We start from the raw sequence: 144179 nt of genomic DNA, 5'->3' as shown, positions 1-144179 counted from the left end.
ACGTCATCCTCGTCATCCTCATCCTGTTTTTTAGTCATCCTTATTGGCTGGCACGCGGATTTAAAAGAATCTTTTAGAACACTTACGGGCGGGGAAAAACAGGTTGCAGTAGTTTGAAGTGCATCGGTAGTAAACTGATTTTTAAACTTATTGGCATATTTTAAGCCTTGAACTTATTTTTATATTTTCCCACACACGAAAGGTAGATGAGCTTACAGCAAACAGATTGCGTGTGTGAGCAGGGTTAGGAATAAAGTAATCTGTTGATATTCACGGGGGGGGTCTCAGAATGTTTTAGTGGAAGGAATGAAAAACGACTGGGAGTAGCAGGTTCGATGAGTATGCAGTTCGAATGTAAGGGAATGTTCAGCAGCTGTTGCTCGAGCTTCTGTAGATCTGTCAGAAATGGGAGGCATAATGGATGCTAATTCTGCTGAACAATGGTGATGGAAATATCTGTAAAAGAGACAAAATGCTGATATTCTATTGGAAAGTAGCTGAAGAGGGTCTGTAAGGGAAGTGTCGTTTATGAAACGGACTGTCCTTTTTTGAACAACATCAAGAATTTTTAGGGAGATCTCAGGCGCATCATCCCATATATGAGAGCAGTATTGCAATGTTGGTCGGATTTGAGATTTATACAGAGTAAGTAACTGTTCTACACAGAAGTACTGTCTTTAAGGGAAAGTGTGGAGATCGAAATCCATATTTGGGGTCACTAATTAGAAGTTCTAGAGGTTTGATGAAGTTGACTGTCGATAACCTCCTCCATTATTTTCGACAAAATTGATGCGAAAGGTGAGAGCAATTGGTCGATAGCTTAACCGTAAACATTTATCTCCTGTTTTTTTGGTGTGGGGGGTGGTTGTTTATGCGATTTCTTCCATAACAAGGGTGGATGCCAGTTGTGTACAGTTTAGGCATTTATAATAGAGAACATGTGTTAGTTCAGAAGAATATCTCTTGCTCACAATAGATAGAATTCCATCAACACCAGCTGCCTTTGTAGTATCCACATTATTCAAGGTCCTAATCTCATTCTGGGGGAAGATCACAGGATGCATGAGATGCAATGTTCTATGCAAGGAAGGAGGTAATTTGTCAAAGTCATCAATGTTGGAGTCGGAAAACGAAAAAAGAAGCCAAGACAGCCTTTTCTAAAGCTGATATTACAGTGCACCGTTAGAGTGAGTAAGAGGAGTTGCACCGATGGACAAAATTTGAGCCCAACGACTTTGACAATGGACCAGAAGGTGCGACTGCCGGCGGCACAAGCAGCAAGTTTTCTACATTTATCCTTGTTTAATTTTGACTTTTCTCTTTTAATGATGGTTTTGGCAAATTTTGCAGGCAACCGAAAAAGCTGGTAGTTTTTGTTTGTTTGGTTGATTTATTTTTGTCTCACGTTACTTGTGAAAGGCTGATTGCTTTTCTTGGACAGCCTTGACACTTTTTGGATGAACGATGGTTTTAGATATGGATTGCTTAATTTGAACAGAGTGGAGAGTGAATGTTTGCATTCCAATATGGATTATTTCTGCAAGAAGATCTCAGCAGGTGCCTGGATCTGAAGAATAAAAACAGTAGTCTAAACATGGAAAGGAGGAGTAAACGTCACGCAAACCGCATTGCTGAAATGCCAGAAGACACGAGGTCGTGTATTGCTGAAGGAAGGACGTTCCACCAAAGACAAAATTTGGAAGAGATTACGGTCTGAATTATCAACGTAGTCGTAATTGTAAGTCTTTACTTACAGCAAACATTTCTGCTTCTCTTCCAGCTTGGTCTGCAAATTTCGAAAAGCGGAGCCAATTGGAACGTGGACATTGAAATCACCAATATGGATGACTTCACTTTGGAAATTTTGATTGTATAAAATTGAGCTTCGAAGATAAGGAGATCCAAATGATTTTCAGAATTTAAAGAACGGTAGAAGCAGCAGATGAATGCGACAAAATGTAGCAAAGAGATCTTAAGCCACAGGAAGTCAAAAGGTGAGATTTTAGGTTAGGAATCCTTTGACAAGGAATATCAGAACGCACAAATGCATATTACCTCCCTTATCGCGGTAAGGGGTGTAATATGGAGTTGTAAGGGGACCGGTAAGGTGAGTTGTGGCTGATATGCTAGAAAGTTGAGGCTGTCAGAAACAGAACAACAGATTTGGATGACTGAAGATTTGCACATCACATAAGTTACTTGCTCATGCCGCAGATGTTGGTAAAGTGAATATGAAAGATTTTTGTGTGATTTTTGGGTTGATTTTTTTTTAAATTTTAGAGGGCGGTTTATTTTTTAGTTTAAACTCAGATACGCCCTACCTACTTGGACAGACTTATTTTCTCCACTGCACTTTTCTCTTCACTTTTTTGAATGTTTATTGTTACAAAAAAAAGTGAAGAGAAAATTGCAGTGGCGAAAATAGTCTAATCATGTGACTACGATGTCATAGAGACAACTTTCCTACTCTCCCACGAATCTCTTCACATGCAGGGACGTTTATCAACATTTTTTGGGGTTTTGCGGGGGGGGGGGGGTGAGAGAGAGAGAGAGAGAGAGAGAGAACACCAGCCCATTTTTCGGTGATCTCTAATTAGTAGTAAAGAATTCGTGTTTGGTTTCTAGAACAAGATTTCCAGCATATTAAAAAAAATAAAATAAGGCACACTTATCCCCCCTTCGCTGCTAATGAACTATGGGTTCACGTACTTTCACTGATGGCAGTCTGATGAATATTAGCATTGACATTAATAATAACATTAAATATTAGCATTGACAGTAACATTAATATTAAATATTAACATTAACTTTACAGTATTTCCATCTGTTCTGTTTAATTAGGTGTTTGTCATTTTCGCCATATTATCTTTATATGCTCTTATATTTATTGTTTTTGTTTTCACTTAATGAAGAATTTTATTAATTTCTTACGAAATGATTACACATTAAAACAATTTGCTTTATTTAAAACAAAAGGAAATTAATGATAATTGCATTTTTGCAGAATGTGGTCGACATCGAAGTAAAATCACCATCTATCAGATTGACACAAAAGAAAGTTTAGAAAGTTTTCAATACATAAGGGAAAAATAAGGGGTCACTCTTCGAAGTTGTCTATGTGGTTAATAAGGAGGTGCGGACTACGTTCTCTATTTGAAGTGGTGAATGAGTGGAATCAGTTGACAGGGGTGGTTGCGCGTGTCCCAACAGTGAATAGGTTTAAGGTGAGGTATGATAATAATAATAATGTCCACATTTAATACCGCTACATACTGTAAGAAGAAAACGTATTCTTACAGTGTAATTCTAGTGTGTTCTATGCGTACAAATATAAAATATTTACTCTTGATATACTGCGTATAGTGTATCACGTTTTTAATCTTGTCCTTCAAGTTTGATTCTCATTGTTGGAATTTAAATGGATTTTTTAAATCAAAATCGCAAAATCACTAAAATGTGCTTCATTTATTTCTAAATCGTCTTTAAACGGCCATACAATATTACGGGAATCGCCATCCAAACTTTAGTGTTGCCTTGGTTAAAATGTCATAAAAATGAACACTATATGCTACTGCTATATTTTGTAACAGGATCGTAGATAACTCTAGTATGTTTCGGTGAATTATTCGTGTTTTAAGTGAAAATAATTATTAAAATGCCGTAAAAAAGATATTTCCACAAATAATTTCGAACAGGTTTGAAGATACAGTGATAACACCGATGTGAATATGGTAGAATAACTCCATTAACTTGTTGACGTCATACAGATTGATTTTAAAACTGCTTTTGTGCGTGTTTCGAATTATATGTGGAGACTAGCCAGTTAATATCCGTATATCTTAGATTCAGGAAAGCAACTATTCCTTGGGGGATTCCGAGGGATCTTCGTCTATTCTACTATCGCTTCCTATAGTTTAACATTTAACTTCGGTGAAAAGTCACCGAACGTGCAAGAAAAAAAGCAACTTCTTGTCTAATGTACGAGTGCAAAATCATAATTGCATTTCAAAAACAGTTTGGTATTCACAGCCTTCATACGTAAATGAATAATGACGTAGCCATTTCGTTGGAAAGACCAAAGTTTGAATCTTGTCAAGGACACTACGTTTATCACAACTTCTCCTTTGAATGTCAGAGAGCCAGTCTCCTAAGGAAGTGACAGTTCAACCTAAACTGAATTTATTTCAACCGGCAGACCTTCCACCTGAACAAACACATCTACAGAAAGGAAAATATTTGTTGGAAAAGGAAGATAAGGGGTCAACTAAATAAGCCTATTTTTATTCGTTGGTAAAGTACTACTACAGCCACCCACTATGTTAAATTATAATTCAGAAAAACCGGTCTAAAAATACTTAAGGACGAACTACATGTACCGACCACTGAATTATAAATTTGATTTAAACGTACAAAACATTTATAACCAGAAAGAAACGAGTCAGCTCTGCTGTTTAAAAAATTGTGAGTTCAGCCAGGCGGGCACCCAATAGTAAGCTCTTTTGTCGAACTCCGAAAGACCATTTGCTTTTCCCATTGTAATCAACACTGTTGACTATTACTGACCAGCAGCATTTTAAATAGTCGTCCAGATCACGTAGTGAAGTACGTAGCCAAGTATTTTACGTGGCCAAGTCACTTACTCCACTTACGCGGAGTAAGTGACGTTTATGTACATCTGCATAAAGGTTTCTAATTCCGTAGTTGGTGTGTGTACATGCAAAAGATATTAGACAACGACTATTGCCCGTAGATTATCCTTAAATATTTTAATTAATTTAAATTATAATATCATTATCTATGAAGACACTGTTTGTTTTCGTTTTTTTTTAGAACACGTTATGAAATTTTAAATCATAGTAGTGATGCGTACAAATATTATTTATGATGGTGATTGTCTAAATTAACTCTAAACCATGGCAAAGTAACTCATCTGTGAGCTACGTTTTATTAAATGTTTAATGTTTTTAAAATGTATTAGGCCTATGTAGCTGAGTGGAAGTGACGCTTGCGTCCTCAGCGTTAGGCCGCCCGAAGATAGACGTATGTTAAGTCTCGTCTCCGTCTGGAGGAACTCCTTCTAAGGCTTTCTTCAGCACGGTCGATCTCTGGCGCGAGCAAGAAGCTGTTTTCTATAGCAATCTCAGTATATGTCAATCAGTATCAATCAAAAATATCCTGTTTATTTAAATTAAGGGGATATTAAATCCCAGATTATTTCAAAGTGGAATAAGAAACTCAAAGATCAGAATCAAAGAGTTTCATGCCGAATATAGTAAACTATAAAAGTTTCGGCGGATTGTAGTGTAAGCTAAAGCACATAGTTCAACACTAGAGCAACTCGTAGCAAAGGTGGGGAAAGATCGGATCACTATTCTTAGTATTTCCCATAATGTAAAACACATCTCCTAGGAGATGTATGATGTTATACATTATGGTGGAAGGTCACTACTCAGACCGGTTTCGACCTTTATTGAGATCTCATCAGTGAGTAGGTAGACCTAGATAATGCTGAGGTTATAGCGAAAAGAACTTATATACTTTGCTATATGAGTTGTCAAAAAAGGTGCACCCATAAATTACTTAAATATATATAAAGAGCCAATAGTGAAGTGAAAATTAACACTTTTCTATGAACTGCTTTTAGAACAAGCACAATTTCTGAGATTTTTGGTTGTTGGCAAATGGAATTTCCACTTTTCATTTCATCACATTTAGATGAAATGAAAAAAAAAATCTGTTACTTGAAATATCTTCACATCGCAATGAAAGAGAAAGAGAGGAAAAGCGGGAGAGAGAGAGAGAGATTCGTATTGCTTCAGCAGCTCGATATAATAACCTCAAAGAATAACCATCATAACACAGAAGTCGTTTTCAATAATCGTTTTGAACAATATCCCGGGGGATCTGCAATTGAAACTGACATTATAATGTATTCTCGGTGAATATATTACTAGGAACAAAACAAATTGACTAAATTTATAAATAAAAAGAAGGCTGTGTTCACTATTCTTTCAGTGATTTGGATTCCATTCTTATTTTTGATTGGGATAGTTGTATACACATTTCTCAGTTCAGCTGTAAAATCGAAAAGTAGGTTAGATACCAGAAAATACACAGCTACAAACCTGTCAGTAGCGATCCTAGAGACCTCCCGGCTAGCCGCCCTCTGAAATATAATCTTCCAGTTGGTACCATGGGTACCAAACGTCTATGGGAGGTACTGTTCAAGGTCAGGTTATGACAACGAGACTAATCTCTCCGTATATTTTGATTTCGCTATTATCAACGATTACCTAATCAGGAATGAAAAGTTCGACAATAAGAATCCGATAATGGGATTAAAAAGATGTCTCTAAAAAACTAACTTCACCAGATCAAAGAAAATGCACAAAATATCAAAATCTCTAAAAATCACTTTCACATCCATTTCAGCAACATCGGTGGCATAAACACCAACATGAATGGCATACTCATCATTCAATACAGCATCTTCACTTTCCAAATTACACCATGCGTATTTCTTCCTTTTGCTACAAGGGGTTTTGCAACTGTGTCTTTGTGGTATCCGTTACTGCTTGAATAAAAGTTTCAAATGTAGAATCTTGTTTTTTACCTCGTTTGGCTTAAGGTCTCCTTCTTTCATTCAAGAACACCTAGTGTTATGTTTATCGCTCTTCGTATTTCATATTCCGGAACCAGGCAGCCCTACTCAACTGCTTTTCCCAGGAGCACACCTTTCTCATCTACTGAGGGTAGTGAGGTCACTTTTTTAAGTGATCTTCATATTAAGAACACCAGCTGGAGTCCCCTTACCAAGATGGAAAATATATGAATGTGTTTGGTATCAGAAATGATCCAAACTCAATAATACATCTACTAGCACGAATACTTGATAATTCTCCTCTCTCTCTCTCTCTCTCTCTCTCTCTCTCTCTCTCTCTCTCTCTCTCTCTCTCTCTCTCTCTCTCTCTCTCTCAGTAACTCAGATCACGATGTTACTCAAGTATCCTATTTCACTGAACGACTTCCCATATCCTCTTCCAGCCTCATTTTCTCTCATCATCATTATCATCATCATTTGTGGGTCTAAGAGACATTTAAGTTCCCACGACTGTCAAGGCATCCTTGGATTTCCTAACTATAATTCAAAGATATGGGGTTAGTAGTACGCATGTACACTTCGTATGTTCTCCTGACCAGTTTCCAGGATTACGGGATGAAAAGCCCTACCTCCTTCTTTTTGAGAAAAAGTTTTCTTAAAACACACAATCCTGTTCCTCTATGAGTTCAAAGTGATAATCCTGTAGTAAGAATCTTCTCGGAACGTAATTAGTTTGTCTACACTGTTCCGAATTGTTGACAGAACACTTCGTCCTTCAGATGGTTCGTTATTGCTCTTGCAATAATAAAAGAAAATGAGTTCACATTAGTTAACACATTCTGGACGAATGTGAGTGTGAATTTCTAGAAATAAAGAAACTGTGTTGTTAATTTGTGAATTTTATCTCTTTCTTCCTAATCATTGGTCGCTTTTCAGAAATGGAATTATCATGGAGAAATTTCGAAACACATGTTACAGAATAAAAATTAATGAAGGATATTTGAGAATGGCATAAATAATATCTCGTGTTTCTGATATAAAATGTTTAAATAATAAAAACATTCAATTAATTGATTTTTTTTTACTTTACACAATTTGGAGTTAAAAATAAATACAAAATCTGAACACTCTATATGTATTTTAGAGAGATACATAATTGGTGGAAGTCCTCATTTGGTATACTATTCAGAGTTTGTCGTTAATTGGGAACACTTCTAAAGATAGTATGAGATTTTTGTTGTCTAATATCTTTAACCATGCAAGCCCATTACATTTGTTCTTCCTGTACAGGAAAAAAAAAACTCGGAACAGAAACAAACATCTAAATAATTGACATTATAGAAAGCAAATATGATTTCCTTAACCTTTACAACTACAGTAGGTCTGATGTGTAAGAACAGTTTTGGATAACGGATGGTATTCCTCATCTTCTAGTATTTTTCTTTTGATTAATTTCAAAAACGCTTTTAGCCAACTGAGCACTGAACTTAATATTCCCGCTGTTCCATTTTAATTTCAAGGTGCAAATGTACTAGATACACTTTAGCTTTCCTGAGTTTTAGCTTGGCAGCTATCAATACTGACAATGCGCTAACACACACACACACACACACATACACACGCGCGCGCGCGCGGATTAGTGAAAGCCATCCTCTTTCAAACGTTGTGAATTCCCACTAGATGGCAGTATTAGGAGTTGTGTGACATTTTCGTTTATCGAAGGCCGTACTGTGTATAATTAAAATAAATATTAACACTAACAGCTATTTAATATCAAACATTAGAAAGAGTAAAACAGTACGTAATCACTGCGCGCCTTTATATTAAACAGCTTTTACTATTCTAATGAACATCACTCTTTGATTACGAAATTCTAATTACAAATGCTATTCTAATTAACACCATGTCTTCAAGAAAGATTTTTACTGTTTTGGTTTGAATTTTATTTCAATTAAGATTTATTTTATTTAATTAAGATTTTAATTTTACTGCTTTTTTCAACGCATATTGCACTTTATAGAATCGTTCATGACTCCCTTAGACATGCAAGGTGCAAGATGCAAGATTTTCTGACTATATTCTGTTGATAAGACATTCGACAATGAAATAAAATACCAAATAAACCAATCACTAAATATCAATTCCTGAATTAACAACTAACTTTCTTCACTTATATTAGAATGTAAATCGAGCAATTTACAAAGACATTAAATAAATAGAGAGATGAAACTCATTGAAAGCCAATAATCAGAAAATCTAACGCAAGACAAATGCCATTCTAAGCCTTCCAATAAACGCACGCACACGCACACACGCACACACACACACACACACACACACACACACACACACACACACACACACACACACACACACACACACACACACACACACACACACTATGAATGAGAGAAATTATTAATAATATATAAATTACAGTATTTATTACAAATGAATTACAATTTCTTATTAAGGATTCCTGAAACCAGATCTTAATCGAGTAAAGGTACAGCACTTAATAAGATGGATGGAAACAAACTCACCATAAATATAAGGTACATTCCTCCGTCTCTTTGAAAAGGTTAAATACAGAAAATTCTCTCTTCCTCGAAACGCAGTTGAGCTATATTAACGCTCTTGGACTCACCTTCTTTCCTTTCTTGTTTGTTTGTTCTATTTCTCTCACATCTAGATGCTTCCCCGATAACATCAACCAAAATCTTAGCCTGATTTCATAATAATTCTCTTTATCACCAAGATTTAATGCATAAACATGGTAAATCATCTTTTACTGTACCAAGAACAGTCAATGATGTCTCCTTCGGTCTTCTTCGACATAGCAGGTGTATCCAGTGAAGCATTCAGACCAAAATAATTCTTTTGAATACCTTAGATAATATAATGGCGCCTTTTTATATATATATATTAACCTAATACAATTGAAGTCACTCATGTTTAGAACCTTTAGTGTGGTTTGTGGGAAAGACTAAAACTAGAACTTGTTCTTTGAAGATTGGATCGAAGAAAGAGAGAGAGTGCTTAGAAAATGACATCTTAGGAGATTTTTTCTCTTCTGAGCATCTACATATGTTGTTAAGGAGGTTTCGGGTACAATATTCAAATGTGACCCATATTATTCTAAGATTATACGGATTTGAGATTTGTATAGTGTTTACATATACGCAAGCCAAAAGCATTGCTTTTGGTTAAAGAAGGGACAAAGTTTTCTGAAGAGTAAGCAGGATGTAGAAGTGTGTTTTGACAGTATTCAAAGGATGTAAAAGGTAAGCCAAGAACAGAAACTATCCTTATGGAAATTTGAGAATTATTAAGTATTGGCTTATTCAGTATTATTCTAAGTTATCCAGAACTGGTTTTGATAGCACTGAAATATTAACTTCATCCACTGCAGGACGTTGAGAACATCAGTGTTGAAGACATTCGTTCTGGAAAATCTTGAAGATGGATTCATTTGAATACTACAAAATCTGGAAACTGGAAAATATAACGGAGTGCACTGGAATCAGTAAAATTACTGGATTTGATATTAGTGAGAGGAAGTTATTAAATTAATAATACAAAACTTTTATGACAGAAAACCATCCACCATGACATGCAATAATCAGAGGCAAAACTGTAAACCCAAAGTCAAAGGGAAGTAGGAAGATAGAAAGTTAATAGCTTTTTGCTATAAACAGCCAAACGTTCTGGAAATATTGAGTGCTGCAATACTTTCTTAAAAAATCTTATCGTGGATTGGCGCTGATCCAATTTGGTAAATTTCTCTAAGATATTCACTGTGAAATTTGATAATAGAATCCATGTTAGTGATGTGATTATTAATTAATTAATGGAATTCCAAATAAAATTAAGTTGTTAATGCAATTTTTTCTCCTTTTTTGGGACAGAGAACTTAGATTAGGGCAACAAGAAGACTGAACTTCGCTTACTTTTTTGTGACTATCTAAATATAGTTCTGCTTCCATGAACATGGTAGAAGAAGACATATATTATTACTGGTACAAGTGATAAAGGATGAGTATTAATACAGGTTATACAGGTAGTAATACAGTAATATGGGGTGATATAGTGTGCGACTAATAATGATATCAGTTTATGAAGTGTGACACATCGTCCTGTTAGACCGACTTCCATTGTGTCATTGGCCAAATTCTGCTCACAGTATTAGTTTCACCATAAAAAACGCTTTTTGAATTAAGCACTTTATTTCAAAGATTCCCCTTAGATGGAGCATTATAATAGTTTTGAGTTAAATTGGGCCACTGATCGTATTGCATGCAATCATGACTGTTTGGCTGTTTAGAACAACACACATTTAGGTTAAGTTAGGACCATGTCACATAGCACTAATCTCATAGGAAACGTTTGAAATTGTGATAATTTGCAGTGGCAATAGAATCAACTAAAGTTAACAGACACAGTGTATTGTGTGTCTGTTAACACACAATGCACAATACAATGCAATACAATACACACCACGATTCATCATGTGTATTTTTTATTAACGCACTGCGTACTTTTATCATGAAGTTTATTCGCTTCTCCGTTCTAAGGTATCCCACGTTTCTATAAAGAGAGAGAGAGAGAGAGAGAGAGAGAGAGAGATAATGCTAAATAAAGATTCTGATCCTATTAACAGTTATTCTATCTGACAAACGTAAAGCTACCTTTGGAAGTGTCTTTACATAAATTTATAAACAGAATATTAGGAGTTTTAAAAAGAGCTGTCCACAAATTGTGTTCGTATCTTTTCTCTTAAAGAATAAGTTATAGCATGACGTAACTAAACTGTTAACTTCTGTATTTACTAGAGAGTAAGATTCTTTGAAACTCTCAATTTGCAGATGATGAATTTTCGTGTTTTGGACGGTTTTATCTCTTCCTATTCCACCTACCATTAGGGTGAGGAGACCCAACTACAATTTTGTAGCTGAGTTAAATTTATTCAATTTTATTTCGTTTCTGAATTGGAACTGCTGTGTTTAGACATTCGTTGACAGACAGACAGATGAAAGCATTTCTCAGAATAATAAGAGGAAATATGACAATGATCATGTGGACAGTAAAACCTTTGCTGTCGATTATTTTCATTAACTTTCCTATTCCAGACTAGAATTCGCTTCATAAGCATTTAATAAGCAGATTTATTCCATAACAGGTGAGTGTTCTTTAGAACAGCCATAAAACGACAAAAAAAAATAAAACGATAGACATAATTTCCCATTATCGTGTTAGTATCTTTCACGTTATTGATTATTTTTTGTTTTCGATTCCGATTTTCCCTTGCGCGTTAGGCTCAATGGTCAGTCACTTCTAAGTAACTTGGTAGTTTTGTAATCCGATCTGTAAAATGGCAAAATGTATGACGTCTGTCAAATGCGATCTTAGACTTCCCTTTCAATGGTGTTTAACGATGACCCCACGGTGGGAAAGATGCAGATTCGAATCCCATCTACAGCATGAATGTTTATAAAAGCTTTAGCATGAAGGATTATCCGTATTGTAGTAAGAGTTAATTCCACCGCACTCAGAATCAGCCAGAAGAACGCAGGGAATTATCACAGATAATACTCTGAGATCGTAGCTTTAGTTGTTTCGGCAGCATAAAAAATGGAAAAAAATCATCTAAGACTTTAAGTGTTATTTTTTCAGGTTTTTTCCTTTTTTTTCGTGTCTGTTTAGGAATTGGATATCATATCGTACCATCTTATGGTCATTAGCAATATGGTTGTTATTAACTTCTGAATTGGATAAAGGGGCAACAATTAGGATATCACTTTTACGTTTGAAATATGTGGTGTGGGTAGTCAATAACGAGAGTGGTTGCAAAAAATGTGACTTATTATTACAATTGTACAACTCGATTGTTATCCCCTTCAACATACTCCCCCTCCTCTATCTATACACCGTTGCATACGAATTTTCCATCGTTGGAAGCAGTGCTGCAAGGCATCAGGTGTTATCTGCTTCAGTAGCGCTGCAGTTTTCTCCTTTATCTCATTCCCTGAATGAAAATGGGTGCCTTTCAATGCGAAGGTGATGAGATCTGAATTTTCTAGTACGATCCATAAATAAAGAGATAATCGCTGCACTGGAAAACTCCCACGTCACCGAGCATGAAAGAAAAGCAAGAATTAGCAAGTCAGAAGTGAAGGCAATGCTGATAGGTACCAGAGGGTTAGGCAGTAACCAACATATTACCTTGAGGTTCTGGTCAAGGTAAGAGAACGAGTGGGGAAGAAGAGACCCGATCTGTGGAAGAACAACGCTTGGATTCTCCATCAGGGCAACGCTCCAGTCCATAATGCTTCGTTTGTAAAGCAGAATCTGGCTGTTAAGAAGATCCCAGTGTTGGACCATCCACCTTACTCGCCGGATTTAGTTCCATGCGACCCCTTACATTTTTCCCAGGACTGCGAAAAGATTCTTTAACTATGCTAAAGAACAAGTATTTACCTAATTTCACAATTAAAATATTCAAAGCGAAAGCAAAAAGTAAACATTTGGGTAGATTTGAGGCAAAGTATTGAACACCAAATTGAATTAAATTCCAATCAGTTCCAGTATTAATGTATAAACGTTTTAAATTCAAAATCTTTTACTCACTTCTGTTATTACAAACAGACAACGAAGTTAAACAGAATTTGTAATGCTCAGAACAAAATTTTGCCTGGGATTCTAAATGCTGAATTTTAATAAAATATCCACCTATCCAGAGCGGATGAATAATAAGCAAAAAAATAGACTCAGAAAATGAATCCACGTGAAACTTAGGCAATTTGTGAGAAATACATTTATAAACGGTAATTCAACATTAAAGATGCTAAGAAATTTTATTTTCTTGGTATAATCCTTTGTCCAAATGTAAGCAAACACAGTTTGCACGTGAAGTCACTTCATAACAGGGCTACTTGTGTATAGAGGCTAATGACTTCACATGAATTGCCTTTAATGCAAAACACCTCCTTTAGGAAGTGCATAATGCTATGCATTATGGGAAAGGCCAAGGCCACTACCCAGACATGTTTCGACCTCTATTGAGATCTCATCATGGGGAGCCACTCCCAGAAGTGATACAAGCTTGAAGTAATGGAGAAGTCATATATTTCCCTTATGAAAGTAGTGAAATGGTCTGACACCTTATTAAATCACCTTAATAAAGGACTAAACCGGTCAAGGTACTGGCCCTTTCCATAATGCATAGCATTATACACGTCCGATAGGGTGTTTGATTTGCGTTATAGGATAGCAAAGCAAATGATGTGCTTTGCTATCCTATATCAAAGACCAGCAGTATGGATTTTGCCACAACAGATGCCATGCAAAGGGCTAGCGAAAACACACGATGTCGCTCTTGACACTTTAAGAACAATAATTGTTCTTGTCTGATATCGAGACCTGCTCATTAAATTACCGTTATTCTGCTCACTCAACAGCTTATGCACTGCTCAGACATCCCAAGTATGCACATCGTTTGTATGAACACTTAACTTCGTACTGCTCTTCAGTAAAACAGAATTAACTTGGTCACCTTCAATACCATCAAATCGCAGTGTTACCTTTTTAATCGCTAAAGGGATCTAAATTCCCTTTCCCTTCCATTATTCTTTTAAAAATACACAGGTTACCAGACAGATTCAGATCTGTATCTTTTGGAACCTACCTCTATGTCGTCCTGGATCAAACACAACACATTAATAGCCTTCTTGCTATCTAAAATGTTTCCTTCACTGATGGTGCTCGTCGTCAGCAGTCCAGTTTCTAACCAAAGACAAATATCTTATCTGTGCATCCTTCGAATATTACTCGCATGTTTGAAACCAATCCCCCGTTCATTGATTTACTTCGACTACTATCGCATAGACTCACTGTTTCAGGTAGATTCTTTCTACATATTGTTCCATTGGCGCTGTTCCGATGAGTTGACATACGTCTAGTGAATGCAGTAGAGTTTATGCCACTCGGGACAAGGCATACATTTGAAACCCTTTATTACTCCCCCACATAAATTTTTTTTAAAAAAAGTTGTTTTTTTTATATGCCTTACCTATTAGAAGTGAGAAGAAATTTTCCAATGTTTTTAAATTTTATTTTATTTAAAATATTTCAATTTCACTTACATTGAGCGTTGTACATTAATTCCTTAACTAAATCCTTAGGAAATTTTCAACTTCAATGTATGAAATTAAATGCATGAAATAACACATTTTTGTGTAATATAATTTATTGGTGGGTTGGCAATAAATTAATGTCCACATTTTGCTGTAGTTATGATTTTTTTTTCCCTATGCAGTTAAAAATGTAGTTCGTCCTTAGCCTTTTTGACACCAGTGTATATATTTTTTCTTTCATTTAGTAATTCCAGAAAACATAAATCATCTTTTTTAAATTTGCCTTTTGCACAAAGTGTATCTTCAACTAATTTAGTTAAACCAATAAAAATATAATGAATACCTGGTGTATAATCATTTCATCCACCAAGAGGACAAGTTCGATTATTAATATGAAACAAAGAATCATCGGCGCACCTTACCTCCGAGCTGATGGGAAAATGATAATAATAATCAATGGCAGTCATCAGCAGTTTTATCGCGCACTTCGGAGGTTGCAGCATTTTGATTTCCATCACAGAATAGCATAATTGAGAACGAAGGCAAAAAAAATCCCTTTACTTGCAAGGTTTAGAAATGCAAATTTCTAAAACGTAATCAGGTTTCTGAAACCAGAATCAGTTTCCCCTTGCTAAACTCTGTCGTCGTATGTTAGAAAATAATGCACGCAGAAACATTTGGATAAACAAATTTTGTGTGACTCCCACAAACAGACATTCTTAACTCTATGATATATTACAATCTTAGGTGTATTTGCAATTTTTGGTTTTATTATTTTTTTAATAATTTCTATTTAGTTTTTCAATAATCTGAATGCCCTACTCTCTCTCTCTCTCTCTCTCTCTCTCTCTCTCTCTCTCTCTCTCTCTCTCTCTCTCTTTCTCTCTCTCTCTCTCTCTCTCTCTCTCTCTCTCTCTCTCTTTCTCTCTCTCTCTCTCTCTCTCTCTCTCTCTCTCTCTCTCTCTCGGGAGCAAACACGAAATTTTTTCAAGCAAGTTCCCGGCCTCCAGTAATCGGTGTGAGGAAATTATAGTGGGGTGGGGGAAGGAAATCATTCACAGGACAATGTAATGCATCAACAAATTGTAGGTAATCGCAAGCATCCATGCTGACTGTGGGATTTCAAACTGTGACCTATTGGTTGGGTAACAAAGGTGATGTCCAGTCTGAAAACAAGAAAGGTTAATTATTTTATTTAAAAAATTATTAACAATTATGAAAAAGATTATAATTTACACCTTATCAGATGTTCTTGGATATTTTGAAGAGTAATCCTTCGGGGACTGATGTTTTGTGCCCGTTACTGATTTTCATTGTCCTCTGGAGTATGTAGTTATGATTTATGTAGTTTCTGCCCAGTCAATAATTGTTTCTTATTGTTCGACAGAGAAAATAGTCTCTAGAACAGCAGTTACTTGCTTTTCCATCCTTTTTGGGGTTGCAACTGGAATGTTCTAAAAAAAGGAGTGGAAAAGCAAACAGCAAACAATGGTTGCTCTACAACCTTGATGAAATAAAACTGGATTGTCGTCAGCATTCTATATTGGTGAGCATAGTTGCGGTATATAAAGATATCTAAGAAGCCTAGCAACATCCCATGATCTCTATGTTTGCAGCTCTAAAGATTTTTTCGCTCTGTGCTATATCAAGCGTGAAAATGATGACTTTGTCCTCCTGCGTTGTGTGTAATCAGCCATTGCGATATGTGATGTACTTAATGGTTGGTCGGAAGAATGTTTTTGATAATTACTTCTTTATAATTTGCTGAGAATTTTTGTAATTCCCCAATGTTGAGATGGGATTAATTAATGTGCATTAATTAATTAATGTAAAATACGATTACCTCAGATTACCTGAAAGGCACTTGAGATGCCTTTCAGGTAATCTGAGGCGAGAAAAGCTGCTGCTGTTGAGGCAGTAAAGACAGTAAAGCAGAAGGCTTGGGAATCCTTTGGAGAAAGATTAGCCTATGTAAATACAAATAAAGTATTTTGGTAGACCAATCTCCACTTTCGAGGGAGGAAATCGTGCACAGCAATGGCAATTAATGCCTCTGATGGTGCACTTTTAACAACCGAGAAGGATATCGTCCACAGATGGAGGGAATACTTTGAGAGCCTTCTCAAAGTATTCCAGGTGGCACATCAGCAGTGGACATCCCAGAGGTGCAGATTGGGGCAATGACTAGTCTCACAGCAGAAGTGGTCCATTTAGCAATAAAATCGCTTAAATCTGGCAGCACTGTTGGTGTTGATGACATTCTGCCCGAAATGTTAAACAGCTTAAATCGGGACGGTGTTTCTATGGCTGACTCGAGTGTGTCAGGCTGCTTGGATATCTGGGAGAGCACCAAAGCAATTGCAGACTGGCATAATAATACCAGTCTTCAAGAAGGGAGACCAGAGAGATCGTAGCAACTATCATGGCATCTCTCTGCTCAGCCTGCCTGGGAAAGTATACGCTAGGTGATTGGGAAACGCTGCAGGAGCATAGTTTAATCAAAGCTCCAGGAAGAACAATGTGGCTTTCGTCCTAGCAAAAGCACAACTGACCAAATCTTCACTCTAACGTAAGTCTTTGAGAAATCTTGGGAATATGCCAAGAATGTCTACACATGTTTTGTGGACTTGGAGAAGGCATATGACCGGATTACTCGGGATACACTTTGGGAATAGTACAGCAGTATGGAGTGGCGGCCAACTATTAGCCACCATCAAGTCCCTGTATGAATGCCTGGAGCTTGGTGACAGAGTAAACAGCACAAAATCTGAACACAGTCTCCGTTGGTCTCCGCCAAGGGTGTGTTACCCCTCCTTTTCATAATATTTATGGACTGGATTGATAGGCACAGCCAAGGCTGTGAGAGTGTCAGAATTGTAAGATGTGGCATTCACTGAGGCAGGTGAAGAAGTTTAAATACCTTGAGTCCATATTCACGAGTGATGGAAAGTGGTACGTAGAGCTACTCGGATTTTTTCAGCAAGCGCAATATTGTCGGAGCTTGGCTGCCGATAGTATTTAAGCAGGAGTTAAGCCAGAAAGCAAAGCTGGCTGTCTTCAATACAGTCTATGTTCCTATTCCCACCTATCGTCATGAGAGCTGGGTAATGACCGAAAGAATACGGACACGAATCCAAGCGGCTGAAATGAGGTTCCTGCGATGACAAGGCTCGACAGATTCAGAATCTCTGCAATTCGGGAAACCCTCAATACTCAACAGCTCAACAGCTACTTCTCTGTGTTGAGAGATCACAGTTACGTTGGTACGGGCACCTGACCAGAATGCCACAAGAGAGGCTCCCGCATAAGGCCCTCTTTGCCAAGCCAGAGGGTGGGTGGCCATGTGGTAGGCCAAAGACTCGCCGGATAGATTTTGTCCAGAACCTTGGGTGGACATGTCTGGGAGTCCCATCAGAACACCTGAGCTTGGTGGCGGAGGATCGTGACCATTGGCAGTTCCTCTTGCACATGCTGCCTCAACAACCTAATTAGGAAAGGTGGGCCTTGACGTTGGATGGATGGATTCCCTTTTAGGGGAAAAGGTCTGAGACACTTTTATTGTCCATAATTTCTTCTTGATTCCTCGGTAATCGAAGAATCTCTCTCTCTCTCTCTCTCTCTCTCTCTCTCTCTCTCTCTCTCTCTCTCTCTCTCTCTCTCTCTCTATGTGAGGATGTGGGGTGGGTGAATGGGTGAAAGTGTGCTATTCGTGTGTGTATATTTGGTTATGCGTTGAAGAAATGAGACAAACAGAGAAAAGCATCACGAAATTAATTCAAAATGTACAGGTTTATACATTTCATAATTAATATTTCTGTAAATTCCAAATCACTACTCTACTTACTGCTCCAATATTAACAATCTTGATTATTATTGATGTGTTCATAATTATATAGGAATTCCGAAGCGATTGTTTGTCAGCATATTTTTAAAAGAAATCTGCATATTCAATCTGAAACGCACTTTCCGTTCACCAGTTTTTGATCTGATGAAGGACAATCAAATCTTTCGCATTGGCACGTAAACATATTCAGAAATTCTCCCAAATTACATGACACTTTATCTGCTTCCCAAGACTCTAAGCAAAGACAAATAAATGGATTGTATCGACTGAAGCAGTTCTCAGTTTTCGAGTCAATCTTTTTATTAATATCTATCCACAATGATGAAGATGGATGATCTCCCGAAAATTTGATGACGTTGATCTCTTCATTAAACTTTTCATCGGTCACACAATCCACCTTAAAGTTTTTTATATTAAGCAACATACTTAAAGGATTAATATTGCATAAAGCACAGAATATATTGCGGTAAACGACCCTCCATGGATGATCTCCCCGAAACACTAGTCCCATGTGTTGGGAACACTTCTCTCTAACAGAGTCATCAGTCCACTTGGAGGAACATTCGTCCACCTGATAGGGCACACAAGGACGCACAAATGGCTTAAGTGTCTCGGATACTGCGTAGTCAATTGCATATTTAACGAAACCTTTGTCGTTCTTAACACCCCATGCATCTTTCTTCTCATTATACATAAAGTTCTTCATATCCTTTTCTGCAAGGATTTCAAGCTTCTTTCCATTCTTTCTTAGGCCTACATTCCAGTACATATTATCATCGATATTGCTATCGCCATTGCAAATAGCACAAAACTGGTTGATGTATGTGAAATTTGTTTTTATGTCCGTAACAGGGATTAAAAGCAGTGGATCTCTCTTATCTCTAGGTGGTGTTTCGCATTTTCTTTTAACCTCTTCTTGACCTGACCATCCTTTCTTGCACTTGTTTGTAATGTACACTGCAATGGTGGTAGTCCAAATGCATTCCACAGATTTAGTTTCGTCAAAGCTTTCCTGCAGGAACTCGGAATCGATACAACAATCATCAAAGAAGCTGCATTTTTGGTCACATCTGCAGATTTTGCCAAATTGTAGGGAATCAACACCACTCTTGCATGTAAGACTGGATGCACAGCTTTTCCGATAGATGTCATCCACAACTGTTACGTCAACAGAAATACTCCATTTTATATGAAATAAGGCGATTAAAACTAATGAATTCCACACTGTTTTTAAGACCCTCTCTTCCATGATGTATTTCCTGAAAAAAAAAAAAAGAAAATTACGAAAACATTTATTTAAAGCATTAAATCCGTTAATCATTTAAATTATCTACAAATATTTGTATATAAGATAATAACATCAGTTATTATTAAACTTTTCTGAATTTGAAAATTTTTCAAAAACATCCTAATGTTGAGCTGTATAAGATCCACGAGTGCATTTTCTGTTAACAAAAATCACTTGAATAAGTTGCTGAATGCTTTAGCCCGAAGGGCTAACGATTCCTTTCTGCAATCTGCAATCTGCAATTGAGTCCTTAAATAGCTTGAAAAAAATATTTTCGTGTTTAGTACCTTGAACAAGACGTCTGGATAAAATACGTCGTAACCCATTAAGGTTTAGAAACTTCGTGGTTGGGATTACGTGTCAAGTACATAAAAAATATGCTGGAACTTATTATCAACACAAAATACTTAGTACGAAAAATTCAGTTTCACATTCTTTTCAGATGTTCACGCTTTGTAAATATGTAAGTTCTGAACGTCCCCTTGTTGCCACAGCAATGTGAAAATATATGTATCATCCCATCAAAAGATAGTAAGTCGTATCGAAAATATCTTGACAAATACACAGCATTTAAGCAGTGCATCAGATTATCCAATTTAAACGGTGCATTCAGTTACGAAATTAATCATAGCGAACCAAATCCTGTCGACGGGTGGGTGATATTTCACCATACAAGCGCTCACTAATTGAGTGTTGTGTTTGTCAAGAATTATTTCACAAATTGGTCTTTATTTTCGGGATCCTAATTGTAGCGGAGTATTTTCAATTGTCGAATGTGTACGGATTTTTCTTTACTGAATCAAAACTGTATAGTTTATGTTATTTATTCCATAGATGACTGATGATATTTTAAATGGCAAGCAAGTGAAAATAGTGTTTGATAGCGTTTCTACGAAATAATTTTTAAATAGATCTCTGAGTGTCTTCGAAGCTAAGTCGAAATTAAAACTGAGAAGGCAAAATTGTATTGAGTAAATTCGAAATTAAGTAAATTGTAAAAATTTCTGTCTTTTTTAATGATATAAGGGTAGTTCGAATGATGCAAGTTCTTTATAGAAAAGCCTTAAAACTTTGGATTTGTCGTCTTTGGATCAGTCGAGAAATTATAAGTTTAAGAATTTGATGATATTATAACGCTTCTTTATTGGCAAAAGCTCTTGTAGTGATCTTTATTCTCTGACGACGATGATCATCCAAAAATCTCCACTAAGTAATTGAAATGCAGCTCTCTCTCTCTCTCTCTCTCTCTCTGTCCTCTAATTCATGATCACGTCATCGAGACCAAAACTTCGTTTCTTCGATATCAGTATTTCATTTCAACACTTTCACGTTGCACGTATCATTGCATTTTTCTTTTTAACGAAAAAGGTTATTGCTATCAACTGTTTTCGACTACTGATTTATCCCCGCAATCCACTAGTCAATCTGTAGTTCTCAATCGATCAATATGTCGGAAATGAATTTCTTGATTCACAAAAATTAGTTCGGCATTAAAGTAACAGAACCAATGCTAATAATAATAATATGCGAATCAAGAATATTCGATCTCTTTGCCAGTTTCAGTTAGCTCTGACAGTTTGTGTGGAAGGAGTTATCATGACGATGATTATTGTTGAAGTCCTTTGACACAGGACAATTCAGAATGGATTTCTTTTAAAGAAAATAAATGAATGCATACCTATGAAGCATACACTTAAGTATTATCATAATACTGTACTAAGAAAAGTGATATCTTCCTAGAAAATCGATTCAATATTGGACAAGTAAACAGAAATTCAAAATTGTTAAATTTCTGTTTACTTATCGTTACCGCAAATTGTGATTGTCACATATAATTTCTTACCTGAGTCAAAGTTTTCGTTTTCGGCTGAGAAAAGTGAGCACATAGGAAACCTTTACTCCGTCGAAGACTGCATATAAGTGGCACTCATAGTCTTCACACCTGATAGGTGGATATCAGGTGTCAGAAAGATTCCTTACGTCATCCCCCACTACACAAAAATATCGTGTTTCTTGAATGAATGTGTCCTTTGGTTCTATCTAGTGCTTTATTGCACATACCAGTTTTGTGTTCTCGTGTCCGCATGTATCGAAATGAAGGTCTCCACGAGTTTAATTTGTGGAGTAAAAGGATAAAATAATGATAATTTATTTTCTTCTGAAATTATACATTGACCGAAAAAAGTGTAAACAGTTCTTAGAAAACAGCTGAGTGTAATCCTACATTGAAATAACATTGAGTACAGTCCGGTTGCTTTTCAGTTCAGTTGTTTTTATTTTTCTCTTAATTATACATCATGAAGAACAAATATTGGAAAACATGCACTTAATACACATGCTTCTGAGAATTTGTATCCTTCTTAAGAGATAGTTTCTCAATGCCATTGTTATTGTGTGATCAGTTACATGAGATGATAAAGGATCCTATTACAAGACGACACTTTGTCTTGTAATAGGATCCACAGGAGCACAGGAAAGACGGAAATTGCAACCATTTCATTGAATTGTAGGTTCGTCATTCTTCAAAGAATAAGAATAATAACCGCAGAGGTTGTTTTCAATAAAGAAATTTTATTATCTAATAATTAGATAATAGGTTATCTTGTAGGTAGATAAGAAATAATGGACTCTTAAAAATCCTCTAATTTCATCAGCATCGAAACCTTTTGTCTGATTCATTATTGGGATAGAATATTTATTTAATTCTGTTGAACTGTGTTTCAATAAAAACAACAGGTTTAAAAAGAATTGCTGTTCTTAACTAATTATTTTTGTTCTTAATTTGTTCTTAACTAATTCTTTAAGCAGTGAAGTAAATATTGCATTTCTTGAGTAAATCCATCCCAAATAATTTTAAAGTGAAAACAGCACTGAAGAAATATAAATAAATCAGCTAACGCCTTTTATTGCCCTATAGGGAGTAGGCGAGGCCTTTTACACCCTATCTAGCTTTAGGAGACTGAGTGGGCAGTTCAATCTCCACTGATGAGCACGACATGGAGTAAGGTTGCTACTATTTCAGGTATTTGAATTACTGGATGTCCCTTTTAGCGAATATACACCATACTAGCACAAACGACTCTTTCAATAAAGAAGCTTAAACATCAATGCCTACTTAGTTTGAGAAAACCGATACATTTTTCAGGAAAAAAAATCAAATGTTTTCGAACGAATAGAAGCGGTAGTAGATTGCATTTCAATTTTTGAAAAAAAAAATGGAAAAAGAGCATTTGTTGCTATGGTGACTGAAATTCAATTTAATAAATCAAAAACTAAATAACATGTATGTAGTGAAATCGTAATTATGTATATTCCATAAGAAATTTTGTAATTAATACAGTGGTCAACGTGCCGTATCGATGGAATAGTTTTATCTATATACAAAATAATAAACATTACTACTTTATGGTTATGTGAAACACTCATGGTTTATCATGAGTATTTTCATCATAGCAGATGGATGGAAACACTCATCCATCTGATGAGTGTCATATGATGATCATATGATGGATTTACATCCATATGGATGGATGTAAATCCATCATAGCAGATGGATTTACTTTCGAATAAAGATACTTTATACTCAAATTTTATTTTACCAGCAGCTTTAACTAAAGCTTTATTAGCCTTCAGAACTTAAACAACACACACACACACACACACACACACACACACACACACACACACACACACACACACACACACACACACACACACACACACACACACACACACAGGAAGGAAGGAAGAAATACCATGAAATACACTCTCAGACAAACATCACAAAAATTGTGGGATGGTAAGTATAGATAGATGCAATCCATATGGAAAAAAATAACTCCCTTCACATCAGAAAAATGAGCAGAAGAAAAAACCTTCTTGATGAGATTTCAGCTGAAAGGAGATAAAAAAAAAAACAGTTTCTGTTTTTCCCAGACAACTAGGGATCGATTCTCAGTCAACGAACTACAAGGGCTTCTGCAGATTCAGTTCAGAGTTCCCAAATATTTCTGTTTTCTCATCAGACAAAACATAAATCACAAAATGATGATTATGCCAATCGTTTCCAACAGACTCGCTAAAAAAAAAAATCGGAGGTCGTAATTATGTAAAGCATTTCAACACAACCGGAGATAACGGGTTTTATGATTTCCAATACTTGGACAGACCAGATTTAAAATATGTAGAATTGTTTGAAGTTCATTGGATTCCAAAGAGCAGTGACTACAGAAGTTATTTGAATTTGAATGACATATCCACACTTGATTCCAAGACACTAAAGTACTCGGGTTTTGAGCATAGTGGTGGCAGTGGAATTATTATTAAAAAATTACAATCAAATTCAATAACGTGTGCAATCTTTATCGTATGATCAGCCTATAGAAATTTCCCTAAATGAGATGTCTACTTTCTCTATTACTAGCTCCGAAGATTCAATGGCATCATGGAACAGTTCATATAAAAATATGATGCAGTAACGCAATTCAGATAAGCTGTTTTCTATACGATTAATCGAAGATAATTTTGTATTAGTTAATGTATTTACATTTTTACAAACATCGTCAATGTACAAGCTCCACTGACGTGCTCAAACGTAACAGCGGAAATTACATCATCATATCTCAATGTTATCGTAAGTTCCGGAAGAAATGCAGGGTGTTTTCACGTTTGTAAATACAGTAAAAACCTGACTTTCACGTTGATCGACACAGGTAAGGACTCCACTGTTTTATTTGGTTTAAAAACAATGTCCTCACTTTGGTTACGTGTGAATACCTAAAACAAAATAAAACTATTATTGTTACGGCTATTTTTTCCTGCTTTCGTTTAGGAGTGCCCCCTTTTTTAATGTCATTGGCTTTTTACTCAAGAATTCTTAGGGCATCACAGATGTATTATAGAGACAAATATATGCAAAATTATAGGGAAAGAAAATTCGCATAGTTGAAAAAATGGTTCTGAAAATAGAAATTATTTTTTGAAGAAGGGGAGTTTATGGGAGAAGGGGTCAGGGAAGGCCGTTAACGGGGTGCGGGCCGTTTCGACCCTTTTCGTCGTCGGAACTCATGGAGGGGGAGTGGATGCTATGTCATGAACTGCTATTTCTGTTTTCCCTGTACTTTGTATACTATTTTTATTTTTAATTTTGCGTTTTCTAGTGTTTAAGGGTTCTGGAATGGGGATGTTATGTTACAGTCACGAAAGTGTTCTTGTAGTCTTGCCCATAAAGACCTGATAGTTAGAACCTGTGTAGGTGGCATCACAGTCTTTTTGGCAAGGAAATCTGTAGACTACGTTATGGTGTTCTAATATTTCTTTGTGTGTGAGAGATTTAGTGGGTTTTTAGAAGTGTTGCTAATTTTTGGTTCGTGGTGAATGCCAGTTTATAGTCAGTTTGTTTGAAAATGTATTTGTAGGCTTTGTATGTGTTCTGGATGTATGGCAGTTTGATAACTTTTTGTGTTGGGAAGTTTGTTTTGATTGTTGGGCTGTTTTGACGGGTTTTTGCTGTCCTGTTTGCGTAATTTATTAGATGTATGGGATAGTTTCGATTTTTAAAAATCTGTGTTAAATTCTTTTTAACTGCGTGTAGAGATAATTACGGTTAGTTGGGAATTTGTAAGCATTTATAAATTGTGATCGGATGACCGATTTTTTAACTGAATAAGGATGTTTTGACTTAAAATGGAGGTCGTTTCCGATATATGTGGGTTTGTGGTATATTTTCGTGGCTATTTTGTTGTTAGTTCTGATTAATGTCAGATTTAGGAAATTGATGGCTTTGTCCTGTTCGTTTCTATGGTGAATTTCAGTCTCTTACTGTAATTGGTCAGTGATGCTTGTAAGGTGGTGATGTGTGTTGGTTCTCCAATGCATAGAATATCGTCCCCGTATCGCCATAAAAGGTGATGCCGGGGGTGAGGGAAGAGTGGAGTAGAAGAGATTCTTTGTGTGCTAGGGAACAATTCCGCTAATTGTCCGCTGATGTTTTGGCCCATAGGGAATCCGAAAATTCCACAACAGCATGTATATTCAAATTTTCGGACTCCCTATGGGCCAAAACATTAGCGGACAATTAGCGGAATTGTTCCCTAGCAATATCCGCCTCGTGCCATAAACTCTTCCTCTTCCTCCAAAAAAAAATTTCTATTTTCAGAACCCTTTTTTCATCTCTTTCCCCCCTCCAAAAAAGCGCTCCGCCCACCCTTAATAATAATATTATATATATATATATATATATATATATATATATATATATATATATATATATATATATATATATATATATATATATATATATATATATATATATATATATATATATATATATATATTATATTAAAAAAACAGGGGGTTTCAAATTAATTCTCCCACATTGCCGCAACCCCCTCCCCCACTTTTTCCAAAAAAAAAAAAAAAAAAAATTTCCTTTAACAGCGTAACAGCAGAAGTATGCACATCGCAGAAAGAAGACAGCCAACAACATCCAAAAAAAGTATGTGCGAATTTTCTTCCCCTATAATTCTGCATATATTTGTCTCTATAATACATCTGTAATGCCCTAAGAATTCTTGAGTAAAAAGCCAATGATATTCAAAAAGGGACACTCTTAAAACGAAAGCAGGAAATATAGCCTTAAAAATATTAGTTTTTAAGAGGAGTAACGTGAGAATTTTCTCAGAACTAATATCTTTTTGTGCTGCTGAATATCTTATAAAAATGAAGAGTCCGTGTAAGGTACTCAGTGACGAAAAAATATACAACATCCTATAGTTGTAATCTAAAAATAATGTTTCTCCCGTAATGCAGAATTTCATGAACATAAAATAACGATAGTTTAGCTCTAATTCAAACAATTGATGATAATGCAGCTCACCTTGAAAAGAAAGCAATATAATAATCAACATTAGGCATGCAAAACACACCAAAAACATTTGTATACAAACCAGCAATGAACTCCAAAAAGCACTAATATTTAGTTGGGACACAACGGCGTGTATTCTGTTGATTTCTTTATCGGTAATTTATTACCAAAGAGAATATATGCCAGTCCCTGAGTGATCGCTATCCCTATAAATATAACCAGAGTGAAGCTCCTGTTAAATTGATAGTAAGAAAGTATGTCATACGTGTTTGATCTTCTTTTATATAAAAAGGTCTCCAAGATTATATATGTGTATATAATTAAGACCAAATACTCCTTTTTCTCAAAAAGCACGTGTTTATTTTTTCTAGGACTGCATGGTAACAAGTCAGTACTTGAAGCGATCTCTAAATATAAATAGTTCCTCTACGCTATTCAGAAATGTTGATTGCACAGTTGATTCTTCGAATGGTTCTTTACTGCTAACGCCAACTGAGGAAGTCATGAACAGTTTTTACGGGAAAGTGCATTTAGTTCAATCAAGAAAATGTATGGATTTCTTCATTTTTATTTGCTTCTCCAAAATATGATTGTTCTCAGATTGTTCGGAAAGATAATTCTCAGAAATATATTCCTAAAACAATACATCGCAATCTGTAATGAATTAGATATGCATTGGTGTTGTCTAAAAGAATATTTCTTATTTTTGGTATCAAATATTCAAATAATCGAAAGAACTCAATTATTAAAAACAGCACAGAACACAACATAATTATTAAACAAAATCTGTTTTTGTTTTAGTTTAAACTACTTATGTTAATACATCACCACAAGTACGAAATGGAGGCATTTTATTTTCGTAATCTCTCCCTTGAAAGGTTCGATTCACTGATTGCCTTGAGCTCACTATCAGCGATGACATAATTGCTACAGACTGGCAGCCACCAATCCTCAGAAAATTTAGAGCTAAAAGACATCGGCCTACTCTCTTTGTGAATATAAGGTGTCATATGTACTTTTTATGTTAATGTATTTATTAAATTATGATTACATTAAATTCCATGTGATGATACAGCGTTCCCCCTTTTTACGGTAGTTTACGGTACTATCTAGTCCCCCCAAATTTTATCCGGGCTCCGGAACCAGCATAGGCTGACGAATCAGACCTATGGTCTGGGTCAGTATTCCTGACTGTAATCCGTGTGTGTCCTTGGACAGGTTTGTCTGTTTGCAGAATGAAAAACACCTGATAAACTGGCGTAAAAATCCCTGGTGTCCACGCCCAAGACCGGCTAACTTGGCTATGGCTGAGGAAGATCCTTGAGCTCCTCACGTCGTTGACGGGAATCGAACCTAGGGCACTCCTTCCCCAGTCATATGGTTGCAAAGCGCAAAGCCACTAGGTTATATTTTATTAACACTAAAGCATCTACGTACAATCCAAATAAATATATATACATTTGTACATAGAATGCTTATTCTAATTGGCATTTTGATTTGCATTTCTTGATATCTTAATAATATATATTATGTACAATTTATTTTTCCTTATTTTTAACATCAGTAATCTGCTCAGTGTCTGCTTCTTCCCACAGTCCTTTTTACATGAGTTGAGCAGTATTTTTCTTTTAATGTAACATAACTTTACTATCCATGGAATTCTGTATTATGAATTTAAGTTACTCATTACATTTCTGTTTCCATAATTCATATTTCCTTTTTATAATGAAATTCCTATAAGAGACACATTTCCTTAAACCTATGTAAGGTTTGTTTTAAAATATACAACAATGGATTTTATATTAACTAATCTGACAATATTCATATATAAATATACATATTTATACATGTATGTACATATACGCACATATACATATATACCTATTACTATTTTACATATAATACGTCTTCTATGCATATGACTATTTTACTTATAATACATATAATTATTCTTTCGGAGACACTTCTTTATAGCCCTTTGTTATGTTTGACTTACACTTTTACATTTGGACTGCAAACATTTTGGATTGTACATTATACATTTACAGTTTGGATTATACATTATTAACTTATCATGAAGTGTTAAGCGCTATTTACATATACATAGAAGGAGAGGGTTACATTTTGGCAGATATTTGAGTTACCCACCGGATCAGCAAAATGTCATCAAGTTCTTCCACTATATAAACTGTCATTGACATTTTTTGATACATAAAAATAAATTACAACTTCTATAATTGACAAATATTATGCACAGAACTACAACTAATCATAGCATAAAGCAATTAATGTACAAATGGTTATACAGCTTAATGAAAAAGTTTACAATATGCTTTTCTTTCGCTTAGGTATATTTATTTTATCGTGTATATGTGTGTTTTATGCTTCTTTTTTAAATTTATGGTGGGTCCTTTATTTCTATGATTTGCAGTTGTTCTTCGAATTCTGAGATGAGACCTACTTGCTGCCATTGGTATTTTGTTATTTTGTTTCTGTTTATGGTATCTGTGATTGTTTCTTTTAATATGTTGTTTATTTTCCTGAGTATGTCTGGTCCTGTTTCCCTTCCGTAAATTTTGTCGCATCTGTTATGTCCAAATCGAGTACATGGTTGTTATAATACTGATTGCTTTAGTTGTGTTAGTGTTTCCTTCGTTTAACCAGTATAATGTGTGTTCTGTAAGGGGTTGTTTGTGTTTTATGAATGTTTGAATCGTGTTCCATATTCGGGAGGTGTGAGGACAGTACATCATTAAGTGGTAAAGTGTTTCTGGTTGGGGACAAAAATGACATCTGGAGGGGCCTTGAAGAGGGATCCCTTTCGCTGTGCACCATATTTTGGTGGGCAAACAAGCGTGGTGTACTTTGTAGTAGAAGGTTTTTAATTTGGGGTTTATGGGCAGATTGAAAGCTTTTTTAAGTGCATTTGATAGTCTTAATGTCCCTCTTTCAATCTCCCGGTGTTGTGGTGGTGGTATAACTGTGCGCGTGAGTTTGATGTGTGCTGCTTTAGGTCTCATCTTCAAGAATTCGTTTATTCCTAAGTATTTGTTAACGAAGTTGTAACCTTCCGCAATCTCGTGGAACATTCTTGGTGTTTTGCCACTCGAACGCGGAAGGGAACATATTACTTTGTCGGGCATTATCTTCTGCATATAATATATTATATATGCGCTCCACGCTTTTTCCTCTGTGTAAGCTCTCTCTATGATTTTTGCTCTCGCACTTAGAGTTTTTAGGTGTGCGTTTATTAAGCCAAGTCCTCCCGCCTCAATGTCATGGAATATTGTGGATCTTCTGATGGGTTCGTATTTGGAACCCCAGATGAACTTTGCGCACTCTCTGTGTATTCTGTCTACTGCTTGACCGTTGTAGTTGGTATTGCTCATGAGGTACCATATCTTAGACAGTAGGTATTGGTTGCATATTTTAGCTTTACTTCTTAGTGATAGTTGTCTGTGTCTCATCTGTGTAATTTTCTTGGTTATTTTTGTATGTGCAAGCTCCCATTGTGTATTGTGTTGGATTTGTTCCCCTATGACGATCCCCAGTAATGGTAGGTGTTTGTCTATTTTTATGTCGTTCGGCATGGTAGGCCTTTGTACCCACCTGCCGACGAACATCGCATGGCACTTGTGAAGGTTTACTTTCAGTGCTGACGCTTTTTCAAATTTTTTGAGTATATTGTGTGCGAGTGTGAAGGACTCGGCTGTAGTTACGGTTAGTATTACATCGTCGGCATAGGCGAGCACTTTGGTTTTTCCTTCACCTCCTATGTGAGTGCCCGCTATGCCGAGATGCTTCGATATTTCTCGTATCACCGGCTCTAAGGCGAGACCAAAGAGGATCATAGAGAGACTGTCTCCTTGTCTGACCGAGCATTTAATTTTGACCGGTGCAGAACAGTTTCTTGTTTATGATTAGGCGAGACTCTGCTGTGGTGTAAATATTTGAAATCAGATTTTGAAATTTTTTCCCAAAACCTGTAGCTTTGATGACTTCATGTAGGTAATGATGACTCACTGAGTCAAAGGCCTTTTCAATGTCGAGACCTACCAGTATACATGGTTGTTGTGTTGCCTGGTAGTGCTCGTATATACATCGAATTTGAAGGATATTGTCTTCTATTTTGCGGCCTTTTATTCCGCAGGTTTGGGATTTGGATATGATCTGGTTTATGTGTCTCTGCACTCTTTCGGAAATAATTTTAGTTAATATTTTTTGGTCTGTATTGAGGAGCACTAGGCTAACCGCGCGGACATTGAATTATGATAAAACTCTCATTTATCTGAAAGTCGTCTTTATCAATATATTTTGTAGTGATCAGAGAATTATTATTTTAATCATTTAAATGTCTATCATAATCCAATCGCTCATAAATATATTTCCAAATTTCCTTATCAGTGGAGAGCAATATTCTCAACTTTTTTTCTCATGTTAACTGTGTGTCCTGGGTATAACATACCGAAATGGAAGCATTTTTATATTTTTTAAATGCTCAATACTTTTAAATAAGAGTTAATAGCAAACTATTACACCAGACATTAAAGACTTTAATTTGCCACTAGTGCTGAAGTAGATTTAAATTTTGCATTCAGTTTTACATTCATCACTTAAAGATATATGATGTTGATGCCATATTTTTGCAACATTCGACTAATAAAAATCTGCTTCGGTGATTGGAATTTATTCAGGACATGATATTAAAACAGATGGACAGACTTCCTAGATTTAAAAAAATTCCGAACTTGTCTGGGCGTGTATGCATCCGCTCTGCATCTACCACAGTTGCATAATATTCGAATATCACCTAGAAGGACTCCTTTCCATGAATATATCATAAAATATTCGAAATAAAATTCAACATCATGTGCACATGCACTCTTTATGTTATGTTGGGGTTATGGAAATGTGCGAAATGAGATTAAAAACATACTTCCTTGTATGTTTGTAACCTGTTCAGAAGATTTGTGTCACCCATACCCAATGATTTCATGTATGAAGTTGAAATTTATGAGAATTTCGAATTCTCATAAATTTTACATTCTGGACTTCCGTTTGTGCAAAGTTGAGAGTTATATAATCTTTCTGGTTTACTTGATTCACATTCGTATCGATATTTACTCCTTTAACTCACCTAAACCCTTTTTCTGCATAATTGTAAATGAAGTGTCCTACACAGCTTACGTTCCCCATAATAAACTACAAGAACTACAACTGTTTGTTGTAGGTAGCATCCTCATGAACATTTTTAGTGTTAAAATCCATTAGCAGGATGCAATTTACGTGATCGGTTATTTTATATGATTACACGAATAGTTTGGTTGTTTATAGTAAACACTTATTAGCGTATGAAAATTCTTACACACATCACTGGCGTCATTCAATTTCTTCACTGACGTGCTTAAACGTCACCCAGGAAGTGATATCATCGCCTTTCTAGGTTAACGGACGTACTGGAAGAGACCTTGGATCTCGTATTATCTGTTACTACAGTAGTAATAAGTAACTTGGCAGTCAAAGTTGCGCCATAAAAATACGGAAACTACGATTTTATTATTCAAACATAATGTTATCATTTTAGTTCTTAATGGATAGCCTACGGAAATATCGAGTCCTTGAAAGGAATTGAACAACATAAATATACAGAGTATACAATCGTGTCAGTTAGTAAACCCGAACAACTATGTGTATTCCATAAGTTCATCAACATGAAAGTCAGTTTTATGAAAATCGACTTTGTAACATCATTTTATGAACGAATTAATGATAACTTACGCATATCCTGAAAAGAATGCAGATTAAGATAGTAATAATCATAATTAGAGTTTATGCAAAGAACACCATGAATGCGCGAGGTATAATTGAAACGTGTCAACGAAGAACCAAGCAAATTCCTGGTAGATTTAGAATTTAGCTAAAATCCAAAACATTATTAAATGTAAATACAGAAATATAACGAACATCATTACGCTAATTTCTGCATGATATTTCACTATTTGCCACAGATGGAGCACGAGCGAAGTTACTATGAAACTGACATCTTTCTGATTACGTATGCACAGGTTTCTTCTTCTTCTGTAGGATTGCATGGCGAGAGTTCAGAAAATTGTTCTCCAAATGGTTTGAGAAATGTTCTCCAACACTTCTCAAAATTGGAGAACAATTTTGAGAAGTGTTCGAGAAGCGAATTTCATAATTTCATGTTTATGGAATTATGGAATACACATAGTCGTAGTCGCTCTCATATCGATGTGGCAGGGTCTTAATCCATTACTCGGGTTTTTCATCCCTCAAAACAAGCAGACACATGGAATACGAGTAAACAGACATAGGAGACTACGGGGATAAGGGTGAATCAGCCTATTCTGTCGGATTAAATCTGGCATGGTACGGTATGGGTCTATGAGTGAGCGCAAAACAGAAAATAAGGAAGGAAGGAATAGGCTGGTTACTCCGAAACGTTACATCCAAATTACTCAGAAACTGGCCCATGGAATAATGAAAATATGCTACAAGCTCTTCCGGTATGTACGGAGAATACTTCTCACTTGAATGTGTTAATCCAACAATGACGTTTGGTTGTTGTTTGTCGTGTGAAGTTTCCGCCAATTTTCCCCATCCGTCCCCCCATAGGACTGGTTGAGGTTGTGTCTTCCAGTGAGGGACTTCTAAGTATGTATTTTTGACTATTGTTCCGTGTGTGTGTATGTGTTCAGGGGGTCGGTGGTTTGTCTCTTCTGATGTAGGAAAACCTGAGTTTCCGGGAGGAAAAATCCTCTACCCCAGTATGAGACCGGCTAATTCACCTTTAGTCGAAAGAGATCAAAGTTTTATCACATCATCGACGGAAATCGAACCCAGGTCTTTCCAAAAGGCTTCGTGTACGTAGCTACGAAGACTCGAATGATGTTTGGTGTCAGCAGTATAAAGAAACGCATGGATTGCTCCAGTTTGTTATTCGCTGTCATCTCTATACGAAACAGGATAACTCCTTTTCATTTGAAAGGTCCTTATAAAAATTCTTAACGCGACGTAGACGGAATTCGAACCCATTGCTTTCCAAACGTAGGATATCGCTGATGTTGAATAAAACATGGAAATTAGGGATCTAAAAAAAACAATATCGGATCATCCACTAGCCAGCGTACAGCACTAACCTGAACTTAACATCTTCGGGGATGAAGTGGAACGTAAAAGATCAAGATAAGAACGATCACCTTCATCAGTGCCGCCTGCCTTATTAATGTTTTGAACAGAGGAACAGAGTTCGATGGCAATAAATGTTCTACCGAAATTTTAGAAGTCTTTCACGAAGCATGGAAATTATTACGGCCAGAGACACAGAGAGAGGGAGAGAGAGAGACGAAGCCTATTGAAAGGGAAATTTAAAATTTTATTTTATTTAAAAGTTTTTTGTTGGTTCATTCAACTGTTCAAAAGTCATCCAACGTACTCTTTTGCCACTCGAATAAACATTTTCATCCTCTTAATATCATCTTATCTTTCAAAGATGAAGGATACGTCCTTATCCCTATTAAATTTCAGATTATTAGCCCATTCGTAAACTAATTTCATGCAGAATAATATCTCAATACCCCTGCCTATCTTTTCTCTTTATTTAGCAAAGTGGATTATTTAGTAGTCGTGTCTTCTTTCTTGGGTGTTTTATTGACTTTCTGTATATTTCTGTCAATAGTAACTTGAGACTCTTATATACATTTATTGGAGCATTTATGTTAAGTAGTTTGTGATTTTATAAGGTTATCAGGTTGTTTTTATAAGGTTGTTGATAGGAGGACGAATGTTGTTGTGATTTCTTTTACAAGATTGTAAAATACCCTGTTGGGCATTTTACAGTCGTGTTTTTGTTATACTGTCTTAATATATAAAGATATGTGTTAGTGGTTAGTGTCATAATAATAATAAAGTCTAATTTTTGAATTATTATAAAGATTTCTAAAAAACAAGTCGCGGAATCTTTGTTGGATTCTAGATTACAGTCCATTTCTTTTTCGATATCATGCAGTTGCAATAGACAAAACCTACAGCGAGAGTTGTTCATCTAACTACACGTGCACGCACCTGAGAAGAACCATACGAACTATATAGATGGCAAATGTGATGAAGATTGTGATTTTTATGGAGACTGTTGTATCGACGCTAAATTCTTGACGAAAAGTGCGGATAAAATAATTGGTGTGAAATGTGTGTCACTTAATACTTGAGCTGTATACATGATAAATGAATGTAAAAAAAGCGCTGGACCAATGAAACCCTAGGGCAGATAGCATTAATTGAAAAACTTGGTGGAAGGAAACAATCTACTGAGACCCATGATGAACGACCGGAGAGGAAGTTGGCAATCCATTCACAAAAGGAAGGACGAATGCTATAATCCGGTAGCTTCATGAAAAGGTGGCGATTTTAGACTCGATCAAATGCCTTGGAATAATGCTTGATTGGAATTGAGGAAGCCATATTGGTGATCAGAAGTAATTGATGAGGATCCAAGTGTAGAAGCGTTTTCTGTTGATAACCTGCTTCGTAATTTTTGAGAGAATCGACATAAGCTAAGAGAGTTAGTCATTTTTAAACAGATCAAGATGTTAAATCTAAACACCAGATGGCAGCACATTCTATCCAATACTTGATCTTTATACGAAGATTGACGTACAGTAGATTAATAAATGATGCTTTTTAACAAGCTTGATGGATTGAGAAACTGATATATCTGCCATAACTTTTAGGAGATGCTTAAGTTTCACCATCAGGAAGCGAAGAGGTGATGCACAAACACCTAGTGATTAAGATTTTTGTGAAAGCACGTGCTACAATCATAGCCCCGTTAAAGCGTAGTGTTTTTTTTTTTTTTGATATGCTGATAAGAACTAAAAACCAAACAATATCGAAATAGTGTTCTATTTTATAATGCTTTATTCCATGAGTATCTTCTTTCAGATGCCTTCTATCTCTATTAAGTTATTTTTTTTTAATTTATCAGTTTTCATTATTTTTTATTCAAAGATAAATTTTCAGAATTCCTTATTACACTTGTAAGTAAGGTATTGTTGATATTTTCAATATTCGTTATTGTATCGTTTTAATTGGTATTCTGATATAATGCTATTATTCTTTAAACAAATCTCTAATATTTGATTAACCCCACTCTGTTTACATATTATTTTTATTTTAGGCAATATGTAGTTGATCTGACAATGTACTGTCAAATCTATTTCATTGTTATTTCCAAACTGGATATCTTTAGGTGTCCATTGTTTTAAGACTGAAAAAAAAAAAAAAAAAACGTTCTGGAGTTCTTTCTCCAGCCAATCCCACAAACAGTTCCCCTTTCATTTCTACTGTCTTTAATTCTTTAAACTTTAATTCTCATAGATGATCTGTATGGATTTTTCCTTATTTCTTACCTTTGAATTAAAATAGTCAGTCAAAATATAATGTTGGTCATTTTCTAGTCGATGGTGTTTTGATCATAATTCAGTTCCACTTCTTCATCAGTGTAAAATCTTGATAATCAAACATCCAACACCATGGTTCCCCTTGTTTTGTTTTCCACTTATTAACAGTGCTTTTTAGTTCTTTATTCTAGTTCACTAATAATTCATCTCCGATAAAATCACATTATAAGTAGATATGTATATAGATGATATTGTTCGTTTCATTCTATTTAAATCTTACTCGTTTTTTTTTTAAATTCGGACAATTTTCTCCTTGAATGTTTGGAACTGTTTCTTTATATTTCTGACTAAAAACTGTTTTATTGCTTATTATATTATTTTTTTCCTATGATGGCCTTTGGCACTACATACGACTGTTAATTCTTCTCTTCATATTCATGAACATTATTGGTCTTTCTCCCATTTTGACCGCACTGATTAGTAGTTCCATCTTCTATCTTTCTTTCTACTGACTAAATATAGAAGAATATCAAAACTTAAAAGAGAAAAATAAATAGAATAGAAGGCTCCTGAAATTACCTTTCCCCGATGAACAGACATATACACATTGGTGGATTCTCAGTTTAATACTGGATGCGATATATAGATGGCAGCACTAACATTTGTAGTTCTCGACATCATTTGGGGAATAAAAACCACTAACAGCCGAAACTTGAGGGTGTTGATGGAACTGCTGTGAAAATAACTGTTTCAAATTCTTTGTAATATCATTCATGCTTTTGTAAATCATACTTTTAGTTGCACTTTAAATGACTTTGATACGATGTTGCAATACATACTTTCGTACCGTTATGTTTGAATTTCACAAAATGCACTTGATCCTCTTTGATACGTATTAGTATCGTTTTAATTAACATGTTCAGTAAAACTTTATGAAACCATTTCAGTTTAGGTTTAAATCCGACTATTTATGTTGGGAAAATGAGCAACTAAATTACATGTTTTAAATTACAGTAATTTTTTACAGCAACGGTGTAAAAAAAAAAAAGTATAGAAATGATTCATGGTTCTTCTGGAAACAAATGTTTATGAAATTTAAGGAAATATCCTAAATACTGAAACGTAAATCTGTTTAAATCGATTACTGCTTAATTATTAGTGTAGAGAGAGTTACGGTTAAAACAGAACAGCATAGAATATTATGTTCACATATTAAAGTGTGGATACATCGGTATTGTTGCCATAGTAACGGATGTTCACATTAAAAATATTGCTCGTGGTCACGATGTAAATACGTTGTTCTAAAACTAATATACACTAGCACAGTAGTATTAATATTAATAACGCATTTTCTGAATTAGGGATGGAAACGCTGTTTAATTTTGCAGTTTAGAAGGCGATGGTGGATCTTTTTCAGACCATTTCAAATTCCACTAATAAGCAATATTTACAACTAAAACAACTACCAAATTTTTGAACGCCGAATACGCTATGGATGTGTTTTCCTAGGATTGCCTTGATAAGAGAATTGACTCAAGAAGAGAAAAGCAATCTTGGCTGACAAGCGTAATATTATTTCCAAAGATCTTTCTTTCGAAAAATAAGACAGGATTCGGTTTTGTTGAAGAAGACCTACAAGTCTAAGTCTTTTGTCTAATAGAAGTGACATCAATAGAAGTTTGTTGGACTCGGACACGTATTGTGGCTATCTGAGCGATTGTCCTCAGTTCTAGAATTCTTTCTACATTTCAGAAAGCAAGCAAATAACCTGTATTGAGACCATCCTATAAAGATAATGATGAAACTCTGCATTCAGGCTATTGTCCTAGAATGATAAGATTTAAAAAAAAACTGTAAATCAGTAGGATGTTTTCTTGCTGGTTATAAAATGGCGAATGTGTATTTCCTTAATTGGCCATTTGACTACAAAACACTGTAACAAGTTTCAGGTTTCCTTAAGTGAAAATACATTGTAATAGTACTTGTAATAAATTACACTGTCAAATGGTTTTTTTGTCATTTAAGAGATTAAACCCTCAAAACGTTCAGTGCAATCTTTGAGGAACTATGACATGCTTATAAGACAAGTGAATTGTATAGCAATTAAAAAAAACTGTTTGGTATTAATATTTTATGTATAAAAACCAAGGCATTCATTGACGCAGTAATATTGTGTTAATGATTTATAATAACCATTTAGAAATGGGAATAGTATAGAGTACATCCTACACAACATTGTCCTATACATTCGTGCCTGATAATGCATGCTACAAAAATTTTCAACTACACCAGCTGTGACTCAATTTAGGTGAATGCCTAAACCGAAATAATTTTAGTTTAGGGATATTCTGATATTGGTATGAACATTAACAAGAGACAAAAATGACAATTTTGGGACTCATCTCCTAGAATGAATAAATTTGAAGAAGTTTAAAGCAGCAAACAGACTTTAACCCAAACGTATTATTGAAATCCAATTTTATGATGTTTTTTTGTGTTTTCAATTCATGAACTAAAAAGAGGAAAACACTGAAATATGCTGTAAAACATCTACCATACAGTGTATGCATTGTACTTTGTACAACAATTCACGTTTGTTATAAGAATTGTTCGAAACGCGAAAAAATATGCTTCAAATAAGCAAACGAACTTTACTGTTGAAATACTGATAACCTTAATATCAAGCTACAGTTCTTTAATGAGTCTTATTTGGCACCCAGTATTATCTATAAAGAGATGTGGTTTTGAATTAAGCAATTATAGATCATAATACGTAATCATATGTGAATGAATGAAAAATTGCATTAAAAGCAAAGTGAAAAGGGGAATATATTCAAGAAATATTTTATTAGAGACTCCGTATCGTTGCCATATCATTTAAATCAATATTATTCAACTTAGGTAAACTGTGTCAAAAACAGCAATATTGGATAAACTTGGATAAAATGTTGGATAAACTGTGTCAAAATTGCAAGACATTTTAAAGAGAGAAGTTGTCATTTGAAACTTATCTTTGCGGCCAAAACTTAATCTTTCTATAGTCATTAGTTTGTATATTTGGCATTGAAGTTTTAGTTATTTTCAGAAACAACAAAACCATTACAAATCGTGATGCTCAACAATCAACGTGTTTCTAACAGATTTTTAAAATATTTAATTGTTGTTAAAAAAAAAAAACGTCGCAATGAAAAATGACAAAAAAGTGCATCGATTTCGTCCTTCACTCTCTCTCTTCTTCTTCTTCCAATCTTCAGTACTGAGCAAAACAGAGTAGTCAGCATTTAGTTTGAGAAACACAATTTTAATCTGAACTGTGATAATGCAGATAATTATGCACTGCTTACAGGCAATCTTTTGTCTTTGTCTATTTGAAAAACAAAGCATCGATTAAGTATCCTTCATTATCCATTTCGCCTTCTCCTTATCATATTTTAAAATATAGATTTATCTTCGGCTATCATCAGAATGAATTCCAGTGTAATATTATTCAGTATGAGGTCAGCTAACTCTATTCCTTTCATTTGAAAATTTCTTAAAACATACGTTAATTATTTAAATACATTTGCTTTGAAATTGTTTTAATAACTGAATTTCCGGTTGTCAATGTATTCGTTATTTTCTCGAGACTTACTTATCATAACATTGAACCAGATTTACATTATTAAAATCATTCTATGGATCGTTGGGTACTTTTGTAAAAATCGGATTACATCCTTCGTCCACAAAAGCGCGTATGGCAAGGCATTGAAAAACAGCTCAAGGTGTGAAAGTCAAACACCAGGTGGCAGCACATTCCGCCACATTGTATTATTCCAGTGGTTCATAATCGGTGTTCCCGCGGTGAAAGATGTCACGTGACACTTTACTACGAAGCACGCCATACTTGCTTCATAAACTAAAGATTATTTCGAGAGATTGTTGGACATGCAAGTTAAAGAAGCAAAATATTTTGAAAAGACTGTTAAAATTTCCGATAAGGCACAACTTTCATCATATAAGGTAGCTGAATTAATTGCTGTAAAATTAAAACCACATTCCATAGCAGAGTCTCTTATTTTACCAGCATGTTGTGAAATAGTAAACATTATGTTTGGCGACGAAGCAAAAAAGGAAATTATGAAAATTCCTCATTCGGACGATACAATAAAAAATAAAATTAATTATATGTCAGATGATATTGAGAAAACAGTTACCAATAAACTTTCCAAACAACATTTTGCTTTACAAATTGACGAGTCCACTGACATTAGCGGTAAACTCATTTACTAGGATTCGTTCGTTTCTTTAATGAAAACGAAATAGCGAATCAGTTTCTATGCTGCAGAGAACTTCCCGAACGTACAACAAGACAAGATGTTTTGGACTCTATTACGTCATATTTAGAAAATTTTAAAATTTCATAAGAGCTGTGTGTCGGAATTTGTACGGACCATGCTCCATCAATGGTAGGCTCTATAAAATGATTTGTTATCCTTGCAAAGAAAATAACCCAAAGACTTACTAATAGAGACAAAGAGACGAGGGTAACTATATCACATATTAGACTTGACATTGCTGAAATCAGCAAAAGCAGCAAGCTCAAGTATCGCATTAAAATAAATTCCGTTTTTATAAAAGGCAAGTCCATGCATATTTTTATTGTTAGTTTTATGACTTGCTTTCTTTTTTGGTGTTCTCCGCATTTTTCTTATAATCAAAAGTGTTCCGTGACTTCGAAAAGGTTAAGACCCACTGTATTATTCTGTGGCGATCTTTATACGAAATCTTAACTGGATGAATCAGTATTGTTTTACAACGTCTTTGGTTTTCGTTCCCAAACATCCACTCATTATAACCACAGACCCGATAAAACGCAATATCCTTTATGAACTTGATATGCTGATAGGCTTTGCAAAAATAGAAAATATCAAAATATACAGATAATAACAGGAAAAGTTGTTTCCATGACTGGCCTGCAAGAATAATATTAAATTATGCTGAGGAGATTTGTATATAATTCTTGAAAAAAATTGAACTATTATCTCTGAACCTTTTTACTGTTTGTAATCAATATTCCATTAGCATATTTTATAGACGTCATATAACGAGTATCTGTATTATCAGGAAGTTCTCTTGTTTTCTTTATATTACTGCTATTTTCTATTGATATTTCTTTCCTCTTTTCTATTCAAAATCCTTATGTCTTTCTTGTCGTTTTACAAATTTCAGTATATTCTAAGTTTCGTATAGCATACGCATCTTATTTCTTATTTTCCGTTAAGGCTTTTGCTTCTTTTTTTTCTTTTAATTATATTCGTTTTTCTTTCTAACTTCCCAGATAAATTTTTCCCCATCACTTGTTAAACTTGTTAAGATATTATTAATAGTTTATTTTCAATATCCGTCATAATCTACTTGAAATGCTTCTCTTTTGGTTTCCAGTATTATAAGACATTTCTGGTTTGTTTGTTTGTTTGTTTTTATTATCTTTTGTATTTTGCTTCGAACTTACTCTATTTATGTATTATACAATAAGTTTCTTTTTATCTGTTAACATATAATCTATTCCATTCTTGTTATTTCTTTTTAGGAGTCTCCAAATGGTATATATTTCATTATCTTATTGTAGATTCGATGGATTATTTCTAACATAAGTTTCGCATCTTATTATTTTATTATTTTGTCAATAAAAATCTAGCATCATGTTTTCTATCGTCGATTTCCGGTTGTTATTAATAAATGTCCATTTCTTATATCTTTGATTATATTTCGTTATACTGTATTTCCTTTGTGTCCATGATTACGTGTTCTATCTCATTTAAAACTTCGAGTTTTATATAAAGGTATTACTTCCGTTTCCTTTAAGAGTATCCTCACTATAAGTTCCTGCATTTAGAGATGTACGTTTCTAATTATTTAAATTTTGGTCTGAACAAACCTGAGCAACTAATTTTGCTCAGGTTTGCTCGGGTCAGATTATGTTCACATTTCTGATCAAACATTATCCTTATTTATAATGATATTAATTTGCCCATTGTGGTCGGGAGCAAGATTACCATTTATTTTTCACATCAGATTCAGGAAAGTAATTGCGTTTTTTTTTTCTCCCAAAGATGACCATAAGGAATGGGAGATACATTTGATAGCTTTCTAGGAAGGAAACTTGAATTATTTGATAAGAAATTTGGAAGAGGAAGAACAGAATAGAGGTCCTTTGTCCGCACGTGCTGTCACCACTGACAGCACGCGATCTTAAGCACATCGAAAACAAAAAGAAACAAGAAAAAAGGAGACTACACCAGAAGATAAGAAGGAAGTACGATAAAATCGAGCTCGGTTGTTTTTGAATGCTAGTCTTTAGCTCACAAAAAAGAAAAGAAAATATTATGCATAAAATAATAATTATCGAATAAATAAATAAAAATTCTCTCTTTGAAAATTTTCAAATTTTACATAGTCCGTAAACCTTGCTTTATAGACGAAATATGTTACCAAGTAATTTTTTTCAGGTCATTTCAGGCTTCCAATAAGCGGGGGTGGTCTCCCTCTTAGCGATAAAATTCTTCTCCCTCCTAAAGACAATAAAACATCCATGCACACGGCTCACAAACCACAGCTTGTTGGCTAGGAAGTGGATACACTCTCTAACCAACCACTTGCTCACCCAAGACTATTATTTAATTTCTTATTTCTATATTTAATAAGCATTAATAAGCTATTTGTGTATAGTTTTGTGAAATCAACCCATATTAATTACCTAACTCCTTTGATGAATTATTTTTTAATGCTAGATGTGATACATAGATGGCAGAATTAATAAAAGAAGTTATCCTTCATCTCTCAACGTTGATTACGAAAAAGGACACTCGTCGCTCTGGTAAACTTCCAAAACTAAGGAATGCTAATGGGATTGCTGCCAAAATAAATATTTTAGTTCTCACTGTGTAACATCATTAAATGCATGCTTTAGTTGTCTAATAAACGTCTTGAAGTTTGATACGAATGTTGCAATGTATAAATTCCTACCAGTTCACAAAAGGCAATCGATTCCTAGATTCGCATTGACGTCATTTTCTTTTTCAAATTTTCTTCGAATGCAAACAGCCGTCGTACTTTTAAAAGCAAAACAACCTAATAATAATATTATAAAAATCTAACGAAGTGTTTTAGCAAAAAAAAAATAATGACATGATATTACTGAAAGTTGGCAAGTGCAACTCAACATTAGTATTTAATTCACTAGATTTCGAAAAAATGCAATCGACATTTGTAAACTACGCTAATATCTATGAAACGTTGCACGAAAAGAGCAACAGCTTGATAAAAAAAATTTTTAAAAAAGCCGACAACAATACGCTTCAGCTGAAAGATAACTAAGACTGAAACTGAACTGTTGATTCATTTATTGCATTTTTATTGTACATCCGAAAGAAAAATCTTTCTTTTTCTGTAATATATATACTTATAATATGTAAATAGTCATTTTGTTACCTATCTTCAAATATATATTTTATCAAGTTAAATAAAAAAATTTTTAAAAAAACTGTCGCGACATAAACTTAACGTGATTGCAGATATACCAGGATACGCCATGTATGCTCACATAAAAGCACCCAATCATAATACCCTGGATGTATTCAATATCTACATACCACAGCAGGATGTTCTGGATCATAAATGTTGGACGTCATTCAAAACCATCTTTCTAGTATTGACGAAGAACATATAATAATAGCTGGAGATTTTAACTGCACTCTTAACCAAGAAAAAAGACAGACTTCAATGTGTTGAACATCGTAGCTCATTAATAAACCAACTTCAAACACTAGTAAAGGAGAATGAACTCATTGATGTCTTTCGACATCAGCATTCAGTTAACAGGTCCTATACATGGAGGTCATCAGCAATCACAGCAACTAATAGGCCTCTCTACCAAGCACGACTGGAGAGATACTACATTTCCAAACATACTGTTCCTCTAGTTAGAAATATCTCACATATTTCTTCCTACATCTCAGATTATTGCTTCATAATCTGAGATGTAGCTCAGATTATGAAGATAATTGCTGCAACTTTCATTATCTTTGGAAGCATCCAAATCAGGAAGTGTCTACTGGATCTTCAACAATACTCTTCTGAAAGATTCGGATTATATAATGAAAATTCAGGCTTTAATAAGTAACCTCACTCACTCCAAAGGGAATTCAGAACCATTGAAAGCATTGTGGCCCATCTTAAAATCACGAATAAAATCCTTCACGCAAATCTACAGTCACCAGAAGAATCAACAGAGAAACATTAACATCCCCCCGCAACTCGAAGAACAGCTGCAGCATCTACCAGAAAAAAGCCCTGAATATAATTCAGCCCTCCAAGACATGCAAAGACACTTACAAGTATCCGGAAAGGATGCCCTACTTAGACCGCGACATGCACAAATACATTTCTCAGATGCACCCACAAAATATTTTTTCTCTTTGGAAAAAATAAATACCACACAGCAAACTACATCTCCGCTATTAGATTTCAAGATGGAACCATCACAAAAGATCCAAGTAAAATCACTTCTAAAATCGTACTATACTTCAAGAATGCATACAGCTCTATAGGAACATCCCTTCACATCATTCACGAAATACTGAAAGAAACAAATATATATATATATATATATATATATATATATATATATATATATATATATATATATATATATATATATATATATATATATATATATATCTGTAACAGATCGGAACCACTTAGAAAAGAAAATCACGCTAGATGAACTGAAAACCGCATGCACATCTTTTCCAAAGAACAAATCTCCTGGCCTTGATGGTCTCACGTCAGAGTTTTTCCAAGTCTTCTGGAATCAACTCGACCACTTCTACTTAAAACACTGCAAGAAGCCTACCTCAATGGGTGCCCACAATCCGTCACGACCTCAATAGCACGATTGATACCAAAGAAAGGAGACCACACATATATCCGAAACTGGCGTTCAATCTCACTAATCAATACAGATTACAAAATCATTTCTAAAGTTATTGCAAACCGACTTAAGCAACACTGCCTGAAGTTATTGGCCAACATCAAACTTATTCTGTTCCTGGAAGATCAATACATGATAACCTCCATTTAATAAGAGATCTTATCAACATCGCAAACAGCCAAAATGAAGACCTAGCACTCGTCAGCCTTGATCAGGAGAAGAGTTTCGACAAGGTAGAGCACGAGTACCTTTACGAAGTCCTAAAGGCATTCGGCTATGGCCCTCTCATTATTGAAACAGTGCAATTGCTATACTTCTGTTTAAAAACTAGCAGCAGGCTCACCCGCATTTTGCCATACTCTCGAGGGATCAAGCAAGGATGTCCTCTCTCTGGACAATTATAAACATTGGCCATAGAACCCTTCTTAAAAACAGTACACGGCACCATCATCTCCAAACGAACCAGCATAATAGAGCCACATCAAAAAATAACCCTATCAGCTTATGCTGATGACGTCACAGTAAAAATCCGTAATTACAAAGAAATGACAATAAATAATGAACCACAAGCCTCAGGGGCTAAATTAAACTCTGCAAAAACCGTTGGTTTGTGGTCAGGCAGATGGAAGGCCAGAACGGATTCTCTGATTGAATGTACCTGGTCAAATGAAGGACAAACATACTTAGGTGTACACCTTGGCAACAGCAGAATATTTAACACACTGAACTGGACACAGCTGCACAACCGTTTTAAACAGGTGCTAGGTAAATGGAGCAGCATTCGTTCCATGTCTTCACTTAGAGGAAGAGTACTAATAGTTAACAAGAGTACTGTTGTTAACCAGATGGCTGCGAGTGTGCTCACATCCCCTGAAGACTTTCTCCGTCACATTCAAAAAACAATGAAACGTTTCCTCTGGAACAATACTAACTGGACAACATACTCTGAACTCTGCAAGCCACTCAATAAGGGAGGTCAACGCCTAATTTCCCTTGAAAACAAAATCACATCCTTCAGGATAAACCTTCTCCTAAAGAACATTTCAGTCCAATCATGCTTACGTAACCCCCTTCGATTACATTATGAAATCATCCACCAGAGGAATTACACTTTACACAATCCTCAGAATGGCCAATTCTGTACCACCACCTCATAAACTACCTCAGTTTTAAAAAGATGTTCTACAACGGTGGAAAAATACAGAACTTCATCACATACTGAAAGGATCAACAGAGTCAGCTGTACTAACAGAAGCACTGTTTTCGAACACAAACATGACAAGTCTCACAACTGGCCAGCCCTTCCTTTTTCCTACATGGAACTGGGCAGGAATAAGAATCATAGCGGACCGCCTGCCTCAGATGCTAAACTGTAAAACACTAACATACCTACCATTGAAAGACTCAAAAATCGAAAGGCAATACCAACAGATGCAAGCTGCTATTATAAAAGCCTTCTCAGATATCGCTACGCCCCAAGGAATCCGTATTGCTTCTAGAAACTGCGGAGAGCCTACCTTTCATCTTGCATCATCTGAAGTCTCACTTCCAATTCTTCCCTCCAACTACAAAAAAATCTGCCACTTCCTCATATCAGTGCCTCCAACTTCGCACTTCTTACATTCATCATTAACCTCCTCATCTACTAAGCTGCACATGCCACCCAGTTTTCAGTGGGATCTTCCATATAAATCGAGGTGTGCCAAACCATATTCCGACATACAGTGGAGGCAATGACATAACATAACATCTTGCCAACACCTACTAAGCTCCACAAATTTCAGCTAAGAGAATCGGATCAGTGTCTATTCTGCAAAGCTTCAGGCACCTTCCAACATGGATATCTCACCTGTGCTGCAAACAAAGCGAAGATCACCTACTCCCTGAATACAGCTTCTACCACCTGTAACTACGCACACAGCCAAGAAGACTACTTGAATTTAGTCCACACAGAAGAAAACAAACACACAACATGCAATTTCCTCTTCATCTGCGCTAAGGCCGTCATCTACAGCTTCTACCTAAAACAGACAAGAAATAACCAGTACCCATCCATCACTGAACCAGAACAAACCCTCATGTGTAGCATACGTCGGAAACTACAAAGCAGGCTTTCACTGGAACTTGAGTACTTCAAAGAAACAAAAACTGTCGCGAAATTCATAGAGAAGTGGAATCCAACTGGTACCCTCTTCTGAATTGCCGAGGACAATACACTTCAGCTGAAAAATAACTAAAAGTAATACTGAACTGTAGTATTGACTCTTACTGAAAAGACACATCCTGTCTACCACTAATGTACTTTTTTCCCGCATTTCTATTGTATATCTAAAAAGAAAATCCTTTTTTCTCTGTAATATGCATTCTTATAATATGTAAATAGTCCTTTTTTGTTATCTATCTTCCAATGTATATTTTAGCCAATTCCTCGAGTGCCGGGAAATTGTGACAGCTTACGTTTCCCCGGATTCGCCCGAAGCAATAGTCAGTAAAAACCCCACCAACAGCTGTTCCAAGCCCGAGCTCAGCAGGAATCGTTCCAAGGTCGCAAGATTCCGATAATCAAGGACGCGATGACAGCCACAGCTCCAGAGAAAGAAAAGACATCAGTCTCAGCCCCCGCGAACAACAACGGACAAAGGTCAGTACTCTCTCTCTCTCTCTTATGGCAACATTGTAGCTAACACCTTTGCGCGAAGTACTACTACTGGGATGACGACCACCGGGAGTGCAAACGTACAGCTAACCAACGCGTTTCCCCAGACAACGGAATAGTAAATTTCGCAATCGGAAATACCCCACTAGAAAAATACCTAGACGCATGTTGCACCAGAAAATATAACTCACATTTCAAGAGTTGCTCGAACCGTACAAATGTACTTTAACAATGCATCTTGGTTTGATACATTAATGAAAAGGGAATAAACATCGGAGTATGCGATGTGAATATCTCACCAATCACGCTAGCTCCCACAAAAGTAACAGTGTCAAATGTCCCACCGGAAATAAGCCATCAAATGCTTCGTGGATTACTGTCAAAATACGGCGCAGTGGCAGGTAAAATCTGAACGCTACGCGCCTCTACAACTAGGCCTGAATTCGCTAACATTAAGAGCTTTAGAAGACAGGCTCTAATGGACTTTAGCGACAACACAATTGGCTCCATACCGAAAATAATCAACAGAAATAGATGGAGTACCCTACACCTTTTATATTACTGTCGCTGCTCAGTGCTTTTACTGCCACGAAGGTCATGTAAGGAAGTTATGCCCGTATATACCCAAAAATGAGAAACCGGTTAACAATATTACCAACCCTAGCGGATCAGAGAATCGGAAACTGCAAGCAGCCAATTCCAAAAAAACAGAGCATCCCTAACAAACAACAGAAGTCTCATGGAAACAACTCTCAGTCGAATACCGAGAAAATAAAATCAAGTGGTGGCACTAACGAAGCCCAACTTTCGGAAAAACCTCCACCTACACGACTAAAAGCAATCCTAGAGAAAAGGAAACAGAAAACGGAAAACTAACCAACTCTGATCAAGATAAAAAATAACGAAGAGGAGCAAGAAACAAAAACGTAAAAAGCCAAAGATGAACCAGCGCAGATGCAACAGGGAATCTTTGCCTCCAAACATTCCAGAAACTTCCCAACAGCCTGTAGAGGAGGGATGAAGAGATCGAGCTTCTCGAGTCCTCAGATGATGGAAAGAAGAGGAAACCGGAAATGCAGGAGGTCTTCCTCACACTGAAAGCTCACTAACGAATGAGCAGCTTCGGAGCTTTCTTAAAAAAAGTTCGAGGCTCTTTACAAAAACTGCTGACAGCATACGACTACACCGCCGACAACGATGGCCTTATCACCCAGCTGGAAGAATTAAGAACCGTTCTGGCAGGAAAAAGAGGAAGAAAAACCATCAATCTCAGGAAAAGAATATACTACCTGACCAACGGGCTTGAATCCCAGCGGCAACGTAACTATCCGTAAAGGAAGTGAGGATTACTGCACCAAAAAAAATAATAATGAGCACCTCAATAAACCTTCTCTCACTAAACGCCAGACGGCGTGCCACACCGCTGCAAAACAGGCTGGTCCTGCAACATATCCTTGCCCACCGGTCAGAAATAGTTATGCAGCAGGAAACTAACTTCCGTTGAACAGAAAAGCTTCAGATCAGCAATGGAAGAACTGGCAATATACCATCACCACTGTCCTGCAATAAACTTCATGGATCTGGAGTCAGCATTGGAATTCACCAAAACAGCGCACTAAGATTAGGAATAATCGATAGCTTTCCTGGGTGTGCAATATATGCACTCATTACAACTCAGGAAAGAAAATACATATTATTAATATATACACGCCACAAAGCGAACAGCTTGAAGTGCAGGTACTAGAGTTCGTCCTAAACCACCTCAGCAAGGTCAATGACCACATCATACTGCCAGGGGATTTCAACTGCACTCTGGATCCTGCAATGGATAGACAACAATGCCAAGAACATCGACACTCACTAGCTCAGCTTCTCCAGGATGTACTAAATGACTACGAGCTGACTGATACCTTCAGACACTTGCATCCACATGAGAAAGTGTTCTCCTGGAAGGCCAAAGGTGATCCTACCAGTGTCTTATACCAGGCACGGCTCGATAGATACTCACACAATACCCTACGTAAGGAGAGTCACATACTATTCATCTCATGCATCAGACCATGATTCTATCCTTCTGTGCATTTGCATTCCTGGACACACCGAACACAAAGGAGGAGCATACTGGATATTTAATAACAGCCTACTACAGGATACACAATATCTTATATCCTCCAAAACTATATCGAAACTCTCATCAGAGATATACCTACTTCCCAATCAATTTCCGAGTGGTGGTCACTCTTTATATCCAAAGTTAGGGTTTTTAATCAAAAATATAGTCACCAGAGGAATTTGAATAAGCATTCAGTCCTTAAAAATCTGCAACAACAACAGCAATTACATCATCCTGAATCTGAGGAATATCAGTCCCTAGAAGTCACCTAGGGACTGATATCCCACTCTGCAAGAGGGGGCACTAATAAGAGCACGACGCAAACAGAATAACTTCACAGATGCGCCCACAAAGTATTGCTTCTCACTGGAAAAACGCCAACAAGAGTGCACCACTATATCTGCTATAACACGAGATAGTGGAAACATCATAGAAAATCATGACGAAATCCTCTTACATACCTTGAAGTACTACAAAAATTTATACCAAGCAAACTCAACATCTATGAATGCCACGAATATAATTCTCTCCGATGTGAAAAGACTCTCGCCAGCAATTAGGTGTAACACAGAACTCCTAATCACGCTACACGATTTGACAACTTCCTGCACCTCCTTACCTGAAGATAAATCTCCTGGCATAGACGGGCTCACCACTTAGTATTACCAGTCCTTCTGGGAACAGCTTGGACCCATCTTCTACACAGTATATGTCGACGCCAATACCAATGGATTCTCACTCAATATGACAACATCTGTTATTAAACTCATTCCAAAGAAAGGAGACGAGACGAAATTAGGGAACTGGAGACCCATCTCCATCATAAACACCGACGTAAAATAATATCAAAAGCGGTTGTCAACAAACTTAAACCCGCTATGAATGAAATAATTGATAGGCACCACAGCTATTCCATCGCTGGACGATCATCTATCCACGAAAACGTACACCTCATAAAGGATCTCATAAGCAAAGCCAACAACAACAACAACAGTGAAACAATGGGTCTTGTAAAACAAGACCCATTGTTTTCCCATGGTCTAGAATGGGTCTTGTAAAACAAGACCCATTCTAGACCAAGAAAAAGCTTTCGACCGCATTGAACATCTATACCTATTCAGCTGCTTGAAAGCCTTCGGCTTTGGCTCAGACATAATTCATTCTATTAAGATGTTATGCTGATGATGTTACAATTATAGCCAGCAAAGAAAAGGATTACCATAACATACAAACAGCATACCAACAATACCAGGCAACCTCAGGAGCCAAACTAAACGCACATAAAACCACAGGGCTGTGGTGTGGCAAATGGAACCAAACTGATTCCCCAATGTTTGGTCACTGGTCCGCAGAGGGAAACAAATACCTAGAGATTTACCTAGGAAACACGCCCTCTTATGTGGATAAGAACTGGGAAACATTAAATAAACGTTTCAAGCAAGTACCAGGAAAATGGTCAGCAATACGAGCCTCTGCCTCCACAAGAGGGAGAACGATAATCGTTAACCAAATAGCCATCAGTTCCCTTTGGCATACACTAAACATTCTCGTGTCACCAGTGCAATTGTTCAAACAAATAAAGTCAACCATCTATCGATTCATACGGAACAGAACAAAATGACTTTCCTGCTCCAAGCTATGTACTTCTCTCAAAGCTTGAGGACAAAACTTGACCTCCATTGACAACAGGTTAACAACTTTCTTCATTAGATTTCTCCTTAATACCCTGCAACAGGAAATAACACACAAATGCACCACTGAATATGTTTTCACTTCTGCCAATTAGAGGTCTTTCTCCATAACCTTAATTCTTCCGATGGAAGAAGCTAAACCTCCAGCGCACAGTGAAGACAGCATCCCCTCCTGAAATCTTCATGGAACCCATCTTCTACAACACAATGGTAAGAAACCCGATCACTCAGAAAGAGATTTTCTTTCCTCCATGGAGCTGGCGAGGTGTGAGGATCTTGGGTGACATTCTTTTTCCGAGCCTTACCTGGCTCGGATTTCCAAAATCGCTCGGAAACCTGGAATACGGGAATCGGGCTGAGCAGATACACACTGTAAAGGCCACTTTTCAAGCTGCTATGCCTGATAGCATAACGGAAGAGAGGAAGAAGATCCGATCACTATCTTTCTGATAAAAACTAATAATTCATGGGAGAAACTTACACCCAGCAACACCAACAAAATCGACAGCACTGTAACACAACAGTCGAACCAGAACACTTTATTGGAAAATCCTACATCATCCCACCAAACACTATTACAAAGGGACCTACCATATCGCACAAGAGCGATCGAACCTGACTTAGATATTCATTGGAGAATGTGGCACAATGTATTACCCACTCCAACTATATTACGAAAATTTAACTCAGATGTCTCAGATAAGTGCCTGTTCTGCTACCAATCAGGAACAGTCAGGCATATCTACTTGGAATGCCCAGTCAATACCCAATTAATGAGTTTGTCTCTAGAAACGGAAGCTCTCACCTATGGTAGTCTTCATACAGAAGAGGAGTATTTCAATGTCGTCCATGCAGAGTCAAATAATCATTCATTCTGCAATAACCTCTTCATCAGTGCGAAAGCGGTAATATACAACTTCTACCTCAAACATACAAGGCCAGACAGCACAGTAACTTCACAGAGAGAGGCAGCTGACCAAATCCTTGCAGTATTCAAACAAAAGGTGAGAAGTCGGATCCTACACGAGCATCACCACCACAGGCAAAACAACACCTTAGATCTTCTCCACCAAGACTGGAATCCACGGAATCAACTCCTGGCTGAGCAGGGCGATTGCATCATAGTCCACTTTCCAGCATACAAGTGACATCACTCTCCCTCCCCAAAAGAAAGGAGGAAAGAAAGTTTTTTTGTGCTTAACGGTGTGAATATTAATCAGCTGTCACTCTCATATAAATAGATAGTATTGTCCTATAGTATCTGTTATGTTCTTCCACATACATGCCAGATTTTATGTTCTTATACAGTATCATGTCAAACTAACTGTTAGTGGCTTAAATTTAAAAAAAAAAAATAATAATAATGCAATTTAACTTATAACTGACACTTTGATGTTACATACCCCAACAAGATTATCAGCATGTAACCTCTCTGACTGACTGCAGAGAACCAAAAACCAATTAATCCTGTACATAAGATTGTTATGTTTACAATAAAAAAAAACAAAAAAAAAATCTATTTATGGAGTGGTTTGGAGTAAAAGCTATTCATTATCAGGGAATACAACCTAAAATTTGGGGAAAATATGTCGATGATATTTTCATTATTTTTCCATTTATTATCCAATTAGAAGATTTCGTCACTTACCTCAACAATCTTCACCATCGAATTAAATTCACTGTTGAATTTACCACTAATATAGAAAAAAGAACCAATACTTGAGTTAATTCCTACCAAACCGGCTACAATAAAATATTAATAAACAAAATCCTACATCAACTCCCAAAACAATCAGGTGAACAGGAAAATCAAGACTTTAGGGGAGTAGTGACTCTCCCATACATACAATCGCTCACAGACAAAATAGCAAGACTGCTTCATCAACAAAATACAAAGGTCGCTTTTTACCTATTAAACAAGACAACTAATCAAGTGAAACGTTTAGGAGGGTTTCCAAAGTAAAAACGTACTTAAAAAACCGGTTTGCTTTACAAGATCGGCTGTATTGTAGTTTACGCTACATTGGACAGACAGGCATGTCTATAGAGATACGCTAATCAGAACACTTCAAAGACGTTTAGAAGAAACAGACAACAGAAATCAGGACGGGAAGCACATATAACTGAAGAAAAAACATCAAGTTGTATGGCCACAAAAAAAAAAAAAAAAGAAAAAGATCCTCACTGTTTACCTTTTTTTTTTATAGCGTTCAAAAAATCAACTAAAATGCTGAAACATCTTCTACAGTGCAACAAAATACAACTGGTGATTATACATGTGGTTTGGTTTTCAGTAATTGACCAGGACATGGGCATAACAAATCAACAGCATACAGCAGTCCACGAACGAGAAAAGAACATCGTAACAAGTGCACGCTTTCCATTGTTATCTATGTTCAAATATTTTCGCTATGGTTTACTGTTATTTACTATTTATAGTGTTTTAGTTTATCTACATAATTGTCCTGATGCTATGTGAAACAAAAAAAATGTCATGAAAGTAGCCAAGAAAACAATAAAAATTGTTTCTTATTACATGTGATACTTTATTTTTGGAGTAAAACAGTTACTTCCATTGCTGTTTGAGAGAAATAGATCACCTCTGCTGGTCACTTTAAGAAACGGGTTGAAAAACTGTCCATTAATTCATATGATAGTTTTGAATAATAGATGTATTTCAAAACAACTTACATTAAAATTCGAACATCACACAGTTACTAAAAAATAAATAAAATAAAAAAACGCCATTTTGATATTAGTGTTGTCAGTGGCAAAACACCAAGGATTTTAAAATCCAAAATTTGAAACCTTCCATTAAACTACCATCGTGATCATTTCCATCCATAATGCTGGAAGACAAGTCACCTGGAAAGCATTCATTGTTAGTGTAGAAAAACAAACAAATCTCAGTGTACTAATGAAAATGTGTTATCCACTAACCGAAACGTTTCAATAATAGGTGGGATAAACGTTTTAGTATAAAGCAGAATATACTTTAGACCGTTGAAAAGGCTTGTTCGTCCATAGCACTAGATCACCCGAAGAAAGACTAGTTCGATTCTAGTCGTTGAGTAGAGAAATGTCTAATCCTTTCTTCGTTCAATTTCCTGGTGCATAATTTTTTTGCTAAGGCCAATACGCTGTTTTTTTTTTTTTTTCAAGAAACTCTAGTTATTATCTCTTGGCTAAAAAAAATCTACAATACACTGCTAGAATTAAGACCACGAATTTATCTCTGCAATCTCTCTCCCCGTTCAAGCCTTGGCACATTGAGCTTGCTATCAGTAGCACCTGAAATCTGGAGATAGCCTAACAACCGATCTTCAAAAGTTAGGATTAAAAGGCCTTCTACCTTTAGGAATAAAAGTATTAGAGGATCCATTTCATTTGTAAATTAAATTAATTTTTCAAGTTGTTCTGGAATCCCTTCACTTGATATCTCTTACCCAGCTAGAAGAGAGAGCAAGAAAATGCAAGAAAAAGCACTGCAAAGTGCAAATCAAAAACCCAGAGCCAAATACAACTCTACACCTTCAACCATGGGAACATCACAATCCACAGTGAATTTCACGAGGGAGGGGAGTTTTCGGTGTATCAAAAATGTAGTGGTTGTGTCCTATTCTGAGAGTGTTTGATTTTTTAAGGGAGAGAGAGAGAAATGATTTAATAATATTCGAATGTACCATTTACAGTAAACTTGAATTCGTATGGCCTATGATACAGCTCTTCATCAAAATCTAGTACACCCATTTTTTCACAAAAGTCCAAATATACTAACTCTGCCATGTTAATTAGTCAGAGAGGAATAAACCGAAACAATTAGTACCGCAGTAGAAATCAAATTTCTTAGTTATAACTGTAGCAATTTGGTTTGCAAGAATCTCCAAAAGTAAGAAAAATTTATCGATTTTTCCACCCTCTTTAAAATGTCATTTTTTTTCCTGTAGCAAAAGCTCGAGCTTTTTTTACCACTTCTATCTTTGGATGAGATGTATTGTTTGGATTACAGTGGTAGTCACTAACGCCATGAAGCCAGAGTGTAATCTCCCTAAGATTTGTGGTTTTCTGGGTGGTTTGTCTGTTTCAAAAATCCAGAATTTCCCGGATCTAAAAAAAAAAAAAAAAAATCCCTATCGTATTCAAGATTCTTCGCATCGTATACGGGGGCGAACTCCACACAAAGAATATCATTGGTACCGACTAAGCTATGGAGGATGCGAGGGATAGAGTACACTTCTTTGTAGATAAAATTAGATCTGTGTAAAATTAACTGTTAAAATACACACAGTTAAACAAAAACAGCATAAATCTCAACCAAAGATCGTTAAACTTAACTGTTTCTTTATTTAAAAAAAGAAAAACGTGTTCTGCTCATAGGATCTTTATTCTATAAAGTTAACGAACCCTCGCAAAATTCTGCTACTGAAATCACACACTCTCTCTCTCTCTTTTCGTGAGAAAGAAAGTCTAAAACCTCGTAATCCTCAATATGTTTTCTATTGTTGGCTATTAATGTAACAAGTTCGGTATTTTCATATTTCAAATATAATTAGGTACTTAATGGTAATTAAGTTTTCCTTTTTTTTTTTTTATCTGCCCACTTCAAATGTTTATTTTTAATGTTTAATGTCCACTTCACTGTTATGCACTTGTTCAACATCGGAATTTAAATGTACAAACCGAGAAACTGAGCTTTATTTAAGAAAAAAAAATTCAATCGAAACAAAAAAAATAATAATATCTGAAGATAAATTTGTTGGAATCATTACCAATAGGAAAAGAATGAGTTTTTAGAAGAGGGGGATTGAGCAATGAATACGCCCTGTGTAGACACTTCCTGGTTATGACGACAAAGTTTTACCAGCGAAAGCGAATTCACTTCCCCCCAAGTAGATTACATGTTGCATTTTTTTTACGTGTTGCAACGATTCAATGCTGGACGCGAGTGCTTCGCTATCAGGAAGTTGCATTCCATCGAATGTAATGAATTTCATCACAGGGTTGTGGATGATAGCTGTGGATGATAGCTGCAGAAGATTCTTCATGACAACTATTTAAGGTGCTTTTATTTATCTTAGTTTTATCTATTTATATTTATCTTATTAATTTTTTAAAAGTTCACTGTGTGAAAAAAACAAAAGGCTTAACAAATGGTTTGTTAATCATTTGTAATTTCCTTTGTCAGAAATTTGTTTTCCGTTATGGTTATAACTTTAGAAAAAAACGTAAAGTATGATAATATACGAGATTTGCCTGTATAATTGTACCATTTTCCTGTTTTGAATGGTAAACAAATAAATCCGAGTTTTTAAACGATAAACCTTTTCACCTCTGTATAACACAGCAACGTTGCAACGGCATACCTTTGTGATAGCGTGTAATACAAATGGTGTTATTCTGCCAGCAATTTGAATTACATCCCGAATTGTATACTAGGATGTAATTGAAATTGTATTTTTATATGACTGAATAAATTTTACATAGTTCAAAAACGAAACTGTTTTTATTGCATTTAAACGAGCTGTGTCTCTGCTGTTGCGCAATTTCTTCAGTGATGTGTAAAAACGACACTCCAGAAATAACAACTTCACGTTTCTATGATACCGGAAGTACTCCACCACGCGATCTATTGTTGGGATGGTTGTAGTAGTCCTTTTGAAATAACAGCTGAAACAACTAAAGCTATGAGGCCAATGAATTAAGACTGATAATCGGATGTGCTCTTGGCTGGCTTGCGTGTTTTGCAGAACTATCTCATCTTTTTTATCATTAATGTGTTAACATAACATAAATGGATCTTACCGCAGTATTTTATTTAAAAATAATGCTCATATTTTGGCCGTGTATGAAAATCTATGAAAATAAACAGCTCGTGTAAATGATGAGATATTTCGGCACATTATCCATGGAATCGGCTATCAAAGCACTATCATAAAAACTAAAGGTGTTAAAAATTAAACAAATTCTTGTTCTGCACTGCACATCTGTGTTCTAAAACAACATATCCTTTTTCTCCAGGTTTACATGTTCATCGAATGCAACTGATTCTTTTACATTGTTTAGAATTGTAGATGGCAGGTTGAGTCTTCCGGTTGATGTTTATTGATTGTAGTTACAACTGAATGTTGTTTAATGATGAACAGAATTATCATTTTAATCATTTAAATATGCATTCTAACCCAGTAGATAATTAAATTAAAGATGATAGAAAACTAAAAATAATAAAGAAAATTATAAAGAAATTTTGACCGAAGCACATACATCATAGAATATAACAGAATACTGTTTAAAAAATCATCAAAATTTCTGAATACGTACGGAAAAATTGATAGCATTCTAACCCCAGAATAGACGACAGCACAATGAATATTTCAATACGCATGTCAAGTGACGTTTCAAAGGTATTTCATGTTCATTTCCTGTACAAAACAGGATATTTAATATAAGTAGAGAGAGTAGTTCATTGAGTATGTTGCTATGGTAATATATGTTGCTATAGTAATCGTGAGTACATTATTAATGGTTGATATGTAACTCCACCCAAAGTGACCTGTTTTTCTTAAAAAAGGCACGCATCAGAGATACCGTAAGCAATTCGAACTACACGTGTTCAGTTGTTTTACTAAATGATCAATCAACGTGATATTTAAATTCGAATACAAAATTAGTTCCATCCTTGACTTTGTTGAGTATCAGGAGGATCCTTACAATGCATATACAATCACGTTGGCGAATCATGAGGGATAAAAATCACGATGACAAAATCATGATGTTAAAGCATAAGAATAATATTTTATTCTTTAATAGTACAATTCTTTAATAGTAATAGTAAAAATGTAGCCAACAATACTGCATTTCTTACAAATGGTTCAGTTCAAATTCCGACTGATATCATGCTTTGCACAAGGCGCAATATTCATACATCAGAACAGTTCAGGTATTATTAGTAGTAAGGATGATAACAGTAATAGTTTACAATTATTCATAGTTACACAAGTGCACATGATATTGCCGTTAATTTTTTTTTCAAAGTTTGAAATGTGTTATCATACAGAGTATTTACAATATATAAAATTCACATATTAAATTTTCTTTTCTACAAACATGGACTAAAAAATAGAAAATAAATTTTAAGGCCGGCTTAACACGGTAAGCAGACGATGCATCGCATCGGAGTGTCTTCTTCAAGAGGCGCTGAAGTGAGTAGAAAAAATGTAAAATAACAACACGTTGTAATATTCGCGTTTATTAAATGCGGATATGCAATAAATATATTGTAATAAATACTGCGAGTTTTAATTCCATTTAGCAAAATCTGCAAGTTGTTTTTCACTATATGTATAGAGCTAGCGGAAGCACTAGACGAGCCAGGGGCGTCGCGTTACAAGAGATGCCCTTACACTACCGACTTTTTTTTTCATTTTTTTTTGAAAAGAAAGGTGTACGTGCCTTCATTTCTTGCTGTTTTTGTCATCTGAACATCGAAAATAATGCGAATGACTAACTGTAGCGGATTTGTAACGTTAATGACCTCTTGACCTCGAAGAGGGAACTTGTGTACCTGGAGTTTCCCTCCATTAGGAAATTCCAAGTCAACATTTTGATTGTTTCCAAGATATGTACTTGTATATGTATATATTCATTTTGGAAGATGTCTTACAGAAAATATTGTGGAAATGATTTTCGTGCTAATTTCCGTGCTTGTGTTAAATAATCGTTTTAAAATATTTAAAAAAAAAATGCTATCAAGCAAAATTTATTGCAATAAATAAGGTTTGAACATTACTTTTTATTTTACCTTGCACTACCACGATGTATGGAAATATGCATAACACGTTGTTATGCATACAGATTTAGACATACTGCTGCTGTTTGAGAATAACTCAGTCTGCTTCTATGAACAAGACATATTAAATTGCGTTGCATTCTTATTTCAAGACTAATTTTAAAATATCGCAAAATTCTATTCAGTAGTATTTCAAATGAACTCGCAGATGAAAAACGAAGAAATTGTTATTGTTATTTGTAGAGTGCTCATTTCAATAATAATAATAATAATAATAATAATAATAATAATAATAATAATTAATAATAATAATAATAATGCTGTTTCTCTACCTTTATAAAATAACCATTCGTAGGTGGAAGCAACATAAATAGATATGTATATATATATATATATATATCATGAGATTATCTAAGGCATGTCCCATACGTACTTGATTAAAATTTTATGTTTGTTTTGAAGTATTATAACCACCCCTCCCAATATCGCTCAGAGTAACTGCATTATAAATATATATACTTTCTTCTGGAGCTTAAAACGCTGAAGTTTGAAGTACTCCAGAATGTGTCATAGTTTGAGGCTAATGATTCATTGGGCACTATGTTCTGTGTTTGGCCAGAGATATATCAAGTAATGCTTGAAGGTGGGAAAAGCATGAAGTGCGATAGCAGCAGAATGAATACTGGTGATAATCTACAAGGGTGATCTGAAAAGTTCTCGGCCTTGATCATAGATGGCAACACTATTGGCAATTTTTTTTTAAGTTGGTACATCTGTCATAAGCATCCATGTCAAATTGCAAGTCATTCTGTCAAGTAGTTTGTTTTATACAGCTGTCTGAAGCAAAAGTGTTGTCTGTATCCCTTGAAATGGATAAAATTGAGTTTTGTGCGGTTATAAAATTCTTTGTGAAAGAAGATTTAACGCCTAAAGAAATTCATGCGAAGTTCATAAAAGTTTATGGGCACGCTTCTCCTTCGCTTTCGACAATTAAGAAATGAGCTGCCGAGTTTAAACATGGCCGTACAAGCCTTGAAGATGATCCAGGAGAAGTACGTCCAAAAAAAAGTGTAACAACACCAGAAATCATTGATCAAGTGCACGATATGGTATTGGATGACCGGCGAGTCAAAGGGCGTGAATTTGCTGAGACTATAGGCATTTCAAAAGGACGTGTAGGATATATTTTGCATCAAGAATTGTAAATGAAAAAGCTTTGCGCAAAATGAGTGCAGCACTCGCACAAAAACGCACTCGCATGAAAAACTCTGAACAGTGCTTGGAACGTTTTCACAAGAATAAAACTGATTTTGTGCGTCAATTTATTACTATGGATGAGACTTGATTCACCATTACACACCAGAATCCGAACAGCAGTCGAAACAGTGGACAGAAGCCGGTGTTCAGCGCCAAAGAAGACAAAGTCGGTACTATCAGCAGGAAAGGTCATGGCATCTATGCTTTGGGAAGCTAAAGGCATATTGTTTATTAATTATCTTGAAAAGGGTAAAACAATAACCGGGGAATATTATTCCTATCTTTTAACCAGACTAGACGAATACATTCGTGAGAAAAAACCAGGTTTCTAGAAGAATAAAATAAAAGGACAGTGCAACTGCCCGCAAAGGTGTTTTGGCAATGGAAAAATTAAGGGATCCGCACTACGAATTGGAACATCCATTTCGGCTTCCCAAAACTAAAACTCTTCCTCGCTAGTCAGCGTTTTTCTTCGAATCAATTGCAGCTGTAGAGGGGTATTTTCCAGATCTTACTGAGAACCATTTCAGAGACGGAATAATGGCTCTCGAGCATCGCTGGAATAAATGTATTAATCTTTAGGGAGATTATGTTGAAAAATAAAAATAAGTTTGAAATTATAAATTCACTTTTTCATTGTTATGCCTAGAACTTTTCAGACCACCCTCCACTTCAATTGATTATAAAAGGGAAGATAAATGGAAGAAGGGGAACAAGGAAGACAAAGAAAATCTTGGATGGCAGACAGTGGACTGGCATAATCTCTGAGGGACTGTTCAGAGTGGATTTTCTTGCAGGATCCTCCATCGAAGTGCTTGGAATATATTCTCTTCCAATTCCCAATGGATATATTATGTGCCATAAGATGCAGTATGGTTTCCTTCATTTTCAATACCCTCAGTTCTTTGTGCTGCATCTTTATTATGTTGTGCAAAATTTGTGCTACGCTTACAAAAGTGGTGATGAAGAATGCAATTTCGAGAGCAGAGAATTCAAGGACCAAAGAACCTTCGGAATCAGTTGGTATAGACGGAGCCCTTTGGTGTCGGAAAAACCTGGATTCCATTTCCATGCAAGACGTGAGGAACCTTCATTTGGTCACTTTCGACTAAAAGTGAGTTAGCTGGTCTATACGGAATAAGATTTTTTTCACCAGGAAACTCGAATTTTTTGTCTCCCAGAAGAAGCAAACAGAATTAGAAAAACACAGGACACGCCGAGAGGAATATGGCTAACCACCTTATCCTTAAATAGATATTCCACAGCGAAACAGCGAGTTATCACTTTGTGAAAGAAACAGTAACTGGGAGAATATTACATCGAATGCAACTGTCGCATCTTGTATGTGATTTGGGCTCTTAAAATAACGTGATTCGCCAAGTTACGTCTGCATGCTTTCATGTTCTCTGCATTTGTGCTGCAACTACGAAGTGCGCTGTATCTCTGAAACGCGAGGTTGCGGGTCCATGTTTATTGGAACTCTTCGTTAGTTTTGGGGTGCAGAATATGCCATTAATGTTTATGACAAGGGTTACAATATTAGTGACGTATTAGGAAAAAAAGTGGAGTTGTTGAAAAAAAGTGGAGTTGTTGAAAAAAAGTGGAGTTGTTGAAAAAAAGTGGAGTTGTTGAAAAAAAGTGGAGTTGTTGAGAATTCTCCGGCAACGTTGTGTAACTCTGTCAGAAGAAGGGGGGGGGGGGATCTGCTTACCCTCTACAGCTGCACTAACTATAAAATTTTATTTTAAACGACTATTTTATAACATAAGAACTTCCATTATTAGACCGTGTATTCCCAAAGGGTTTTGCAGGGTACGAAACCATATGTGCTACATAAGCTCCAGTGTGCAGCTTTTGCAACCCCATCATGACTTTATTTAGTGTCTACATGAGCAATCTTGCTGCAAGAATTCATTTGATAGTCAACTATCTCTTCTTTATCTTTGTAAGCATTACGAATCTTTTCAATTTTAATATTGATTGTGTTCGTTTTAATCCTTGTTCTTGAGTAGCAAATGTCTTTCTTGATGGTGATTTGCTGAAGCCATTGCCAAGTTAACCGACTGTTAACTTTCCCTTCAGCATCCTTCAAATATTGACCATGGAGGCTTTAATATTTCGACATCTTTTTCGATATTTCGACATTTTTGTCATTTCTGCTACATATACTGCTTTTTTGAATCTTCAACATTCACTAATTTTTCTTTTTGAGCTTCAACTAGCATCTTTATTATTAAGTAGTGCTTATGGCGATTAATTGTAATTCGAACATAAAACGAACATACAAGAAATGTTCGTTTCATCATAGGAGTATCCTATCTATTATTAAACTTATTATTATTTGGAGAAGCTTTCCAAATGTTAATTTTAAAGAACTTGATGTTTATATTCTTACTACATTCATAAACGTAATTCATATGACTTCCCGTTTCAAAAAAAAAAAAAAAGTTCTTTTAAAATATTTACGTTGGTATAGGAAGCTCATTTCTATTATATTCTCTGTGATTGTAACTCTATAGGTTTTCGTGTCCTTGAATGCGAGAGACACAATTCAGAATCGTAGAGGTATTGCACGATGTTGTAGACCCAGCTTGGAGGTCAGTATAGATCCTGGAAACTCAACCTTTTATAAACCCAGTGAATGGCTTTATTAAAAAGAACTTTCTATTATTCATGTCTTGTAGTAGTGGTTTCTATCCGCTATCTAAATGTAAAAACACTCTTATTTTACTCAGAAATTCTAAAACTATTTTGATTTCGAAATCTGCATTTGAACAATTTCTACCTCATAATGTTTGCGAAAAAGTAATTATTGTAAGTTTTCCATGATTCTAATTGAAAACAGAAATTGTTTAAATCGCAATAATGAAATTGAAAAATTGTAATTGTAAGAAATTGTAAATTGTAATAAATTGTAATATAACTCTTAATAATAGAATATCAGAGTAAAATTACTGCAACTTTCAGTAACTATTGTTTAAACAAAGTAAGACAAAAATGGCACTTTGAATCTAAAAATTAACAAACACCATTTATTTTTAAATATAAATAAACTACAAAACTTAACAAATGACTATATAATATGTTAAGTGTTAAAAACAGAAGATTGGTAAAAAATGATAGCATTTTCAATAATAGAATAAAAGTTATAACTCATTCCATCACACATTTTCCATCTTTCATTATCTGACCTGGAAGTCCACAAGTAAGTGTTCGACACTTCTTAAAGAAAGGGTCATAGACATCTCCTTCCATGCACGAAGACTTTTTTCCCACTTCTTCTCCATCATCTTTATTTACATCCACTAGAACACTGAAGGGCAATACGCCTGGCGATTGAGGAGGAAGTGTGGGCTCGATGCAGGTCAGATTGTCCAGTGGGACACCATTACAAACTGCACAATCGACATTCCGGTAGCGAATATGATCAGAATAAACAACTCCCATGCTTTTGGCACACTTTTTGCTTATAGAAAGATCCGTCCAACCAGAGGGACATTGAGAAATGATGTTTGGCTTACAATACCTAATGCTGTCTTTTATTTTCGATGTGGTATGGATATTTATCGAACAAGAAACAAATTCTGAATTGTTTCCTTTAGACATGCAAATGCCCCAACTATTAATACGGGGGTCGTATAGCAGGTTATTAAAAATTGCGGATTCATTTTGGATCCTCTTTGAACATGAGACTCGTAATTGCCAAAAATGCACTTGATGGTGGTCGAAATTGCAAAGGGAACAAAAATAATTACGATAAGTCATCCCACTTCGAACGTTGGTGACGGGCAGTCCGTCGAATGGGTCGCTTACGGAATGGATTGTCGGCTCCTCGCATTTCTGCTTAACAATCGGATCTTCCGTCCAAGAGTTGCTGCATTTGTCAATGACGTATACACCAAAAGTCGCGTTTACTTCCAGGCAATGAAATCTTTCTGGATTGTAATTGGAACTTCTTAGAAGATGGAATGAGTCCCCGCAGCAGTCGCCATACAAAAGACACAAAGGATCACAAAAGCAGTTCTGCTTTTGTATTTTTCCTTTTTGGCAAGAGAGTCTCAAAGCGCATTTTGAATTATTTTCTATTAATTCGCTGTACGAATCGTTGGAGATTGCCATGACAACGTAGCTGAAGAGAAAACAAACGCATACCGTCTGTAATGTAAGATTGTCTACAACGGATCCCATTGATGAATAATATTTAGATTTGGACGGTAAATAAAATTCTTAGTTCGTAATCTGAAAATAAATAATAAAAATTTATTGAATGAAAGTTCTTAAAAATATATTTGATGAAATAAAAAATGGTGTTTAAATTACATGCAAATGATAGCAAAATTTTGATAATCTAATGTAAAAAATATGTTGTTCAGAAATCGTCAAACCTATTGTTATTTTTTTATCTAGTTAGTAATTTTTATTGATTTTTGAGCACTGTTTAAAAGCAATCTTTCCTTTATTTTAAAATATTTATTCAGTAATTTCTTATTTTAAGCCGATTTTGATTTAACTCCGTGGAGCTTCGTACACCTTTTTCTTTTTTGTATAAGTTTATTACAATAATTCACTTGGAAACTCAGAACTGTCGTTTGGAATTGCGGATCAGACCGGTGATTAATACCCCTGGAGAGTAATAAATGGCAATGCTGTAGCCAATGAAGTTCTAACTGAGGCTCGGATATTGCTGTTACCCTCCTGCCATGATCAGAGCTTTATAGCTCAATAACACCTTATCCCTACCCTGTCCTCTACAGACAACGGAGAATATGAAAAGCATTCTTGCTTCGCCCCTTTAAGCCAATCCTTTTAAGGATTAAACGGTTGTCTTCTAACATTTAAGTATTGAAAGAGGAGTTTCTTGTTACATTTGTTTCTGTAAGAATCAAAATGTTAAGTTTAGGAAGGATAAATTACGTAATTAATTATAATAAAAATTCATGCCTCATTGCTTTTCAACGTTTATTAAATACATTTTAAATATTTGTTGAGAATAACATGACAATCGCACTATGGTATGTAATCGTGTACATTGCAGCCCACACAACGAAGTTATGTAAAATGTTTTCTCTCTCTCTCTCTCTCTGCACTCATTAAAAGATCATCTAAACTTTTGGATTAAACTGAAACCAAAACCGAAACGCTACCCTTTGAAAGCAAAGTTCTTTCAAAGGGTAGCGTTGATACAGAATGATTCATGATCTACATAACCAATACAAAGGTTTGAATTTATATTAGCTGGCGACAAATCTTGTTTATGTATAGTGAGAAAATTTTGCAGTTACAATGCGTTTAAAGTAGGCGTAAAATCCCACGAAAATTAATTTAATTAAGCTAATAACGTTATCAAAGGCGACCTTGTCTTTTTTTATAACAGTGATACGCGGTTTAGGAAACTGTGTTTATCAAGTCTAAAATTTAATTACATTTTAAAATATCAAATTTAAAATTTAATTTTTTTAGTTCCACCAAGAGGATTAAAAAATACTCAAATGGTCGCTTGGAGTGTGTTTCTCTATAAAGAAATGTCCTAGAGGAACGATGGAGATGTGAGAAAACCACTTAATAAAAGATTTCTGCTTCAACCCAAAAGCCATTATACCTCAGTCACATCTTTATTACCAATATATCAAAAAATATTTGTTTTCTGTTTGGTTTTAGAATGATTTAAAAAAATATTTTATATTCAGTTGATTTTTACCATCTCTGATTTTTTTACAATATTCTCTCCTCCATTTGAATTTGTGTAAATATCTACGTTCGAACACTGCATTTATATTGATTAGGCCACAGAGAGAAAAGAAATTCAACAAGTATATACCTTAATTATTAGCTTTGCTCTCTCTCTCTCTCTCTCTCTCTTCAAATTTGTAATCACATTTCTGAATGTCTGGTAACCCTTGCATATTCTACTGTTCAGATTGCCAACAAAGAATAACTTTTTGTTTGTTAGCTGCCTTCTCTAATAGCTCGAAAAATTCTGATTTCAAGTGCAACTGTCTATTGTAAGCCCATAGGCATACGTCTCATCGAATTCCACATTCTAATGTTAGCTTACATCTCTCTATTGAATATCGCACACTATTCACGAAAGTTTATTTTCAATTTTAGTCTTATCGTTTCATTTATATAGTGACTTATTCCTTTTCTTATCGCAAGTGCCCTTAATAAATCATCTTATATTCATTATTTAGCAGGATGCAGTTTTTTTTTTTTTTTATCTGTGTAGCTCAGTATTCCTGATTTGTTCATTTTCAGCATTAAGTGATTTCAGTTTTCGTTCCTTACTACCTAAAACCCTAGAGCCTTCCTTATAATGAATATTTGTTACAATTAGATTTTCTCCACTATTATAAATTCTTATTATAACTTACTACACCGTAAATTAAGCCCTGTATAAGACTTGAACTATTTCTATAGTAATGTTATAATTTTACATTACAAAATTTGTCAATATATTCTTGAACTCGGGGATCATTAAACGAAGGTTACATTTTCAAATAAAATATTTGTCATTTTATTAGGTTATCTTGTTTTTTTTATGATTTCTTTAATTTCTCTTCTTTTTCATGATTAATATTTAATGGCGGTAGGACTATAAACTATTTTTGTTCGAACAAAAAACATTTATATTTATAACGGGAGGAATGTGGGTTTAATACAAGTTTTTTTTAGATAATACAGTTTTTAAGAAAAATTTTCGAAAAATAACGCAACAAATATTTAATTTGTTTATTATTTTTCCCAATTTCTTTTTATTCCTAACATTTAGCATTTTAGCTTGCAGAAATCAATCTGTAATTTAAATAATATTATACAACAATATGGCCTGGAAATATCAACAGAGAAAACTAAAGTCATGGCTTTTCATGGAGATAACCCTGTCGGAAATAAAATAGTAATAGATAATAAAATAATTGAGCAAGTTAATAATTTCAAATACCTAGGCTATTTAAAAATCACTGAACCTTTAAACCTAATTACGTACAGAAACACACAAGACTTAGAGTCTACAAAACAATAGCCATACCTACACTATTATAAGGAAGTCAGATATAAACCTTCTGAGAAAGAGATATACAGAGAATTCAGTAACAGAAATAAAATTCCTTAGAAAAACTAACTCTATTAGATAAAAAAAAAATAGGGAAATAATTAAAAATCTTAAAATTAATTCCATAACAGACTCAGTGATTAAATATAGGAAAAACTGGTTAGACCATATAGCAAGAATGCAGAGAGAAAGACTACCAAAAAAGATCTTAACATATAACCCTAGAGGAAAAAGAAATAGGGGACGACCAAGAAGAAGATGGACTGAGTCCGGAACAGGCCACTTGGCCTAGAACCTGGATAGGAAGAAGAAGACCATTTCAGCTTATTTTATTCCATTTTTAAATTACAATATCTTTAGTTCACACGATATAAATCTTCAAAAGACTGAATTATGTCTTATTATTTATGAAGTTATGTGAAGAATATTTATATTTATGAAGAATATTAATATTTACGAAGAATCTCAGTTATGAAGAAAATGGCGTTTTCCGATTCTTTTTATGAGCATTAAAAAACATCAGAACAACAAGAATGTGAATTTTACTGCTTTAGAAGTATGTTTTAGATTAATACAACGAAAAATAATTGTCCATTAAATTTAAATCCATGCAGAAGAAATACCTTTGCAATTTGAAAGATGGGAAATTGTACTTACCTCAAATAAGCAAAGCCATAAATTCTTCTTGTGTGCTTTAAAGCTTTTGCTTTTATAAGGAGAATGAGGCAGAAGAAATTCTCTCTGAAACATGAACCTGTTTTGCCTGAAGGCTAAAACTGTCAGAATATCCGCTTTCATGCAAACAATATCTTGACAGCTTTCAGAAAGTAACAACGTAAGTTTCCACTATATTATTATTGACGTAATCGAATATTTTGGTTCGCCAAATAATCAACTCTATTACAAGGTCAATTTAATAAAAATCGTTATTTGGAATTAAAATTATACGTACAATAAGAATTACTGATAAATTTCTGTTGATTATAAAACAAAAAAACTAAGGCCCAACAATATGGTTACCATAGCAACAGATAAAATAATATATTTACATACGTTGATTGTTTAAAAGGGAAAACTGTTACAGAGAGGTTTGCCATCACTGTGTCCTAGATTATGGTGATGGTATTGAAATATAATGGTTGTCCTATTTAAAGGGAATGCTAAACTGGTTCTCTCTCTCTTTAACTTGACCTCTTCCTACTGCTCCACCAACGCATACATACGAACAACAGATCTCTTTAATGTTTATATATAATAATTTTTTAAAAATTGTGTTTTTATAAAAACAGGAATAAATCGTTCTTATTATCCCTCGAGATATGAAAGATGCTATTTGTCATCTTATAAAAACATCTTTCTACAATTTTACAAAGCGATACTGTCGCTAATAAAATAACCGGTTTGCGCATGTGTATTTTTTCTTAATATTTATGTTGCAATTATTGACTTTTCCCTAAGACTCCTACAGCGAGTAGACACACGGGTCTTCCAAGAAGAAGGATGGTGGTTATGATAGACAAGTAAGATGTATCAACCACGAAAAAACCAACCGGATATTTTCAACCTCAGTTTCTTGTTTTGTTACGCAATGATTAGAATTTCCATACGATTTATGTATAAATATGAATTCCAGGGAAGGAAGAAAAGATTTTTAAAAAAATACTTTCATTGCATTATTAAGATAAATACTGCAGTTAAGTTTTTACACAAATTCCACTCAAAAAATATACAACACAACTTTTATACATAAAAAAAAATTTATTTATGTAAAAATTCTTATACATATATAATTTATAATTCCAAGAAACATAAATTTTATTATTTGATAAAATGTATTATATTTTATTCAATAATTTGTTTGTGCACTTATAATAACATTTAAAAAATACATATGAACACACTTATGGTATATATTTACAATACATATAGAAAAAAATTTACGGTGTATTTCTTTCAGATGTTTGAAATCAAAGTTAATGTAGCAAAACTTTTATTTAAAAATTATATTTGATATAATTACATTTTTGTTATATAATATTTATTTCTTATCCATGAGTATTAGATTTGGGATCAGCCTTGAATTTGCATGCAATACAACAATGCAATAAAACTCATAACAATTAAATAGTTTTTTCGACTGTCACTAGATGACGAGGTGTTCAATTCAGATAATCAATCGAAAAACCTGATGACAAATTTTTTTCCAGGTTTGTTTTCTTTCTATATATATATATATATATATATATATATATATCGTGTTATAATGTATTAATCATTAATACATTACAACACGAGGTATATTTCACATTTTACATAAATGATCTGAAAACCTCAGCTTGTCAATGAGCATACATTTCATGCATTTGAAATTTTTAGACTAAAGCAACATAAAAACTACTAGTAGGTTCCAATGCAGTCTATTCGACGGAGGATTTCAGATCTCTGTACTAAACTCTCTTTGGAAAAATAAAAACAAATAAAAAATATAAAAATACAGATCATGCAACAATGCAAGGTATTCTTTAAATTGCTTCACATTGCGTAGTTTACACACAACACAAAAGTAAACAATAGAACAGTATGTGTGTGCGTATGGTTATTTTAACAGGTAATGATTATAACCACAGTACATTAGATGCATTGAAATAGCATTCACTTTATACAGATATGTTGTCACCATTTAAGTTTGAGTATCTATATTGAAAATACAAAGAATTAATAGATTTTACTTTTTGTTGAAAATCTACTAGCAAATAGACCGTAGATGCTTATTATTTTGTCCCTAAGAGAAACGAAAATTAAGTTAATATAGCCTTTTCTAAGATGAATATGCTGCACATTCATTTTTTTTTCTTATTACAAAAGTACTGCCTGTTTATCCAATCATGTTTATAAGAACACGTCATATAGTATACTTTAATATTGATTTTTATCTTATCAGTTTATTTATTTATTTATTATTATTTTATTTTTCTTCGTCTTTAATAGGATGGGATTACAAATTTCAGGGGTGAAAAGGTGAGAAATTCAGGCTATTGAGCTTGTTATAATTCTTAATATATGATAGATCCTTCCACAGATTTAACGCCTTCTTGGCAAAATAGTCAAAGACCCGAATAAGAATGATAGCATAGTCATAACAATCTTCTGCTTCGCCCTTTTTTTACCAAATGTTAAAAATGTGCACAGTGACTCTTCGCATACCACTGATTTGTGCAGAAGGCAGAGACGTCCCAATCGGAAGTGACGTCACTACATGTCTGTGTTACTAGAAGCACACTGGAAAGTCTCTTTTTTTTTTTTTTTTTTTTTTTTTTTATGCCACAGTAGTCACTTGGGAATCCATATGGCTAGATGACGATGTAAATGGATATTTTCGTTTGATTTTATGTAAAAAAAAGTTCCTAACTTTGGCTGTGCACGAAAATCCGATGAAAATAAACACTCCTTGTAAAGTATTCAATATCGTGAAAATATACGATATAACTATGTTCCCTGTTAAACCATGGATTAAGCCAATCAGCCACGTTAGTCCCATAATGCAAGCCAACTTTAAAAACATAAAAAAACGACGCTTCAGAACCGTAGTCTGATCTAGGCTTGTTTTCATGGATGAACTAATGATAATGTAGGCACAGCCTGAAAAGAAGGCGATATTAAGAATCATAATGACAATTAAAGGTGCTGCAAAATACACCAGCAAAGCATTTCGGTACTGAAACCAGCAGTGCTCCCCAAATATTGGACGATATCTTTCGGGCACATTGTCCATGGTATTGACTATTAAAGCACTACAGATGAACACTAATGGCGTTCCAAAGGAGTACGCACAATATCCAATTAATCTCTTGATCTGTAATTTATTTGGTGAAATTCTTAAATGTACCGTAGCTAATCTTAAAGATCTTAAGACATCGTAAGCGATTGTATTCATCCAAAAGAAACAACTCAAGAAAAAGTACATTATTACATAGCCAAACCACGTGCACGCAAACGTATCCTTTACTGCAGGGAGAATGAGAAAGCCTATATAAGCAATCGCTAAAGAACCGCTAAGAAATGCCAGGCAACATCCGGGTAGATTTCTCACCTCGCTAACGATGGCAAATATGATTAAATGCAATATCAGAAATATTATTGACAAGATTAAGCCTATCAGAGTGATGTACGCATGATCATCGGTATATTTGTCTTCCTTTTTGGAAGGAAAACATATAATAAGATTTTTCCTATCGTTGATGTAAAAGTCACCTGGATCATATACACGTGTGTAATTAGGAACGAGTACGCTTCTGTTTTCTAAAACAACATATTCCTCTTGACCAAGCTCCGCATGCCGGCAACTCATCAATTCTTCACTAAATGGAACTGACTCCTCAGTAGATGTAGTGTTTGCAACTGCAGATGCTTCAGATGATTCTTCGAATTGCTCGTCAGTATGAAGTACAGTTGGAGTGATTGCTTCATTCTTGGACAATGCACATACAGCGATTAGAAAGATCATTATTACAAAACACTTTCTGAAGTCGACTAATCCGCCCATTTTTCTGTCAATTCCTACGACAAATCAATGAGTTCTTGGAATGTTTAAGCAATCAACGATCTATCTGAAACAAATAAAGCATATATTAGTAGATCCTGATTATTTATGCCTATTTTTAATGTAATTCACTTTAAAAAGGCAAATAAATCACATTTATTTATCAGTTCTTTTTTTAACTTAATTGTATTTGATGAGTAAGTCTTTTAATCAGTAAAAACACACTTTAAATTCTGAAAGGTGCAAATGGCACACACGTATAACTCCATATCCATTGAGAATACCTGCATAAGAATCGTGAAGCACTCAAAAGGAACATCCCAATCTGCGTTAAAAGGAAAATATTCCACAGTTGTATACTTCCAGTCATGACATATTGAAGTTACACGTGGAATAAAAAAATTAACCAGCAATTTGATAATTAGCAAGAGGAAAATAGAAAGGCATTTTTTCGGTATTACAATTCTAGATAGAAAGCACAATATTTGAGACAGAGCGCAGATCACAGCGAAACACATTGTGACAGGTATTAAAAGATCGAAACGGCAGTTGCCAGGTCATACTACAAGAAATAAGTTCCAAAACGACATCCAGAGATGGAAAGAGAACAGTGGGAGGATAAAATTGGAGAGATTACTCGAATTTGGTGGTAGAAAGAAGCTCAAGATAGGAATGGATGGACTTTGGGGGAGGCCTTCATCTGGCAGTGGACAGCAAATGGCTGATGATGATGATGATGATGATCTGAGAACTATAACAGATAACAAAGAACATTCTCCCATTTGAATTAATATAATGGAAATCTTTGAAAAAGTGATGAGAGATTAAGTGCCACCCTAAATGCGAGAACAGTAATTGGGATACACATAGTGATAGCAGCGGTACAGGTTGAGAACACCCATTTTTGGAGGCTATAATTGTGATGTTTTGGAAGTGACGGAAGATCTTTCTTACGAGAAACTATGGAAACGATTTTAGTGCGAAAAAGGCATGCACAGGGCGAAGTACATGGATAAAGGGACGTCACCAGCATTGATGGTGAGATCCGAAGAGAGGAAACTATGCACCATTATTACAATTAATTAATGACGAAGGAGAAATTTGATTTAGCAAAACCATAAGATGGTACGTTGGAATAGAAGTTCTGAACCAGGTTAAATGCCTCGAAAATGTCTGGGTATATGAACATAGCGGTTTTTATTTATTTTGTTATTTGCATATTTTATTCAAATTCATCCCAACTCATCTTATTAATTTCTCTTTAACTGTTCATATTTTCTAACGTAGTGTTATCGAACATACAAAGCCAAATAAAATTACAGCAGGACTCAATTTTCGACTGCAGTAGACTTCTGCAGTGCTAATCCACACTTTATGATGGCACTGCTTGAATAATCAAACATTATTACGAAGTTCTCTTCCTCCCTCTTATTTAACAACTGATAACATATCTGAAAATATATGATTTAATAGCAATAATACACTTTACGGACAGATTATATTATTGTAATACTGAACGGACCAGCATTAAACCCCCTAACACATTTCAATGCTGGTTTACGCAAATACCAACCAACATCGTTTGTGTCCAGAAAGCCTACAGACTTTGCGGCTAGTGTACCGTAATTTTTTACACTGTTTTCTAAAAAGTGGTAAAAAAAATAAAGAAAGAAAGAAAGAATAATCCTGTTAGTGGATAATAATAAAATTAATCCAAACCTTTAAGAAGACTTGATGAAGGACAAAAGACACCATCGAAAGATCACTCCTTATTATACTTCTCAAATGCCAGTTATGAATCTACACCATACACGTTGTTCCAAACATTTTGTGCGCGTTCGACCATTTCACAAGAGAACGAATGATAATAATAATCAAACCTCATTCTTTCGTACTTTCACAAGTTAATTGTTGTTCTAGCATATTTACTTTCTACATTATCATTATATCGAAAACCTGTTCAAATGAGTTATGGGAATGTACGCTACTTTCTTTTTCATGGCATTTTAATTGCTAAAAACATTAATAATTACCCGGAAATTAGTACACCTACATTTTTTCGCAATTTAATGTATGTTGCGAAAAAGTGTTGAGTGCGCATGTTTCTCATTCTGTTCATGGCAACACTGAACAATCGCCTTGTTTTTAGAAATGTGGTCTTCTATTTCAAGTACTCAAACCACTTGGAATAACGAATCCATAATAGCTATAAAAACGGGTTAAAAATAAATGGAAACATTCCGTTGCTTTTAACTATTTTGATTTAATAAAAAAGGAAAGAGAGTAACACGTGTTGTATGGAATATTTCAAAATTCATCCGATATTTTTTTTAGTAAGCGGGTAAGTACGTCTCAATTCTACCCTTAATATATTTTTAAAAATTAATTGAATTAAGAATCAATCATTCCGATTTTTTCATCAACTGTGGGTTTAAATCCCGCTTGGAAGAAGTTGATAGTTATGATTGATGATTTGTAACAGCGGATGTGAAAATACTTCAGTAATGGAGGCCGAAATAGAAAAAATATATTTTGATTTATATTTTCTATAGATCAGATTTTATGGTTTCATTTCTGATTAATTTCCTATTAATCTTCTAGCATGCATCGTTGCTTAGAAATACTGCGTTGTTGCAGATTATAACATGCTTTATTTCTGAACAATAGTTATGTTTGCTGTAACAATCGACTTCATGGATCACGAGATTTCCTTTGAATGTATTGTTAAATGTGTGCGCGTGCAAGCTTCTGCAATTGTTGCAAGTTTAAATTCCAATAATAAAAATAAACACAGAATGAACTGTAGTATAAGGCATTTAGCCGATGATTCACAATAACAACATTGCAGTTCCGAGCATGAATCATACACTTAACCTTTGACATTGTATTATTTCCACTACAATAAATACTTTTTCTCCTTCCAGTACGTATACAGCGAAGGTGTTTAAGAATTTTCAGAAATGCAACCGTAATTTTAAACAAAAAAAAAAAAAGTTTTTAATATGCAATCATTTCCTTCAAAATGGTTAAAATTTTTCGCTAGTGCGATTTTATAAATGCATAAAAAAATTAATAAAAAATAATTATGTACATAAAACAATATTACAGAAAGTAGATAGCCATAATATAACAAGAACTATAGTAAAGAAATTATAAAGAATGAAGACAAAAGACGTCTTGAGTGTTTCAAAAAAAAAAAAAATAGGTAGCGAAGCTTATCGCTATTTGCTCGCGTAGTCACGTGATTAGTTCAAGGGCATGTCTTAGTTGTTTGTGGAACTTACCTTGCTCTGTAGAGTCAACAACTTGTAGCGTCCTCGCTTGTATGTCGTCCGAGTCCGACTCAATCCTAGCGATGTTATTCACTCAACTTTTACCAACCCAAATAGCGTCAACTAACAAAACTTGCGTTTTTAATTTAGCATCCCGGGGATTTCGAAACCCTGTAACCTTTTTTTCTTCCGTTTCTGCACTGGAAGTTTCCTGTAAAATCCCGTACACAACTAGGGATAGCTACCAAACCTAAACGCGAGGATGACAAGACCTCAGGACAGGTGACGTCACAACAGAAAAGCAAAGTCATTGGCTGAACGTGCTCTGTATACGCAGAAGTTTTCAATGTCGTTTTCCTTTTCGTCATCAAGCGACCCCCTTTCTGAGTATTGCTGCAGGCAGTTGGACGGAAATGTAGTGGTTATCACCGGCAGTTAAGTGACAACCGATCAAAAATAACATGATCTTAAGCCGAAGTGCGATAATGAACAGACAAGAATGCATGCTATCAATTATTATCCATAGAAATTTATTTCCTTTACAAAAGATAATTGAAGAAATGAACACGAACAGTTTTTCAACAATCTATTAACTACCAGGATTTTCAACAGTTGGTAACAATGGCACAGGCAACAATTACCAGTAATATGCAGTTTCAACAAGTAATCTGAAAAAGTCATTGTTAATTGTTTACCATTGTCGCTCCACCCATTGTGACGCATTTTTGAAGATACATTATGAGTTATGTAATGCAATACCATTAGAAATAGTTTTAATATTCTACAGTTGAAACCCTTACCTTTGATGATTTTGAGGGAAATATCAAAATATTATTTAACTAAAATTAGAATGAAAAGCATCCGTTTATTCTTTTAATTAATCAATTTGATTTCTTTCTTTATTTTTTCATTTAATGAATACGATTTGGCATTCGCTGAATTAAAAGTGTATAATGAAATATAAATTTAAAAAGGTGATAAAATCATATTTTTATCTCTTTTTTTTATCTGAATGTCTCTCATTTCCCAAACAAAAACAATAAGATGAATATTAATTTAGGAAATAAGGAACATAGTTTTTTATTTTTATTTATTTATTTTTTTAATTAGCAATTCTTTTAAGTATAGTTTCTGGGAAAATTCCCATGTTACTCCTCTTAAACACTATTAATATAATTACGGCTATTATAGCCTATTTTTGTTTAGGAATGTCCCTTATTTTAATACATTGGCTAACATTACTCAAAAAAAAGGAGTGTATATATATATATATATATATATATATATATATATATATTTTTTTTTTTTTTTTTTTTTTTTAGGGCATTATGGGTGAGTATAGAAGACAATATGGCAGAATAAAAGAGGTGGAAAAAATTTTGTACATACCTTGTTTTTTGGTTCTATGATGCCTTCCAATTCCAAGATCTTGCTGAAGGTTGTTTATAAACGTGGGGGGAAGAGACAGGGGGGGAAAAACGTGGGGGTGCGTTTTGACGCGGGAAATAAGATTGGAAACCCGGGTTACTATTAATAATATATATATAAATATATATATATATATTATTTTGTTTAGGGCCGCATTTTTTGTGGGGGGAGGGGGGAAACGAAGGGGAAGAATATCCAGTTTATATATATATATACAGGGTGTTCGGGATAAATTTGACATATTTATAATTAATTATATTTTTCCGTAAGTTACATGTATTAACACACACTTCTCTTCATTTAAAAGTTTGAACCCTTCTTCATTCATATACAAGATGTCAGAAAGGATGGATAGCTGGAACCCACCTGAATCATAGAAGAGAATAACTTGTATCATGATGATTCGTGCCCGCCATCAAAATAAGGATATTACGACTGCTGCCCAATGCTCCCTGAATACAGTAAAAACAATCAGGCATGAACTAGAGACTTGCAATGGTGACTACGAGGATGTAGCAAGAAGAAAGATCCCTAGCAGACGATCTGATTGCGTTCGTACAGCAGAATTCCTCGCAAATCTGCAGGAACAGGTGTTGAAGAACCCTGGCATTGGAATTCGGGCTTTGTTCGTGGAGTTGCTAACTGTAGTCAAGCCCTGGATAACAAGGGTAGCCAATGGTAGGCCGTATGTATGGCAGCAGGATTCGGCCCCTTGCCACACCTCTGGGAAAAGTCAAAAATGGTTGTCTGAAAATTTCTACGACTTCACCAGTCCAAATGTTTGGCCTCCAAACTCCCCAGACCTTAACCCCATGGATTATTTTGTATGGGGCGCAGTTGAAAAAGACACCAATCGCACTTCCAGTAATACAAAAGCCCAGTTAATGGATAAAATTAAAACAGTTTTTGCGGCCCTTCCCAGGGAGACTGTAGCATCAGCTTGTTCGAGGTTCCGAAGCAGAATTGAAGCTGTGATCGATGCTAATGGTGGTTATTTTGAGTAAATCTTGTTGATAGTATTGTAATTAACTCTGCCTGTAATGTTTTTTTGTCAATTCATTAAATTTAATAGATACAAAGAAGATTTTCTTTTTCCTTACGAAACTGTCAAATTTATCCCGAACACCCTGTATATATATATACTCACCCATAATGCCCTAAAAAAAAAAAAATATATATATATACCCTTTTTTTGAGTAATGTTAGCCAATGTATTAAAATAAGGGACATTCCTAAACAAAAACAGGCTATAATAGTCGTAATTATATTAATAGCAATTCATTTGCAATCTAAAATTGGGTTGCGAAGTACTTCGGCAAGTTTTCACGGTGGGCGAAAAACCGTGATGTCCATATAAATGGTTCCCCTTTTATAATCTACACGCGTGTGTATACAAGTAACGGTTATCTTTAATGACAGCAATTAATAAGCTGCTATTCTGACTCAATAACTACTTCGTTACGTTCAATTTCCAGTTTATCCCACAAATGCTCTATAGGATTAAGCCCTGGGCTCTATGCTCGAGATTGTTACACACACATACACATGCAGATAAAGAGCATATTCCGTACCTAAAATTTGTCACTTGGAGGAATTTTTGAATGAGTCATCGAATGGAAATTGGGTCACATCGGATGTGTTATGTGTCCCTTCTTTGTGGCGAATAAAGGCTTGTGGACTTTAGTTTTTCTGTGAAAATTCATAGCTTGCAGCTCTGTGAATCTAGGAAATTGTTATGGGATTAATAACGGCTGCTCATCTCAAAAAAAAATAATAAATAAATAAATAAAAGGGCTGAAAGAAAGTGCTTCTATTGAATCAGTATTTTAGGCCTGCCTGCTCACGCATCTTAGACTCAATACCATTCTTCAAACCGTTTCTAATTGTGAACAGGGTTGTTTCATTACTGTGCAGTGTCCAATAGCATGTGGAGAGATTATATCCAAATGTACATTCATGATTACTCACCTAACTTCTATTAGTAAACGAAGTATTACTAATAGAAGTTTATATTATTGAAGGCATTAGTGCCTTCAATAATATGATTAACATATGACTGAAATTACTTTGAATAGATTCTCCTTTATAGACAACAGATTTGAATTTTGGTGGTGGATGGCGTACCTACTTTCCATCTAGTAGGACGGACTGTGGATTCAAATCCCGCCGAGGGGAATGAATATTTGAGAATGTGAGGCCACCCCGTTGATTAATGTAGGCCTGAAATGACTTGACTGTCTGTCTCCTCTCTCTCTCTCTCTCTCTCTCTCTTTCCCTTTTCATTTCAATAATCAGATTATTTTAATGATTAATTTAATGATAATTGTCAGATATCTAAAAAAAAACAGTCTATGCCATGCATGCATGCAGCATTAAAAGATAATGCTATTTAAATTATCAACTTAATGATATCTGAAACATTAAAGGCTGCTTTAATGACCAGAACATTAAGGCTGCCAGATGTCTAGACAGATTAGCTTACATAAAAATAAGTCGTTGTTATTATTTATTTATTCGTTTTGCATCGAAGTTTCGAAATGGTGCAAAACTCTGTTTTCTCTTGTAGCTTGTAAAACTTCAATTAACAAAATTATTACGAACGCTCTTTATGACAAGTATGATATCTTGAAAATATATACTGACAGGTGGAGCTACTGTATTTATACGTTAGATATACTTGTTTTGTTTTCTGTCGTTTCTTTTATCATGTAATATGTAATATGTTTTCATTTATGGCTGGCAAACGCATATCAGTTATGTATTAGATTTATTATCAGATAACAAAAGCACGAATAATCTCGTTACCAATGCCAAGCTAAGAATCATTCGTAATCTTAACTATCTTTCATCGAAAACTGGTTTTGAAAATGACAAAAACCAAGAAAAGCATTGTCCTTAAATATTCAGTGTTTCATTGTAATTTTCCATTTGCACAAAAACATCGTTCTACTGTTGTATTTTTTAATTGTTGCATAAATTCTTCCATTAATAATACAAGTTAATATCTGCTGTTCCAAACTTGCTTCTTAATTAATAAACCATCAACAGTATGGCTTTTCATTGGACTCGCTGAGCTGGGGATATCCATACTGTATCACTCACCTTTGGAGAAAGATCATGGAAAAGTCGGTAGAATCAAGAATAGTTGCTTTTCATATCTATAATGCATTTCATTGGGTCTAATAGAAAAATTAAACTCGTTCCCAGCGTATACTGTGTCTTCTGTCGCAGCATAAAGGAAAATTTTGAATTCTTTATGGGCATTCTAAAAATATTATATTCGCTGATGAATAACAATTTGTGGAGGATTTTTTTTCATCAGCAACCCAACCATGACAGTTACATGTCATTGTTGGTGTCTCCATATACAGCGCCATTTTCAGAGACGAGAGCGACCTCTAATTGTACATCTCGGAAACATCAGTTCAAGGAGCCTGAAATTCTAATGAATGAAAAAAAACTTTTAAATCGCGTTAATGAACGTGAATGTTTCATTTAAAAAAGGGACTAAATAGAAGGAAATACTTTTGAGTACGCCGTTTTTAGTCGTTACATATGTTAATGAGGAAACAGGAAGTTCCGGTGAAATGACTGTAAAAGGAAGTGAATTTCATTTCTGTTGACACCTGGATATTTGGAAAATGGGTGTTGAAACTTTCAGTTGTATTTTTTTTTTTTCTAAGAGCAAGACAGGTTTCTACCACGCTCCTGTTAGTGAATAGAGTGTACATGCACTGTGAAGTGGGAAACTCTTAAGTATTAAGTACTGCACATATGGAGAACAACACAATCTGCCTTCAGTAGCCTTGCCGTTAAGTTGATCGAATACTCGAGATGAGTCAGTCTGTGGAAATTCACGTTCTGCAAGGTAAAATATTACAGATAAATCCACAGACTGACTGTATGATGGTGTATTGGGATAAAACCTAATAGCAACGCTAAAGAGGGTGGATGGAAGTGGTGTTGAAACGATTTTAGTTTGGTCAGAACTTCAGTTGATGTTTCTCTTACTTCAAGTGGAAGAAATAAAGGGAATTGTGAAAGATGAGGGCGACAGGCATCACTGGTCTTTTCCTTCTTCTTCTTCTTTTAAGTCTGAAGTTGCTTCAGATCTCCTAAAAATTCTGATGTTAAGTTATGATGATGAGGATGACGAATTAATCCCTTCATCCTCTTCCTGAATGGGTCGATTCTCCTGATTAGGGATCACGCTGAATTAATGCATCCCCGAGACTCCAATCCTCTGCTGCATCCCACATGAGGAAGTATTTATGCCTGTAGAGTTGTGTGTTCAGAGGCAGGTTTGCCTGTTTTCATGGATGAAAAACCCGAGTCTGCAGGAGAAAAAACCACCATCACCTCCGGTCTCATACTGAGACAGTGTTTTTCCATTATTTGATTGAAAATGATTAAGGATTCATCGTGTCACAGACTGGATTCGAACCCTGTATTTCCAATCAAAGTGCTCTCGTCTATAGCAACTAAGCTACAGAGGCATCTATATCTTAAATTTAACTAAAATCTTTAGATACTAAATCCACTAGTGAAAAAAAATTTCCTTCATCTTCAACCTATCTAGTGAAACAACAGTCACTGGGTATAACGTTTTGATATTCTTCTACTGATTAGACTCCATAACTAGCAAACTAATCGCAAAAATAATTCTTTTAGCAACAAAATATCTCGAAAATAAATAAAGTTTTTTATTCATATAAAAAATGTAATCAGTAGCAGATTCTTTTTTAATTTTTTCATAACACTTATCGCGAGACAAGAAAGCGGATGTTTGATATGTTAACCAAATGGACGGTGCTTGGCAAAAGATTGATAACGAAAGGCCTGCGATAAAGAACGCAGCGAAAGGAAGGAAGTGGTTTGGAGGAAGGATTTAATTCCAGTACTTTCCTTAGCGTGAAATAGATGACCTCTTTTGTAACCTTCGCACGTGCATTGGATGATCCGAAGATATTATTTTTCGCTCTTTTTTTTTACCACTATAAGATATTTGTTGTTCATTAAAATGAAATGGAAATAAGTTTCTTTAAGCGATCCTAAGCTCCAGCCTACTTTTTATTTTTATTTAGAATTAGTATACATATTTCGGAAATATCTATAGAAGTGTCACTGCAGACAATCCACAATAACCTTGCCATCATCACATTATATGAGCTATTAACAGAATACATCGTTGTCCTTTCATCATTCATGTCACGTGATCTCTTCGTCATATGTTATGCAACCCACTCAAATTCTGCACAATCATATCCCACCTTGCTTTCCTCACGACTAAAAGATGACGAATGCCTATCACCAAATCAGGATATTAATTACAATAACCCCGAGTTTAAACACAGCGACTTTAGTGGGAGTTTCTCCTCGCCAAAACTCAGAAGTTTACACTCTATAAAAAAAGTAAATAGATTGAAGAACCTAACTGAGTAGAATAGATGGTTATACTAACCTGGGAACGTTCGTTGATTTGGCTTATATTTACAAACGGAAAAAAAATCCCCAAATTAACAGTTGACGTTGTTTCAGTCATACACAGTCTAGTATTGTGACTACCATCTTGAGAGTTCGTAGTCCAACCCAATCCTGCACCAGAACTGCTTTAAATCAGCATAACATAAGATTCTACAAGAGGAGAATGCTGCACAAGGATATGCCATACTACGTCGTCAGGATTATTTCCCTTTGATATGCGACTGTTCAGAGCAGAGAATTCAAACACCGGATCGATCTCTCGATTCATGTAATCTCAAAGATGGTCCATGGGATTTAAAGCCGGAGAATTTGACATCCATAGTAATACCTGGAAAATGCTCTCGTGTTTGGTGAACCATTCTGGAATAATGGTTCACCAAATGTACTGTTTATGAAGTCTCAAATTATTTCCTATTTTGATCACAACTTCTAATGAATACTACATCACACGCACTTCAAGGATCGTGGATACTGGGTTTCACCATGATGTGAGTGCCGCCTGGTGGAATTCGTTAGCCCCTTGTGAATTAACAGCTATGGTCATACTATTTTGACAGGAATGTGTGTACAAATGTTGGGAGAGAAAGAAAAGTAGCAGAAGGTCTCAGCCTTTTCTCTGGGCCAAAATGACTCAGAAATAAAGTTGACCTGCATTTGATCATCTCAAAGATGGGTTTGGATTTATTGCTGATTTTTCTTGGTTTCTGTCCATCTCGTTAAGCCTTTTATTGTTTTAAAAAATGAAAGAATTTTATTAAAATACGATTTATGGAACCCTTACTAATAAATTATAGTCTGTCCATTTGTGCATAGGAACATTCTTAGATTTGTATCACATTTCTAATTAGTAGCTATTAATGAGACGAAAACTTATCAATGTACCGTTTTTCTCTTTTACATTAAGATTTTAAACACTTAGACTCACATTCCAGTGTAGTTGCATTATCTATTCACCGGTGTCGGTATTTTTAATGACGAAATGACTAAACCGAATATTCATAAAAGCCTTGCAACTTTTATGAGTCAGTAACGAGGATGTCCTTAAAGTGGATATGCAAAATTTTTTTGAAGTGCCGAATGATTTCCAAAGTATTAAAATATTTCAAATTTTTTCTAGAAAGTTTTTAGATTTTTCAAAGTAAGAAATTTTTTCAGTTGAGTCGCATGTTCCATTACATAGTAAATAACGTTGTTCGAAACGTGAAAGTATTACCTTTATGGAGTACACTTTTCTTTCTTGTTCCTCTCCTGTTGAGGACCTAATATGTGTGGAGCGCATCTTTCTCTACACTTCCACAGCACCTAATAGTTTTATTTATGAACATCAGTAATGATCGGTGCGTAATTCTGTATAAATTATGATAATAAAAACCACTAACTTTCCCTTTTGATATCTATTTATGTGCTTTTTAAAGATATAAAATAACACTGAATATATTGCAGGCAAAAAAAAATCGGAAATATCCTGCACCCAACATTAAATTGATGATTTTGCTGCCATACCTGGTTTTTCTATCCATGATCAAAATATTTGAGAATACATTTTTAAAGGGGAAATTAAATGATCTGAAGTTTACTTCTGAGTCACCCCTTCAAAGTACAATTCTCCTTCCCCGATATTTCACATGAAGGTGAGTTGCTCGGTCTAATGCGGAGGTGGAGGTTTTTCATTCCTCTAGACAGACCAACACAGAACTGGACACGCAATTGACAGACACGATACGTTGGCTTTATAGCCTTTGCTTCTTCAACTATAATTCAAATAAACTACAAACTCTCTCTCTGATTTTATGAGCGATTTTGATCCTTCCACTGTTCAATGCATCTTTGGTATGTTTGAGAACAGCTTGCCAGTGACAAGTTATATTAAGTTGCATGTCCGCGATGTATTGAAATTATTTTTTTTTTTAGGATACTTTGATATGATTACGTTTTGGTAAGGCAAATGCCAAATTAATAGTTTGCATTGCCTCAATCTTAATGACATGACGGGGTTGTCATACTTCAGAAAACTGAGTGTCAAGTTATTTGTGTGATTTCTGTTATTCGAGAAGTGCCACTGAGATGATTTGGGTCGATAAAAAAAATGCATCTGCAACATATCGGCTCATCTTTGTCCTCAGTGGTGTTGCAAGTTTCCAAATATGGTTGCCACTACAGAAATGTTCTGAAGCAAACATTGTTGTCCTGTTTTCATATGAGAATTGCAGTGATGGCGATTTTCTTCATTAATATTCTGACGCTTTGCTGTAATTTCCGCTTATTTTTTAAATGATATCGGAGTTGCAACCATTTGAAATGAAAGTTGACTTAATAAATGTTTTTTCTTGTCTTAGAAGCAAATCTATGGGGCATAATGCACTAACGCTTTGATAAAGCCTAACTTGTGAGATAGGTGTTGATAAAAAGAAGCGTCGATGTATCTCTCTCTCTCTCTCTCTCTCTGGACTTTTTTTTATTGTTGTTTTTCTGTGCACTTGTTGGTGATCTAAACGTTAAGTTAAGAAATGAAAAATGGAAAATGAAATTTAGAGAAAAGTGGTACAACGTTAATGATAATGGTAAGTGACCGATAAATTTCTGTTGAAGACACGGACGCGTAATTAAAAAACACCATGTTCTAGCGAAAAGAATGTGCACAAATTCATGTAGACAGAAAACAATGATAAAAGTCTTATTGATTGTGCTATTAGTGCTATCTTCATGCTCGGTCAGGATTCAAGAGTATTCAGAGAATTTAAAATAGGAAATGTTCATCACTTAATTTGAAGCAAGATAAAATGACTAATATAGAAATAATGATCGTGTTATACGTAGTATATAGAATTAAAAAGTATTCAGAGTAGAATTAGCTAGACTATTATTCAATAAAAATTGACTTCGAAAACAACAACCAAACGGTTTAGTTTCAGTATCAGACTCTGAAGAAATAATCACTGAATGATTAATTTAGGAATGCATGCGATGAATTTGTATCGATAAAATAATCCAACCTTCATGGTAAACCAACAAATTAGATAGGCAGTCCAAAAAAAAAAAAAAAAAAAAAAAAAAAAAAAAAAAAAAATTAGATGAGCTTTGTAAAACTAGCTAAACAAAATTCATGGGATGACTCTAGTAAGAATACAGAATACAAATATAAGGAAGTCATATTTTCAAGATATTTGGAGTAATTTCTTTGAAATATTGTACGTGAAACAAGCACCGTGGCAGAGAGCATTCATGAGGCATGAAATCAGTGACAGCACAGTGCTAAAAAACACCGACCAGGCATGCAATCAGGAATACCTATCCATGCTTGAAGTAGCCATCAAAAGTCAGAAATGTGGAAAGGCAGCTGAAGGAGATGAAATTCAGCCAGAAATGCTCAGATATGGAGGTATGAAAGTTTTACTGTGGCTGCAGAGCATGATGGAGAAGGTCTGGTAAGAGGATCGAATTCCAAATGATTGGAGTAGAGCTCTCATCGTACCCGTTTATAAAAAGGGAATGCGGTAATTACAGAGGAAATTCTCTAGTAAGTGTTCCAGGTAAGATTTATCCAAGCATACTTGAGAATAAGCTAAGAATAATTGTGGAAGAAAAATTCGGTGGAAATATAACAGGGTTTTGTATTTAAGCTTTGTACATCTTGTAAGTGCATGACTAGGGATAGACCAAGAGATAAGCTCGTCAAAACACTCCAGTTTTGTGGTGCAAATGGGACATTATATCAAGCAATACATAATCTCTATTTAAGATATAAGTCAACAATTAGAATTGAAGGAGATACAGGAAGATGGTTTGATGTTATATCAGGCGTGTGACAAGGGTGCACGTGATCTCCACTAATATTCATCATCTATATGGATCACATTATAAAAGTTATGTAAAGGATGGGCGATATGGCTATCGACCTCACCTTGTAAAAATAAAAAATAAATAAATAAATAAAATAAAAAAAAATTCATCATTTAATACAAATTTACTGGTTTCAATTGACCACCCCTTAAAGTAAACTGTTTAGTTTAATTTAGTGAGTTTACTTTAGTTTCTGATATTTAGAATTCAAACGCATCATTCTAAATATTTGACACCAACGATAATAAAAATTAACGTGAAAATTTGCTAGGCATGATATATGATATATAAACTAAGGAAATCGTAGAATTACGGTATTAGAAGGAGTGGGGAGGCATTTGACCTTCTTTCGCTTAAAAATTATCATCTTTAAGCGAAAGAAGGTCAAATGTACGGCGAAATAGGACAGCACATGGAATTCCCTACACTGTGACATGGTTTAATACGCCCATTTTTGAGAGACGAAATTATCTTGAAGCCATGCCCAAACCCAAAAGCTCTAATTACTGTTAAAATAAATAAAAAACACTGACACTCATTACACACATCTTGAATTCCGAAGATACGTGAAAACGCGGGCTTCAGTATTGGCAACTAATGATGAGGCGCCATCTATCGACCTTTGCAAGAACCTCGTTCATGACAGTTTTACAGTAACATATATATATTACTGTAAAAGTGTCAACTTTTAACTCCAGTAAGAGTCTTATTTTACTATACAATAATTCTGTTCATTTAAATCATTAAAATAGTTTTAAGTATCCGAAAGACAAGTTATGAGAAACTGATTTATTTTCATTAATTGGAAAGCGCAGTTACAGAGTTGTTCTGATGAATTTTCAATTGTACATATCTAATTTAAAATTCATTTCTATTCGCTGCATTTGAAAAAAAAAAAAAAAAAAAAAAGTGACGGCTACCAAATATTCGAATAGTTAAAGAAATTGACATGTAAAAAAATCAGTTGCATTTTAACATTTCGATAAAATAAATATAAAACTTTCTCATTGAATTTCACATTCGAGTGAATACTGTAAAATCTCGTCCATTGCAGTGACAAACAAATTCCCCTGTAATGAATGCGTGATTATTTCTTTGTTGATAAAAAAAAAAAAAAAAGCATGCAATTGTTGACAGAGAAAATGATTTTTAGGTAAAAGTGTACATCAATGGGTCGTTTCAGCAGACTTCATTGTTCATACGCCATTGTCAAAAGACTCAAAATCACGTGCGCATATCCTGCCATGATTTTTAGATCCTCTTCTATTTTCTGTCTTATTTCATTGGAAGCGAGAGATCTCTGTATTTCTATTCATAATAAACGCATATCTTGATCATCGATTGCAATTAGTATTCTGTATTTTAAAAGATTTATAGATATTACTCTAGACTTTAAAAGCCATCATAAATATAATAGATCTTAAAATAATATAAGACAAGAAATGGAAAGGATAAGGTATTATTATTAAACCTTAGTATAACTAAATCATAAACATTTAATTACATTTGTAATATAAATCTCTTGCATAGGCACTGCGGAACTGCAGCACTCCTAATTTTTCTCGATATATAAATATATTCATTAGTTTATTTATATTTACTTGTAATATTTAATTTTATCGTCAACAATCCTATACAATTCTCTCATTTTGTATAAAAAATAATAAAAATCCATCTTGTAGCACTTAGGAGGGCGAAGGACGCTAGCAGTACTGTGTTTACCACAGTGTCGTATTGCTGCGCGCGAAAGCATATGCACGTCATAGTGAGATGCGAGCTATTAGCGTAATGCGGCACTGTCCGTCACGCAGTTCCACTGTTGTTTATAGTAGAGTGTTCGTAGTGCTTATCTTGTTTATTCCGCCTCTTTAAATATTTGGACATTACAATTAAAGGATTTAATTGTAATGTCCAAAAATTGTTTATATTTTAGTTAACTGGTTTCACTGGAATGGATTTTAATTTTTAAGTAATTTTGAATTATACTAAACTGCATAATTTTATCAATAATAAACAATATTTTTTCATGTTCAGTTTATTTTTTTTTAATTTTTACCATAATTTTGATATTTTATCCAAACACGTATACACTGTACTTGCAGTGTGTATGTATAATTCGAAAGTTGCAGCCCCCCCCCCCCCCCCCGATTTCAAGCCACGAGCCGCCACTGATCCTGAGTATAGTTTTTCCAAATAAATTCGAGTTGATTATATCATATTTTATTATATTCATGCAACTATAAATAAAATCAATTTTATGAGAATGTTTTAGATATATTTATAAATGCGAAATTTGAAATTGTTAACTATTATTTATTGTTGTTGTTGTTTTATTTTTTTTTTTTTTGAAGTTTTTTTTTTTTTTTTTTTTTTTTTTTTTTTTTTTTTGAAGTGAAGTATACTTTGGAGAATTAAACCATGGAATTCTTCTCGTATTCCAAAAATAAAATCACTTCGCTGTATCCAAGGTAAGTATTTCCTAAAGTCGATTAAGCCTTAATGTCAATATAAATCTCATCAATTTTGTTTCAAACAAACAGTATATCCGAAATATTAATTTTCAGTACCTGTTGTCTTGAATTATTTAAATTTTATATCGTTGCTAATAACTAAATGAAATATTATATCTGCTGTTACCTCACAATATATTTGTTAAACAATTAATCCCTCTTTTAATAAAAATTTAATTGTTGTGAATCTGCAACATCTGAACATAATTATTTTATGGAATTTATAATATTTATGTAAATAATTCGGATCTTAATATTTATGGTCATTTGTTTTGCGTATTGTTGTTTTAAAGTAGCAAGGTTTTAGAGTGGTTTAGTTGAGTATGCATTGTTTATGTAATTAATTGACAAATCAGAATTTCAGACATATAAATTGTTAAAATTTCGTTCTATGTATCTTTTGTTTTTCAGGTATTGTTGTCCGGGAAAACAATAACAGATACAGTCACGCAACAAATATCTATGGACTGACATGCGTAAAGACATTTATTTATTATCATTAATATTTTCTAGTTCCTTAGAATATTCGTGGACTAAGCTAGACTGGAATGCAGAACATTTAAATGTAATGGAGCGTATCTTAGCCACTGTGTTATGCAGTCTACCTTGAATACTTCGTCACGTGCACAGAACTTACTGTTGCAATGAGAGCATTACGTCATCATTATGTATATTGAGTTTGACATACCTGTAGATTTCATGGAAGCGTAACTTTTTGATTTTTAAGCACTGCATCACATCCATCAATGCAACAAACAAAACTTTTCAAACAGAAAGAAAACACAAGAAAAAACATAACAGATTTTTTGACGGGAGGTAATTTATTTCTTTCTGAAGCACATGCTTGTTTCTATGTTCTTGAAGGCTTTCTACAATATCCTTAATGCAGTTTCACTGGAGATTATAAATCTCCTACTCACTTTGGTAGCGACCTGTTTTGTGTACCAAAAAGTCTCCCTCCTCGGAGGCAAAGCTCACTTATCTCGACATTTCATCGTATTAGTTCCATACTGCACTTTATTTAAGTGCTATAAAGGGAAAAAAATTGAAATCTTAAACAAATACCTTCATGAATCATAAAAGTATTCAAAAATAATATCTTTAATAGAATGCTTCACTTTTATTGATTTTTTCTATATATTATATTTGTTTTTATATTTATTTATTTAACTACTTTTTTAATTTTTGGAAAACTCGAAATTTTTAGCATATTTCAGAGTATATCAATTGTACACCAATTCTTATATATAATATCAAATTTTATAGTTTAAAATCATACATACTATGCACTTTGTTGCTGTTTTGTAGTTATCATCAGAAATGACGAGGCATCAGTCTTGGGATGTTATAAACCACATCATAGACAGGGGAGTCGCTTGGATTTTCGTAATAATAACTATCAGGATATCTGCTGTCTGTTCATTTAAAGAGACTTAATCAACAAACTAATTTTTAAATTTGAATAAATATCAAAATACATTAAAATATGATTAAGTCGAGTGTTAAACCTTCAGGCACAAAATTTTAAAACCTCAAGTTCTCAAACATACATTTGAGATTCTAGCCCAACCTACTGCTTACAGAGTGGATGAGGTTCGGCAATCAAAGACTGGGTTCAAATCTCCACTCAGCCATTCAAACTTGCATTTTTCACAGCCGATTTGGTTCAGTTGTGGGATTAAAAATCTGTGTGCCTTACATCGAAAAAAAAAAACGAAAAGAAAAGTTTGTCTTTAATTAGAATCGAATCTCTAAGTCTTTGATGCTTCAGATCATTCGCAACTTCTATTGGGGGAGGGGGTCTCTGTTTTAATCCCGCTTATTCTAGCCCAACCTACTGCTTACAGAGTGGATGAGGTTCGGCAATCAAAGACTGGGTTCAAATCTCCACTCAGCCATTCAAACTTGCATTTTCACAGCCGATTTGGTTCAGTTGTGGGATTAAAAATCTGTGTGCCTTACATCGAAAAAAAAAAACGAAAAGAAAAGTTTGTCTTTAATTAGAATCGAATCTCTAAGTCTTTGATGCTTCAGATCATTCGCAACTTCTATTGGGGGAGGGGGTCTCTGTTTTAATCCCGCTTATCATGCAACTAATAATTTTAAGTGATTTCCAACTGAGGCTGAGCTAACTGGTCTCAAGGATCTTTGGCGCAAACTAATCATGAACTGGAATCCTCCGTTAAAGTTGCAGATTAAATGGAACTCAACTATAAAGTTAAAGGGGTAGACAATAGAAGTCAGTTTATAAACTTCCCTACAAACACAAATTTTAATTTATATACTTTAAATAATTATAATATTTTGATATAAAAATATTAAAGGTGTATTAAATACTTTCAGAATACTTTAAGAAACTTAAGAATTTTGAAGTTTAAATAAAAAGATCAAATAAAATATAACTCTGACTATTATTTTTAAAACAAAAGAAATTATTTTAATAAATAATATATGTCTTCATATCCATTGCATTCAATCTGTCAAACCGAATGTTTTATAGATCGAATTTGTATTTATAATTATAGAAACTTTATGCCAAGACTTATTTTATGTTAATAAAAATAACAGCTTAGTTTTAATCATATTGCTTCAGATGTTTTAAATCATAACTTTACAAGTCAATTATCAACATTATTATTAATATCAATTACTACAAAATTTCTTACTTCTAGTCTTGCATAAAATGTCAATATTATTCCAGGAAGCTCGCTTAGACATCTTTTTCTTTTTCTTCCGCCGCCAAGAGCGCCCCCACACAAGCAAAATTATCAGTTGCGTTACTAAGAAAAACACGGAAGCCACAATCAAGCCAGCCATGTTTAGACAGCTTGTGTTATCGGTTAAATTACCTAGAAGTAATTAAGAAAAAAAACGAAAAATGAGAATTAAGTTAAATTATGAGTGAAAATCAACTCTAAAACTTAATGAACCGGGAAATCACTGAACCATAAATGGAAGCGGATTAAAATAAAGAAAGAAAATTAAAAATAAGTGTGAATTATTTATGAGAATTGTTTTTCTTACCTTTTCTACGTACACCTGTTGTTTTAGGATCTTCACTGTTCTGTTCTCCTTTTCTTTTATCGAAGCCAAATTTGTCAAGAATTTTTATGGATTGTGTCACAATGATGTCATCTTTTTCTGTTCCCCTTTTAGATCTTTCCATTCTGGAATTACGTTTCTTCCGAGAAATTGTCTCACGAGCTTGTGTTGAACACTGAACCTAATAGTGTTTAAAGTAGAAATAGTAACAGATAAACGTAAGCATACAAAACATTAATTTCCATATAAAAATGTATAAAAATATCATAAATGAAAACGTACAATTATTACGTCAGGTAATAATATTACATATTAGTGACATTTCTAACATATAATTTTCATTAAGCAGACCGATAGCAGCCATTAAGATAAACTCACACCGGAAGCTGAAAATCCACTTCCGGTACATGAATAAAATTTATATTAGTTATACTATTAAAAATTTATACTTTTTAATTCTATGAGAACTTATCATAAATATCCAGGACAGCAGTTTCTGTACGTAATCTAATCAAGATTTCCCGGATGAGAATAGTTACAAATCGGCCTTGAGTAGACAAAAAAAAAAAAATCTTCCCCATAATTTTGTATGGGGAAGATTTATGCTCCCTACGATTTCTTCTTCCCCACTCAAAAATCCAAATGGGAGAAAGGATTTGAAGATATCCGGGATTGTAACTATATTCAATATGATCTGTATTGTGTATTAGCCTCTAAAAAAAAAAAAAATCTGTCCTAGACATTTTAGAGTGGTATTTTATGATATATATAAAAGTGCATGTTTTCTTACCGATTCACAGGTCGGAACACATGGGGTCACCAGAGATTTAAACTGTACAAATTCTGACGTCGGAAATTTAAATGCATCAAAGGGTGCATGAATTTTTTGACCATCTTTTTCTATTTTTGCTAGATGACCCATAATATTACTATCCGTGGGACACCTGTCAGTGAGAAAATGAGTCAAGTGATTGTCATGGCACATTGAGATAGCATTCATATATTTTCAACAAGATTTAAATTATTTTAACATGCATTATAGTAAACTCTTGTTTCAGCTATCTGGTTTTAGCCATCCAAGTGCATCCCCGCAGGAGATTAACACTAGAACCACAGACAATTTTCACCATTTTGAATATCTATTTCTAATTAGTATTATTGCGTATGCACTGCGTGTTCTGCGGTCGATTTTTTTTCTCAGTTATGGGATTATAAACCTATCAATGAGACAAAGCACACGCAGCAGTTTTAAAAATAAGAAACAGCGGATGGAGCTTATCCTTCACTAAACTTTCAACTGTCAGGCTCTTCTGATTGTTTTTGTTCTAATTGGTGGCTTGCTTCAATGCATACGTGATGCTCAAAATTGGCTTTTCGCCAATATTGAGGAAAATCATTTATATTTATTGAATAAAGTTTTTAAATTTATCAAAGATGAAATAACAATGTCTGTGGGTGTATTGGATACATACAGCAGAGACAATATGGCATAACACAGTAATTTCAGGTGTTGAATACTCTCATAATATTATTGTAATGATTATAGGATTGATAATATGAGTAATAATTAATAATGCTAATTATTAATATTATTAATAAACATCAAGATTATTATAATATTTATTTATATTAAATATTTACTTTTGAGTTGTAAGTAACGTTAGTTACTGATTTGATTTCTAGAGATTTTAGTTAAAAAAAAAAAAAAATCAAGGGAGGTTCCCAAATTGTATACTACAGTAAATTCTTGTTTATCTAGGCTTTCATAACAGAAACTCCTGAAACGAGGTCGTATTTTAATCTGATAAATTTGATTAACTACTCAAATTCACTATTCACCAGCAGTAACTGCTGAAACAATACGAATACATAAAATCAGTGGATCGAAGGATGAAGTAATAGCCGACCTAATACGGCTTACTCTGTTCTCAAAGAATGTAATGTTGTTTATTTGGTAGAAGAAAGAGGTGTATGTTGATGACAAGTCTTTCTAGAACAAAAAAAAGAAAGCGAACTCTGTCCTCTACCAAATGAACAACATTACATTCTTTAAGAACAGAGTGGACCGTATTAGGTCGGCTGTTACTTCATCGAATACTGTTACTTCATACGAATACATAAAATTAGTGGATCCTTCGATCCACTAATTTTATGTATTCGTATTGTTTCAGCAGTTACTGCTGGTGAATAACTGTTTAACGAAGCCTTTCTCACAAGGACATAAAGAATCTCAGCAAACAACAGCGCGATGCTAAACCTGCTCTGATATCAATGCCTACAAAACTTTCGAGGGCATCTAATTACCTTGGCATGCTGGACAAGATAAAGGTGAATTAGGATGGCTTCTAAGGTTTCATGCAATGCTTTGGGATTAATTGTACAAGCGTATTAGGAACGAGGGTGGTCTTATGAATAAATCATATATAATTTTGCTTGATTGAACATATAGTTTGGTACACAGGACATATGTTTATTACGACACATATATACATCTATATTTATTACGATCACATACACATACTGGCCACTAACTCAGTGGCCAGTATGTGTATGTGTGTGTATATATATGTTTGCATTTACTGGCCACTGAGTCAGAAACCTTTATGTAGATGTAAACGTCACTCACGCAGCTTATAGGTTACTTGGTCGTACGTCACCACGTGATTACATATCTATTGAAGAAGGCTGCTGCTGGCCAATAATCGTCAATAGTTTTTGCAATGGGAAAAAGAAAGGATATTTCGGGGTTCGATAAAGGGCTTATTGTGGGTTCCCGTTTGAATGGAACCACGATTTTGAAAACAGCGGAGCTGAGTGGTTTCTCAAAAGGTAAGATATCCTGAGGGTTTAATCGGTGAAAAAACATCCAACATTTCTTGTATATGAGGCATAACTGTGGTCATAAGACAGTTTGTCAACAACGAGATCGCTGTCTTCTGAGAAGGCCTTGTACGGACAAACAGAACGACCTGTGTGCGGCAATTATACACCTTCAGGCAGAGAATTTAGAGGGAGCTTCATGAAGCATTGAACCCAGCTTGCCTTGTAAACACAACTCAAAGTTTTGGAGGTGGTGTCATGGTATGGGGCTGTTCTGTCGATACGGAACGAGTCCTCTGATATCGCTGAAAGTTGTATCATCCAAGGAATATTTAAACATTGTTGCCGATCAAGTTCATCCTGCAATGCTGACTTTTTATCTAGCAGATGACCTTTGTGTGTGTGTGTGTGTGTGTGTGTGTGTGTGTGTGTGTGTGTGTGTGTGTGTGTGTGTGTGTGTGTGTGTGTGTGTGTGTGTGTGTGTGTGTGTGTGTGTGTGTGTGTGTGTGTGTGTGTTAGCACAAAACTCAAAATCCTGTGAGTACTCTGGTCTTATAAATATTCATATCTGAAATGGCTGCGGAGGCTTTGAGCGTGATTTCTTTTTCATATTGTAGGCTATTTTTCTTCTCTGCCTTTAGATTTCCTCCTCAAGTTACTTTTATTCTCTCTCTCTCTCTCTCTCTCTCTCTCGTTATTACTGTGAATAGCAGTCAGTCTATAATAATGCGCCACGCGCGTATTTTATATGCGCGTGGCGCATTATCGTAATCTGTCTGTTGCTGGTTTTTACTTTTGAATGATGTTGTCGATGTTCTTATTTTAAGTGCATTTAATGTAATTCTAATGCTGATGAAGCAGTATACCACAGAGCCTGCAAAACTAGTCAATATATACATAAATTAATATTGTATAGTATTTCAAGGCATATATTATATGTTATATAGTATATGCCTTGTGTTCTCGTATTATATGTTATATACATACTGTTAATACAGTATGTCATAATAATAATAATAATGGGGAAACTATTATTTCAACTATATTTTAACAAGGGAATCTCGAATAAACTTATCCGGTCTTCAATAAACGTGTTGTTTGTTCGAATATCGCCATGTTAGACTCCAAGAAAATCTAAATCTTTTTCTAACTGTGTAGAATGATATTTATCAGAGACCAAAAGAAAAGCATTGCAATGAAAACACTGTGAGCCACCGAAAATTTTTATTTTTTTTATATGCATGTTTGATGACCTTAAGCTAATGCATTTTAATAGAATTTATTTTGCACACAATAACAATGAAGAGACCTATTGAAAATATTTACCCAAGGCTGTCAATCAGCAGGATTTCATTGTTATCTGTGCCATCCAATGCAATCAATTCACGGGCTAATATGTCATACGGAGCTGAAAATGGAAATATTTGTATTTTATTTGTACTTGTATAAATATCTATATTTGTATAATTATCCATGTAATTCCTTTATCTACAAAATATGTAAATACGGCAATTAATCGATTAGTTCCATTCTCTAAATTTATTTCATCTGGGATTAAACTGATATCTATAGAGTGCGCGATGGTATATTCACTTACTGTTTGCGTCTGTGATCTCAAACACTAGAAATAAGGAATCTCCAACTTTGGCGTCATACAGCTCGTTTCCTTCTCTGTCGGTGATTCTCATGGTAATATTCGGTGAACTAACCGCTTCATATTTACTTCCTATGGATTCGATATCTCTAAAAAGACAAAAAAAAAACGTGTTTCTTGATTGAAAATTATTTCATTTAAGTTGCAAATTAACATTAATAATCATAGCAGAAATCAGTTTGTATAGTCACGTAAATTATAAAAGAAAGTTAAGTGTATTTTATGTTGCTTTTCAATTAGTATTTTAGGCTTAGGGTGATATAATCCCCAAATTAATTTGCTCAGGTGACCAAGTACGACCACAACAACAACAACGAAGTGTTGTGCGATTATCCCAGAATCTCCCATGGGAGATTCTGGGCAAAATCTGTGTACTAAAACAATCTGTCTTTAAAAAAAATACAGATTGTTTTTTTAGTCTATTTGATTTTGTGCCTGCAATTTGCACAGTCGATGTAGAATCACATCTTTACATGTTACAAGTGCCCTGATAAATACCTTATAAAAGTTTAAATCCTAGACGGGTTTTGAACCCAGGTCTTTCCAAATTAAAAGATATAGGCGATATCGTCTAACCTACAGACTCTTCCTGAGTAAGTGCTGTAAAATTAATAAAAAAACATTTCAACTTCTGTACTTACTAACCCAACGACATTTAGCTTCACTCCATGGGCCACACTCTTATTAGAAAGATCGTACTTGCAGTGAAGAGAGACTCCTAAATCTTGATTGGTAACGATGGTGTCGTGGTGTTGGATAATAATATCATTGGAAAACTCTGAGGAGCTCTAAAATAACAAAGAAAAGGGAAAAAAAGAAACAAAGAAAGTTAAAAACGTCGCTAACAAAACACGTGATTATTCTGATCAATACAGTATTCTGATAATATAATTTATATCATTATTCTGAGCTTTCGATTGGTTAATACTTCTCTGTCCGAAGTTCTGTTATTTGATGAGAGAATATTGGTAGATAATAAGCAGTAAAAGTTAACTTAAGATAGTTCAATCTTCTCCTTAGCAACAAGGGAATACACGAATCCAGATTACGTCACTGATGGGAAAGGCTTGTAATTAACGGTTAGGTAGTAACTGGGTAATAGACAACTAGGCTACAATAGATGAGTGACAGTCAATAACGCAACAGGACAAATAGGCGACAGGTTTACTAGAAGGGAATCCGGTTAGGTCAAACTTTTAAAAGATTTTGTGCAATGGAACAAAATTGTACTTCAAACTATTTGGTTAAAGTTCATTCTGTCCACTGTCTTTGAATTGTTTATATTGCAACCACATTCTTTACTCGTTCAATCCTTGGTACAGTCTTCTTGCATATGTTCTGTTTTATGTTCCATTGTTCAGTTTAAACATGAAATACATCAGCCTCGGTGTCATGCTACTCCTCCTGTATTTCGTCCAGCATTGAAAACATCGACAGTCTCCTCTTGTTCATGTCAAACTTGTCGGCCAGTTATCCATGAACCTTGTTGAGAATAAACAATATGAATTTGCTCAGAGATTTTTAACAGTATAAGTCGAACAATTGAAAGTTTCGTTAAAATGTTCATGCTTAACTACTAAAGTCATTTACATCGCTAGAAAACTATCATTAACATTAAATGTAAGATTGCTTTTTATATAGCTCTGAGGAGATTTCATTTTCTTCTACTATTATTATTTTATTTGTTTATTTTTGCACGACTTGAGGTATTGAACTAGACCTGGTAATTCTCCAAACATTCATTTATCATATTAATCGATTTAAAAGAAGAAAAACTATTTTCAGCAACCATCACAGCTTCTTCCACATGATATCAATTGCTTTTAACTCTGAACAAAAAAAAAAACATCCTATCGAAGATGTCTCTTGAGCATCTTTAATAGTTTTTTCCTGCTTCTCCTGAGAGAGAAATGACCTTCGACCTAATCATTTCGTGATAGTGAAGTACTACTTGCCATCGTAAACACTGACGGACCAAACGGTCAAGAAACGACTACTTGCGTCACACCTTAGCAGGAGTCATCGGCACCTGGCTCGATATTGACAGCTGTCTTCCGTAAGTGGCAGTTCTTGTGTTCACTTTTGCCGGTCAATTTATTCCTTAGACTAAGTTTCCTTTCCCATTCCCATTCTTCAACAGCCTAAGGTCAAAATTGTAGTTTTTATTACGAAATAACGACGTCGACAATAGAGAAGTTATAAAATACGATATCTAAGGAAATGGGTTGTAAGGAAATCAAAAATTCTCAAGTGTTTCCCTCAGCATTCTTTAGTTTCTTTTATTTGTTTTCTGTTATTTGGTCCAATTACTATTTTGTTTCATATATTTCAACAAAAAAAATAATAATCAGCTTTTGCTAATGAGTAAACATTATTGTTTTTTTTTATTGCAATCTCTGTCAGCTTTACATTCTTTAAATTATATAACAGCTTATTAGATTCGTTTATCTGTCACTGCATTGTAAGCAAGCATAACTACACTCTGGTTGGATCAATATTTAGTATTTATAATTTCTATTAAAACTGTCAATTTTGGTTTCACTTAGCCATGTTTGGTAACAAGATTAGGTAAAACCGTAGACTCTTGTACCTCTCGTATGTGGGATAAATATTTTAAAAAAATCTTATGTTGGTCTACTTTAATCTGAGACGCGATAACCCAGTCTTCCTTGAAAAATCCATAAACGTGGATTTTCAAATCCACTGCCCATTTTCGTTAAATTGAAAATATCTCAGCTTAGTCAGCAAAAACAAAAATATCTTGAAGAATTCAAGACATTTTATCTCCACTGATATTATCCCCTAGTGATCAGTTATTTCCATGCCTGAGGCACTAAAGAACCAGTAGTTAAACTTTCTTGTTACATTATTTTTTGTTACAGTGATTTTTGATTTTCTGTTCAATTAGACATGATAGTATACGTTTTTTTGCGATACAAGAATAATTCTAATTGTGATATTCAATCTTTTTCAGAAAATAAAAACTATTAATATTAGCAACATTTTTCAGTTATTTTTTTATCTTACCGATATTTTTTTATTAAAATGAAAAGAATCAATCATATAAGTGAAAAAATAATGTACTATTTTATATTCAAATACATGGAAACAACGGAAGTATCGAAGTGAGACTTACTTCCTGTTTCACATCACAATTTAGATCGTGATAGGCCATTTTTATCTCGAACTCTAGACTACTGATGACGTCAGTGACACAAGAATTAGGACGTGATTTCACATATACTTTGCCATTAAATAGCTTGCTTGTTTTCACTTTGGCTATCATTTCTCTAGCATAGCAATCAATGGTCACTATAAATTAATAATAAAATAGTAAATTAAATAAAAAATATTATAAATAACGTTTTTATTTCAATAATCACTTTTCTTATTAAATTTTTAAGAAACATTGATACACCTTTAAAATATACTGATCATTATATTATAAATAATCACAACCTAACTATATTTGCATTTAGATTTCCTTATGTCTAATTTTGCAGATAATTAATTTGGATTTCCTTATCTCTCATCAATGTTTTCCTTCTTTTGTAGTAAGCAGATAATATCTCCTTACCTTTATAGCAAGCAGATGTTTCGTAGGTGGAAGCCCCGGATATTTCTAAATAGGGATCTTGAATATGAAGAAGGGAAGATGTTGTGTAATGACTAATGCGACAAACGCTGTTAGTAGGATCTCCCAAGTCGAAAGAATAACAACGATAATTCATACTAAGGCACTTGTTTCGACATTCCTCAACGGACTGTATATCAGGGAATACTGCATCTACCGTCTTTAATATTCTCCCGTTTATCTTCACGAATTCACAAAGGCGATCAGGCTCTGAAAGAAATGTAAACATCGTCGTTAAATATTGCTTTAAACATTCTATTATGCACGCGCACTGTTTTTGAAATAATTTAAAAGTAACGATTCTGATTCAAAGCACTTACGATCAACGCAGTTGCTTTCCAAGTAATCTACATCCTCGGCAGAGGGCGCAAAAATCCTTTTTCCTGGAATCGAATGCCTGTCCATATCACTGAGATAGCACTCTTTGCTTACGAGATGGTAATTAGCTGATCGGCATTCAAACTGTTCTTCCGACAAACACAGCTTCATGCATTCCTCGAGAGATGACGCGTTCTTCCTTTTGCGTTCTCGGTCAACCAACTCGTAACCCCTAACTCGCTCGAACTGCCAAGCGCGGTCACATATTTGTCCACCTGAAATAATATCGACATTTATTAAGGCCATTCGATACACTTGTCAATAGTTCAGATAAAATCACAGAAGACCATTACATGATTTAGCTGGGTAGAGAAAGTGGTAGCTCTCTCGTCAGAATTGACAGAACAATCGAGTGTAGCTGTACCTTCCAATTACACATCATTATTCTCAAAGAGTCATTTAAAATCACAGATAACATGCTATAAAATGCGAAGTAAATTGACAGGAACATGAAAAGAAGCATTACAATAAATCTTATGAGGATGGGTGTCCAAAAAAAGAAAATAGAATAAAGAAAAAGCGATGTGAAAGATTTGGGTGTCCATGGATCGTTTTGCTTTACAGAGATAAAATTCAAAGGAAAAATTAAAACAAAAACGTAATGTTTAAGACTTTAAACTATTATACGTTTCTAGGTAAAATAATTTACAATGTATTTTTAATATAAAAGAATTCCTGAATATGAATTTTCCTACTGTACTAATGTACTATAAGTTTGGAGATACGATTCAACTTTTTGTAGGACAATTTAACAAGCAATTATACATTATTAAAAATTTAATATTGTAATTTAAAATATAAAAAAAACGTAAAAAAATTTTCATTCTTTCTTAAAAACGAATAAAAATTAATTTTTAAAAATACACTAATAATTTATTTATATAAATATAATTAAATAATTATTGAAATCAGTGTATTTTGAAGCGATGCTCTCTTGGAAAAAGAGTAAAAGGAGTCAGGGAGGTCAGTTTACGTTTATATATATATATATATGGTTGTGGATTTTCTTCTCGGTAGAAGGTGTTAATCAAATATGAGAAACTTTGGTTTGTAGTGTAGCAGCTAGATTAACTAGCAGAGACGTGATTAAAGTTATTAAATTACGGATTATACTGTATTTAAGAACAGCAGCAAAGGTAAGTGGACTGTAATTGCAACGAGGGCGATTCGTTAGGCCTAACAGCCGTTAGAATCGCCATTGTTAGCACATCTATTTTAGATCCATATATTTGCAATTACTTGCGTTTATACGCAAATCGTTAATGATGAATTTGTTAGATTTGGATGCCCTCACAGATTCTCTGGATGAAGAGCCAGCGCTTATTCTTGTAAATGAACTTCAAAGGAAGTTTAAGCTCAAATGGCCATCAAACATGATAGATCCTGACATCATTATAGACTCTCTAGATAAAGGGCTGGCATTCAGCTTCATAAAGAAATTCCTTAGGAAGTTCGAGCTTGAATGGCCCGGCTTCTTAACTCTTTACTCTTTACCAGAGACTGATGAAGATCAAAATGAAGACGCTCCTGAAATGGAGGAAAAATTAAATCTAGCAATCTCGGACTCTACTCATTCAGATCAAGGAGAGACGCACGCGCGCAAAAAAACGCAAAACTCTCGCCTCGGAGTCAGCAAACGAAAATGGCATGGATGAAGATTCCCCCAATACAGATTCCTCTGCCTCCACCAATGAAAAGGTGCCTCCAGTCATTCTTAGGGAAAAGCAGAGATGGACAGCCTTAAGAACCACCATGGCCAATCTGCAGATAAATTACTCCCAACACAGAGGAGGGCATCAAAATTCAGCCCGCTACAGTGACCGACTATAGAAATTTAACCAAGGAGTTGGATGTAAGAGGTATACCTTCACACTTACCTCGGAGAAAAATTTAAAAGTGGTACTCCGAGGAGTATCTGAAGACGCTGAAATAGCTGCTGACCTCAACATGCAAGATCTGCCTCCCATAAAGGTCAGCAGAATGCACAGATCAAACAAGAACCCTATGCTTCTGGTATTGGTGGAAATACACAATATCTATAATAATATTTATAACTTGAAGACAATCTGTGGGCTTAAGGTCTCACCAGAGCCACTTAGGAAGAGGGCCTCTTCTGGGCAGTGCCATAGATGCCAAAAATTTGGTCATGCCCAGAAGTTGTGCAAAGCTCAATATAGATGTCTGAAATGTGGTGACACCCACCCCACATATACCTGCTCCAAGCCAAAAACCACCCCGGCTAAGTGTGCTAATTGTGGTGGCCCCCACCCTGCAAATTACAGAGGGTGCATTTGCCACCCAAAAAACAGACAAACTGAGTTAATCAGTCAGTCTACCTCACTGACAGAAACGAAAGCCCCAGAGGCTCAAGTTCATCAGGCTCCTAGTAGTTTGAACAAGATGACAGGTGTTCACCCACCATCAACTGAGCCCCCCCCCCCAAGAAAATAAATCTTCAACACCAAACAAGAACATATGCTGATGTGGCCCGCCCCAAAAAGGCAGTTCATGACCAGAATATGCCAAATGCACATTCAAATATAACATCCATCATCACCTCTTCTCTTGTAAATATGTTACAGGATTTCAGTAACACAAATTCATCACTAAAAAAAGCTTCTTGCAGCAAACATAGTCCATTTTATCTGCACTCTCCAATGCATAGGAAAAAATTTACCCCAGATTCTCTAATGATTATTGCATGGAATGCCAACGGCCTTAAAAATAAAATACCAGAAGTGCAGGAATTCAATGACAGATATAATCCGGATATATTACTAATTAATGAAACTCACCTGAGACCTGCTGACAATCCTAAATTCAAAGGATATCAACTTTACAGGAATGATAGGCTGGATTACAGAGGTGGTGGTACAGCCATCCTCATCAAAAATCACATCAACCATCATGCTGTAGCCATTCCTACAACCACTAATCTCGAAGTCACAGGTATCAATGTCATCACAAACTCTGTCGGAAACATAAAAATCTATGCTGCTTATAACCCACCATCCAAAACATTGCTGACCACAGATCTAGATGCTATCCTCGGCGTTAAACTACCGGTTATTATTGCCGGAGATTTAAACGCAAAACATCTCGCCTGGAGCAGTAGGTCTACAAATATGAATGGCCGTATCCTCTTTAACTACACAAGCTCAAATTGCGCAACTGTGGCTGGCCCCTCAGTGCCAACTCACCACAGTCCCACTGGCTCATCCGACGTCTTGGATATAGCTGTCCTTCAGAATGTCAACCTGTATTACACCCTGGAATCATTCAATGAATTATCATCAGACCACAATCCTATTCTACTCCAACTGGGTTATCAGAGGGGATTTCTCCCTTCGCCTCACACCTTCATTCCCTGGGAAAAACTATCCAAAATGCTTCCAAACTACATTGATCCCGTCCCTCGTATTAATTCCAAGGAAGAAATTGATTCTGCAGTCAATAAACGTACTGATCAAATCAACACAGCCATAACATCTATCACCTCAAATTCAATTGCTTTCAAGCCTAAACAACTACCAGATGACATAATGAACTTAATCAGGGAAAACAATAAAGCAAGAAAAAGATACCAGAGCACCGTATGACAAAAAATATCTAAACAAAATGAACAGTGCAGTGAGAGATGCACTTAAAGTCCACAAAAACAAACTACGGGAAGACAAATTAGCCTCCATATCACCTGGTGATCAAACCGTTTGGAAGTTCCTGAGAAACATCAAAAACAAAAACAAATCTCTTCCTCCTCTCAAATCTGACCTGAACATTGTTTACACAGATGTAGAAAAAGCCGAAACTATAGCTAAAAATTTAGAAAAACAGTGTAGCCCTTCATACAATAATCTAAATTTCAATCATATTTACAAAGTCCACCGCCACGTCAGACACGTGTTAAAACGGCCTGATACCTGTACCAGCCAACTCACACCTACTTCCCCAGCTGAAATTTATGACATTATAAAGATCTTAAAGAATAAAAAAGCTCCAGGGCCTGACGGCATATCCAACAAAGTTATTAAACTGCTAACCCGAAAGGCCATCGTACATCTTACAACAATAATAAATACTATGTTCAGGTTTAAGTACTTTCCCTCTGCATGGAAGTTGGCAGACGTAGTTCCTATATACAAGCCTGGCAAGGATCCTCAACAGCCTCAAAGTTATCGTCCCATAAATCTCATTTCTAATTTGGGCAAAATAGCAGAAAAAGCTATCCTTTCCAGAATTCAACTTTCAGTAAAAAAAATTAAACATCCTTCCTTCAGAACAGTTTGGTTTTCGCCAATTTCACAGTACCACCCAACAAATTCATAGACTAATCGAATTCACAAGTTACAATTGGCACCAATACACCGGAGCAGTTTTTCTTGACTTAGAAAAGGGGTTCGACAAATTATGGCACTTTGGACTACTATACAAGTTGATTTTAGCTGGCATTCCATTAGATCTAGTCCAAATAATAAAGTCATTTCTTAGTGACAGACGAATGCAAGTCAAACAAAATGATATATTATCTACCCAGCGACGCATCTTGGCAGGAGTTCTTCAATGGTCCCTACTGGTACCGATACTTTTCATGATTTACATGGCGGACATTCCGCACAATCCAATGTCATCCATCATTGCCCTATACGCAGACGACACAGCTATACTAACTAGATCTATTAAACCGCATCTTGTCACCAAGAAACTGCAAGAAAACCTGCAGAGATTAGAGCACTGGTTATAGGAATGGAGATTGTAAGTAAACCCTCAGAAGAGTATCGCCATGCTCTTCACTAAAAACTCAATATCTCCCAAAGATGACATCTTCCTATTTAATACCAAGATTCCCTGGAAAGCAGGAGCCAAATATCTGGGTGTACTGCTGGAGAGAAAACTAACCTTCAGTTCACACATAAAAGCCTCATATACAAAAGCATCAAGAGTCATTGCACAGCTTTACCCTCTTATCAATAGGAATAGCAAGCTGGATACCAAAATAAAACTGCTCCTTTATCAGTTGATGATTCGACCCATTATTACTTATCCGTCGCCAGCCTGGAGCCACACCTCAAGTACAAATATCCTCAAGCTACAGAGAGTGCAAAACAAATGTCTCCGTATGATCTTAAACGCACCATGGTATATCAGAAATGCCCAACTCCACCGGGATACAAATATCCCCTACATCTACTCTTTCCTGCAGTCTTCAGCAGTAAAGTTCTTCTCAGCATCCTCTTCACATCCAAATGAATTAGTGCAACAAGCAGCAAATTATGATGAAACAGACTTCTCAAAATACAGGAGACCCAAGGCCATCCTACTTCCAAATGAAGATATTTAAATCGCACCCACTCAGGCTGAGCACTTAGCTCATAAACCTTTACTCACACATCAACTTTGTCAGATAGCAAGGATTATAAAAGCATTTTGCTTCACCCTTATAGTCAGCACCGTCTTGCGTCTTGCGTATTTTGAAGCATCATGGAAATTTTTGGAAATTTTTCTGGATGGATATTTACAAGTTTTATTTGAAAGTCATAAAATAAAATATTTGAGGGTATTTGTGGTTAATGAGAGCTCAGATTATATATATAAATCTGGTGTTAACCTAATTCAGAGATGGCAAACCTTTTTGAAGGTGCCTGGCAAAATTAGTTAAATCTTTAAAATAAAAAAAAATAAAAAAACTACCTTCGCGTGCTTGTAGGAAATCTTCACAGTGATTATATTACTTTTTCTCATACACGTTTTACTTGACAATATACATATTATATGTATCAATAACTACGATATTTTACCCTTGGGAAGGCTTTATTTAATACATTTATTCACACGATTTCGTCAGTGTATCCCACCACTTCAACTTCAAATAAATCACTGCATGAATACCGTTTATTGAATAGTATGACATCAATACATTCCTGGTAGAGAGAACGCAGATTTCAATGAACTATATAGAAAAGCTGTGAACCCGCAAAAATGAAAGTTGATTGTGGAGACACTTGAAATATGCAGAAACACCTAAGATTATTTTATATATTACTGAAATAATAAAACACACTGCTTGCTTTAATGAAAGAGAGGTTTGGGGTAATGGATAGCAATGCTGTAGCCAATGAAGTTCTAACTGAGGCTCGGCTATTGCTGTTACCCTCCTGCCATGATCAGAGCTGTGATGGCTCAATAACACCTTATCCCTATACTGTCCTCTACAGATAACGGGGAAGATGAAAAGCATTCTTGCTTCGCCTCTTTAAGCCAGTCCTTATAAGGACTTAATGAAAGTCAAATAACAAGAATTCACCAGCAATTATCATTAGACAAATATGCATTTTATCAGTTAGGTATCTACAGGATTTGATAGCAATTTTAGATTTAGCCGATCAATTCTTATTGGCTTCAACTATAAGGCAAAATGATGGTAACATGAAAGAATTTCATGCTGGCTGGGATGTGTCCCGGTTACAAATGTCCGTTGTTTTAGTCTGGAAACCACGGGGATGGGCGAAATGTCAGCTACTAGAGCAAATCCTGAAATATTTCCCAACTCAACGCCAACAGAGTTCACGATTAGCATAATCAACATAAGAAGCATTAATGGAAAAGGAGTGGAACTAGCAGAAGTGGATAACTACCAAATCGACATAATTGGTATTAGTGAAACAACGAAGGCAAAAACTTGTATCTTTCTAAGCAACAAATACAAGATGATGTATTCGAGAAATAAAGATTAGAAAAAGAGTACGTATAGGATTCAATACTAAATAGGAAGATAATAATTTTGAATGGTAGCCGATATGTAGTCAAGTGATCAAGTGATATGATCAATCATCAGAATTTGCCAAGTGGGCAATGAGATTTATTTATGTCTGTGGTCCAATAGGTGGATCTACTAAGGAAGAAGTGGAGGAATTTTTCGAACCACTAGAGAAGGCAGCTGAAAACGAAAAAGGAAAGTTTGGTCCTTATTGGAGATCTAAAGAGCAGAATAAGAAATGATTACCAAACATATAAGAATAAGAATGTTTAGGGAAAAGTTGGAGAAAATGGCAAAGCTGATAACAGTGGATTTTTGTTCAAGACATGGACTGGTTATTACTAACTCCATGTTGTAACATAAAAATGTGCACAAATTCAAATGGAGAGAAGAGACAAGGAATACGAAAAGTCTCTATGACTATAATATACTTGATAGCGATAATTTCCCACCGGTTCAAAACACAAGAGCGTACAGAAAACCTGGAATTGGAGGTGATCACTATTTAGCTTTCAATAAGATGAAATTCAATATCATGATTAAAATAAGTGTCTAAGAAATGTTAAAAGAATCAAAGTTCGGCATCTTTCAGAGAAGAACTGTAGACCAAAATACACAAACCTTATTTAAGAAAAAATGAAAGTTTGAAAACAAGAACCAAACATTTGAGATACGTTTGCAAACCCTAAAGAAAACTTTTCATTGATTCAGCCAGAGAGGCATGCGATGAGGTTGTCTGCAAGGATAGAAAAAACTAGAACTCCATGGTGAACAGGATGTTAAAGAGGCAGTGAAGGAAAAGAAGAACGAATATCAAAAGTCAGTCCCTGGCGAATAAACCAAATAGACGTTGTCAAGGTCAGATTTTCAATTTAAGACACAAGTAGTTTAAAAAATCATTAGAATATAGCAAAGATCTGTATTTAAGTTTTGTAGATCTGGAAAAGGCATATGACAAGGTGCTAAAATAAAATCTGTTCAAAACGCTACGGTTACATTGTATAAATGAAACATTGCATTTTATCGGGTTCTAAGTCAGCTGATAGAATTGAAAGTGGTGCAGGAAGATGGTTTGAGGCTACATCGGATGTGAGACAAGAGTGCATATTATTTTCACTGTTATTCATTATCTATACGGATCACATTATGAAGGTAAGTGGTATTAAACCTGATATCAAAATTGGAGATGTTAATCTAAGATCTTTAATTTATGCAGATAATGTTATACTTCTAAATATATCGAGTAGAAATCTACAGGATTCCTTGACTAAAATGAATAATTTCTATGATGAGTTTGGTATGAAAATCAGCAACAAAAAACGCAAAAGAATGAAAATATGCAAAATTGAAAATATCAAGTGGATCCTGAATGGAAATCCTACAGAAGAAGTAAAACATTTCAGCTATTTAGCCAAAATGTTAGTGAAGACGACAAATGTGAAAACAGACAACATCATTAGCAAAGCGAGTATGGTAAGACGTCACATGAATAAATGGATCTGAAGAATGAGTTAAAAATAAAACATTTGATGAAAAACTGGAATTCACAGATATAAGAGTAATTTGGAGAAAACTTAGGGGAGTTTACAGATGGCATTATTATATTAAAAATTAGAACATTAGGAAAGAAATTGACATTATTGCCATAGGAATGCTAATAATGTCAAAGTTTGTACAACAATTAATTTTTTCCAAGATGAGAAGAAAAAAACAGAGGAAGACCAAGATCTAGATGGATTGATGCAGTAAGAAGATCTGAAATATAATATCTGATATTATTGGGGTCTTGAGAGATAACATAATAATTTAGATAGAAATTGTTGATGGAAAGTTATGTATCTATTTTCATGTATGAGGGGGGATCTGGAAAGTTCTGATAAACACCTAGAACAAAATAATATTAAACCAAATGACATAACCACCAGAAAGACCCTACTAGTAGCAGAGTTATGAAGATAACTTATGTTCATTCTTGTGGTTGTATCCATTGCTTTAATATCATTTTGTTCTAGGTGTTTATCAGAACTTTTCAGACCACACATCGTAGTACTATTTTAATATACACCACCTGTCGGTAGGTCAGGAATTTGAGTTGATGATCATTCTATCAAAAATCAAGGAAATGGATAAATCTCTATTTCTGAGCCAAGTATCCCGTATACCTGAGTCGGTATTACAACCATTCTTTGTAATGATTTGTCTGCGTCTTTTGTACTAATGAAATCTGGTATCACTTTTGCAATCGATTTTTGCATGTTCTCGACTATACATGTGCCAATTTACTACATTATCTACATTAGCTGGTCTTGAAAACATAATTATGATAAGGTTTAATATTTAATATTAATAATATAGAAATACGTATTGGCTTACCTAAAAGACATATCTTTTGGGCATATATGGTAAATACGGGAAATTGGGACGCTGACATTGCTTCTGATCTGCCGTTGGCATTTGAACTGAACAAGACACACAGTCCTGTTTCAAAATTGATGGATTGACAAAGAGAATTATTACGACAGTGCTCAAGGCAGTCGTTTAATTGTAATGTTCCAGGTAATAGATCGATGGTATCATCAGGTGAAGAATACACAAATCCCGTAATGAGCTCAAAGGTTGTGTATCCACCATGACATTCTAAATAGATAAAAAATTTGTTTAGAATTCCATTTCAGATTTTTTTTAAAAAGTACTCATTTAAAAGTATTTATTTTGATACTTAGATTTTAAGTTTAAAAAATTAAATGCTTAAAAAATGTAAACTTTAAAATATATCAAATCTCATTCTCTCAGAATAATTCGAATTATTTTTAATGAAAATTATTTTAATAATCAAATTAATAATTATTAATAAAAAAACGATACTTCTTAACTGAAATTATATTTTTGTAATTCAAAATTTGAGTATGACTTCTTAATTTTTAATCATCATCATCATCAAATTCCTGCCATGTTTTACACAGTGTTTAGCTTTCTTGCATTTGTCTCTGTATTCTGTAAGAGTAAAAGCTGACTTATTTGCCAGGAACCTTTGATTGATATGCTTTCTTCTTTTCCTTCACTGCCTCTTTAACTTCCTGTGTCCACCAGGGAGTTCTGATTTTTTTATCCTTGCAGACAACTTCACCACATGCCTCTCTGGCTGAATCAATCAGGGTTTTCTTCAAGGCTTGCCACTGAATCTCTAAAGTTTGGTTCCTGTTCTCAAACTCTTTCATTTTTTCAATAATCTTTGTGTATTTAGTCTACAGTTAACATCTGAGAGATGCTCAACTTTTATTCGCTTTAAAACTTTCTTACATGTTCTTCTTTTCAATATGAAATTCAATTTTATCCTGCTCAAGACTAAATAGTGATCGCTTCCAGTTTCAAATCCTCTGTACACTCTGGTGTCCTGCACCAGGGAGAAAACATCACTATCAACAAACATCGTCAATGAGACTTTCCTTATTCCTTGCCTCTTCTCTCCATGTGAATTTGTGCACATTTTTATGTTGGAACATGGTGTTAGTAATAACTAGTCCATGTCCTGAGCAGAAATCCAACAAGTATTTGCCATTATTATTAGATTTGCTCTTTTCTCCAAATTTTCCCAAAATATTTTTGTATGTCTGACAATCATTCCCTATTCTGCTATTTACATCCCCAACAAGGACCAACTTTTCCTTTTTCATTGTGTCAGTTGCTTTCTCTAAAGCTTCAAAAGTTCCTCCACTTCTACCTTAGTAGAATCTTCTGTGGGACCACAGGCACAAATAAGTCTCATTGTCCAGTTCCCCATTCTCATATTTGCCCACATCACTCTACTTGAGACTGCCTGCCATTCAAGAAGATTAGCCTCGTATATTTAGTGTTGAATACTATGGCTACTCCTTCTTTTCCTTGATTGTTATTGCCTGAGTATAACATTTTGTATTTATTGCTCAGAAAGATCTCACCAGTTTTTGCCTTTTTTGTTTCGGTCACCCCTATTATGTCGATCTAGTATTTATCCAGTTCCTAAGCCAGCTCCATTTCTTTGCCATTCAGGCTTCTTTTGTTGATAGTACCGATCTTGAACTCTGGTGATGTTGAGTTGGGTTTAGTTGACAGATTTGTTCCAGTAGCTGACTTTTCGCTGTTCTCCCTGGTTCCCTGGCGAAAACAACGGGGGCCTTGTTTAACCGGGCGACGCTCCAGCCGGCATGAAATTTTTTCATGTTGTACCATCATTTTGTATTTTGGTTTAACCAATTAAGAATACAATTTGGTCGGCTAAATCTCAAATTGCCAGCTTATCCTCGTTCGTGCAGTATCCAGGTAGATACCTAACAAGGTGCATCACGAGAAGGTGAGGATTGGACATTAGGTCAAAAGCCCTGGTCAGTTCTCCGCATTCCTTTAAAGGCTATGAGGTCTCCTCTCAGTTATATAGCTTTGACCCTTAATCACCCCTTAATTTTTAAAAGTTAATATATTTAATTTCTAAAGTTAATTTAATATATAAAATAATATATAAAAATTAATTTTCAGAGTAAATAAAAAATATTTCAATCAAAACATCAGATTTTTTTCGATTTTATTTTTTAATAAATACACCTTTTATTTTTTTAGTGTTATGATTCTTATAATGAATTGCACAAAAAACTCTCCCGCAAGGATTTATTTCAAAAAAAAAAAAAAAAACGATTCAAACATGCATTTGGTAGAAGTTTGTAAACTTTAGATTAACGAAAAACATTTGAAGTTCAAAACTTTTATAAAGTAAATCAATGCACTCAAGTTTGCAAATATAATCGATAAGATTCATTAAAACACTTTTCCGACTTTCTTAAAGCGAGCGATTTCTCTCTCCCGGTTCTTTTTTTGTTGTTTACGTACTGTATTGGGCTGCAGAAATGAGATCTGTCGATAGCGCCGTCAGTCTGAAGTAATTGATTACACTTTTAAAAAATGTGCCATATTTGTCTATCTTTCTTTGATGATTACTGCGTATAGAAAATGCAGGAAACTCCGCAATCAAACAATAGTACTTTTCAGACTTCAACAATACTTTATTTCTTGCGTAATCAGAGAAGATGTGAAAATGAATTCCTATTTTGATGCTTGCCAGAATTTTATGTTTGGTAGAGCACAAGAATTTTTTTTTAAATTTTTTTTTATGGATGTTATATTCTACGGATTTCAACCCATCTTTCTCTGGATGGAAGGTTTTATAGCCACTGTGTATAATAACACGTACTCCATAAAATCTATCTACTAAATTGAAGTCTACTCTGTATATCGAGAAACTCCCCAATTCCAATTGCATTTACTGGAATAAACAACCGCTTTTTTGCTACTGAAACAGCCAAAAAAAAATTAACAATGCCCACATGCTCTAGATTCGTCGCATTTCATTGTTGCATCAGCAGTCGTCTGCTGGACGTTTATGATCGGCTGCATGCTTCACGTGGCAATCATAAACATAAAAACTACCATTTTATATACTACTTTAAAACGTCAAGCGAATTTTTTTTTTACTTAGAAAAAGAATTAAGTATTTTAATAATCCAGCAAGCGACTTTATCCAAATACTTTTTTTTCTGACAATAAAATTGAAAATAATAACTTCACCTACATAGCGTGCAGTAAAATTATAATTATTATTATTTTCAGTATTTCTCTTTTTTTTGTAGAGGGCGCTCTACGTTATGAAACGTATATTGTTGAAAAATAGCATGAGGTAAAAATTTATCTTTTGGCTTTGCTTCCTAACTAGATATTTGGGAAACCTAAATTTAAAAAAAAAAATAAACATTAATTAGAAAAACAATAAACAGCTTTCTTTTATAGAGGCTACTGCTTGAACCAAGATGAATGTGTAAGAAGAAAATTATTATATCCTTGAATGAAGAAGCAAATTATGTTACGAGGAGCAAAGTTAGGTATCTACCGCAGGAAGATGCCATCATAATTATAGTTTCAAGGTACAATGAAAACACCGCATGACAATCCAATTAACTCTGTGTGGGATATATGTATTTGGAGCATGTAAAATAGTTGCGAGACAAGCTGTTAATGATTATAAAAGGAGCAAAGGCTTATTAACATGTCCTGAATTCATCGTTTTCATTAGAATGATGAACACAAGCTGTTTAGTGTTTAATTAAGTTGTTTTCTCCCAAAGATTTTCTTAATACTTTAGCCGTGTGGCGTCAATAATTTTCAATAAAAATAATTTCGTGAATATATTAAACTTTATTTCATTATAATGAAGTTAGAAAAAAGGAAACTTGAAACAGTGTCTTTAGCATCTGAAGATAATTTATTTTTAATAAGTGATTATCATAATTTTAAGTTAATTAATCAAAAGAGAAAGATTAATAAAAAAAAAAATAAAGAAAAAGCGAAAGTATATAAGATTAAAGCTAGTATAAACATTAAAAGTTCGATTAAGTTACTAAATTTGTATAAAATATAACATTTTTACAAAAATTGCTACTGTATTTTATTGAAAACTAAAGTATCATCTTAGTAAACTCAAATTTAAGAATGGCTTTGTTACCATTTAAAATTACCGTCCCCAGAATACATCTTGTACTAAATTTTGTATCTTTAGTTCCTGGTAGCTTTAGGTGAATGGTGTAATATTTTAAGGAGCGAATAATATTAAATCATTTAAAACATTAAATATTAATTATTTTAGTAATTTATAAAATTAATATTGAAATATTAATTTAAATTGTTATTAAGAAAATTGTGAAAGAAAATCTATAAGTTATTTACCATACCTAAATATAAAAAAAATACTATAGTTTATAAATACCATTTTCCAGGCAGTTGAAATGAAATATGTCGAAAAAAAAGTATTTATAATATAATATTAAGGTATATTAACGTATATTAAGGTATATTAACGTATACCATACTTGGTTGTCAGAGCGACAACACACTTGATCACTAGACGTAAACCTCTCGAATTTGCGTAACGTCTTCCCCAACAATGGGAATTCTACAGCCTGAATGCCATCATGCTGTCTTTATACCGATTTTATATTCTTGTAATACTGGACTAACTAACTAATTGAGAGACAGAATTCAGAAACAAGGCTCTAAACGTTCAGAGTTCTAAGTGTTGATAATAACAGTACCATTTTAGTAAATTGTGAAGTTTAAGAATGGCCTTTTTACCATTTAAACTTCGCACTCCACCTTCGGACTACTTGTACTAATTTTTGCATCTTCACTTTTAGTAAACATAAACTAAAATTGAAATAACTAGTCATGGTTTTATGTAAATGAATGATTAATATTATTTAAAAAGTAAATATTAGTAATTAAATTTATAATATTAAATATTAATCTTCTTTACTAAGCTATTAAATAACTGTTAATATAAAAAATGTAAAATGAAATCTAAATTTAGCACACCTAAATTTGAAATATATAAGTTATCTATTAATGACATGAGCCAGACGATTAAGTTATGATATTCATATTCATAAAATCAAAATCCACTTCGAAGGCTTTTTACCTTGGGCACTTGATGCTTGTGGAGGAAAAAATATCGCAACTGCGACCCACATCAGAGTTCGGTAATAATATAGGATGCTGTAGAGTTTGTCTCCCATAACTACAGTGTCCTTACGTAACACAAACGACCGGCACGGTTGAATACAAATCCTCCGTGGCGCGCTAACAAGATTCGAAGTAGGGGTGGTTCTGACAGTCTACTTACACAGAGTCAACAACATTTCCTTAATCCAACGCACAGATGCACTTGAGGGAAAATTGAGTATTCACCGGTAGCCCATTGGCTTCACGCAGTCTCCGTGATGTGTGTGTGTGTACGCTCCCAGCAGTAAAACCTGGGAATAACTGTTCCACGTGTCCAACCATACTTTCGCCTGCGCAGCAGCAACTGCCGTCTCCCAACTACGATAACCCTGAACTTGGTTACACTGAGAATCACGTGGGATGAAACAGCGCTTCCTTTTTGCCCGCTGGCGAGAGAGGCGTTGCTAGACAAGGTCAATATCCAAGTGAGAGTAAAGACACCCAGCATACGGTTACGGTAGAGCGAATATTAATTTTTTTTCATAACCACAGGATCCTCTTTAGGATGTTTTATTGGACCACACCCCAAATTGGAGAATAAATAGACAAGTGTGAACACATAACGAGCAGAACTATTATGAAGAGAATAGATGATATAGGTCAGTGGTTTATACTTCATCCATTCATTTTACAGTTTCGATTATTTAAATTCTGTAATTTTCTTCTTTCATTGTCTTCTTGATCTGAAGTCAAGAATTGAATTCCTAGCAGTCTTCTGCCAAGCAAGCATATTATTTATCCTATTGTTATTGATCTTGTTCTACTGTCATTGTTCAAAGAACAGCATCATCCATTGTTGTTTTCGTCTGTTTAAATTCTACTGTTATTTGTCTCTGTTTGGCATTTATTCTTCTTCCTTTTGATTGGCCAAGGTCTGTTTCGCTTTTTATACCAATTCTTTCTTGAATACCTTACGTTTCTTTTCATTTTATTGAATCACTTGTTGGATATTTTCTTGAATTATTCAACAAAATGTCTTTCTTTTTTTAAAGGCATGTATTTTCTCCCTTTCTGATAATATTAAATCGTGTTTGTTATTAAAACAAAAATAGCTTATTTTCCTTATAAAAGATGTTTTAATAGTAAGGTTCATCGGCAAAAGTTGAGGAATTTATTTAACGACAAACAAAATAAATTTCTGTCTCCTAAGGAGATAACAGAGTTTCACTCACAGAAACTGGCATTCCTACCCCTGAAAAACAGACATGCCATCTTGGAGCACACACACACACATATTATATACAATATTATTCTCTTTTTATCCTCAATTTCTATCAATCTCCCAATCCCTATTTTCAGTTGAATTTCGATCTAATATCTGTATTAGATCGAATGTATGATAAAAATATGAATGCTGAGCGTACATTCAAATTTGCATGACAAAACACAACATATTTTTCAGATATTTTATTCCAACCTATTCTAGTAAAGAAACGTGAATATAAGATCTAAATCCGACTTCTCCAGTACACTATCGTCAAACATTTCAATTAACATCATATTAATCAATAATAAAGGTATACCTTTACAGTAAAGAGACTATTCATCTGTATAAATGAACTGAGTGTTATAATTTGATGTATCTTTAATTTGGTTACACTATTATTCATGAATCTAACTCCCTTATTCAGTTACATCATTCAACCTAACTCCATGAAAATAAAATACCATTACTACGCCACCTTTAAAAAACCAAGGTAGAATTGTAGGCAATCAAGAAATCTCCTAGGAGTAGAGGGCGCTTCTGACGGTATCATGAATCACTTGCAAAGTATCTTTAAGTTACATTTAATGAAGATGAAACGTTAAACAAATCAAAACTCTTTTTTATCAACGAAACGTCTCAGTAATCTTAAACAATGTTTAAATCGTTGCATTAATTCGCTTTTCCGAAACGAACTAAATATGATTAAAACATGGAAATGAAGGTTTTAAAAGGCAGTCCTCGAGAACTAAAGATGGACCGATCGAAGTATTTCAAACATAGGTGAAGGTCATCTGGCGCAAAGCCAGAAAACGAACAATTTTGTAAATTACTCAATGCAACCGTGCTACTGAGTGCACGAAGGAGGGAGAGAAAAGGTGGAGGGCTTACTTATTTTCTACAGCTTCAAGAATTGGGTATTAAGAAAATAGCTTGTTTACGTGGTTCTGTATTATTCAGGTGAATAATATACAAGCAACTACTTTTTTTTTCCCCGAGAGACTTTTAGCAGATTAAAACAATAGATCACCAGTTGGTATAATACTTCAGAAAGCAATAGAATATTTCAGCAGGAAGTAATTTTGCAGCTACAAAATGTCAGTTGTAGAATATATCCGTCTACTTGCATTAATCAGAAAAGCAATAGAATTACGTTTGGTGATAAAAAACAATGAATTGTAAGTATTCAAACCTGTTTTAGCAATCACTAGGAGATAGAAACTTTAATTTATATTTTAAAAAAACTGTTATGAGACTTACTAAAATAGCGAACCGAAAGGTTGCAATTCTAAGTTAAGATACTATCGAGTCTTATGTTTTAGCCAAATATAAGTCTTATTTTGTAAATTTCTTATATTTAGCTATAAAATATAGCTGGATCTATAATATTTTCTACTATGTTAAAATAAAATATTGATTTACCAAAAATTTAATTCTATAAATATGAGCTTTTAGAACTAGAGTTTTTAAAATAAGATATTAAAAATATAAATAAAATAAAAACAGCTAATTTAAGTTTAGTTTGAAATTTAATACTAAACTTTTGATCTGAATGTGTTAATGCCAGAGGATTTTAATGAAATAATGGAAATCGACAAATCATATTTTAAATTTCCGACCTTTTTTCAAAAATCAAAACAATCGATTTTTCGATTACTAGTTTTGATTGTGTTCTCTATCGAGCTAATAAAACGGATCAACAAATTAGATAGTAAAATAGGAATTTGGAAACTCTAGTTTCAAAAATATGATATCAAAATATAAAAAGTTAAGGTTTATAAAATAATAGTTACTAGCGTAACTCTCAAAAATAACAGTTATTTTTGAAAATCAAAATTTCCGGTTTTAAAAATAACTTATCGAGGTTAAGTTAAAGTAAAATACAAAATAAATCAAAAATTTATATATGAAGCGATTTGATTTTTAAAAATGTTAAACAGATCGACGGAATGAAGTAATAAAAATAGAAGATGAAATATTTTTAGAACAGGATATGAAAATCCAAAAGCTGATTTGTATAAGTAGAACAGAGGTCAATATTTAAAACTAGGATGTCAAAATCGGGAAAAAATGTTACGACATTTTAATTACAAAAATATTCTAGAGTTTCTAATTTAAAAATTAGTTTGATTAAAATTTAGAAATCATCTGATAACACCCCATTAGTCAATGTCTACGTTAATTATATTTATAACTTCACGAACGTTTCTTAAATGTTCTCTTGCCTTTCATCTATACATATCTATAAGGAAACACACGTAAAGAATCCCTCTTCAGTTTTCTTTACTTGTCAAGGATCAGAAGTTGTAGAAGTGAACTCTGTTTCTCAGAAGCTGACGATACTTAAACTCAGGATTCATTATTCATCCATTTTGATTGACGTAAGCATCAACATCGATGTTTTCAAGTTCTTTTTAATGTTTTTGTTTCTCTCTACGCTTCATAGTTTGCAAGAAGAATAAAAACAACCTTCGTAAACTACCCCCTAAGTAATGACAAATGGAACGCTATCAGTTTCACTGAAGCGAAAACTTGTACCCGACTTTCACAGAACGCTGAACGCCCGAACATGCTCGGGCGATACGAAACATATTTGTGGTGTGTCGTCAACTTTCAACAGCAGAAATACACTCCTTTGAGGAATACGCAATTACTTCACGCAGGATTATCGTTGCTCGTACCAGAAATTCGTTTTTTTTCCCTCCGGGAATTCTTTCTTTAAGCAGTGTTCTGAATGATTGGAGAGAGAGAGAGAGAGAGAGGGGGGAAATAGCCATCTTGCCTTCCACAGGAACTCATTGTCTTACTGTCACATTGAGTTTTCTGGTTGACCGAATCTGGAATCCTTTCACCTTGACCGAAATGAGGGAGGTCAAGTGGAACCTCCAATTTGGTTTCTAGGGCTGTAATTGCCATAATTGATTGCTTCCTTTTCTCTCTCTCTCTCTCTCTCTCTCTCTCTCTCTCTCTCTCTCTCTCTCTCTCTCTCTCTCTATCGAAAGTATTTTCTCGTTTATTCAATTGATAAAATAATAATTTAAAAACTAACTGCTGAAGAACTATACAGTAATTCTAAACAATAGATTTAAATGTTAATCTATGATTAATAAAATATACATATATTTATTTATTTAATCAAAATAATGTAAGTAATAATCATTTAGAATTGTTATGGAGTGAAGTAGAGAAGAGAAAGAGTAGAGAAGGTGAAAACCCAACTCATGGTACATTTTTTAGTTTAAAATGCGATTTTCATTTTCACCAATGATAGAATGAAAATTAATCATGATTATTTTTATAATAACTAGAATTTCAGCAAGCAGAAAATAACTAAATAAAAATAGAACGCTATGTATTTAAACATTCTTTAACAAAAACATAAGCCAGCCCACCTGTTGTTTAGTACAAGAAGGAATAAATCGATATTGTCGTGACAATGTAACTTATCCGTCACGACACATTGTCGTAAAAAATTATTATTATTATTATTATTATTATTATTATTATATAAGAAAGAAAATATCAGAGTCGATTCTATGGCTTCTCCTTGCGCCAACATTCCTTCTCCTCCTTATACGTATATTAGGCCTAGTGGCCTGTTATGTTCATATTATTCATGGCCTATTATGACACGAAACCGCGACCGCCTCGAGGATGACATAGTTAGCCCTATGCCTTCCGGTGTGTCCTACGTCTGTAGATGCAGCGTCACCATTCCTGGCTGACCTCTGATCATTTTCATTTGGTATTATAATCTCTTAAAATATGAGAAAGTTGCTAATACCAAATCATACAGTCAGTATGCCCCTGAGAATTTCTAATTGATATTTTAATTCTCCTCATAATTTAATCAACACCTTGATTGCTGAAATCTTAAAAAAAAAGTAAGCATAAGAAATTAATTTGTCTATTCAAAAATTAACTGGGGACATGGCTTACGCTGATATGCTTACTACATTTTGGAAAAGGTTTTGTTTCCAAAAAGTTGGGATTTTTTCCATCGGAAAATCAATAAACCCGATAGATATCATATCAAAATAAAACATATCAAAAGATATAATATACTGTCCTAGGTGCATTAGTTTTCTTGGTATAATATACGCAAACGCAGAAAACGCATTCATATCTCAAACGCTCTTGAGACTTAAAAGTGTCAACAAAAACTCAGGAAACATCGGAGATGTTTAGCTTTTTATAAAAAAAATTATATAAAAATTTTAGTAAAAGTTTTAAATTTTACTAAAATTTATAAAAATTTAGTAAAAATTTTTATAAAAAATTTAGCTTTTTATAAAAAAAAGCTAAATTTTTCTGTATGATCTAAAATGAACCCATTCATCCTTTCGAGAAAACTTTTGAGATCCTTGAGATTTGTTGCTAATAGAATCATGTGAAATATTGGTCAAAATAACAACACACAATTACTGAAAATGACACTGTTCCCATTTTACATTTTAATACATTGATATGAAAAATAGCTTTGTACTATCCAGAATATCATTTAAAAGTTTTCTTATCCAAAATCGCTTTCCGTTACATTCAAATGAAGGCATTCTGTGATCCCTCAAACCAACGTTTCTTTGCTATCACCCAACTCGTAGACTCTCTATCATTGTGAGGTGTTTCATCGACAGTTTATCATTAAAGTGTGCAAAGTTTCGTAGAACTCTCAAGTCCTTTAACTGTGTGGAAATATCATTAGTCATGCGATCAACTCGATGTTCCAATCATTCCACTCTTCCTTTAAAAACAGCCAAGAAAAATCCACAACACTTAACTTTTCACAACCATCATTAAAGGAATACATCTTTTCTTAAACTCGTTAGAATAAAGGCGTTATTGTTAACAAGAATCGAATGCTCACCTTTGACTAAATGTAGTTGTATTTTTTATCACTATATTACGTTCTATTATGTTCTTTCACTTATCTGTATTTATTTGTACATTTTAATAAAGAAACAATAAATATATTCTCTTTTTTATGTATAATTGTCATTACTTAGTAATAAAATCTATTTTCAATGTCATAAATTCAAACAACTCTTGTCTTTTATACGTCCATAAAAGTCTTTATAGGCACATAAAATTTCCCAGCTTATCTTTTCTTTTACGCATTAAATCGGTTTTGCTATCTTAATTGGGTATCACGTGACTTAAATTCCTTACTTAATTCATCTATTTTCCAATTTAATCAGGTGTCATTTATGATTAATAATCCCTTTATTACTCATAATTTTTTTTCATTAATTTTTTTCACACGTTAAATTCTTACAATAATTTCAAATTCACGTGGCCAAGTATTCCCGTAGAATATATTACATTCCTTGTTCAGTTTTTATTAGATCAGATTAATGGACTTTATCGACTGGATATTCCTGCATGTTTCATACTTTTTTTTTAATTATCAGCATGGATTATGTTGTCCATTTCTTCTGATGAATTTTTCTTAATTGAAAATTAACAATTTCAATGTTAGTTCTTGGATTTATTTGATTTTTCGTTAATATTTATTTTCTATTCTATTTAATTTTCTCTTAATAGCATGAATTATTTTTGGAATTCTCTCACAAGACTCAGACTAATTATCATAATCAGATATATTTCAAGAAAAATATGCGTTGCAATTCCCAAATAATAAATATTAATGAACTTCCCCAACACTAATCAATCTAATGGTAATGTTGGACAGAAACGAAATTTTGTATTCATTTCTTCGCTTTAGTTTCTCGTCCTAAAACACGATTATCTTGTCTTCTGTTTATAAATTGCAAATTTCAAGATCACTTAATCAGTTTAGTCCGAATATATTAATGATAATTTTAGCTGAAGGCGCCAAGAGTTGTTTCGTAACCAGCATTGAAATATGCTTCGCTAATTAGAATAACAGAGAATAAATGCAATATACTAAATATAAAAAAAACGACCGTTGTAATGCGGATGTAAGATAATTGCATTGTCTATTCTATTTCCATAATATCTGCAGGAAATTAAATCTATTCTCGTTATCTGATACGCTTTACATAAAAGACCTAGAAAGAAAAGGATAAAGGCAAAGAAGCGATGAGAAAAAGTGATAATATAGAAAATGCAATCAACTAATATAACAATGAACAGAGATAGGCAACAAATAATAGTCAAACGAGACACAACAATGGAGATGTGTAACAAGAAACAGATGGTACATAATAAAGAACAGTTTGAAAAGTGCATCTAATATAGCCAACGTTATCCTCATTATATGAAATAGATATTTTCATTCTCTGTGAAGCATTACTGTGTTGCAGTGAAACGACATGTCAAGGGGTTACAGGAAAAATTTATCGTGCTTTGTTATGCTTACTAAAAATTATAATTTGTAATTTAGAAAATTATAAATAACTTATTAATTATTTAACTATATCCACATAGGCTGTATTTTTACGAGGCTGTATTTTTATATAACTCAAATTGTTTAATCTTTGTTTAATTTTTTATTTTGTTTTAATTGTTTCAGTGGAATTATTATCTTAATATTTAGTGAAATCCTTATATACACACACCATCGTAGAAATATAAATTTAAGTTATTCCTTTAGACTGTCGCACTTCTCTACTGCTTCTATTTGGCACACGGATATACATAAGTTATAAATTATATCAAAAAAGCATGCGGATTTCCGAGTATATTAAATGAAAACCCAAGTAAGTGTCCCAGAAACTCATTAAATAAAACAGCAACAGAAAAGAATAATTATTTGAAGATGAAAAAACATCTTTCAGCTCTCTCATATGTCAAAACCGTTTCTTCATATATTATTCTACGAAGGGAATTTCAATCATTCACACAAAAAGTAAAAGTCAAACAAACAAATGAAGTCTGTTAATACATCGTTAAATATGTTCCATGCACGTAAGCCAAGCTAAATAATTTCGGTGCAGTTGAATGAGTTGAAAGCAAAATTTTTACATTAAAGAAAAATAAAATATTCCACGAAAAGTTCAATTCATGGGCAGCAAGAAATCCATCAACTTATTTAATCGAAAGTCGCGTTTTAAACTGTTGTATCAATTAAATTTTCTAACAGGAAATATCAGACATGATGCGCTAGCACCAACACTTGTTACAGCCTTAATAGTTTAAAGCTCGTTTAAAAACGATGTTGCTTTCATCTGTTAAAATTGGAGAAATTGGTGGGACCATTAAATATATTTTAATAATGAGCAGAATTTACCAACCACGTGTAGGAATAATGAAATAAACATGAGAGACCAAGAATACTATAAATAGGATGCAATAATGAATATCAAGGGACAATTAACTGTTTTTTAAACAATGAATCGAATATTTCAAAAATGGTTCAAGATATCATTATTTGCATTTTATTATTTCCATACCATTTTCTTAAATCAGATGAACAGTGTATTTTCAGTCGATATACTGATAATTAGCATATTGTTTTTATTATGGTCTTAGTAAGCGATCCATTGCTTAGTAAATCAAACTTATTAAAAGTAGAAAAAATAATCAACTTTCTTGAGCCGTTGCTATAGAAACTCTTCATTTGTATTTCTTGGGGGATTATTGGCATTAAATATGATACACTAGCTTGATATCCGTGCTTCGCTACGTATTTAACTACTATAAATCCATTTTGACTCCAGTAAACTTTCCTTTGATTGTAATGAGCAATTTAAATTTCGCACAACTAGCCCATGTTAGACAACACCCTGTAATTATTAAAAGTCGTGGTTCCATCGAATGATATGATATTATATTTTTAGACATTTGTGTATAGAATTCGAAATTTATAGATGTTTGTTATATAAAAGCAATCAATTATAATACTTCTGATTATATAACTTTTTTTATTTTCTAAATTGTTATTTTTGTTTTGTTTTTTAATTGGTTTTGCGGTATACTAGCCGTGCTTCGCAAAGGTGTTCGCAAAAGTATATGAAAACTAATAAAGAAAAAAGTATACATAGTTTGAATAAAGTGAAACTTCTTTTTTATTTCTTCATTAAGAAGGGGAGTCGGTTTTCATGCACTCTACATGGCCCCAGGCTGCGTGAAGGCCGCACAGGAAAGTCATCGAGGCCACAGAGTTCAGGCAGGTCGAGGTTCCGCGGCAATATCACTGGAGCCCCCCACTATGAGGAGAAGCACGTGGATTGGGAAGCCAGGATGGTTGAGGGTGTTAAGGAACTCCGAAGGGTAGTAGACCGCGTCATCCGTTTGTACCCCCGAGTCCACAGACCTGTACTCCATTTCTTCCCCTTCGAACGAATTAAGTGGAGTGTCATTAATGACGGTAGCCTTGTCGTTCTTGAGAGGTCAGAATGGCACGCACGCACAGCCAATCCATGGACTTCTCCTTGATATCGGCGATATCAGGTTACATGCTGGCTGTGAGTTCTGCTGCTAGGATCGTCACTACTGAGCCCAGGCCTGCAGGAATGATCACCTTTCCCTCGGACTCGAGATACTCTCTGTCCCCTATTTTGAGTAGGAATTCGGAGACCTGCGCAGAGGAGACATCGCCTCTCAAGTGGACCCTCATGTTTTTGCTGAGAGTTTCCAGAGGAGAGAACATAGATACGATTCCTTGACCTCGTCAGCTCAAGTTTCCCTTAGGTACTATTGGCAGAGTCTGCCAGAAGTCTCCAGACAGTAGCACGGTGACTCTCCCATTACTCCATCGTTGCCCTTAATGTCTTTGAGGGTTTTGCTTAGTGCCCCCCCCCCTTGTGCGCATGGTGCTCTCATCTCAAACAATGAGCTTACAGTGCGGCAGCACTTAGGCCATGTTGCTTTGTTTTGAGATGCTGCACAGGGTGTTTCTGCATGGATGAGGTTGAGGGGCAGCTTGAAAGAAGTGTGGGCCGTCTTGCCTCCCTTCAACAGTGTAGCAGCGATGCCAGAGGATGCGACAGCCAAGGCGATGCCACGATCACGCCTTACGTTCGCCAGGAGCAAGTTGATGAGGAAGGTCTTCCCAGTACCACCAGGAGCATCCAAAAAAACCTCTCCAGCACTTGACTCAACGCTGCTAAGGATCTGCCGATAGACAGTGAGTTGCTCATCCATCAGTGAACCCTCATTATTCGACACCACATGTGCCAAGATGTTCGTGTCGTAGCTGGTCTTCCTCAGATAGTCCCTGTTCCCTAAGACTCCTTCAGACCTTGTTGGCTGAGGCAGCTCTGTCCTCCCAAAGCCAAAACTGCATCCTCAATCAGCACCAGGGATCTATTGTATACCTCGACCTTCTTTTTGTTTTTCGTTGGAGATTATTGACGTTAAATATGATAAATTTTGAACTAAGCTTCTTATCTAGAATGCAGTATTCATACTCTTTTTTTGTTATTTACATAGTTTACATAGGATTTTACCGTATATAAATATTTGTCAGTCATGTTGTACGCAGTCAAATCCTTTAGAAATACCAAGAAAAATGGCTGCCCTTCACGTTTTTGAATTTATCCCACCTAAAAACTGTTTTATGAAACTCCAGTAAGTATCGCTTTTTCGTATTTAAACCTGATAGGAAACATACTGATTAGGCGAGTAAAATTAGACCGAAAGTGGGTATTTATTTAATTTTTTATTTTGTAATTTGTAAAATTAAAAACGTAATAACTTCAAAGGCTGCCGATAATATTGATTTTCATCTGCATTTCTGATTTAATTCGTGTTATCACCTTTAAATAACTGAAACAATCATTAAATATTTAAACATTTTCCGTTATTCAAAGAATTTATTAATAATAGGTGTTAAGTATTTCCAGATGAAAAATCCTTATAAAATTCTCCTTCGAAACGGGACGTGAACCCAGAATTTCTAACCCAAACGGAGCTACGTACCTGAAGAACTTTGTTATATAACATTTGATTCAGAATAAATGCAGAGAAAAATAAATTAATAAATAAAATACATTAAAATAAATTAATTATTTATAAATAACTAAATAAAGAAAATAAAAAAAATAAATGAAAACTATTATAAGAACACTGTTTTGTTCGAAAGTCGAAAACAAATCGAGTTCTCAAACATTTAACGTTAGAAGTTCGTTCAAATTTATGTTTAGAAGATCTTTGACAATTTTCCATACACTTTCGTAACAATATGATATGTTTTCGATATGTTTTCTATGATGGGACATTTTTTGAATGGTTAACTTTTAGAATATCAAATAAAACGGCTTTCTTATAAAAAAAAACACCCAATGAAAAAGACAGATCGTCGTTAAGAGAGAGAGAGAGAGAGAGAGAAGCATTTGATAAGGAATAAAATGCATAGCGTGAGTGTATAAGTAAAATATTTGTTCGTAGGGTAGTTTTACTGCTTCTCATAAGTCAGGAATTTTCAGAGTCGAGGGGGGGGGGGGGGTATCAGAAGATAGTTTTTGATCCTTCGCAAAGGATTTCGGGCATTTGAAGGAATATGGGTGGGCATTGCTTTACCATAACTGTGACCATTTAGGAGATGAAAACCTTGTGCAAAAATTAACAAATGTAATAAATGATTATGTCTAAAAACAGTTGAAAATGTTGAAAACACGCTAATTACGAATGACAGTAAATTGGCTTGAGAAAAAGAAAAAGATTTCGAAACGACACTTAGGAAAATGAAGAGAAAATGGACACTAATATAAACATATCACGAATGGAAAACCAAAAATAAATAAATGAAGCAGTAGATAAAACAAATAGCATAAATTGGTAAATACGAAAACTAGAAAAAAGAAGATAAAATTGAACAAAAACAAAAAAGATGAAATTGAACAAAAACAAAAAAGATGAAATTGAACAAAAATGAAAAAAGATGAAATTGAACAAAAACAAAAAAAAATGAATTGAACAAAAACAAAAAATATGAAATTGAACAAAAACAAAAAAAGATGAAATTGAACAAAAACAAGAAAGACGAAATTGAACAAAAACAAAAAAGATGAAATTGGACAAAACTGAAAAAATATGAAATTGAACAAAAACAAAAAAAGATGAAATTGAACAAAAACAAAAAATATGAAATTGAACAAAAACAAAAAAATATGAAATTGAACAAAAACAAAAAAGATGAAATTGGACAAAACTGAAAAAATATGAAATTGAACAAAAACAAAAAAAGATGAAATTGAACAAAAACAAAAAATATGAAATTGAACAAAAACAAAAAAGATGAAATTGAACAAAAACAAAAAAGATGAAATTGAACAAAAACAAAAAATATGAAATTGAACAAAAACAAAAAAGATGAAATTGAACAAAAACAAAAAATATGAAATTGAACAAAAACAAAAAATATGAAATTGAACAAAAACAAAAAAGATGAAATTGGACAAAAACAAAAAAGATGAAATTGGACAAAACTGAAAAAATATGAAATTGAACAAAAACAAAAAAGATGAAATTGGACAAAACTGAAAAAATATGAAATTGAACAAAAACAAAAAATATGAAATTGAACAAAAACAAAAAAGATGAAATTGAACAAAAACAAAAAAGGTTGAAATTGAACAAAAACAAAAAAGGTGAAATTGAACAAAAACAAAAAAATATGAAATTGAACAAAAACAAGAAAGATGAAATTGAACAAAAACCAAAAAACTCTATCGAAGTACATTATTTAGAGAGATATTTTGGGACACATGGTATTTCAGAAAAACTGCTCACACTCCAGGAAGATGTGGACCTTCTTCTGTCCCTTTCACACTTCCGTCCTTTACCTATACTCCCACTAGTTAAAAAGTGTCTCACTCTTATCTTGGTTGGAATTTTCATGGACGTGTCCTTAAGGGATCTACAAGATACAATAGTCCATCCCAGTCAAACTCTTAGAAATTCAATTTAACACTTTCATTGCCAAGCTAAAAATTGGAATTTCGTGTGGTGGCTAAATTTTTTTTATTTTTTTATTTAGTTAGCGACGTCCACGCGATAATGCGTGATCGGCCGTTTGGTGAGAACTCGCATCGCGTGATTAACAATGAACGTGTTAATGGCCACAGTTTAGGTGTTTATTATATAAATAGTGCTAACTGCGATTTTTATATAAATTTTGACATTCTTTTGGATATATTCCTTGCCATTTTTGATTCATGCCCCTACCCGACTAATATTTTATCTTCCTGCTCATAACGTCAATTTGAACCCTTTGTTTTTAATGTTCCTCTTGTAGTTGTATTCACACCCATAATTTTCCCAAGTCATGAGTGATCTTCAAGCTTTGATTTATATTTTTTTCTTTAATTTTAACCCCACAGTCTGTTTAGAATAACTCTCATGTCATGTCATCAGTTTGGTTATTTTAAATATGCTAATTTAAAATTTTAACTCATTTCTCTCTTATTAAATATATCTGCCCACTATACTATTTCTGATTATTCTTTTAATTATTTCGATGCTAAACTAATGCATGCAATAGAAAATATAAATGAAATAATTAACGAATTTTATATTTTGCAAACATAAAATTCAAAAAAGTAAATAAATAATTAAATAAATAATGTAATTTCGTAAAATTAAAAGTATATAAAATACAACCTCATAAATATATTCAGTGATATTTTGAATTTTATTCTTATACAATGAAGGGAAGCTGTTAGCAGCTAATTTAAAAAATTTAGAATAATTCTAAATGTCTAAATTAGCTAAAAAAAGCTACAAAAACTAATTTAGAAAAATTGATGACAAACCAACATCACACGTTTCTGTCTTATATTGGTGGTTTAATTTAATTTATTTTTAATACAAAATCATACATTGAGTTCACTAACACTCTCGCTGCATAACATTTACAATCTTTTATACATCATACGTGGCATAACATGACAGGCGACTGGAGTTTTAATTCATGGAACTGACTGCAATTAACAATTTAATAATTTTGCCAACTCAATGTAAGCAACACGTGCGAACACCTGTTGCCATCGAAAGTAGTCCAGTCCAGTTCGCTTTGTCATCAGATTTTGATATCCTGTTTCTAGTGGTTATCCATTCATAAGTGGTTTTATTTCTAATATTCAAACCATTAGAGTTAAAAGAGCTTATTGCTGGCTTAAGACACACGTTTTCTTTACTTCATTTCTGATTTTATCGAATCTTGTTTTTTTTTCAACAACCTTCTTAAGGGCTTTCATTTTTGTAGTAGTAGTGTTTTGCTGTTTGATCTAATCTGTTTCAGTCGTTTTCTCCAATGCATAAGTTAAAACAGTCTTAAGATATTTTTGCATATACTTGTCTTAGTTACAATATTTAAATATTTTTAAATTTTAATTTTTCCTTACTGTTCTGTTTAAACAACAAAAAAAATCTTGTTTGCCTTAGGTGAACTTCATTTTCTGTAATTCTTCTGAATTAATTGGAATTTCAAAGTATTTAAATTTCATCACTTATCCAGATATTTTTCTATTTATTCCTTACTTACACCTGATTGGTTGCCTGCTATTCATAAAAATTGAAAAACCACATTCCATAATAAAAAATAAAAAATAAATAAAATAAGAATGGTTTCCAATCACGAAATTCTATGAGCATAAATTAAATGAAAAACCGCTTACAGAAAAAGAACTGACGTTTATCATCTTGAAAAATTAGACTCAAATACACAGAAAATTATTATTTAAAAACTAATTATTATTCGTGAAAATGATTATTTAAAAACTAGGAAACCTCAACCCTTGAAAACACAGAAAACACTTGTGAAAAAGATACCGGAAAAACAGTAGTACACCTACAATTCTTATATAATATTGGAAAAAGAAACAAATCCCTCAATTTCTTTAAGAAGCTATGTATATTTTTACTAGGTGTATTAAGATATTAAATATTTTTCCACAAATATTATAATTATGTGGTTAAAAACGTTTCTTTGTGTTATTAAAATATACATCAAATATTTTTAATAAAACCAACTAGTAAAATGAGGGAAGAGTTTATTTTATTTCAGAAGGAAATAAAATAAAAACTTACACTGCTTGGAAAGAAGTTAACGGACACCATAGTGTGAGAAGCAAACAGCCAATGCACTCACCTTAATAAGATGTGGAACCTTCTTTCGCTGCGATGACTACAGCAGTCCTATGCAGCATACTTTTCAAAAGTGTACGATAGCGATCGATGGAAATTTTGGACCATTCTTCCTGTAGGCATATAATGAGGTCCGGAGATAATGGGTCTGAGTTAATGGATCAGACGTCCCGTCATTTCAATCGACGCTACATTTTCACAGATGTTCAATAGCGTTGAGATCAAGACTCTGTAGAAGCTAGCCAAGTGTGGTGACATTCATATCCACAAACCACAATTACAGCAGATGCCTAATGACACGGTTCATTGTCTTGCTGAATGAGACAATGGTTAGTTCAGTAGAAAAGCCACGAATTAGGAAACATTGCATTGTCCAGAATGTTCGGATACCTCTCGGAGTTCAATGTTCGTCGCACCACAAGTCCAAAGTGAAATCAGGAAAATCAGGACCACACCATCACACCGCCACCTCTGAATTTCATAGTTGAGGTTACGCACCCAGGTAAGAGACCTTCATCGGGCACCCGTCATACCCGTTCATCTGCTCCGTAGAGGGTGTAGGGTGAATCGTCCCTACATACGTCACATGCATAAAAAATCACACGTAGCTTAAAGCATATTCCATAATTTCTAGTTTAAAACTGATTCTACACCCTCTGTCCAAAAAGAAACCGAATTTTGAAAATAGAAGAAACTAGCAGCGCCCTCTGTTGTATCCTTTCGTTCTGGAAAGCGGTAACCTTTCTTAGTGTTGGGTCAACTGTTTATGACATTTGTTTCATTGGAAGATGAGTTATCGTGCCACGAGCGACAGTATGTTTTGACGAACGGTCGGAAAATGAGTTTCAAGCAGAGAGCTGCGATTGACTTTTGTGTTAAACTTAGAAAAAATTTACCGAAACGCATCAAATGCTTCAGGAAGCATACGGTGATGAATGCTTATCCCGTACTCAAGTTTACGAGTGGTTTAAGCGATTTCAAAGTGGTCGCGAGACGCTTGAGGACGACGAAAATTCGGACTGTCCAAAAACTGGACTAAGCGAAGTAAACATCCAAAAAGTGCGTGATTTCATCAAAGAAAACCCGAAATCGTCAAATCGTCTGTGAGATTGATTGAAGATGAATTGGGGATCCCAAAATCAACTGTGCACAACATTTTGACCGAGAGTTTGGGCCTTCGTAAATTGAATTCGCTATTTGTTCCCCACAAGTTGACCGATGACCAAAAATGTATCGAATTGAACATTGCAAGGACCTCATTAAAACAGCTCAAAATTCCTTGAAGCGATCATTACTGGTGACGAAACATGGTGTTTTGAGTATGAGCCCGAAACAAAGCGCCAGAGTGCTGAGTGGAGACCACCAGAAGAGGGGGCATCCGAAAAAAATCACTTGGAGAAGTCAAAAGTAAAGACAATGCTGATTTGTCTCTACGATTCCAAGGGCATTATCCAAAAAGAATTCGTTCCGCCTGGCCAAACGGTCAATGGTGAGTTTTATTTCGAAGTTTTGAAGCCATTGCTAGCGAGAATTCGTCGCGTACGGCATGAATACCGTGACGACCGACCATTCATCAAAGCACACTGTCACTCTTGGCACTATAACTCGGCTTCTAATGAAACAAATCATAAATAGTCGACAACACTAATGAAGATGTCCGCTTTCGACAAATAAAATACAACAGGTGGGGCCACTAGTTTCTTCTATTTTCGAAAAGTTCGGTTTCTTTTTGAACAGAGGGTGTAGAAGCGCTGCAGTCGCTAACTCTTTACCAAGAACGTATTTATTTCCTGCATAATCGTAAGAAAGCTAGTTATTGTTCTGATTATGTTTCAGCTCAATTTTATTCCTAAATGAAAATAATCGCTGTTTTTCTTTTGATAATTTTAGTAAGTTTATGCTATTTGTTATTATTTAAAGGATACAAATGAAGATGTACTTTCGTGCTGTGTTTAGTTCTTGTAAACATGTGATCCTAAAGAGAGACCAATTAACCTTCTCCGCCTTTCGTTGTTTTTAATTACTTTTGTAATTGGTCAACTTTCTTAAACAGCTTTAAAAAAACGAACAAAAGTTTCAAACAAATACAACAAACCTTTTAAGAAGAAAGCGCGTGTAGATATATTTCATTGTAGAACTAAAGATTAAAGGCAACAACCACCTAAAACTGCATGATAAATGCGATAAAATTATAAAGAATAGGAGATCGAAGTCTTTTCCAAATTTCCACCAAAGGAATTGTTTGAAAGAAACATGCCGGTCAATTTACACTACCGGATATATGATGCGAAAATCTGATAGTTTCTTCGTGAAAGAAAATCATTGGGGTGTCGTAAATCATTCATTCCAGATGGTTCTGTAACTTTCGTGAAGTGTCTGAGAAATTTTTAGTTCTTTGTGTGGAACGCGATTAATGCATGCGCTTCAATGTTTCTCCTTGAGATAAAATGGCGTTATACTTTCATTAAGATTCTACGTTTTATGAATATTTTACCAATGATCTCAAATAGGTTTATTTCAGAGATTTTAGTCATGACTTTGCATTATTATCGATGAGAATGATACTCAAATAATATAAAAAAATATACAAAAATATAAAACAAAGATATTTTAAGAGTGATAAAAGTAAAAAGTATTGTAAGGTCATGAATGCTCAGCCATCCTTTATGAATGTCTTATTTTGTTATATTGTCTCTCTGTCTCTAAAAAGACGTCAATCTTAAGCCGATGTCATCATCAACAATAGCTGATGATACCATCAGTTTAAGTGTGTAGACCATCGCTATTTCAGAATCAGGCAAATGAGGGATAAAATCCAAAAATGAAATCCTCTAATTTCTTTTTTTCATTCTTCAAGGAAGTAGGCGATGATGCTTTTTAGCCTTAACTAACTTTTTTGAACAAAGTCTGGAAGGTAGTCTTCATACATTAATGCTTTTTAGCTTTAACTAACATTTTTGTTCAAAGGCTGAAAGGCAAACTTCATCCTTTAATGATTTTTAGCCTTAACTAACTTTTTTGAACAAAGGCTAAAATGTAGTCTTCACCCTTTAATGCTTTTTAGCCTTATCTAACTTTTTGAACAAAGCCTGGAAGGCAGTCTTCACCCTTTAATGTTTTTAGCCTTAACTAACTTTTTTGAACAAAGACTGGAAGGCAGTCTTCACTCCTTAATGCTTTTTAGCCTTAACTAACTTTTTTAATCAAAGCCTGGAAGGCAGTCTTCGTCCTTTAATGCTTTTAGCCTTAACTAGCGTTATTGAACAAAGGCAGTCTTCATCCTTTAATGCTTTTAGCCTTAACTAACGTTTTTGAACAAAGGCTGGAAGGCAGTCTTCATCCTTTAATGCTTTTTAGCCTTAACTAACGTTTTTGCACAAAGGCTGGAAGGCAGTCTTCACCCTTTAAAATTTCATTGATAGTATATTTAAGCTCTCAATGGACCAAGATTTTCAGAATCGTAACTTTAAACCCAAACTCGTATTATTTCTGTAATAATGTGAATATTACGTGATTTTTTTAAAATATGTACTTAAAACTTGTATTTCTTTGAGGAAAAAAGAAGCTATATTTGCTCATGCCAACTGAAGAAATGCCAAGAAACAATTCATCTAGTAGGCGAATAGAATCGACTCAGGCGACTAGAATAAAGTTCTTTCTTTGAGCAGTCGAAATAATTGGAGAAAATTCAATTTCCACAAGGATGCGTAGTCACCCAGAATGGAGTCATAAGTAAAATAAAAGTCGATGACCTCCAAAACAAAATAATAATTTCCAACCATATATAGGGAATAGAGTTAATCGAAATTAGGCTCCTCAATAAATTTCACAATTTACTGTGATTTTTTGCTCTATTGTTTAATTGCTTCACATTTTTGTAATAAATTTCTCATTTAAATAAATCATTCTAACAATCCATCCGAAGATTCTCACTCTGTTTGGAACTAGTAGATTGGTACAATGCATAAATTGTACTATCACTATTCATTCTATAAGATGGAAATTGCAAATGAATCTATCACGAACTGAAGAACGGTATTAATGAGAGCCTCTGAGACGTTGTCGTTAATACGGTATGAATTCCCTGTCATAAAAGAGAGAGAAGGATGATAGTCTGTCTGAACGTGGTTGCCAACTATAAATGGATATGCACATGGTCGGCAATGATCTTTAGATAAACTATACCCTTAATGATAATTTATCTATAAATAGTGCCTGTTTTAACAGTAAAAAACAGTCTTTGAAATTGATGGATTACTCCAATTTTATAAACTCGCCCTGGCTTGAACAATACCAAAGTGGTTCTAGAAGGTGCACAGCCTTAATCCTTCTGCAATTTTAATCCGATGTTTAACACCGAGATGACTAGAAAAATAGAGGATGGCCAAGATCTGAGTGAATTTATATAACATATTGCCTTAAGATCTAACAGAAGAATGACAAATTGCCAACTCATCTGGAAGGCGTTTGTTGATCAGAAAATAGTTATAAAATATTAAATGCGTGAGCTGTTATGTTATCTTAATATCCCTTGAGGCTACGTAACTAGAATAATTACTCTAGTTAGTTAAAATTTTGTTACTATATTACTTTGTTACTGCTACGTATATTTTTCTATACATATAAAATGATCCAAACGAAAATAATCAGAACATTTAAATAAGGATCCTAAATACCAATTATATTTTCTCCTTCTGCTCATGAAAATGGACTCATTAATAACTGGAATAGATGGAGGAAGTCATTTTGGAGGGTGAAATTTCTAAAATATTCATCTCCCCCAAAGTACCAGAATACTTTGCCTACAGGTTTCGCTAAATGAGTAGTGCATGATTGGTAGGTTATATCAAATGTTAATACTTATGAAATTAATTTTTGCTCTTAAGACTGCAAACATTAATAATTTACAATTAATTAGTATTATAAATACTTCAATATACTAATAAAAATTCCTACTGGAAACGTTTTCCTTAATGTTTGCTCTAGGGGAACAACCTTGGTAGGATCCGTTCCAGTAGCTAATAGCATAAACTTTATTTTCAGCAACAGATCTCGACTCTTTTTTCACATGTAAACTCAGGTTTTAATCTCACAAATCAGAAAATCCAACCTTATTACACATACTATTTCATCAAGAGATGAAAGAAGTTGGTTAAACGTTCGCCTGTATGTCTTTAAACGCACTGTATCTTATAAGCTCAGCTATCGTTAATGGCTAAGAGTGAAGATTGACTACCTCCAAAATAGAGTAACTCTGAGCTAGTTTATTCTCTTATTTTAATATAAATCGTAAAACATTCAACGTAATGTTGAAAAGGAGAAGGATGGTCTGATAGAAGATAATCATACTAAAAATATTATATTTATTGAAAAACTAAAACAGTTTTATCTGAGAAGTGATAGTTCCAATGTACGATTCTTTTGGGGAACAATATTACCGGTGTCGCAATACAACTGTAAAGATGTATTTGGAAATATCTAATCAACAACAGAATATAAGAGAGGAACACAAAATTAATTGACTGAATTTAAAATATCCCTTTTGTTGGAAGGTTACGGGAATTTGGGATTTAATTATTAGAAACAAAATTTGTTCGGGATGTGAAATAAACATGAAATAAATTCAACAACCTCTATTGATAAATTTAACTATAAATTTCGTATGGATTTCTAAAATAATTGCCTTCATTTAATTCTTAGCAAAACTCTATGGAAAGCCTACAATGTGTCTTTCTATGAGATTAAGCTGTATCACTAGACGTTTTTCAATAATGTAATGCATCAACAGTCTTTGCTGAGGTTTATTATTACTGTTGCTGTTATTATCCATCAGATGAGCCTATATCGACAGTTCTTGTCTTCTAAGAAAGCATCATTATTCCAGTTTATAAAATTGAAAATAAGAAGGATATGAGCTACTACAGTCCTCTCCAATCTCGCTGCATTGGAAACAATCTTCACGACCCCCTTAAAAATAAATAAGCCCGACGTTACATTTTATAGAAAAAGAAACTGCAACTGATGTAGTCAAGAAATTTTCACATAAAATAAAGAACTTTCTGAGATCGAAGAAATATGTAATATTTCTACGATTTATTAGTGTATTTTTAATAATTAAATGGTTCAATCACCATCCCCTGAGTAAGAAATCAGTACAAAAGAACAGCAGGGAATTTAGTGCATCCACAGAAGCATGATGTGGCTTACCGCTAGGAGTCGGTTGTCTCCTATGCTGTTTAGTATTTACATGAATAACATTCATGTATTATCCATAAATAGCCACCTACTTCAGTAAAGAGATAACAAGGCTGACTGTAGATCACACCAACTTTCAGAACGCAGCGCAACATACACCATACGATATAAATCAAATTTGAAATCACGATATGAAGGAGAGTAGTTCCATTAAATACCTTCAAAAGAAATGGAGAATTACATCAGTGAGACTATTCCAAATTAAAGAAATAATCCCATGCAACATAAACATCCTAATGTACACAGTTTTCTGTAAGCAATAATCAGTTGTGGGATGATGTATACAAAACAGCAGCTCAATACAAAATACAGATGATAGATAAAGTGAGAGAGAAATTTATGCGAATGGCAAATTACAAATCCAGTGGAATAAATTCTGACAGAGTTCATCGCAATGTTCAAGTTAAAGAAGTAAGGTACGGGATAGGATTGCAGTTAACAAATCCAGGAGTACATGGAACGATTTCAGTTGGAAAGCCAGGAGGAAGAAGAAAATAAGAATTTCGTCGATATACAAGGCAGTACATTTCCAATGGCTACAATAACATTTATGGCTGAAACAGTAAGAAGGTGTCGTATACCTTATATGTTAAATGATCTTCCGCTGAATGAGCTCCACCTACATAACCCTTACGAATACTGTGTGGATTCTTTATACAGAATTACGATAAATGAGACGCTGCATTTGCGTGGGAATTTCATGGAGCGATACGATTAAGAGATAACACATGGTCATCTGGTTCTCGATTCTTCATTAAAAAATGAAAAAAAACTACCTAGCTTGGTAAATACGATTTCGATTTGGGATTATAATAATCGTACTATGTCCTATAATAATTACACATATGTAAAACTCATATGTAAAATGGACCGCAGAACTCACACTATTTCAGACAATAATACTCAGTTTTTTTTTAGTTTCTGGGCTAAAACCCCCCAAGTTTCTGTGAGAAAAACTATACTGCGTAAACCTTGAACCCTGAACTTATTGCTTGCAGGTGAAGTTGAATGTTTCACCGGCTGGATTGCATCGCGTGATGAATGTCTTTTGCAGAAACATCTTTTACCCAAAATAAACACAGTTTTTCGACAGTTATGCACTCCTCGAGCACGGTTGCTATTTTAGATTGCTGAAAAAAACCTACAAGATCATGCGCAAGCGTGTATACTACATGTGTTGTCATCATTTTAGACTGCTACCAATTGTTGATGCATACTGGAACTAAACACTTAATAAACCGGAACTAAATTTCTTCTCCTTTCGTTTGTAACTTCTGACTTTCCCTGATAAATAAATTTATTTTAAAATTTATTATTATTATTGACATCCCCGTACAGCTTAACGACATTCAGACCGTAAATCGGATTCCTAGGAAGAGCAAAAAAAAAGGCTTGCCACGACCTGCACCAGTTATAGTTCGTCTTACAAGCAAGTCCACAAGAGACAATCTCATAAAAGCCAGCAGACAGAAAAAAACAGTTGCCAAGGACTTGAACGCATTGCAAGACAATACACCACTCTTTCTATCTGAGTATTTAACACCTTTCAATCAGAATCTGTTGTGCCAAGCAAGAAAAGCAAAAACAGAAAAAAATGCCAATTTTTGTGGATCAGAGATGCCAAGATATTCTTGAGGAAGTCACAAACTTCAAAACAGATACAAATTAAAACTCAGAAGACATAGCAAGACTGCCACAGTGAAAAAAAATAAAAAAAAGAGTCTCCTAATTAGTTCAAAAAGAAGACCACAATAAAAATGAATGCGAACCATCAAGACAGATGCAATAACACCAGGACATACCGGCAATTTTCACTTTGATTAGACCTTTGAGATCATTCATTTGACCTCCCAAACATCAGCCTACTTCCAACACAGCAATCAAATCAATATATATACAGGGTGTTCGGGATAAATTTGACAGTTTCGTAAGGAAAAAGAAAATCTTCTTTGTATCTATTAAATTTAATGAATTGACAAAAAAACATTACAGGCAGAGTTAATTACAATACTATCAACAAGATTTACTCAAAATAACCACCATTAGCATCGATCACAGCTTCAATTCTGCTTCGGAACCTCGAACAAGCTGATGCTACAGTCTCCCTGGGAAGGGCCGCAAAAACTGTTTTAATTTTATCCATTAACTGGGCTTTTGTATTACTGGAAGTGCGATTGGTGTCTTTTTCAACTGCGCCCCATACAAAATAATCCATGGGGTTAAGGTCTGGGGAGTTTGGAGGCCAAACATTTGGACTGGTGAAGTCGTAGAAATTTTCAGACAACCATTTTTGACTTTTCCCAGAGGTGTGGCAAGGGGCCGAATCCTGCTGCCATACATACGGCCTACCATTGGCTACCCTTGTTATCCAGGGCTTGACTACAGTTAGCAACTCCACGAACAAAGCCCGAATTCCAATGCCAGGGTTCTTCAACACCTGTTCCTGCAGATTTGCGAGGAATTCTGCTGTACGAACGCAATCAGATCGTCTGCTAGGGATCTTTCTTCTTGCTACATCCTCGTAGTCACCATTGCAAGTCTCTAGTTCATGCCTGATTGTTTTTACTGTATCCAGGGAGCATTGGGCAGCAGTCGTAATATCCTTATTTTGATGGCGGGCACGAATCATCATGATACAAGTTATTCTCTTCCATGATTCAGGTGGGTTCCAGCTATCCATCCTTTCTGACATCTTGTATATGAATGAAGAAGGGTCCAAACTTTTAAATGAAGAGAAGTGTGTGTTAATACATGTAACTTACGGAAAAATATAATTAATTATAAATATGTCAAATTTATCCTGAACACCCTGTATATACAGTATATATATATAACCGGTGTCATCCTCAGATCAGCTCATTAAAAAGCTTCGAGGATGCAAGCTGAGACATTACATCTCAACTGAGATTAACAGAAGGGGGGGGGGGAATTATTTATTACATTGAAGTGCTGTAGTTAAAAACAGCGGTTAAAAACATTAAAAAGCGAAAATTGTAAAATATATATAACTTACTGTTATAATATAAATGCTGTCATCCAATTGCAAACTATAAATTACCATCTATAGTAACTATTATTAACACATTTTAGAATACAAAAAGCGGAAAAATTTGTATAAAATTCATTGTAAAAAAAAATATATATATATATATATATATATATATATATATATGTAAGATGTAAATATGTGTATATATGGAAATGCTCTGTAAGATAAATAAAATGTTATAATGTTAAAAAAATTATTATTATTATTATTATTATTACCTTATTCACATAATTGATACACAGTCAAAACAAGATATCATTTAATCAACAGTTTGACTGGTGATACTGAACAATTCAGATTCCACCCAAGAATCTAAGAATAGTCCGTCAGGTAGCGTCGTAAAATATGGACTGCTCCAAGTAGTACTGTTTTTTTGTAGGTCATATGGGGTCACTTCATTGATTTTTAATTGCTGTAAATATTTGGACAGCTTCTTTGAAGTTGCATCAAGTGCACCGATAACTATTGGAATGACTTTGGTGAGTTTAAGCCAGAGTCGGCCAACTTCGATTGCCAGATTTCGATAATTAGTAATTTTTTCCAATTCTTTGTTGTTAATGTTGTTATCACTGGGTACTGCGATATCAATAATCCAAAGCTGTCGATGTTCGATAATTGTGATGTCAGGTCTTTTGTGTTCCAAATGCCGATCAGTTGGTATTCTCAAGTCCCAGAGAATTTTTGCTCTTTCGTTTTCCAATCCAATCTCTATTTTATGCTGCCACCAGTTATCAGAAGTAGGAAAGCCATATTTTTTGCATACATGCCAATGAACACTTAATCATGGCGGTATTTATAGTCAGTTTGAGCTATTTTGCTGCACGCGCTGATTAGATGTTCTACAGTCTCATCTTTCTGATCGCATAATCTGCGCTTGCTGTTGTTATTCATGTTCAAAATTTTTTCTTTGATTGCATTAGTTTGTAATGCCTGTTCTTCAGCTACTAGAATAAATCCTTCTGTTTCTTTTTTAAGGTATCTGTATTGTAGCCATTGCCACATTTTGTTCACGTCAATTTTGTCCTCAGTATCTCTAAGAAATTGGCCATGCAAGGGCTTATTTTTTCAGCGCACATATCGCTTATTTTGTTGTCCCTTTGTGTAATCGTATTTGTTTCCAGTTGCTTTTAGAAGGCCCTCTTGTGTAATTGCTTGAAACATTGGCTCAGAGCTATTATCGGTGTAACTTTTAAGCTAATTTCTTCTTCTTCCAAAGTGTGGCTCACTTGCAGCAGACCTCGTCCTCCTATTCTCCTTGGTAGGTACAACTGGTCAACATTACTTTGTGGATTCAATGCATGATGCATAATTCATTAATTTTCTAGCTTTGCGATCCAAGTTGTCCAGGTCTTCTTTTGTCCAATCTGTTATATCAGCCGAGTATCGGATCACTGGTGTAGCCCAAGAATTCATTGCTCTAATTGTGTTAATCCATTTAGCTTTGTTTTCAGAATATTTCTAACTCTTTTGATGTATTCTGCTGCTGCCTGTTGTTTAACGTTCGAGTGGAGAATATCATTGGCTTCTAATATTCCTAGGTATTTGTAGTGTTCGTCAGCTGAAATTGCTTTTATATATTTCTTTTGATCTAAATTATAATTGCTAGTGTCATTAATTTTTCCTCGTTTAATAGATAAAATTACATATTTATTTAAACCAAATTCCATTTTGATGTCCTGACTGAAAATACGAACTGTGTTCAATAAAGAATCTATATGCTGGGCCTATTTTCCATATAACTTCAAGTCATCCATATACAACAGGTGGGAAATTTTAATATTACATTTAGGAATTTCATATCCAAGTTTTGTTTTCTTCAGAATCATAGACAAAGGTATCAAAGAAACGTTAAAGAGCAATGGTGACAACGAATCACCTTGGAAAATTTCACGTTTAATGCTGATATCTCCGAATCGTTCATTATTCGCTATTACAGTTGTTTTCCATGATTTCGTAGCAACAGCCAGAAACAAACATATGGTTTTGATAATTCCAAATAGTTTTACTGATTTTAGGATCCAGGAGTGTGGCAGGGAATCGAATGCTTTCTTATAGTCTATCCATGCCATGTTTAAGTTAGCTTTTCGTCTTTTTAAGTTTCTGGAAATCATTTAATTAATAAGGATCTGGTATTTGGTTCCTCTGAATTTTTAAAAAGTGTCTTTTTGTTCAATCGGATAAGTCCGATTATCTAATAAGTAGTGGTATATGGAATTTGCTATGATTGCAGTGAACTGCTTAAGCATAGTTGATATGTTATTGGACAACAGTTAATTGGGTCTGCGTCTGCACCCTTATCTTTTATGAAGAGGAACGTGCGCCCAGATATCATCCAGTTTTCCACTGAGTCTGCCTGTAACAAATAATTAAATTGTTCTGTCATTCGATCATGTCGACTGGTTATATGCTTTAGCCAAAATCCATGTAGTTCGTCTTTGCCAGGTGCACTCCAGTTTTTTAATTTTCTAGCTTGTACACTGATAATGACATTTTGCATTTGTTTTAGTTTCATTTCTGATTCTATTTCCTTAATCCATGAGGCATTTTATTATGTTCAATAGGATTATCCCAGATTGACTTCCAAAACTTGAGTGTTTCTTCTTTTCCGGGTGAATGATGGTTTGTATTTGCATTTCTCTGGAGAGACTGAAAGAATTGACGTTGGTTCTATCGAATTGCAAATTTTGTAAATATTAGTTTATTCTTGCTTCATATTTTTTAATTTTCTGTGCAGTCGTTAACCAGGATCTAATCTTGGGGGGGGGGGGGGCGAGTTAAACGGATACAAATATTTTTAATACAATGAATTTGCATTAAAACTATTTTTATCCGTTCAACTAAAATTCGTTAAATTTCATTCATTCAATAAAATTCATTAGGTGATTATAAAAATTTATTTAAAGAATAAAATCCAGTTTTCTTTTCGTTTTACAAAGCTCTTGAATTATTTCAGTCGTGGTTACATTAATCTCTCTGTGTGTGTATATATATAGCAAAGCCAGTCCGTTCAATCGTGATTGTGTCATGGTAGATCTTAAATAGGTTTTTAAAAGGCGTAAGTTAGAAAATGACCTTTCACTGATGCATGTTGTTACCGGAAGCGTTGCAAATATTTTTAATAAGTTATCGATGTTAGGATATATCATTTTGTCACACTTTGAAACTGCATCAACGGCATTTTTGCATGGAGCTATTGCGAACAGTTTTTCAAATTTCTTATAGCACAACTTGAATTCGGCGTTCAAAATTGTTGGATTTGTATAAGGCAAATCACTGTCATAAAATTCACACAATTGACGAAAATCTTCCATTGCACTTGCTGTTGGAGCATCTTTTCCATTTGATAGAAGAGAAAAAAAGTATATTTCAAAATGTTACGGTGCCAATTGAAACGTTCATGAAGTTGAGTCAATATTTGATCAATAAATGGAATGAAATAGTTCTCCTGAAAAATTCTTCTACAGAATCGGCTGGAACATTGGACCTTCATGTTTGCTTTTATGTAGTCCTTGGCTTGTTAATGTCAATATTAAAATTATTGGCTTTTAAACATCGTAAATATCTTGAAATTAAGACTCTAGTGTTTCACGAATGGTATTTAATTGAACCACAGCAAGATCAACAAAATTTAGGGCAATTAAGAGGTCACCGTCAGATTTTTGCATTATTTTAGACAATGGTAAGGTGTACGCAAATATTTTTGCAAGCTAAACAAAGATATTACAAAACCAAATTCCCACAATGAATTATCAAAAGTTTTGCGTTAGAAGACGATTCTCTGTCTTCCCAAGAAATGATTGTTTCAGGACTATGAATCACTGCATCATATAGTTCCACTATGGTCATGATGGCTTTATGGCCTTCCACCCACCTAGTCGGGCGAACTTGGCGTAGTTTCTGTCTCTTAGTATCCGGTGTATATTTATCAATGTTGTCAACAAGGACGTCCTGTCTCTTAGGGGTATTAAAGAAATTGTGAACCTTTTCAATTATGCCAATGCAATTTCTTATTTCAGTCACAGATACAGCATTTTCAATTGCCAAATTCAAACTATGTGATGCACAATGAACATATAAAGCTTGTGGATATATAGCTGATATGTGAGATTGGACACCATTAAACTTTCCGCTGATTGATGCGGCACCGTCGTAACCTTGCCCACGTAAATATGACAAATCGATGCCATAATTATTTAAGCTTTCTAATATTTTGTCGGATAAGTATTTTCCTGTAGTGCTTATTACAAGAACAAATTGTAAAAATTGTTCACAAACTTTGTTGTCATTTTCTTCGTCTATGTACCTGGCACACAAGGAAAGATGTTCAGTGGTAGAAATGTCACAAGTTTCATCGGCAAGAATTGAAAAATATTTCATCGAATTAATTTTTTCGACCAAACGGTTCAAAATCATTTCATTCCATGCATTTATAATTTGATTTTGTATGTTCCAGCTAATATAAGTAGCGTTTTTGCCAGAATGTTTAAAATGTTCAGCCAAGTTTTTGTCGCCCGCATCGATTCTCGTTCTTAACAAAGCTCGAAAATTACCTTCATTGGCGATTGGCTCCTGTTCAAAGGAAATTTCTCCATAATCACGATGTTCTCTCAAAAGTATGTTTTGCCGACCACATAAAATTACTGTTTTTATAATCGGCGCTAATCGTTTCCGATTAACTGCAGCTTGTGATGCACTATCTACATCAATTTGTCGATTGATTGGAATACATTTTCCATCTCGAATTTTGTTTAGCCTTTCGTAAGTCATAACAGCCGTTATATGATATTTTGTTTTTTGATGATTATTAAATTCTTCAATGGCTTTCTTCCAATTATTATAACCTCGCGTAACTAACTGCCCAGGTGCTTCATTTCTGATTATATTTCCTTAATCCATGAGGCATTTTTTATGTTCAATAGGATTATCCCACATTGACTTCCAAAACTTGAGTGTTTCTTCTTTTTCTGGTGAATGATGGTTTGCATTTGTATTTCTCTGGAGAGACTGAAAGACCTGACATTGGTTCTGTCGAAATTTCATATTTTGTACATAT

At 34.3% G+C, this 144179-nt stretch overlaps 3 protein-coding genes across 4 annotated transcripts; all 3 read right to left on the bottom strand.

The window, feature by feature from the left end:
- Positions 1–18488: 18488 nt before the first annotated feature.
- On the bottom strand, positions 18489–21796 carry LOC150096760 (uncharacterized). The gene is made up of 2 exons (XM_090408368.1): positions 21709–21796; positions 18489–19836 (listed from the first exon to the last, which is right to left on the bottom strand). The coding sequence occupies exon 2, from the start codon at positions 19824–19826 to the stop codon at positions 18681–18683; it is 1146 nt and encodes a 381-aa protein (XP_090264494.1). The 5' UTR covers positions 19827–19836; positions 21709–21796; the 3' UTR covers positions 18489–18680.
- Positions 21797–69540: 47744 nt separating this feature from the next.
- On the bottom strand, positions 69541–75664 carry LOC150096759 (G protein-coupled receptor Mth2-like). 2 transcript variants are annotated; one of them, XM_090408320.1, is made up of 2 exons: positions 75499–75664; positions 69541–72281 (listed from the first exon to the last, which is right to left on the bottom strand). In XM_090408320.1, exon 2 carries the CDS (start codon positions 72215–72217, stop codon positions 70991–70993), a length of 1227 nt encoding a protein of 408 aa, XP_090264446.1. In that variant the 5' UTR covers positions 72218–72281; positions 75499–75664; the 3' UTR covers positions 69541–70990. The 2 variants fall into 2 exon arrangements, with proteins under 2 accessions (XP_090264446.1, XP_090264447.1); XM_090408321.1 differs by having other exon boundaries at positions 69541–72277.
- On the bottom strand, positions 73711–143893 carry LOC150096758 (uncharacterized). The gene is made up of 11 exons (XM_090408701.1): positions 143677–143893; positions 109404–109667; positions 100219–100491; positions 99842–100108; positions 99401–99576; positions 96910–97052; positions 96208–96353; positions 95937–96018; positions 92581–92734; positions 91773–91971; positions 73711–73856 (listed from the first exon to the last, which is right to left on the bottom strand). Exons 1-11 carry the CDS (start codon positions 143891–143893, stop codon positions 73711–73713), a joined length of 2067 nt encoding a protein of 688 aa, XP_090264827.1.
- Positions 143894–144179: the final 286 nt, after the last annotated feature.

Source organism: Typopeltis vanoorti, chromosome 18 (assembly GCF_054136105.1).
Source record: "Typopeltis vanoorti isolate ZY-2024b chromosome 18, IOZ_Tvanoo_1.0, whole genome shotgun sequence".
NCBI lineage: Eukaryota > Metazoa > Arthropoda > Arachnida > Uropygi > Thelyphonidae > Typopeltis > Typopeltis vanoorti.
Note: the sequence above shows the minus strand (reverse complement) of the source record. Positions and strands in the feature narration are given on the sequence as shown.

Bases quoted from the DNA above. Each gene is read 5' to 3' on its own strand.
- LOC150096760 (XM_090408368.1), bottom strand. From the start codon at position 19,826: ATGGAAGAGAGGGTCTTAAAAACAGTGTGGAATTCATTAGTTTTAATC.
- LOC150096759 (XM_090408320.1), bottom strand. From the start codon at position 72,217: ATGGGCGGATTAGTCGACTTCAGAAAGTGTTTTGTAATAATGATCTTT.
- LOC150096758 (XM_090408701.1), bottom strand. From the start codon at position 143,893: ATGACTTACGAAAGGCTAAACAAAATTCGAGATGGAAAATGTATTCCA. The intron at 100,492-109,403 runs GTAAGCCAATAC...ATATTATTTCAG, and splicing joins CCAAAAGATATGTCTTTTAG to GTGGACAAATATGTGACCGC. The intron at 97,053-99,400 runs GTAAGTCTCACT...TTGTTATTTTAG, and splicing joins ATTGTGATGTGAAACAGGAA to AGCTCCTCAGAGTTTTCCAA.